The sequence below is a fragment of the Ixodes scapularis genome, unplaced genomic scaffold (assembly GCF_016920785.2).
Source record: "Ixodes scapularis isolate PalLabHiFi unplaced genomic scaffold, ASM1692078v2 PGA_scaffold1__304_contigs__length_218370807, whole genome shotgun sequence".
In the NCBI taxonomy this organism is placed as follows: domain Eukaryota; kingdom Metazoa; phylum Arthropoda; class Arachnida; order Ixodida; family Ixodidae; genus Ixodes; species Ixodes scapularis.
In genome coordinates this window covers 33,728,381-33,850,276 of record NW_024609846.1, presented here as the reverse complement: position 1 = coordinate 33,850,276, position 121,896 = coordinate 33,728,381, and the positions used below count along the sequence as shown (strand labels likewise).

Genomic DNA, 121,896 nt, shown 5'->3' with positions numbered 1-121,896 from the left:
ACTTCTTGCGGCTAATACCGCAACCCCATTGGTTGCGGAGCGATAATAGGATGACTCGTTACGCTCTGCCTTTCTTTAACTGTCAGTGACTATGCGGAGCGCAAGTTCGTCTGCTTCCTTTGCAGGGCTTGTGGTGACGTCAGAACTCCGAGCTCTGATTGACTCTGATTGAAGGATAGAGGGTAGGCTATTTTACTAATCAGGGTCAACCAGAGCCCGGCGTTCTGGTGTCACCACAACCCCTGCACAAAATCAGACGAACTTTCGCTCCGTATAGAATGTGGAAGCAGGACAGGATTACAAAACTCGTGTACGCGGCCATTCTGTCATTTATTATGTTGCCGCTTTATGCCATCATATGGGGGATCGGTGGCCGAGTGGTCTAGCGCACACCAGCTCGGAGCACGTGGAGCGAAAGCTCCCGCTGCAGAACCCAGGGATCCTGGGTTCAATCCCCACCCCTGCCCGTTTCGATCTGGATGAGCATCGTACCGGCGTGCGGTCGTGTATCACTACTGCGTGATGCACGTTAAAGACCCCAGGCTAGCGGCTGTACCGCACTGGCTAAATTTCTCATCTACAGCTGGGAGACGCGTCGCCCCTGTGAGGCAGACCAAGTCCTAGGCTGTATAAACACACACACAAGCCAATTTTATGCCATCATTAATTTCACCCCCAAAAATTCTCAAGTAACCCTTTATATGTACTACTAAATAATCTCAAATGTGTTGTATATGCCAGTAAAATAAGTGGTTCAACAAATATATATATATATATTTAATTTTATTCCATGTCTGACTTGTATTCTAGTGATACGTTGTAAGAGGCATAAAATTCTGTTACGCATCGCATACGAGAATCCTCCGTGGCGCATACATCATCTGTTCTCCCATTATCGTGATTGCTGCGCTCCATGAAAGCCAAAATCAATCTTGCAATGTAGTATGACACTTTGATATGTCTTCCTGGCATCTGGGGCTCGTAGCAATTAGGACTTCCTGTGGAATGAATACCTGCGAGGAACCACGTACCATTAATTTCGTACATTAGTGGCCCTCCGCTGTCTCCCTGAAAAAAAAAAAAAAAGATAAAATGATTTAGGGGAACTTCCAAATGTGGGGAAGATGTACGAAATGGTAAACTGACTTTAAGAGCGCTACTTGCGTCCTGCGACTGTAGTGGCCATGAAACAGATCCGCCTGGTCCGGGACCCCGGACCGGGCAGATTTTTTCAGCGGGCACCCGTCGCCTAGAGGGTGCGAGTTGTGCGTCACTTTAGGTGAAAATCAATAAACGAAATACAAAAACAAAAAAAAACATAGCGTCGTTTAATGGATTCTGATATCAGCAAAGGTAAGTAAGTAGCATTACCACGTTCTACATATTGAGCAAAGAGCAACTAACTAAAAATATCTGTCAGTCTCTAGAACCAGATAAAAAAAAACAAGTTATACTTGTTTTTTCTAAAGAGAAACTAACCAAAAAGTAAAAACAAAAATTATTTTTTTTAAATAAGGTTTTGTGCTAGAATAAAACATCGAGTTATTTATAGTATCCATATATTCTTTGTCGGATCTCAATTTTTTTATTTTTTTATTAAATATTACTGTAGTCAGAAATGTTGATCTGCAACTAAGAGCCTTTTTTAAAACGCTAGAAAAGAATCAGGCACTCGAGATAAGTTTACTTTTCAAAGTTCCGATCAGCCATTTGTCAAAACAAATTGAAAAATTATGTTTTTTTGTAAAAAGTAGTTTGAGTACACGTTTTTGTTTGTTTTTGGGTGAAGCACCAGAGCGAGACATAGATGCTGTTAAAAATAAGATGATGAGGAAGCGAACCAAGTTCTTAAAATATTTTCCCTCTGCCGCGACAGCAAAGTTCAGTCAATTTCATCCAAGGACCAAAATCATGTGTAAAGGCGCAGAATAAGACAACAAAATATCGCAAAACCTCTTTATTGCCAACATTTAGTTCAATATACACCAATGCGACACTCACAGTGCCATATAAAATTAAGAATCCCATATCAATAATAAGCGAAACATTAAGAAGTTTAATCAAAGGTCTTTTTAATATTATGCTATCTTATACACGTATTAAACGCATAAAACACGCAAAATAGTCTCGGCGCTGTTCGCCCCATTTATTTAAATAAAATATTGCTTATTTCAAAAGTGTAAGAAAAGGTGAATGAAAAAAAATGCTTATTGGCATCTAACAAACTAACTATGGTAGACGCATGGCAAAATATCAAATATACCTGTGCCTCTTTTATTCAGTAAAATGCATTTAATATGTCGTATGTTTGTATCATGAACTATTATGTTATATGGCTCAAACGGGTGCGTCTTTTTTGTTTTGTTTTTTCTTAATTAAGGGTTTCAAAATTACATAATATATCGCTGGCATACTATTCATTGTTTTTAGAAACAATCGCCCACAGCATGTGTGCGTGTTTTTGTTAAATGGCACTGTCCGAGCCGCTTCAGTTGTTTTCTATTAAATGAGAAATATTCAAGTCCTGTATTCTTGCGTTAGCTTGCCGGGACACTACCAAAAATAGAATAGATTCTTTAAATCGCCCTCAAATTCAGGGTGTCCCCTCTTTATTTTAGAGAGCTCAATGTAAGCATCAATTCGCCAGGGTCGCTTACAAAGCCGCCTCGGTGGCTCCGAGGCGAGAGCGTCGGCCTACGGATCCCCATGTGGCGACTTCAAATCCCGGCCGAGGTGCCCATAATCTGACGGCGGCTTATTGCGGAGGAGGCGCCGTGTAACCGAACGTTCGGTTGCACGTCAAAAGATCCCCAGGTGGTCTAAATTAATCCTCAGTCCTCCGCTGGGGCTTTCCAGATGCCCGCCGTTGGTTTGGCACGCAAAAACGCCCACTTTTGACTTTTGGGTCGCTTACGATCAGCTCAGAAAAGGGGCGCCTACCGGTTGAAATCTCAGATTTTGTACCAAGGCTACTGCGCATCGATAAAAATGTTTAATGGGGTAAATCGAATAATTATGTAATTACTCGGTTGCGTTTGCTTTCAGGCATAAAATCTAAGAAGCGTCAAAACAACTCAATTTTCATCAATGCTGAAATGTAAAGCCCCATGTGTAAAAGCACGCTGCGCACATAAAACAGAACAAGTTACAACAAAAAACTGCGTGTCTCCTTGCGTTGTTGTTTACCTATGAACATTTTTAAAGATGACATGTTTTACATATTTTTTTAACCTTCTATTCCCACTCTGGGTTACCATAAAAAAATTATATCAAATGTTTTAAAAAAGATGAACTCATAGCAGCGTGAAAGATTAGAAAATGCACCGCATGAAGTAAAGCAGGCATATTTACTCAGTGGTTTAGGCACAGTCCGTAAAGGTAAAAAATACGTTACTGGTTATTTGCAAATAAATTAAACTGGATAGCGATTCACGTTACCTCAAAATAAAATGAACGCGTTACAATCCAAGGTTACGTAAAAATAAAAATAACTTGTTACTGTTACCGTTAACGATCCAATGAAATTCGCACGCTACATTTTCGCCACTTTTAATTTATAGAACACAGCGTTTTCGACACTGGGACAAAGGGCGTAAGCCTTAGATCGTTTTTGTTTGTTTTTTTAATTGGGAGTGCTTGTTTGCGTTGGGAAAAGAGAGGCAATATTTTGAAGGCATGTGAGATAAGCGCAGGAATTCATATGACTTGGGGCCAGAAACACGAAAAGAATTGAAGTTTTTTTTCTAAGCCTCGGGGAAACTGCCGTAACGAGTAACCTAACTACAATACACGCTACTCAAAATAAGTAACATAAGTACGTTAACCTTGACTGTTTTAGAAAGGCAACGAGTACGCTACTACGATACTGAAAAAAAGCGCGTTGTCGGTAACGCAGTTACTTGTAACGCGTTACTGCGTGCACTATTTTTACTTTCCTTTGAAGTTTTCCAAGCTCAAAACGAAACTGCGTATGCCGTTTAAAATTTTACGGCAAACAAAATATGAATGGACCGAACGAAAGGTTAACCAATCCATTTCTCAGCGCGATATATATTTTAGTGGTGGATTTTAACTTAAAACAATTTTCTGTTGTAGCTTACAGTCAAAATTGAGATGAACAAACTTGCTACGGTCGAGGGCAAACGACGATGCATTTGACCAACTTAGCGAGGGTTGCGCTCGAAATGCCAGCGCAGCGGCTCCGACGTCGCGCCGTCGAGCTGGCACTGCTGTGGGCACGGCGCATGCGCAGAAGCTTCTCCTCACGCGAAGCTGCTTTCTGCGCATGCACAGTTTCCACGCCTGCAGTGTCAGCAAACGTGGACTTGTTTGTAAACCGCGCTTTGGTGTATTGGCTCGGCGTGCTGGTTTATTGGTGTGTTTCGTGGCCATAGGATTTTCATCGCACGAAAACAAACATTGTATGAAGAATCGCACCATGTGCAATACGCTCAACTAACTCGCACCAACGGTAGTATAACCCGAAATCCCCCCAAAAACGTACCTAATCAAAATACTCCGTTTTACTCAACAAGTAAATAGACTACGATGAATATATTTTTCTTAATTTAAATTCATTTACTGAGCTGCTAGTGGTGTTCGTTCAGCTCGAATAAAAATCCAGAACGTTTGACCTGTATTGTCGCGCCACGCCCATTGCACTGACAAGGCCTTTGGTGCCGTCTGGTCCGACGAAGGCAGTCACCGACGCCATGGACGTAGTTTTATGTTTACTTCGTTTTAGTCGTAAAACCTAAACCCGAACATTATATTTTGCAGAGAAGATGCTGCCAAAATAACCAGATTTCGACATACTCGAACTATTTTTATGGCATATCTTGATCATTCATCAAATTTCATTCGTCCCGACTCTAGCTTTTTTTCTTTTAACTAAAACATATGACAAACCTAGAGATATTTTTGTCGTACTACAAATGACACGCTTCTGGCTTAGTACCACAATTCCCATGAACACGTTAAATGCCTCGTGCTTAAGCGCGTGAAACATGACCGATATACGCCATCGGCCATTTTTTTTTTACATTTTATTTCTTGCCTATATCCAGCATAAAACGACTAATTTGTTTTTTTGAGAAGAACCTATTTTACTGTCCAAATGTCAACCATGTTCTCGCCATGGCACAGAGACGACAAATTTTTCATCGAAAAGATACCAACACATTATTTATAACGAATAAACCGAATGCCTTTACGTTAGCCAGCCTATAAAAGCAGAGCATCTCCGAAGGAAGTACGTCGGCAAACTGCGTTCGCGCGAGCCCAATCGAACTTGGCAGAAGATGATTTCCCTTCTTTCCCGCGCCTATTTACCTTTTGCGGGGAGCGGGCATTCCAAAAGGCCAGGCTGTAACGTGTTGCCGCCACCACATAAGGAAGCTCACAACCACGTCAGCCTCCCTGTAGCCTTGGCCTTGAAGGTAAATATGACGTCACGAATGAGCTGGAGGCGCCGTATCTACTTAAACACATCGCGCTCGCCTATGACTTCTCTAGGGGAGGAAGTGGCCGAGTGGGCTAACGCGTCTCAGCTCGGAGCGTGGAGCGAAAGCTTGCGCTGGGAACCTCCTGGGTTCGATCCCCGCCGCCCCCGCCCGTTTCGATCTGGATGAGTTTCGTACCGGCACGCGTTCGTGTGATCACTACTGCGTGATGCACGTTAAAAATCCCAGGTTAGCGGTTGACCGCACTGGCTAAATTTCTCATCTACAGCTAAGAGACGATTACCCGTTGAGGCGCATCTCCATCAAGGCTGTATAAACATAAAGAGCAAGCCATTTTTTTTTTTACGTCTCTTTGAGTGCTCGCAGGAATCGGCTGTTTGGAACGACACATATAGCCATCCCTTCAAAATGCAAACGAGCAATTGTCATTAGCATAACTTATTATACCGTTTAACTCACATTTGAGCCGAAGAGGTATATTACCTTTTTCATCTCAGTATCCCTTTAAGAAACAGGCCATTGGATGCCCGCTAACAGGGCACCGTAAAATGGCAACCTTCGACAACTCACTCCAGCCTTCCTTTTTTTTTTTTTTTAATTTCTCCCCCGCCTACAAAATTATCAAACTTTTAGTCAAAATTAAAACAAAAAAACAAACAAAAAACGTTCAGTTTTGTCGAGTTTGACCCTTGACCGCTTCACGACACGTGAATACAGCGCGACTATGCAGGGAAGACTAGAGACGCTGGGGAACAGGAAGGCTGACATCAAGTGAGTGGTCTTATTTTTCAACAACCACAAAAAATATGTTTTTCTTGGTTATTTAAAAATAAAACCAGTCAGTTGTTAGTCAGCATAAGTTTCGTTTAGACTATTCTCCCATGACTGGTCGCCATCTTTAATGGCGAAATTTTCTGTATGGGCGGAAACATCATCTGGCTCCTGCCATACCATCGGAAGGTGTTCCCGTTTCAAGTGTGTGTTCTTGTTTTGCCGTCCTTCTCTTCTGTGTGACTTTTTTCATGTTGATGTATTTATTTATTTATTTATTTTGTTGCCGTCCCTACCGATTCCTGAAGTACTGAACGAAAGCGAGAATAAATGAAAGGTTCTAAGAATATATGCTTAAATGGTTGTTTTACTTTTTTTATATAGTGATTACTAGTTAAACCTTATTAGAATTTAGTTCTTGATTGTGAATAAATGTGTAAATTAAAGGGTCTAAGCATATAAAGTGAACTGGATGTTTATCTTTCTTGGATATAGTGAAATCTAGTTAAACCTTATTACAATTTTTTTATATAAATTAGTGCCCTATTGAAAATTCTCATTTGCATGAGAAATTTCTGTGCCCAATAAACACATATGAATCATACAAGATATATAAGAACATATAAGAAATATATAAAAACTATATAAGAGATATAAGAACATACAAGCGCCAGATAAAAAAACGTCTGAGACATTTCTCATAAGTTTCTTACATGGTTCTTATATGTCTTATATAGTTCTTATATAGTTCTTATATGTCCTTATATATCTTGCATGATTCATGTGTTTATTGGAAACAAGAAATTTCTTATACAAGTGACTTTTTTCACTAAGGTGGTCTTATCATTAGAACTATTATGGTTCCTTAATGAATACTAAGAACTTTGCCGGACATGGTAAACCCCGTACCTCGGGTGACTGGGGTGAGATAAAACAAAAACTAAGAGAAAGACAAAAGAAGAAGGACAGGCAATGTCCCAAACCCAACTACAGGTTTATTACTTCGAACTCTTATATTGCCTCGTCACAATGTCGTCATCCCCACCGACTCAGTGTTTGCTACCATGTTCAATATAACCCCTTGCTAACCACCTTTTTTTTTACTAACAGATGTTTGTTTATTTTGATGATGGACACATAAAATAGTGATTTCTACTTACGGCACATGTTCCTCCAGTGGAGCACATGGTATGGTATGGTACACTTCTGTTAAGTTGCTTTTGGCAAGTAGTACTGTTAATCAAGGTAATCTTTCTTTCCCTCAGTGTCCATGCCGACACAGTTTGCACAGATATCCACACTTCCGAAGTCGGCTCCTCTGTTTCTTCATTTTGTGAACTCCCATCTTCTCCGTTTTCACCCTCTTCATCCTCCTCGTTGTCATCATATCCGGTGTAGTCGATAATGTCAATTTCTAAGTAGAATTAGGAAATTCTTTGTTACTTCACACAGTAGAACTCCGGCGCATTTCATACATCTCTGTGAATTTGTTTTTATAAGGCTGTTCATTAGGATGCAACTGGAAGTGATTATAATTGGTAAGATTGCAGAAAAGAAAAGAAATGCTGTGACAGTGCAACGTATCAGAGTCACTTTTTGGGGAATAACTTTTTTTTTTCTACAAGAGGTGAACAATACTCCGTAGTCATTTTATACAATCTCGTGAGTCTCTCTCATCTAGAGCGAACAAACAACGGTGAAATGCATTTAAACATGTTACAAAGAACCCGAGAGCAGCATACAAAATGTCCCTTCAATTGTTTTGCTTTTATAAAGTACATTGAATTTTAAAAATATTTAAACGCTCGTTTTGCAAATCCCAATTTCACCCCCGATACTTGAGGGTTGTACGCTGTGACTACTTGCAACAATATATATGGTTGTACTTTTTTCTTACTTTTTAGCACTTTTTATGAAGGATTCAGCTGCAGACGATACTAGTAAACTCCTTCGCGTATTTTTTTTTTCTTGAATAGCGTGAGAACTTTAAATGAAACAACAACATTTGTTGTCGATTCGCTCTTTTGATAATTGAAAAAAAAATTGTTGAATGACATATGCATCCCCTTCGAAAGGCATTCTAATGAGCTTACCCGCCTTTTGGGGAAAAAACAGCCAGGTTGGGGGAGGGGGCGGGGAAGGGGGGGGGGGAGGGGAGAGGGAGCGGGTTGTGCACTATTGCATATGCAGTATGCTGCTTCTTCTCATTTGAGCCATGGCACCCGCAATGCCTTTGTCTTTTAGTTAATGCTCGCGGAAAATGACATTCAACACCCTGTATTATGTGCGGTATAGTGATTGATTTAGATATAAAGCTCTCAATTTAGAAGTAAAGCAAGACTTACGAGGGACCAGAAACGCGAGAGGGCGTTCAAGCCACCAAAGAAAGTATTCGATGAACGTTGGTGCGGAGCGTGTACCGTCTCGAGTCTTTCTCCTTTCTCCGCAACGCATAAATCCTGGGAGGGATGACCGGTATCAAATAGACGCTCACCTACAGCTAAGCGGAAGTTCGTTATTGAGCAGCTAAATCGGGTTTCTCTCCCTAACAGCATTCTATATTATTCGTGCCGAAACCCAATGAAAGAACATGTCTCACCTCTGCAAATCCCACGGCATCCTCTACTCCGTTCTGCCTCAGACACTCACCCACATCGACGCTCTATATGAAAATGGGAACCCATAATATAGCCACCGCCGTACCGCCGACCGAACGACCGATGATCTACAGCATAACAAACTTTACCAGGTATACTGAGCGTCCGACCCGATATGTTACTATTCAGAAATGGTAATGAAGCCATGCACTTTGAACTGGAGCTCAGAATAGAGCAGGTAAAAGAATTGTTTTAGGGCTTTAATTGCATGGTACGCTGTTCGAATTCCATAAAATTAATTGTGAAGCGTGTCGAGAAAAATTTGCTTTCTTTCTCAATCATTAAAGTATGCCTAGTCTTAAGAAGTATTCACACGATGGATGCTTTTCAGTGAGGGATGTGCGTAACGTCACTGATCGGCGGGACCTGTAAAACTCCTTCCCCGATTACAGCCTTCGCACGAACGGCGTGGAGCCAAGGGGATGTCAATATTATCTGATGGATTTAGCGGTCGCACACTCGACAACAGGGCTCGTTGCGCGCTTACTAGGTTAAAAAATAGCGGCGTACATGAAACAGCGATACGCAATTATGGCAACCACGTTGTGGGATGCAGAAGACGACGAACTGCTTAACGAAAGCCGCTTCGTGAATGGTGAATGCAACACAAAGAACGTGAAATCTAAAACAGGTTGTATAAGGAGCGGCTCAGATCGCGCAGAATCTTTTTGAACCTCTGGACGGCCCACGGGACTCCCAGCGCTTCCGTCTCGATTTGGCTGTACCACTGTTAGGCAGTGGCCAGTGACCGCGGCGCAAAGGCAACCGCTCGTCGCTCACCAGATGTTGCTCCTGCAGGAGGACAGCGACCAGGTCGAACGCTCTAGTGCCCGCAGAAACGGTTGTAGGATACTCTCGTTTTATCGAGCCACGCAGGAGCTGGAAGTCACCATCAATTCTTCAGTAAGTCGAGGACTGGATCTTCACCAGTCCCCTAGGTCCAGACCGTGTCCTTGTTCGGGACGATCCTGATTGACGCAGTGGCAGGCGGGCAGGCTCGCTAAAAAATGTCCGATGTGTTTCAGCATTCCAAGGAGACGCCGCACACTTTGCACATCTGTCGGAATGACCATACCCGTGATGGCGGGAGGCCTTGTCGGGGTCTGGTTCTATGCCGTTGGTGCTCAACACCACACCGAGGAACTTGAGGGTCGACTTCCTGAGAAGGCGCTTGGAGGCATTCAGCGTAACTCCCGCTTGCTGCAGTCTCTTGAGGGCAACTTAAAGCCTGCTGTCGAGCTTACACCGGTCTCTGCCAAACACCAGGATGACGTCTAATATGTTGAAGCATCCTTTAATTTTCTCTAGAATCAGTGACTTTGGACGCTGGGACACCTTTAGGGCCGACGTAACTCCAAAGGGCAGGCAGAGATTATAGAATCCCCCAGAAGGTGTAATGAAACGTCATGTACTCCTGGCAGCTTTCGGAAAGGCGTACCTGGTAAGACCCAGGCAGTGCGCCTTGTTTGAGAAGACGGTACAGCTTCCCTGCAGCCCGAACACAGGTCGACGGTCGCCATTATATGCTGCTCTTCAGGGACAATCAGGTCCAGCTTGGTTAAATCGACGCGCAGTCCATAGCCTTCCGCTGACTCGGGAACCCCGACGAGGCCGGCGCACCATGCCGTAGGTGACTCGACCCCGATCACTAACACAGGCCACTGTTCAAAGACAAATGCACATCTTTCCGCAATATTTCAGTGATCTTCAGCTTTCTTTCTGAGAGCGGCCGAAGTGCGGCTAGTGGGGCATTGCACGCAGACGGTAGCGACATTGGCGTTAGCAATATCGGAGTTACAGTCTAAATCAGCGTCACAACATGTACTATCCTCGGGTCGATCGATTGCACCGCAGTCGCAAGAACGGTTCCTTAAAACATTGAAATATGAAATAGAATAGCGACCAGGGAGCATATGTCATCTTGCTGTGAAGCAAGGGGAGACCTGAGCTACCGGTCGCGTCTTTGTTCACATTTACTTCCAGGATAGACACCGCTATTTTAGCGATATTAGTGATGCAAAAATATACGAACCAGGATGGTCATCAGATGATCGTCTGTTGACACTTGGACAGATGGAGACATCGACGGCCGTTCGTATAGCCACTTTCACAACAGACAACAGTGCCTGAGAGTTGTGGGCTGTGCGCGGAGCGATCATCGGTTGACGCACTCGGTAAGAACGTTGTACATTAGGCGCACAGACAAATAATGGGCACGAGAGTCGCTACTACACAAATTTCTCAGTGTCGCTTGTCACGGGCAGGCAGCTCAGCTCTTGAGTATTGGAAGTAGTCGTATCATCGGGACTAGGGCTGCCTGAACCTTTCCCGTGCTACAAGCCGACGCCCAGCTGGCCCAACACCGCCGGCACTGCCATGCCCAGTGTACGTAGCCCGATTTTAAAACCTCACACTATACGACGGCGTCGTTCCCAATTATATTCCCAAATTAAAGGTAGGAATGGTGCATCAAGCAATATGGGCGACGCGGCTGAAGTGCTCGTCGTCCTTGATAGATTTGGAGGAGGAGGGTGTAATGGAAGGTCTGTGTTTGATTTACAAATTGGCGCTCGGTGGTATAATCCGTTACCAATGTTGGGATACGTAGGTACACAAATAATGCTTGACAAATTGCGCATGCAAAATGCCTCCCTCTCTCAAAAAAATAGAAAAGAAATGCGTGAGGAGGGTACATCCTCCCAACAGCCTGAGAGGGGAGGACTTAGTCCTTCTTCATCACATATTTCTTGAATCCGCTTGGGGGTGCGTCAGTAGAAGGGAGGAAAACGCGCCATTGCTACTTTTTCCCTCCATAGAGTGCGTTTAACACTCTAGATTTAAGTGCCTCTGAGTTATTTACGACGGGGACATTAGACAACCAATTCAGTCTGCACCAGACCTGAATAGGTTTAGTGCAGAAAGACCATCCTAAAGTTCTCAAGGTTCGTGACTGATGATGTTTTACTCTCCACTCACCTACTTCCCAGCGTCCGTGCTGCCAAAGCAGCAAACAAAGAAAGTTTTGTGGAAGGAGCTTATCCTGATGTTTTTAAAGATGAACGTTCTTCCAATCACCTTTGTTTTTTATGTGTTTATTTTCATTCTAATGATTGTTTGTGATATACCAGGCAATCGGGCCTCCCTTTGTAGGAGGGGTCATGCGGGGGTTCACATTACAAATTATAGTACACACAATTAACGCGACAATTAGCGCGATAATTTGTTACAATTATAGTTTCCCTGACCCAAAAAGATGGTTGTCAGGTTATGATAAAAATACTGAATTTAATTTTTGCCTACACATGCAAAAAGATACATAAGCATGGCGGAGTATTGCAATCCAAGCTATACATTGCATATGTATTTCACTACGGTAACACAAATTCATTTTTTAAGTATCTTGAGAAAGGGATAAAGATACTCGGCATTATCTTTTAGCTTTTATCGCGATACTGCCTGCCCAGCGCTTTCCAAAAGAGGAAGAGTACGTCCTCGACGGGCTGCCCATTGGTGCTACAGGATATTAATCAAACTGGCCGGGTGATAAATTTTAATGGGACAGGCAGCTCCCTCTTAAGCGGATTTCGAGCAACACTTTGATAGTCAGCGATTACAAACATTGATCTCATTTCCGAGCCTTGACATCCAAGTACCCTGCTGAATTCTGACGTGTCACTCGTGTTCAGCTCTTCGGTGGCATCGCCTGCCGAAAATTGCCTTTTCTGGTCATCAGCCGCTGTAACTAATAGTCAACCGAGGCTCATGTTATCTGCCCTGAGGTCACAGGGCTGTGTGGATAATTACCCGCTGGAAAAGGGGAACATGGAGGCCAAAGGACAAACACAAGTCTCCAAACACAGCTAAGTGACTGGTCCGCGACCGAAAATATCCACCTGGTCCTGGTATTGAACCAGGCACCTCTCCGTTTCAAGTGGAGCGCTCTACCAACTGAGCTAATTAGGAGTTAGACGTCAGTAGAGCAAACTGGTTTTATCAGCTGCCACCAGTTTAACACCAACAAAGGTGAACGGTTTGCATTTGTAAGGTTATAATGATAATGCAATAAAATGCAAAGTTGCAAGCGAGCTGGACAAGAATGTCAAAAATAATTTCTCTAGAAGGGGAACAAGGGGACAACGGACCAACACAAGTCTCCAAACACAACTAGGTGACTGTTGCGCGACCGCAAAAATCCGCCTGGTCCTGGTATCGAACCACGGACCTCTCCATTTTCAGGAGAGCGCTCTACCAACTGCGCTAACCAGGAGTTAAACGACAGTAGAGCAGACGGGCTTAATCAGTTGCCACCAGCTGTGTTTGGAGATTTGTGCTTGTCTTTGTCCCCCTTGTCCCATACTCCAGGGATTATGTTCGTTATTCTTCTCCAGCTTGCTTGCACCTTTCTATTTAATTGCATTTCATTATAACCTTAAAAATGCAAGCTGTTCACACTTGTTGGTGTTAGACTAGTGGCAGCTAGTAGAACCCGTTTGCTCTAGTGACGTCTAACTCCATGTTAGCTCAGCTGGTAGAGCGCTCCATTTGTAATGGAGAGTTCCCGGGTTCGATAACAGGACCAGGCGGATTTTTTCAGTCGTGCACCAGTCACCCAGCTGTGTCTGGAGATTTGTGTTTGCGCTTTGTCCCCCTTCTCCAGAGATAATTTTCGTCATTCTTGTCTAGCTCGCTTGAACCTTTGCATTTAATTTCACTGTTATTAAACTTTTGTTGGCGTTCCCGAAGTTGCGCTCGGGGACTGGGCCCATGGATACTGCGTGCTCGCTTGACAGCGGCTTACACCCGAAGCGGGCCCATTTAAGTCAATGATGTAGGTAGATTTCGACTCAACATGGGATTGTCACTTTTTTTTTTTAAGACGAGCACCGTTGTATACGCTAATTTTAAGCCTACAGAGCCTGTCAGTAACTTGAGTCTTCAACACGATCCCTTATACCTGGTAATCATAAAATGTATACTGTGCGAGGCAATTCAAACGTGCACATCAGATATTTGTTTGCAAGATTCTTAATCAGTCAAATGTCGAGCACTGAATTTTGCTATGTACCTTTGTGCTAAAGCTGAAAATTTTTGCTTCTCTGGTAGTTTTGACGCATTTCTCTAAAATATGCACAAAAAAAAAAACGTATCGGGCATCGGTTGGTTATGCTGTTTGTTCCGCGTTATTTGCCTATACTAACGCGGTGCAATAAGACCATTTACTTTCAACTTGGCCCCAGCCGGCAATGTAGGTGGCAACATTTAAAGATGGTTCGACGCAGTTATCTGGAAGGCAGATTGGTTGAATATGTTCCGTGAAGGTTACAGGTGTTTTCAATTTCAACATTGCGATGTCTTCCTGCAAATACAATTAGCTTTGTTCAAGATTCAATGCTGCGTGGCTTTGGTAAAGAAAAATAGTCATAGATTATAGTGAGGACATACCATAAAAAAGCTACAGTTTTCCTGGCGAGGGATGCAGACCTGCGCAATTTCAACGCAAATGACCTGGGCACCCCCTACCGCTTTGCTCTCTATGTCGTTACTCCGTTCTGCGAAGTCTTGTTGATTTGTTTCGTTGGGACAATCCGCCAACTTGGTTTTATTTGTGCTTCCCAGCCGAGCCGTTAGGAAGCTAGCATTCCTGTATCTTAAAACGTTAGACAGAAAAAAAAAGAGGGAGACGGGGCAGTATTAAGTTGTAGTGGACTTTGCTTAGAGAAGTCACTAATTGAACATTTTAGTAATATCATAAAGGAATGATTTTTAACGGCGAAGCGGACGACTTGCTGGGTTATAAAAGTTACAATGGGAACATTCTTAAGCGAATAAAGCTAAACACGAGCAAGTCCTCGCCCTTTTCACTGCTTAACTTTTACAAATCCAACGTTCTTACAACATCAAAAGAACACTGGTGTCCCGTAATTTCGCAGTCTGGTACAACAACTTGGACTGTAAGAGTCGAGGTCTCTGGGCTCTGTCTAAGCAAACTGATAAAATAATGGAAGACCTTTACAGTCCCCTCTAACGCAGGATTGGAGCGCACCTTTTGAGGAGGAGGAGAGAAAGGTATGGAGAGGAGGGTAGGCCACTCCTCCTCATCCGTACCCTCCCCTCCTCCTCTCCTACTCCCCTCCCATTTAGCAGAAAGTTTTCGCTAAATTTCACCCTAATTTAGCATAAGAAATTCCCCCTGAAATTTAGCGGGGAATTTGTTTCGATAAATTTATCGGGAAACTTTTTCCAGTGATTTTAACGGGGATTTTCTTTTTTCGCTAAATTTAGCGGGAAATTTTTTCCCGCTAAATTTAGTGAGAAATTTTTCTGCTAAATTTAGCGGGAAATTTTTCTGCTAAGTGTAGTGGGAAACTTACCTCCGTGAATTAAGCGGGGATTTTTTTTCGTTGTATTTAGCACGGTGACGTCACGAGTGACGTTACTCTTGATCCTCGTGACGTCATATGTGACGTCACGTGTGACGTCATTATGGGAAACGTTTCATAATGCAGCGTGCGGTTATGCCGACGCCGACGCCGCTCAAGCCGGACGCGGGCACCAAATAGCTGCGGTCTAAAAGTGTCGATGTCATGTTCGTGCTGACTATATTAGGTGGTCTAAAACGGCAATCTGTAAGTTTGAAATTCAGTCTTGCTTATCTTAATGGTAGCCATGCTAATATAAAAGTCTCCAGATTATGTTGCTTTCAATAACAATCTAAGCAATACCACGCATTTGGTTACTACTCCTACATTTTGACACCCTATTCAAAAAGTACAACCGTATATAGAATATGACACTCCTAGATATTATTAAAGACGGCATAGAACCTTTAAGATCGAGAACACCCAACTGTTAGTAGGCTTGAACCTCCAATTGTTCGTGGTCATTAACTGATCCGTTCATTAGGCATTGCTCGACAGAAGTTGTTGCTGCTGCGGTCACTGAAGCTTGGCACATAGAGGCAACATTGTCCCGGTCGTTTCTGTTGCGCTAAGGGTCTCGCAATGCCACATGATTATCGGTAAACAAAGCGAACGAGCAACAAATTAACTAACTGTTGAACATGCTTTGTTGATGTCGGCACCGTGTTTTTTTCTTCAATGTGACAGACTAGAGAGCTCACCAGAGAAATCCCTAACTTGGCACAAGCTTAGCAACCTTAGGGGCCTAACTTAGGCCTAATAAGGTTTAGTTGCAAGGAAGTAATTAAAGTCAGAATACTTTTCTTTCCAGGAGTTTTGTTCCAGGGGTTTTCTCTGGATCGCCTCATAAAAGCCAAGGTTCCAGACTCAAGAAGTGAAACCTAATTATGGCACTTGCTCAAAAAGTTATGCTCAAAAATGCCACATGACAGCTAAACTACCAGCAATAAAAGCAAAATGCTAGCACTTATTTTTAATTTAGGTCCAAGATAGCAGACAACGCTATTAAACAGGCAAGCTGATTAACGTTGCACTCGTTCTAAAGCGTAGACCAACGGACGACAAACGACAAATCCACACGTGTCAACCACTTCGGCGGCAGAGCTGACAAAGGAACTGACGAAAACAAATCAGGGCTGCTTCGGGAATGATAGAAAACAAGCGAGCCGGTTAAGGTTACAAATGATTCTAAACCGGAGACAAACGGACAAAGGCGCCAACACCGTTTCAACCGTTTCGGATGATGCCGGACGATGACGATGCATGCCTTGGTTCGTGTTCGTCAGTTCCTGTCTCATCTCTCCCACCGTTGTCGGTGCTTCTGTTCGGTTTCATTGTGGTCAGCATGTTGGGACATCGTGCGGCATCACTCGAAGTAGTTGTGGCACGTGTGTTTGTCCCCTTGTCGTCCGTTCGTCTGCGGTTTCAAATCGTGTGTAGGACCAATATACCCAAGCTTTGCCAAAGAAGGTCACGTTTTGCTGTATCTTGCTTTCTTCTGACTTTTTAAGGGCCTAAATTCCCAAAGAGAAACCAAATTTCGTCCCAAGGGACCACGGTACTTGGGAGGGTCTTAAGAATCACAAAGCACGGCTCATCATTTTCAAGCTTCTTGCTTCAAGATTTCGTCTTCGGCGTTGTCATCGGTTTGTGCCTCGATCTCATTGGCCAGACTAATAAAACGATGCTAGGTGCTAACCATTTGTCTGCGGCACCTCCAAGTCAACGAGCACCGTCTGCCTCACCCACGAAACGGCGCGTAGATTTCCCAAAACTGGATCTCTTTATATTTTGTGAGCGAGGTCAGTTTATTCGTTCATACTTTTAAATCTAAAAGTTTAGCACCTAGCCACCCCTCTGTAATAAATTTCAGAGCGATACCTCAAAAAAAATTTCCGAACCATCCAATGTAAGTTTGAAGCGTTATTGTACTAGCTGTTCATTATAACCACGTGTAATAAATGATATACACCTGTTGTTTAAACTTAGTGAACCGGGGAATCATTTGGAACCATTCTCTGAAGGCCAGGGTGATATAGAGCCAATGACGCCAAGTACTGCGCTTTAAAACTGGTAAGATTCACTCGTACGATTCACGCCAAATTACAAGCAAAACATTTTAAATCGTTTTCAATACTATCAATTACGCCGCAGCCGCTACCCTAAAAAAGCTGCTCTAGTGGGTGGTGAGTGTAAGTTAATCCTGGGCGTTTGCATTTCATTGTATACAGGACAGTAGACAAACGTGCTGTGCTCCATCTAAATATATACCTATTTCGGGACTTTCGTTCGGTATTTCCACCTCAAATGACTTTTTCGATTGAAGATTATCGCGTTCAAACATAATTAGAAATAAAATATACATTTTCTCCAAACGTACTACTTTATTTACCTCTAACTGCACATCCTCTCTGGCCAACGAAGGCGTACACACTTTAGGTTTCTCATAGATTTCCTCTTTTAAATTGGTGTTTTTAAACAGTAGAAGCTTCACAACTACAAGCTACGTTTTCTATCTTTATTCTAGACAATAGATACCGCATTACCAGTTATAGTGCGCAAAAAACAAAACTCGAAGTTGCCGTAAGTTATTCATTATCGCCTTCTTAGAAAATTTCGCTACGGCTGATGGTAGCAGGAATCTCGGGATAAGGTCACCGAAAACGAGGGTTTAGAAATGTAGTGACGCTGTGGACGCTGTGTCGTCTACTCGAGTCTGGCACATGGGTGCCTCTCGTAATCAGTTTTAGGTCTTGGGATCACCACTTTAATTGCACTCCCCTGTCTCTGGCGTCTTCTCCAGATACTGGAACCCGATGACCAACCTCAAGTCCAATGACGGTTAACAGGTGCATTATTTACAATCTTTGCGCGTGTTTTAGGTCGTGTGTCGTATTTCATAATACGATAGTAAAACATTATGCACAGAATTGAATTCTCTTTTTCTCCAGTGTATTTTTAGCACATCTGCGCATATGTTTATAATATGAAAACATTAGTTCGCAAATAATAGGCGAATAATTCGTTAAATTACTCAGAATTTCTAAGCAACAATAATTTTTTCTGAGGGGGGGGGGTTATAAACAATACATTAAAACAAACATAAAACCCAAAAGTTTTGTAAATTTTTCTTCTGCGTATCTTTACTAAATTTGTAAAGACGTTTTAAACTCAAAACCTTCATTCAAAAGGAATTTGTGAATCCCTCGTTAAATTACTCGACATTTGCACGAGACACTTAAGTATAAAATATAGCATGCTCTTAAACAGTCATAAATTTATAACAACATGCATACATCCACGCATACAATCTCATGGAAAAGGTTACGGTAGATATATGTAAAAGAGTAAAACAATTTCACGCTTAAAATGTTCGTAATTCACAAAAATATCAATATCCAGAATTGGTGGAGATGTCATTAAAGGTAAGTTGCATGCGGGTAATGGGAAATAGCTTCTTCTTATGACAATGATACAATGAACAGGAATGTCTACTAACAGGGACAGGTGCGTGGAAATTCAAGAAAAATAACATGGCACAATCAAGTTTACCGTGAATCGCTCTATTAATATGTCATACGTCTCGCGCACGACAATTTTGCTTGAAAAAGTATGGAAGTTGAAATTTCTAAGAATGTAGGCATAATCATAAAAACACTTCCTATAGAAGTACCGATCATAAATCATAGGAATGAGCCCCTTTTGAAAATGTTGAATTTCTGATTTTCATAATGTAAGATACTTCCAAACAAAACTAACGAACTCAATCCTGGAACGAATGATGCTACAAAAAAAAAACGAATACTACACAATACATTTGTAAACTCCTTCATAAAACGATAAATCATGCCCAAAAATTTAAAAATCAGAGCTAACAATTTGAGGATACATAAAAAGAAAAATAAAGATGGCTAACAAAGGAAACATCAAGGTCACGAACTGTGGTGACGCGTAAAACAGGAGTGGTACAGAGAACGCAGTCATTAGAAACCAGTTGACGTATTCAATACATTTATACCATCTCGGTTTTATTTAGGATTTAACGTTTAAATTATGAAATAAACACCACTCATGCCTACGTGACAGATCGTCTTGTCAACATGCACAGTCAGGGATGACCCACGTGTGAACACAACTTCAAAACTTAGAATTTTTTCATGCGCACTTTAATATCATTATTAAAACTTATTAAGAATAGTGGTCCCAAATTAGATAGTTGGGGGACCCAAAAGAAGGGAACAAAGGGTTCTGTGAAGCTGTTTAAAATTCGCGCATTGCTTCTAAGATTTGTTAGACAAGACTGAAACCATCTGATAAGCATAAAGGAACATGAAGAAACAAATTGATTATGTACATACCGAAGACAATGAGCAGCGGTCAAGACATATTGTGCGTCAATTAAAACGCCACCGCAATGAAATGTGTCATCGGGAGTATACAGCCCCACCATCCACGGCCAGTTGCCCGGTTCTGCATCGGTACCATTAATTATTCTTGCTGAAACAGTATTACTGAGATGGCGCCGTCCACATGACTTGTTCCCTGAAGATTCATCTTTGGCGTCTCCATATACCCTGCATGTAAAACCTGTAAACTTCAGACGGTCACTGTCCGTTCTTATGCAACGTCCACTAGATGGTCTTATGAACCATTCCGCGTAACCGTCTTGTAAATAAAATACAAATATATTTAAAAACGCCATAACTATAAAAGAACTCGATTCACTTTGAAAGGCTCTGCGTAACACCACCGGATACCTCCATACTGCATAAACAAAACTAAAAAGCTTCTCGAAATATTAACATATTAATTAAGATCCAGCTGTACCATTGCAATAGGTAGACTCAGGCAAACTAAAACCAATATTTTTTTCTCAACAAATTGTTGTGACTAAACAAGAAGCTTTACAAAGGTGCATAGTTACGCTTATCTCGGAATTATCTGTCGCATCCTCGGTTCGACGGGTGTACTTAAAATGTCAAGCCCAAAACTAAACTATAACCCAAAGTCTATAAGCATAATAAAAGGTCAACCTATTTAATAGCAAAATAAATAAGAAAAAATCATCTAATAAGGTGCCACTAGCATCCTAGACTAATGATAGAGAGTACAAACCTTTATTAATTCACATTTAAGTGAAACGTAAATTAACACTTAAAAGAAAATACAATTTGAAATATTTCTGCAGAGAAATAAAATGACTTCGGCACTTTGTGAGCACATTTGAAGTCTTTATTTGACACACCGTAGCAATCTATTAGCAGCCAAAAGAAGTGTTCTTTCAAAACTTTCTGAAACTTCACGTAAAGATGTAGTAAAAAAAAATGCCATCAGTGGCATATTCTTAATGATTAAATAACATATTTTGAACGCTACGTTTGTTCCGATTCATTATAGATGTAGTACATGGTATGGCTGTACCGTGTTTTGAAAATCGTTTAGCCTGTATATCCATTTTGTTGTATTAATCGAGCTTAAAATATATCTGAGAATATTGGAGAAGAGATGTCAGTCTTTCATGTTATATCTTCAATATCACCATCAGCTCAGTTTCGGGAATGCCAAAAATACTGCGTTTACCCTTTAGCAAATACTGATACGTTTTAAATGTGCCCAAATGAATTTAGAATGTACTTCATGTGTACTGAGTACCTTGAGATGCGTTAAAGGTATAGAGTATAATAATTAAATATCCTGGCTCCACAAAAAGTACATTTTAAAAGATATATTAAAATGGTGTACACTCCAAGTAAAATTGCGACGTCGCGTTCGCACCTAAATGTCATAAACGTCATACAGGACGTACTGGCAACGTCGACCACTTTCGTTTCGTTCGACGTTGAGGCCATAATGAAATTGCGTTCAATTTTTGTCCTGTCCTTCACGCCCTGGCGATGTCATGCTACGACCTTTGCTTTGTGTTTTTTTTTTTAGCTTTTCCAGCTCCATCTTCGGCCGCAGTATCACGTATATTACGCGCTCACTGTTTAATTACAGCTGTGGCCAAAGTGATACTGCTCAAGAGCCGCAAGCAAGACTTAATTTTTGAGAGCTTGAGAAATTTATATATATATATATATATATATATATATATATTTTTTTTTTTTTTAAGACACTATTAATTGCACATGCGATTACGCTAGGGAGGGCATATACAAAACTCAATGTAGTACACTGAAGGAAGAAAATAATATAAAGGTATGTTAGGAATATATTCCCTTTTACATGTGCTTGTTATACTTTCATTTTGTTTAAAATATTGTTATTGTTTTAATTTGCAAGTGACGCCCATGGCGTCTGGAACGGATCGAATTGCACCATTCTTGGTTTTTGCATTTACTATCCCATCACCAGGTGATTTCAGGCATACATCATTTCCCAGGAGCATCCATACTGCTCAACGACCTCCGACATTGTTTTAAGGTTCCTCAATTTCTTTCTGTGTTTTCTTATCTATGTTGACTCGCGCACAACCACAAAATTCGCATCAACATCGCAGTTCATCCACAACACCAAATTTCAGCACCTTAGCACTTTCGGTAGATCGGTGCACAGAGTCCTGTCACGTGACTGTTAGTACAGATCTTGCGTTCGTTGCTACTGGTGACGTATACAAACAAAATCGCATTCCGGCACACACTATATCGGGGCAAATTTCACTGGCCACTTGCGTATTTTTGAACTTGATTCCAAAAAAGAAAATACCCGGCAATGCCGAAATCAAGTAGATACTGTCAACGATTTGTGCAGATTGGCACTCATGATGCCAGCGGCTGAATGGCCCAGATGACGGTCCAAAGAGCTTTGAAGTCCAACGCGCACTTACGTGCCGGCAAAAAAAAAAAAAAAAAAAAAAAAGGAGAGAAAAAAAAAAAAACAGAGCCGGCACCGGCGCGACGCGAAAGAGAGGGGGAAAGGCAAGCTCGCCATGCGATGCGACAGTAAACTCGGCAACAAGAGGGCGGGAGAGAAAAGGAGAGGAAGGTAGTGGCGACGAACAATTGACAAGCGTGAATTCCGAATGCACGTATTTTATCCGTTCGTTCCCAAGCTATTTCACTGAATTTTCTGTTCAGCGAATTGGCCCAGAAAGAACAGCTCAACTCAACTCTATGACGTCACGGCATGGTGGTGGCGCGTCGGTCGCACTTCCGGTCTGGGGCTGTGGACAGAAGTCCCCGTGCCAGACGTGTATTCCTATATTGTTTTGAAAGGAACCTGAAAATAACCTGCCTTCTCGTGAAAACGCCGCAACAGGGCCGTACCAAAAGTGTCGAGAAAGGTTTGAAGGTCAGTTTTCACGTGCTCGGTTCGTCCGAGAATCTCGATATGTGCCGTGACAAGGGAAAAGCAGACGCCGTCGGAAAACGATTGCTTGTGTGGGAGGCACTTTGGGTTGAATTCACGGAAAGTTGTGGTTATCAGATTTATTTGTTTTGTTCCAACATGAACGCCAGAAAACCGTCAAGTTGTGCGGACCACCTGCGGACTACGTTCAGTGCGCCTTCAAGTGCAAACGGCCGCCTGATCGTTCGAACTGTCGTCTGCTCTTTCAAACGTTTCTGCTTGTCGTCTGCATTCTTAGACGACGCCGGCCCGTAGACCAAATGTTCGCCCCCTACTTGCAATAAGAAGTAAGTGCAGGCCTCGAAAGACTTATATTTGAAGGTTGGCAAGCAGGCTCGATGTAAACAGTAGATACAAAAAGATGTTGATCATTGTTACCAGTGGCCGTCACCGACTTGTTATCCCTAATTCACTCGGTCCGATTCTGCTTGCGATTTTCAGTATCGACGTCGACTATCTCAGCTACGGTTCACGCTTTTGCAGCCCGAGTGGCGTCGCGACTGAAAATTGCGAGCGAAATCGCATCATGCGAATCAGGCTTTAGCGTACATACTGCGTCCACGCGGAATGAATCGCCACATGTTACATTATTCACGCGAAGTTTTGCGGTGTAACGAGCCTCGTTATTTTGCTGACGCCGCTCAAGTAGTCAGACATCGCCAGGAAGACGTAGAATCAACAATTCGAACGCGAAAAAGGGCAGGTGGACGTACACCGACGCCGACTTCATCGCATTCCAATGGTTTGTTGATGGGCGACGGCGAGCTTCTTGCCCACCCCCCCATCGCGCATGCGCGGCGCCGGTGGCGTCCGCTAGGGGCGCTCCGGTTTGCTTGTAAACATCAGTTGGTGTATAACCCGGTCCAACGTTTCGAAAAAATCAGGCTGCAATGTCGCCGTGATTTTTTCGAGTTTGCATACAGTGAAGTGCTGCGATTCGATTTCTCTATAGTGCTGTCCAGACTGAGCAGTGTTGTACACGTTCCTCAAAAAAAAGAACGAAAGCTCGTTCCTCGTTCCTTCTGAATTTTGGAACGCGTTCCCGTTACAAGTTCCATCTGTGAAAAAGGAACTCGTCCCCGTTACAGTTAAAAAAATGGAACGTATCGTTACATATACGTTACATTTGTATTTTGCTGATTATCATATTTGGTTAGATCAAGCAAAGTTTTCTTTTTTTTAACCTATCCCATCAAATGGGAATATGCGAATTTATATGTCGGGATGGAAGGGCACCAGGAGAAGAAAACAAGCTGAATCAAAATTTTATTTGTTGATAAATTCAAGTTGAAAAATCTCAGCTTTTAACCATATTCATGTTTGTGGTGAACGATTCAGACGAGCCAAATCTACTGTTACCCCACATTTCACGAGCGTTTTACAAGAACCTCACACGTTTCAATCTAACAAAGACCCTTGTTCGAACTTTACAACAGTTGCTCCTCGATGTTGCTGTCCGCAAGATGAACAAGTGAAGGGGAAAGTATGCTTTTGGAAGCTGTTTCGAAAACTACAAGTAGTTCTTTGTGAAGGTTTGATTCGTTGTTCAGTTTGAAGGCGGGGGACAAGGGGAGAAGGAATAAAGGTTAATTTTTGTGTATCGTTTAAGTGACCAATATTCTGGATACAAGGGTGCGTTCGATGTCTGGTAACCTGTGATTTTGTTGTAACTGTAGGTCTCTTTATGAAAGTTCAGGAATGGCTGTAGTCGGCCTTAGATTTCTCGGTGTATGAGGATTCGTGGAAGCAAAGAAAGTAGCTGAGTTTGAAACGTCCCTCTTTGTATATTTTCGTGCGACTAAAAGTTTTGCTTTCTGTACCGCAGTCTCGGGCACTCAAAAAAGAATCATTCATGTCCACTAGCTCTCCTGCAAACGACTGTTACCAAGCGAGGACCACGCAATATAAATCCGAAGATAAGTAACCAAAGAGTTAACGAGCTAAAACAATATTGTCGTAAAGATTTAGTTTTTTATACTTCAAAACTTTCCCTCGTAAATATAAAATAAAAATTACACAACTGAACCATAGAAGGAACGCCGTTACTCTTTTCGTTCCAATAAAAATGTAACGCGTTCCCGTTCCAGTTCCAGGGATGCAAAATGGAACGGCGGCGTTCCTTCGTTCCTCCTAAAAGGAACGCGCTCTAGGAACGCCGTTCCTTGGAACGCCGTTCCGTACAACACTGAGACTGAGTCGTTCTAGTCGCCCCTATGACGAAGTCGGTGATCGCAAAAAGCACCTTCGTATTCAGTCACGGCTCGCGGATTTTTTTCAAAACCATAACGCTTCACACGTTGAATCGTATTACTGCTCGGATAAAGGTGCTTGTAAAGAAATGAATGACGCCCCCCAGAAAGCAAGTGGCAGTGCAGATCATGGCACGTCAAGTCCAGTCTCTGATCAAGGCCCTTGAGACGCCTCCGACGATCCCAGTCAAGAACGCCCAGCGGACGGGATCACACTTCTAAACAATTTCTGTGCATGCAGCGAGCGTACCAGCTATGTGCGATGGGGTGGCTAAAGCACGTGCTTCAGTGTATTAATCAGTAGCAGAAAAAAATAAGCGATGGAACATTAGCCCGGCGTGACATCGTCTCTTGTTTAATTATTTACGTGAATTTGTTTGTTATTTTATATCTTTCAGGCTGGCATATCCAGTGACGTCTTTGGCGGCGCTCCATAGTGCATCTCGTGTCTGAAAATAGCTCAAATGAACAGTTCGCACGAAATCTGTATTTTAGTTACTTCTTCGTGCTTGCATGAGAGCAACTTGCCTTCGCAATAAAACTCAACTTTTTTTTTAAGTGTGTGTGTGTGGGGGGGGGGAGACACAACGTCTTCCCCTCGACGCCTAGGAAACGTAATTTGGAATGGTTTCTCGACGTTTGAACGTCGTTGGAAGTCCGGATGTCGTAAACACACGTATCAGAAACGTCGAGGGAGGACACAACGGCCCACTGAGACGTGCATCTGACGTGTGACAAACGTCATTTGGAACGTTCCCTCAACCTTCTCTGCATCTTTCTTGCGGACATTTAAAGGTTTCATCGACGTCGACGGAAGGTAACGTCTGGACCTTCGACGTTTACGACGTTAGGTTACAGACGTCTTCGACGCTCTTTCGACGTCTTCTTCACGTTTATGTGCTGCCTGGTACGGGTCTGCAACACGGCGACCGCTTCTCCGCCGCCGTCAGCTGTTTCAGCGGTGGCTCTAAAATGAACAGGACACGCTGCCACTCACTGGCGTAAAATAGACAGACGCTTTTCAGTAGCTTCAAACTTTTTCTTTTCTTTTTTTTTTCTTTTTTCGGGATAGGCTTTTAGCGTAGAGTGGATGAAAAAGAAAAAGATGCAGTACGCCGTCTTGGATGATCACGACTTTAACAGGTACACAACTTTGGGTATAGCACAAATCCCGCCACGGGCATTTCCTAGGATTACAATAAACGATGTAATCTTAGCAGGGATGTAGCAACGTAGAAATATGATTTTGTGAGCACGTAGATGTTGCAAGCGCTCAGGTTTGCTAACACTAATCACTTTTTTCGGGTGATGAAAGCGCGTCAAAATTCGCATCCTTCATACACTCACACTAAACATTTTCAGACCCGTATTGGTGTAAAGGGCATGGGTCACGACTCACCCTTTTATTGGTGTACAAAAACGCCCTACAAAAAGTTTTCTTTTTCACACCCTCAAAAGCCTGTGTAATTTTTTACACCCTTCACAGAAAGTTGTGATTCTGCTCTACACCATTTTATTAGGGTGTGATGGCAGCAGCACACCCTTCCAAGAGGGTGTACTGCAGCTAGAAGAGCATGGTGAAAAAAAACCGAGGCTAGTGACAAAAAATTGGAACAACACAACACTGTCTCAAAATCTTTTGAGACGTGTTGCCACGGTTTCTCGTCCCTAATCTCGTTTTCTTTTTTTTTTTTTTTTACCATGATTTTTTACCTGCTTGGCTGTGGAGTAACTCTCACTTCATTTAGCTGGAAGAAGTAATACAAAATGTTTAACACAGCACTCATCAAAAACTATTTACGAAATGATTGCTAAGAAGTTGAAACATGCGGAAGACTTTATTTTTTCAATCCAGAAAAACGTGCGTGGATCTTGTCCTCTTCTGTTGCGAATTCGCGACAAACCAATGTCAAACCTTAAACGCGAGCATTTGTGACCTACTGTTAAGTTTTTGTGACAAAACTACAAAATTTAGAGACTTAGAATAAATGTACTCAAACGTTTAGTAAGGCTTTCCTTCGCCTAAACCTATTTTAATGCTTTCTAGCTCTGTTGACATAAGCAAAACTCGACAGGCTGAAAAGACAGAACGACCGGGAGTTGCTTGGGGCGCAAGCGGCGGTTGATGTTTGTAAACAGTGAAATGGTTTAGTGAGACAGAAGCAGGGCTACTTCCAAAAGCATGCTTGCAGAGTACTTACAAATAAAACACCGATCTCATGTAATCCGTGATAGATGGATAATCCGATTGGGGCACCACAGAACAATTAACAAACACAACGTCGAGGTTGAAGGCGGTTGATCGCATTCAGCGGAAGTCTCGCGACCGCCGAAGAGCAGCTTTTTGTCGAAACGCGTCGAAGAAACATAGCACAATAATTCCATGGACTCCGACGAAATAAACGACCATTACCAAAATGTCAGTATGAACGTATTCCGGCCGTTCGAGACGAAAAATCAAGGCTGCGACTGCAACGCACGAAAAACAGGAAAACACTGACGTCTGACGGGAGCCCCTTTTTGGAAACCGGACCTACGTGGCCCCTACAACTCACCATAGCTTGGAATACGGCAAAGACTACGGCCCCATTGCGCCCATCAGCGCGTCAGAGCGAGTCACGTGCAAAATTTCGTCCAACCGTCTTTGTCCTACAGAGAGCGGTCACGTGTTTTGCACCCCCTCTGATTTGCTAGAAGCGGCCTTCGCACTCGCTCACAGCCACACGAAGACACAAAAGAGGGTGTGGAGGCTTATCAGAAGACGAGGTCAAAGAGAGGTGGACAAAGCAGCTAAGCTCCCTGTGTTAACTGCGCTGCCCAGGGAGGAGGTCGCAAAATGGGACACTTCAGGACTTGCTTCATGCAGTAGCGTGCGCGCGCTGATGCCGACCGCGAAATTACAAAATAAATACACAAAACAAATTCGAACGCATGAAGCAAAAAATGCGGCTTCACGCGTACCAAAAAAAAAAAAAAAGAAAGTGTCGGAAGGCTAGATATTTTGGTGTCGCCACGCAGAGATAAGAATCGCGTACCGTATCGATAATGTCATGAATTCGGCCCTTTCGATTGTCTTCCGACATCGTTTTTTCAGAACTACATACAATAATAAAATCTCAGTGAAGGTGTCATATGTAGAGCGAGGCCCAGTCAGGTGAGTTTGTAATACCCGAAATGAGGGCGCCACGGCCCATAGTTCGTTCAATGCTTCAGCGCAGGAGGTCTTTCTCGGTTTAAAAGTAAGCAGATTCCGTTTTGCTTAATCTTGTTTTTCTTTTCTAACTTAAGATTTTAGGTGGTTAAGAAATACAAATACCTCGCCGGCATAGGCCATTCACGCAGGACTCCTGACGCTCAACCAAAAACGGCGTCGAGTACGGTATGTCAGGATGGCGTCGGCGCGACCCATGCCTTTTTTCACAGATTTTGGCTGGACCAAAATAGTAACGGCACATTCTTTCAGATTTGACCCTATATCAGCGCAATACTGTGCGCTGCCTGAGGGCTCTATATTTACACGTGTTCGTTCATCTTTTGCGAGTGGAGATTATTTTTTTAATCGAAATTGAACTGATAAAAGTGACGCACGCTCCACACGTAATTGTCGGGTCGTGTCGGACGGTGAGTTTGATCGGAGTTGCAAAAACTATACTTTATCACTTCCTAATCATAGGGGACTTCGTGTGGCGATTAATTATACTGGATGTTTGTGCCGCCGTACATCAGCAACAGTTTCAGCAAAGCAATAAACATTAACGTATATGAAATCATGGGTGTATTCGACTGCATCACCATGACGTCCCTTTCACACCGTGTGAATAAAGGGCGGAACATTCGCCCATACACCCTTTTTACACAATTTCAGACACCACCGCTACAAGCGCGGTGTAAAAAGGGCGTGGAGGGGATGAAAAACGTCAGCACATCCTTTTTAGACCCGCCGATATTCAGAAATCGTGTAAAAAAAGTGTAAAAAGGGTGTTTTTCCTAATTTACACCATTCTTACACGTTTTTACACAATTATGGCGCTATAACATTCAGTTTGTGCTATAAATACAGCGCGCACCAGTAATACCTTGAATTTGAGCACAAACATGGAATGCGCAAAATAAGGAATCCGGGCGATGTTCGAGGACACATATGCTAAGAATTAAACCACCACTGTAGTTTAAGTAAACAAACATGCACGACGACAGGAGCGTTTCTGCTGTCTTCAGGACGCCGCCACAACATCGCCGCACTAGTCGATGGATCTTCCCTCCTACGACGTGCTGGGTTAATATCGCGACACACGACGATAATTCACAGTTAAGGAAAGCGCTCTACGCGGAACGTCGAGCTTCCACCACACCGACGATCACCACCGACGCAATGCTAGCAGGAACCGACCGTCATGCAACGCGCGCGGCCGAGCTGTCCTCGACCTGGGATTGGTCTGTCGGTGCGATCGCTCCCGTCGTTCCTGAATGTAGCGAAAAAAGTTCAGCCATGCAGGCTCAATTCCTTGCGTTGTGGACGAACACGAACGAAACGGCCGTTTGGCGCTTTGTTGCTAAGGCAATTCGTCGTTCCAACCGGTTGCATTCGTTTGCAAGCGTAGTGCTCGCTCCGAACGCAAGAGTGTGAACGGGCCTTAACTCCACTATCTGCGCGCTGGTATCGGAAGAAGCGTGATCACGTGGTAAAAGATTGCCAGACGATGCATTAGCGGTTCCCAATCACGCAATATCTGCTTGCAGACCTAGTTTCGTGTGTGCTGAGGCCTGCGCGGGGCTGCCGTAGATTTCGGTGGTAAATTGTATGTCGTCCGCGACAACGTATTCGAAGCATACCAAAGCTATCAGTGTTCAGAAAGTCTTTTACGCGTATATCGGCAACAAGCAAATTTCTTGAAAGAAGACAAAACAGTTCTAGTGGTATGTGCGTTTAGTGTTAGTTACGGCAAATGACAGTTTGTTCCATATCGTGCTGAAGGTTCACGCAGCCCTTCTTTCTCGTGCCTGTGTTAATGTTCTGCAGTGGCCGCGTCCACATACGTCTCGGGTAATCGTATTACATCTTTCAAGCTGGCTATTTTCATTGTAAGTGCACTGCGACCTACTTCTTGGCCAAACTTGACCGTTCTCCTAAGCGTATACTCTTTCGTATTATACCTCTAGAATTAGGCAATGCCTATTCTACCGGCAGCAGGGAGAAACGTTTTCTACCAAACTTTATCGGCAGTCGCCTCAAATTAGCTCTTTGAAATTAAGTGACAAATGCCGGTAGAATACTTACCATCTTATTCTCCCGGCATTTCGTAAAAACACGTTTCATAGAAAGGTTTTCGCGGATACACGTTTCATGGACACGACGCGGCCAACCGTCTGCGGCGGCTCATTACAAATCTATAAGAGTGATGCTATACGGATCAACGCATCGTGCTTATGCATCGTGTATAATATAATAAAAATTAAAAATTGTATTTGCAATACACTTGTATTACACATGGAATGCACTTCTCATATATTTATAACTTTCTCGTGCCATATTTGTATTTTATATATAGTTGCATTTTTGATGGGCTTTAAAGGCCGGCCCGCCAGCAGAGAGAAGGAACCCGACCCTCACTTTCCTTCTCGCCACTGTGAAAGGAGGAAATCGCCTCTCGTTTCCTCCTCGCCAATTTCCGACTTTTTTTTTTTTTTTTTTTTTACAAGTTTGGGGTGGAGGAAATGAAAGCTTCGAGGATTTGAAAAGATTATCCAGAGGGCCAGCCGGCACACCTGCGACAAGGAGCTGAACCAACCGAGTAGCTGTTTTGAGCGAGCTTGGCACTTGCTCTTCCCAACGAGTTGCATTGGCTCTTTTTTAGCATTGGATTGGAAGACGATTCTTTGCTGTTGTGAGAGCACAAATGCCTTGTTCTGCTCAAATAAGTAGTTATTGAAGTATCTATTTTAATATAAATATCTGATTTGTCATCTTTCGTTGTTTAGGCGGATTCATGGCGACAACGGGAAGTGCGAGCGGCGTTTTCTGTATATCAGGGATGGCGCTCCATAGACCAGTGGTTCTGAATCATCATGGTTCGTAAACCGGCAGAGGTGACGGAGGATCCCATCCGTAGTGGGTCTAGTACTTTTCGGTGTAGAACGTTTTGCTGTAGGGCATTTCGGTGCGGACTTTTTGGTGCACAGACATTTCAGTGTACGGACTTTTTGCTACAAAGACTTTTCGGTGCGCGGATATTTCGGTGCACGGACATTTTGATGCATCGACATTCGACGCTATAGTTTGCTCGCCGGTATCTCTTTTACAACGTACGCAGACACGCTTCACATCGTGTTTGCGCGTTGAGTTGATAGAGATAGTCTCCTGTATAAGGTTTTGGCTTTATTATTGGTCCTGCGCGTAGGAAACGACCCAAACAGCAAGACGTTTGAAGTTCTTTGGGTATTCAGAACAATTTTGAATATCTTCAAATGCGCCTCCTCCGCGTAATCGCATAGCTCCGATTGTTAATAATAAATTGTGATGACCTCGCACGACAAAAAAAAAAACAATGTAATTATCACTTGTAACTCATTAGGGAAGCGGTTCTCAACCGTCGATAATTCGCGGACCCCTTGTGGATCGGCGGAGATGATGGAGGACCCTGTTCGTGGTGAGGACAGGGGTAATGTATCGGGTTAAATATAATAGTGATTTAATAAATGGATATAACTAAGGGCTAGTGTAAAGTAGACCTCTCTTATTGACGTATACGCACGATAAAACTCGCCCGAAAACTGAAACATTTCTTCTCGACCTGAAAAAAAGGCAACTTTTATTGGCGGGCTTGACTGATGAGGTAGGGCTTCGCGGACCCCTAGAATGACTTCGGTGAGCCCAAAGGGTCCGCGGACCCCCATCTGAGAACCACTGCATTAGGGAATAAAGTAGGCATGTGCGGGTACAAAATAAGTGTAATCAAATCAAATATCGATTGAAATCGAGGAAACAAGCCGAATTTGGTGAATGCTAAATCTATTTTATTTGGTATAAAATGTTTGCTCATTCTCGTACGAAAAAAAAACACAAAAAAACAGTGACCACAGATCATACACAGAGTATGTGGTCAACGTCTCCTTCCATGCCGTAATGATGTCGCCGGACGTACAGAACTGCCCTACAATCGTGCTTATACAGGGCGATTTTTTTTAAACCACTAGACATTTTTCTAAAAAAGACGTCAGACTTACGCAATTGCGCTTTGTGCGTTATCTGTAGTCATCAAAGACACCAAATCATTCATTTTTAAAGGGATGTAGTGGACGTGAAGTGGCTCACGGCGTACTAAAAAGCCTAATTTGGACGCGAATCGTGTTACCGCAATCTTTTCGGCCACCGCACTCCTCGCCCCTCCTACAGTGGCGTTGACACAGCGATGCGAATGATTTGTCGCTTTGGCTTCATGGCGTTAGGCTGTGCCACGCGGAGATGGAGCCCACATAAAATCAGAACTATATTTTCGCGCCCAAATTAGGAGGACGCCGTATAATAGTGTACGCGCATTACATCTTTTTTAAGAATGGACGGTTTGGTGGCTTGCGATTATGGCCAACAACTTTTTAAATACAAGATGTCGTTTTCTTTTCTAATTAAAAGGTTAATTAGCGAATTTTAGGCAATCGGTCGGTTTTAGTGGCGTTCGTTATTGAACTTAATCTTCGCCTGGCCGTATAGCTCACCTACACAAACCGCAATGGCGCTAATTTTCACTGGACAATTTGGTGGCTTTCGATTACGCCCAACAACTTTATAAATCAACTATCCCGTTTTCTTTTATAATCAAAAAGTTCATTAACAAATGTTAGGTAATCAGTCGGTTTTCGTTGCGTTCTTTCTTGAACCCAATCTTCGCCTGGCCGTATAGCTCACATCCACAAAACGTTAATTTTCACGTTTTTTCTAATATCTAGTTGGTGAAAAAAAAATAAAAAAATAAACGTTGTATATAAAACAGAGGGCAGTTCTTTTCTGATATAAATAAAGCGTGCGGCACAAGCCTTGCATGCATCTCTTTTTTTTTTTTTTTTCCAGCCTATGAAAACAAATTCCGGGACATTCGAAATTGAGTTTATGATGGGGCGAGCGCTTTATCACGGGGTATTTTGTCATGTTTCATAAGCTTTATTACAAGTCAGAAGGAAGCCACGCGAGCCGTATCACGTTGCAAACAGCCAATCGGGAACTTTCCAATTGACATTTTGGTTCTTAATACATTTTAAAAAGTTTGGTACTTAGTCCTAAACATTTAAGTTATTAGGCATAATTAAAAATACTGCAACTCTCGCAAGACGTCTGCCCAAAACATAAAGTTGGTTTCATTTGCGTAAAGTGGCTGCGTCTTTCATTTTTATGCTTGGTTTTTAAAGATTCGTGAAAAGCATTCGCGACCTTATCTGTCTAGCCGCGTACGCGGACAGCGCGGCCTCCTCGGCAAGTTGTTCCCTCATCGAAGACGACAATGAATAAAAGGTACGATCAAAATCTTAATGCCTGAAGAACGCGCAAGTTTAAAATAATTCTAAGGGTGTCAGTTGATTTTATTTCTATCTATATTCAAATTTCAACACTCGTCGCGGGCAGCATGAAAGGAAGCACCGCACTCTTGGCGCAAATCAGTGCCCAGTCAACGGTCCTACACTCAAACACGCATCACTACCCGACCTGTTTGCAAAATAAATGATTTCCAGTACTTATGGTAGAAAAGGCGAATTTTCTACTGAGCGTGATATTTTGTGGACCCAAAAGTCCTGTAGCCGAGATCGGTAGTTCATAGCTTCAGGAAGACAAAGAACGACGGATGCATTATTTCCCGCGGAAGTACTGTTTTGAAAAACTTCTTAGTGAGCGCGTTGGTAATGATGTAGGTTTAGACAGAGTTATATACGTAAAAACAGGGGACGGGACAACACATTGACTTTGAATTCCACTTAAAATTGTATATGCACAAATTGTGGTGCGATACCGAACTTGCTTGATTACTTTTCTTTTAAAGACAACATAACCAGGCATAATCTACAGATATTGCAGAATTCATTTTAATTGGCGTACAGCGTGAAAGACAAGTATGGACATAAAGAACACAATAGAGCTCTGCATTTCTACTGCATTTCTTTCCGTACTTGGGGACAGTTAGTTCGCATGACTATATTCAAAAACTGCCAAATCGTTTAAGCCTACCACTTTTTATAGTTTTTTTCGTAGATGAATTGTGGCGAATCCCGGCTGGGTTCGGGTAAAGATCTCGCACGTGTTCAAGGACACATTTCGGCATGATTCCCCGCTTGGTGAAGACGTTGAGGTGACCGCTGTTCCGCTTCTTTTCTAAGTGGAGAACGCCAGACGCCTAAATTAGCCAAGCAGCCCCAAAACTTGCGGTAATACACTTTCCGAACTCCAGGGTTTTTTTGGAGATGGCCTTCGCCCACCCTGACAAAGCCCCAAACAATTATGTAAAGGCTGCAGGGGCATTCCATTTCTTCATCAGCGAACAAATGGGAACAGAAGAGAATGAAAACTTCGTAATACCTGCTGTCTTTTAATAAATGGCATAATATGGCTACTATTGCTAGTTGCACTATTTTACGCGAAGAAAATTGTGATTTTGCGGTTCAATCTCCGTGTTTCCCGTTCTCTTTGCTGATACGCAAGATATTTGTCGGGTGTCAAGTTTTCAGTTACATTTGTTGACAGAAACTAAATGCACGTTTGGCCACGAAGAAATTTTTTTCAAAGGCTGAAGATAGAATAAATATACCATAAACCGTTTCAGTTTTTATGGAAGTTTGTTTTTACTCTTCTTAGTAGCTTCAGCGAGGCGGCCGTCACTCTAGAAAACACCTGTAGTACGAACCTATATATAACGCCCCAGAAATGGTCAGACTGCGTCCCTCTGACTGCAATATCTTTGACTTGTAATTACTCATGACTATTACTTTATACAAAAAACAAAAAACAAAACAAAAACACAATAGTGATACAACCACTCTTCAGTGTGCCGTTGTTAGAACGACAAATGTTCAACTCTCTGGGTAGAGCTCAAAGTTCGGATAAAAATACCCATCTTTTTTCCTTCTGCTGTGATGTTCAAGTTCCGTTCACTCGAGATAAATATGCGGTGTTGTAGCGTGTGTGGCCGCATGCGGAAGTATCTGAATGTAAAAGAACTTGTTCTTGGGCTAGCTGGTGTTGACTATCTGAATGTGTTTTAGAGCTGCAGAAAAAGAGCAAAAAAAAAAGAAGAAGAAAAGTGAGCCAGCCCGAACCCTTCCGAGCTCATATCCAGCCGGCCTAACTAATCCCTGGCGTTTGGGATTGAAGCAGAGAACCTTGAAGGGTTACAGAGATTTTGTCGGGGGGCCGGTAAGCCCATTAGCACTCGTGCGAGAAGGCCGTAAAAAGCGAGGAGGAAAATAGAGGAGGAAAGAGGAGGAGGAAAAAAAGAAAAGAGGGGGAATCTTCTGCCACGCTGAAGAAAATTTTGAGCGCCCGCCTTTAAGTGTATTCCAACCGCATGCCAAAATCGGCAAGAAAATACTTAAATAATATATTTTTGACTTGCTTGTAATGTATTTGCCATGTATTAAAATCTTTATATTTATCGTTTTTAATATGCACTTTGGATGCATGCTGAACGTGGGCAAAATATATAACTAATATAAAATAAATAAGTGCAATAAATACATTTGGAATATATTTCAAGTACACTCTTTTTTCGTTAAGGGACGTAATATCGCAAATCGATTTGGCGTCTTGTTTTTTGGAAGACAATTTTTTGTTTATCCCACGTGTATAATTAGCCAGGATCCCAAAGCATCATAGTATTTCTAGATGGGATTCGCATATTTTCAACGTTGGTAATAGACAGTTTTAGTGGATCGTACGCTAAAGCCTTGCGTACGCAATAAAATTGCGGGTCGGGAGTGCGCGTGCGCAGAACGCAATAGAAGAGCTAGCGTATTGCGTACGCACGCAACGCTGGGGATTTTGCGTGGCGGGCTAGCGGGCTCTGCGGGACGTTCTCGAGAGATCTCGGACCCAACGAGAGCGCAAGTTTCAAGATGGCGGTTACCTCGACTGGCGCAGCAAAGGCGACGTGGTGTTTTTGAAGTTCTGTGTTAAGTGAAATTGCGTGGTGTTCAGCTCGGCAATTCTTTCCGGGACCTACGGCGGTCGAATCAGATCGCCGTGCAGCTGAAGGAGTGCACAGTGGAAATGTTCGCCGCTCGCAGTGTGCGTCGACGCTGCGATCTGCTCAACGCTAAGCCTATTCCCACAGTTCATCGCCGACGGACGGACGAACGACTCTAAGAGAAATCGCCGAAGTTCTCGCTATGTACTGGACATCAGTAGGTCATGAATTTCATTCCGCGATAGCATTTATAAAAGGTGCCGTTTCAAAGGGAAGATTGACGGAGGCTCCGTGATCGAATTTGGCTACGCACTCTTAAGCCTGGTTCAGACAGTTGCGTTTGACTGCGTTGCGGCAGCCAGAAACCAGGACATCCCTAAGATGATTCTTTGAATTGGATTGCACGCTTCACACGAAGCACAGATGTGCTGGTGACTCGCTTTCGGTTCTCGATGCAACGCAGTCAAACGCAAGTGTCTGAACCCAACGAGGTAGAGGGGCTTAGAGTGATAAACCGGAAGTTCGGAAGTGGCACCCCCCCGGTTGCCGCCATATTTTACGCAAATGTGACCACTCGTCACGTGACCTCCCAAGAGCCGTGACGTCACCGGTAAAATGGCAGCGCCCAGAGCTGGCGGATGCGAGTTTGTTCGGTGCGCGGTAGCCGTGATGTGCAGCTGCTTTCCGACGACTTCGGGCTTCTTCGTGCTTGCTGACGTAGGTATAATGTGAAAATATGAAGGAATGAGACTTTATACAGTTTTTGCGCAAGATCACTCTGGATCATCTGGATATTAACGCCTGTGAGACAGCATCAGCTCTGCATCGCCGTACCGGTGCTTGGATTCCGGGATGTGTCCGAGGATCGATAGAACTTTGAGTGCTTTTAACATGAAATTTTCGCATTCTCTTAGCTTTGTTTGAAAGTTGAATTATCTAAGAATCTACGCGAAATGTATACGTCGCGTTAGGGCCTAAGGGAAGTTGTTTCAGCCCTCCGTCACCGAACAACCATAGAAACATTTAGCGAGGAAGCTCCTGCGATTTTAACCTTTTGTGCTAATCCACGATTCTACATTCGATCGCTTTTCTTCCTTTTTTTCTTTTTGTGTGTGTGTGAGTGCGAAGTGCACCCTTATTTTCAGCTACGAGGTTGGCGTTTTATTGAGTATGGGGAAGAATAAATCGTTGCAGGCACCTGCTTCAAAGCTATTCAACAACTGTTTTGGTGCATGCATAGATTAACTGCGCATTTTTTCTATTTTGTAGGATTTATTGCAGCTATACTCTTTCTTATCAAGAGTGCATTGTATTAGTCGGTCAATTATTTAATTGTTCTAATTACCTGGATAAGATGATTCATATTTTTGTTCATCCCTTGCCTGGAGAGCAGTCTTGTTGAAAAATGTTGACTACCATTCCTTTCGGTCTCTTCAATTGACTCTTTTTAAAAGTGTGGGCTGTCTATACTTCGCATCACCGTAACTTAAAAAAGGCCAACCGCCACAGCCCCCTCGAGCCAATCAGAGAGACGGAGCGAAGGTGTGTGACAAATCTGTGCAGACGAGCACTCTGGTGATATGCTGTCATGTGCCTCTCTCCAATGTGTGTATTGACTCACCGAGACCGTAGCCTTTGCCGTCTGCCAAATTCTGATAAAACAAATTACAGTAGCTACTACTGTAATTTCCCCAGGCTTTCATACTTTGGGTATTTGTTCGACAAGAATGTTATGTCCGCCATCCCTGTGAATTCGGCTCAGCACCTATTGGACTCGAATGCTGCATTGGCGTTTGACGTGAACTGGGGCCCATTCGTGTGCTTTGCGCCGAAAAAAATGGTGACGGTTGTGTTGCTTGATAAGGATCTGCAAAGGGTCTATTGTGTCATACATATAGGAAGTGTCATGCTATATAACAATGCATCAACACATACTATGAAACTATATGCTCAGAGGTGTGTTTGTTTTTCCAATTAACAAGTTACAGCAGTGTGCTTTAATGCTATTATCATGTGTGTAGTATTAAGTATCCTCTCTGGAATGCCTACAAAGGCCCCTGGAAGGAATAAATTAATGAATAGCATTTTCACATCACTGGAGTTGGTTTTCGGATGCACCACATGTTCAGGAAAGGTTGATTGAGTGCAGCCCCTTGCAAGAAGTCTGCCAGTCTGACATAACCCCTTAATTAATATTGAAGGGTCAGAGAAGCGACTGTCCTCGTAAGGTCCAGAGCGTGCAATGGACACAATTCTCGGTGTGTAGACTCTCAAGGCATGAAGGCAAGCGGAAATATGTTTATCTGGTTAGTGTATCAAATATGTTTATTTCCACTTGATTACAAAATTATTGATTCTTAGCAAATGGTTCCATAACGAGTTCTTTCTGCGACAGTCTCGTGTCAGGCGTTCAGTCGTAGTAACTGTGGACCTTGTTGTCGGATGACGCTCCTGGCACGTCGGTGTTCAATTTGGTCGAGTGGCAACTTTGACCGACTGATGCTGTCTTGTAATCATACGTCATGTGCACTGAAGCTGCAGGGCTGGCTTCTAATCCGAAAATTTTCCTGGTAGTTTTCGGCATCAATGTAGCAAGTTCGGGCATGTATTGCTTACGTGGCTGTGCCTTTTGCTGTACCGTTGACTTGAAAGCTGGCAACAATTTTTGTTTGCTATCCAAGCCTGGTGATGCTTGCAGTCCACTTTTGAGAGCAACCAACCATTCTATTCCTTCAAGTCACTCAGGGGCATTCTCCCTCAAGGTTGGAAATTGTCTGCTTCGTGGAGTGGACACAGAAAATTGGTGTCAGTAAATTTTTAGGTATTGTCCTAGGACGACAACCGACACCAAATCCACTGTCACTGCATCGCCGCTCACTTGCTTTGTCGTGCTTACCTCTTGTTGAGGTGATGGACATGAGGAGCTTTGGGGTAATCAGGGATTCAGAATCTTTGATTCAGCACCTTCGGCATCAGGGACAAAGGTCGTCGAAGGTAATCCTTAATCTCCCGTGGTCGCGGCACGAACCCTCGCCGACCAATTCATTGGTACGGGCTGCTTTGGTAGACATGGTAGGCTTCATGCAGTGGTAGCAAAGTGGTTTTCGGTCGCACATTCGCATCACCTACGTTTTCCTCGGTGTACTTTGTTGAGCACAGTCCTACGCACAATGTCGGGAATGCTTCAGCGTTAGAGTGTCTCATTGAATTGGCATTGAATACTAAGGGGCAGCCGGTGCGGTCGTCGTGCCATTGTGGCGTAAGTTGCCCCTGGTTTGTCAGATGCCGCTTCGCTCGCAGAAGTCTTGGTTGAAATACCTGTCAAACTTGTTCCGAAACAATCTCGGCAATAAAAATAAAAGCCGGGCAACTGATGGCAGGAAGTAGCTTCCTGATCTCCTCCCAGACAACGTCGTGGGTGATGTCGTGGATGCCTGGGAGGCTGGTGTCGAAGTAGTAGCTGGACAACTCGAGTGTCGAGACGCCGGGAAGTTGTTCATAGTGGCAGGCTCGGGCATGCAGTGCACATTCCATGTTGGAAGCCTCAGTGATATGAACACTTCGACTGTTGTTGGGGGTTGCGGACAAGGCTGCCGAAGGTGTTGTCCCTCACGTGAGGCGCATGGGATTCTTAGGTTCTTGTCTTCTGTAGCATCAAGGTCGGCGTGGGCGTGGGCGTGGGCGCTCGATCAAGCGCAAAACATCCTCCACGAGTGCGGTGGCGCTCTCATTGGGGCAGTGTCCTGGACAGAATCAAGAATGCGGCTCTCTTTCGTTGATGTTGGCTGACGGATGCGCGCTTCAGCTTGATCTTGCCAACTTCCCATGACGTTAAGGAGGATCCATGGTTCTCAGACCAGCGCAGACCAGGTATAGGTTCTGCAGGAGCTGGTTGTCTGTCCACCCAATGTGGCGGGCGACACTGTCATATTGTTCAATCCAGTCCTTGACGTCTTCATACAGCTTACGTGATAAAGCGTCGGAGTGTGATTTGCGACGGGCATGCAAACAATGGTGGGAGGGGACACGGTTTGCTGCTACAGGTTTGTCATTGTTGGCTTAGTCAGCTTCGGATTTTCTGACAGGAGACCGAATTCTGGTGGTTTTTCCTGGTAGCAGCAACTGGCTCGGATTTCAGGTGCTTCGTTGTGTATTTCCGAGGTTACTCCTTGTGGTACTCGGTCATCTTGCGGTTGTTCTGCCAGGCTCGGGTCAGGACTTTGCCTACGGCTCGACAGGGGTATAAGACACAGAATAATCCGCCAGCCGTGTCCCATTATCGGGTAACTTGGCTGAAGAGCCGCCGGGTTCACACAGAGTGAAGGGCTACGGGTAAAGTGCCCAGTACCTGCACCTGAACATACGATTACAGCTGAGCATGACCTGCAGTGTCCCAGAATAGTGAATATTGATAGAAGATAGGACTGGAACAAGGATCCGTGACAGTATAACAAAACTAGCAGTAGAGAATCTATCCTGACCACTGAAGAAGCTGCATTGCTTTAGTGGCATTCTGTCCGAATAAATCCTCTCCTTCGGGGTTTGGCGACTGCCGTGGACGAACTGAACTGAAATGGATGTGGGACCAATTTTCTGGTAATGAGCCACTGCAGACTGTTGCCACAAAGCGGCGTGAGCTGGGTACGTAACACGCTCGATGAAATGTCCGGACAGCTTGCAATTCGCGTAACGAGTGTGGATGAAACGTTTGTGTTGACGAAACGTGCGACAGACCAGCGGGATCAATACCAGCTGCAACACCTGTGCTCCGTGAAAGTGCACGTCTACGCCGGAACAATTTCGAAAGCAGCACAGCATCACCTAAAGCATGGCACAGGAACTACCAGCTTGAAGGCAGCTCTTCGGTGCGCCGCACACCTGTGCTCCGTGAAAGTGCACTTCTACGCCGGAACAATTTGTAAGCAGCACAGCATCATTCAGCACGGCACGGGAACTACCAGCTTCAAGGCAGTCTTCCGGTGCGCCGCACAACCGAAGTGAGCCCTCGGTCATTTGATCGAAGCTGCACCGCGATTGCACACCGCCAAGCACGACTCAGGCAATTTCCGTCGCTAAACTGTGTATCCAAATATATTGCACACGCTTCACTGCAAACCTCGAAGATTCCGATGGTCAACGAGAGCACAGAAACGTCGCCTTAAATTTTATCCTAGCGGTATCCGAATCAATCCGAGGTCCGAGCAACGTAGGTCAGATTGTCTCTTCCGTGGCAATATCCCGGTCGGTCACCAGCGAAATGCACACCGTTTCTCCGTATTTTCACGTTATACCTACGTCAAACACCACGCTGAACTCTGAACTCGCTTTCGACCGGCCTCATATGACGGCTTCCGCGTCTGAAATCAACTCGCCGAGACGAACGACAACCAACAAAGCATCCGACAAGCTCCGGCCCAGCTGGGGCCAGCCGCTCCATGGGCGCTGCCATCTTTCCTGTGACGTCACGTATTTGGTTTGGTCATGTGACGTGTGGTCAAATTTGCGTACAATGGCAGCCTCCTTATGGGGGTCACTTTCGAGTGCAGACCGGAACCCCGGTTTATCGCTCTAAGCCCCTCTACCTCGTTGGTCTGAACCGGCCTTTACCCCTTTACTCGTAGCCTCTGTATCCCGCAGAAAAGTGCGCTTGATGAGGCAGCTTTGGCTTGGTTTAATTTGAAATAAAATGATTGGACACCTTTTCATTTTCAATATTTCTTTCCAGGAGCAACGTTGCGCTATAAGCACGCGGAATCCTACGGCTCTAGCAATCTAACCAAGGTCATGCGCGGTGTTCACTCGAAAACGTAACGCACAACTAAATTCGGTCCGAGCAGGTCATTTTTAGCGTACGCTATAGTATTGCGTATTGCGTACGTAAGAGCCAGCAACGCTATACTAAAACTGTCTAATATCTAAATATCACCCGAGGTTGCTACGCTTAAAAGTTTATATTCAAAGAGCGTGTCGACATTTTGAAAGCTTTTGTATTGCGAAGTCTTTTTCACAAGTGTAAAGGTCGGATGCTGGTCTTCCTTATGAACCAGGAGGGTGAAATAAACGTTGCAGCTGTGCCTTAAACCTTTCCTTGCGTCCTCCTTTTTTATATATATTTACGATGTTGAATGTTTTTTTAGCTGTCCTGTACTTTTGTTTGTATTCATTTCTTCGCCCGGGCTTTCTCGTTCAGCGAGGGACAGATGGCAAGTTCTCTGCGTCGAAAGGGCACCTTCGTTCCAACTATGATAAGATAATAGAGCATATAACTAGATATACGCAGCGCTCAAAGAATTTATGTTTCGTAAGTGTTAATAGCTTACTTAGCGGGAGTCTTCAGAAGAATATAGTAAAAATGCATCTTAAACGGTATTCAGAAACAGACTCCAGTCTTTCTTTGCTCTCATGTTTTGTTTTTTTTTTTTTGCAAGGCACAATCAATATGGTTGTTTTTTGCGTAGAGACCAATGGCCGAAAGTCCTTGCTTCGCCCAAACCGGAGTGCCGTGATTAGCATGTCTTGACAAGTGGCAGCCGCTTAACCTCTGGAAGAATAAATTCCTATACTGTTTCATAACTGTTACTTACAAGATGCCCGGGAGAGTTAGCCGTGTCGTATTTATATTTATTACCTCTAACTAAAGCAAGCAACAGAACAGAAATAGACATAAATTTGCGCGATTCTTTAGTTGGCACTTCAGCAGACAATTGTTGACTTTTCTACGCTGCGACTGAATGCCATCGGAGGCAAACCAGGGAGTCCTATAGCCAGCATAATGGTACAGGCAGATTCACGGGAAACAGGCACAATCGTTTTCTTTTTTTTGAAAAATATATGCATCGGACAATATAAAAAAAAGAAAGATTGATGCAAGGGTAGTACGCGGTTTCTGCAGATACGCGTCTGCCATTGGCGTGCTTCTTCCGTCCTATTCCGCCCAAGCATCAAAGGTATCCCGAAGTGGCAACAAATTACGTCACAGAAGCCGGAGTGCTATGCTGATGAATGGCGCCTTCCTAGTGGTTCCTCGTAGAAGTTATAGCAAAAAGCACGAGCACATCCGAGTGCCGCTGTCATCGCGGCGTATCAGCCCTTGTCTGCCGAAGCTCCCGTAGTCTGTCCAAATATATAGAGAGAGCCCTGCATCTGAACAGGCGCCTGCCATATTCACTACCGCTGGTGTGACACCGCCAGGATCGCGATCGTCGACAGCATGACACTTCTATGACGTCATCACGCAGAAATTGATGGATTGCTTTTTTGAACTGAAGAAAACAAACCGGTCGGACACGTGGTCAAGGCACCATAGTGGTGGTTTTTCTCAAACAGCCTATTCTTAGAAATAATAAAGTTCTATATAATTATTGCTATAAATAATTTGAGTAATAACGTTTTCACTCTTATATGTAAAGGTATAGTTTTCATTCTAATCAAAAACGTTCGATATAATTAAATTTTGAATTACTTCACATCTTCACATCAAGGAAATGCTTATAATATAGTTTGAGGTTAAATTCGCAACTTTCTGGGCATCGTCGAAAACATCTAAATTAGCCCGCTCTGTAAAAACATAAAGCACGAGCAGAATTTTACAATGTTCCGAGAACAAAACGCTTAATTTAGACTCATTTACAAATTTCGCTTTCCTATCAGAACGAAATTTTTGCGGCTGCGACCTTGTTCCCCGTGCTCAAAGATCGCAGTTGTTGCATCTCACCCTCCTTGTAGGAGAGAAGGAAATCTAGTTCGAGCTGGCAAAATGAAGCGTTTCCTGTTTTAACGGCATAGCAAGAAAATTCCGGGCGATTGATTTAAATTAGAACAGATTTTGTTAAAACAGGCCGTGAAATCTAAACTAAGGCAGTGTGTGCCGGCGAATGATACGGCAAGTGGCATGTGATTTAAGGGTCTAATCCTTACAATAGGTATTTGTATTTATTAGAAATTTTATTTTTAAGTGGCAGGGACAAGAGGAGTATTAAAACCGCTGATCCAGGTGCCGTACCCCACAGAGGTTTCAGAGCGCCGCAGCTCTTACAAGGAACACACAGTATTTATACAAATTAAACACAAGAACAAAACAAAAATAACAAGAAATACGTAAATTTCAAACCCAAAGAAATGACCTGGCAGTACTTGCACACAAATATCTTATATATGCTCGAAAATTTAATCCCTTATTATTTTTTAATGTATCTGGAGATCTTGCTATATCGGGAATTCGTGGATGCTATTTAAAAGTTATGTTAATTGCTGCTTCGATGTTTGTTCACCATAATTAGTACGTATTTCAATTCAATCATATTCCACACGTCTCAAGTGGTATTCGGTATCTTTTAAAGTAAATTTAGCATCAAAGGACTCCGTTTTTTTTTTATAGAATTGAAGATTACTTTTGCAAAGTTTACAAATAATAACTGTTGGATAGTGAACAAATTATACTTCTTAAAATAAGTGTACGTGTGATCATTATACTACAAGCATGCAATGAACCGAATTGCTTTTTTTTGTACTAAAAGTTTTCCAAGGTTGCTTTTTGATGTCGTTCCCCAAAGCAATGAGCAGTAATGGAGGTGAGAGAGCACAAGTGCACAGTATAGTTGGCGCTTAAGCCATGTTGGTAGTACAAGTTTTAGTTTATTTAATACGCCGATTGATCACGAGAGAGTGAAACGTATCTTAGATACATGAGTTGTCCACTCCAAGTTTTCGTTAAACCATACACCCAAGAACTTCATGGATTCAACCTTGTTTAGTTTGTTAAAATTATAATTTATATGAGTGTCATAGTTAAGTGCCCTGTTTTTTTCCCTGAAAATAATACATTTAGTTTCAGAAATATTCAATTCGATTTGATTCGTCCCTAGCCACATGGACAGTTTATTTAACCAATCATTTGATACACTTTCAAGATGTCTGAAGTCATTGTGGGAGAAAAATATAATAGATAACCAAAATATCTTAACTAAGTTTTTATTACTGAAAAAACAACAACATAACGTTCCAGTGAGAAACTTGCAGAGCGTCAACATAAACCACTAAATCTATCAAGTTTAAAAAAAAAATTGGAAATATCTTGAAAACGCGAATGTCCGCCTCAGTTTTCACTCATGCAATATGCGCAAGCTGGGGTACGAGAACACGGATGAAAAACCATTATTCGGAGCGCCAACGTTGCGCCTGTATAACCTTCATTCCTGGATTCACCTTTGTCATGCGAAGAATGCATCGTGGCACACGATAGTTGCGCGGTTTGGTAACGAGGAGACTGACTGTCTGCTTAATGATGCTCTCGGTTAGGAAACTAAAACCTAAAAACACCTCCAAAGAGTGTTTTCCTTTTGCAGTAAAATGTTACTCGTCACATTGTATCTCTCTGAACTGTGCTTATTTACTTGTTCCCGACGATGACCAGATAGTCTTGAAATAACTGCACCTTTAAACTTAGTAAGCAAAGAAGTTAGTTTCTGAAGAAAAATGGTTGCCACAATTATCGTGAGCGCTATCATTTATTTTAAGTAGGCCCTTGGGCAGAGACCAACATTATATCATATCTTTTGCACTTTAATATTTTTTCTTTACAGGAGCGATTTGGTCGACATTCCGTGAAACAACCAGTATAGGTATTGTAGAGGGAAAAACTAAATTGTTTATAAATTGATACATCAGTTGAATTTTCGTTCAAACTTTAAGTTCAGGTAGAGGTTAACAGCTTCATAGTATTTACGTATAAATGACAACGACCTCTGTTTTGTTTTTACAATGGAGTTGTTGAATTGAAGCGCCGTAAGCTCCCCGGTTAAAAATAAATCCGTTAAGCAGTTTTAAGTGTGTGACGGGCAAGCTTTAAGTAAATTTGCAATGCATAAGGTAGCCTAAGGCTAAGGGAGCTTCAGTCATATCTTCTAGTTGGCATTCGAGAGCATGAGCACCTGTACATGGCCAGTGCACCCAACTGTGAACTCGCGTCGTATCCAGAGTGCTCTGGCATCCGCATATTAATCAAATTAGAAGTTTTGGACATTTCAAGAAATCGAACCGTGTTTTTTCACCACATTGGTATACTACCCATCCCCGAATGTTTAGCGGCTCTGCGTTTTTGTTAAGGTAGACGCATCGCATTGGGCCCTGCTTCCACGCAGCTGAACACGGAAGGTACACAGAGCTGCATCAGGCTAACCCGCGGCTGCTACTGCCGAGCGGCAAGAGCAGGCTGGCCAAGCCGCAATAAACACGATTCTCATGCCACGTTAAACTGGAGGAAAAGATGACACCGTAATGTTTCGCAACCAAAGCCACGGAATTTTTTTGAGTATCCAAGCATTATTTTTTTTTTCAATTCATACTTAAACAAACGCAATGAGGATTTGCATTATGAAGTATCATATGAGTCATAGCCCATCTGCTCCTTCATGTCCACAGCATTTTTATGGAAACCTAGACAAAAAATATGTTAATTTTTCGACGCAACAAGAGGCCAAATCTTGCTCGCTAAGTTACAAAAATGTGATATAGCTAACGAAGTGACCTTCGTGCTTTGTAATCAATCCATCGCCATTGTTGTGGAATGCAGAACATCTCAACCGTGTTTTATTCGAAGGTAATATTTCCGTCTTCGAAGGCGTAGCTCCAATGAAGCCACGGATATCTTCAAAGTACGTCTTTAAGTGCGACTCTTCCCTCCGAATAGAGGAAACCAGTTGATGATTTGTTATTTCTAAATAGTAATGTACAGGTTTCTAAAACGTAAGTGAGTGGAATACTCTCAACTAAAACCTTATCAATTATGCTATTTGATACACTACCCAAGTATACTTGGATACCATATCAAAACGTAATCGTAACTTATTAAATTACTATTTCAAATCGCACACATTACTGCATACATAAAGTGCTCTACCGAATAAAAAATTACTCTAAAATAAAATTGACCTTAATTTTACCCACATTTGATATGAAATCAATTTTCTTGGTTATCCTAACCACTCCAATTTATCTAGTAGAACTTACAATCCGACTGAATAACGATGAAATTAAATAGAGGGGTCAGCTGCTTTGTAACGAGCAATCACACTTACCGTATATCACGATGAGGATAATCACACCCGCTAAGTCGTGTGAAATCATATTTTCAAAATGTTGGAAACTAGCATTCGACCTTTCGTTTTGTAATCCTCTCAGACATGAGCATGGGCAGGCATTGTAATATCCGCATTTAACCAGTTGCACAAGTGCTGTGTCGCTACAAAAAAAAAACCTTGAATTGTATAGTTCATGGCGCAAAAAATTGAAGATTTTGCTGAAGGTTCAAATGTCAGCTTGTTTTTAACCTTTCTTTTTCAATTATGTGCGGTAACTTTTGGCACCGTGTTTACAACATATTTTTTAGGAGAGCGACAGCTGCTTTTATTTGCTAAAAGATCGTAACAACGTTATGCCTTCAATATTCTATCTATTACTGGAGCAACCCAGCGAAAGTTAAGGTATAAGCCCTGAACAGGGTGTCTGTATAACACTTGATCAGCAATTATTTATAAATATTAGCATTCTTTTATTTTATTTTTTTACGTTTATATACATATCTGTTTATTTCGGGCTTCTGGTGAATATTCTACACTCCTCTTCAGTTTATGTTGTATTTTGTTATCTAATTGTGTTATGTTTAGTTTTATCTATTCACGTCTAAAATTAATGACATTCTCAGTAACCCAATGGAGGTCATTTGTTGAATAACAGGATTGGTAATCACTTGAATTCGTTTCGCACCGCTGGCTAAGAGTTATGCAGCAACTTTCTGTAAGTGATGAGTGCAACAATGCTATGACTTAATCGTTTAATAGAATAATGAACACAATCTCGCATTCGTATATCGCCATTGATGGTGAACGGATCTACGTGCCTTTTTCGCTCCGTGGAATCTATAACGCCTAGGAAATAATTTTCGTCCCCTGGCTGCCGATACGCGACATGATCTCCGTGCCTACTAATTGTGGGGCACACGTACGGTGCACAAAAACCGTCAGGTGTCCGAAACGGGATGACGTCACAGTCATGCACCTACCAGAGTGTCCGCGGTGCGTATATCTTGCTCCTTGACGGTGGGGTCCTGTATAGTATCCCTGCTTCGCATCCAGCAAACTTATTTTTTATAAACTGCAACAAGGTACTGCGGTGGGGTCCAGTCGTCTTTGCGCTGTTCGAACACTAATTATTTTTTATGATTATTTCACCAAGTCTCCAGCGGCCCTCCCCATTTAAATCTTGCATCGCCACATTTCTAGTTTCTGTAGAGCGGAAAAACGAATAGTTGCTTGATGTCTCTTGCCACTTTATTTATCCTGAATCTGACTTTATATCGAAAGAAGTTAACAGCGAGATACAAGCAGCCTATAAAATTGCAGAAAATTTGCATTATATTTATACAAGGCTAGGCCCGAATACCCTTTAATTTCTCGTAAGAAAATGGAAGTAACAACATCGCTTCCTATCGTTCACGGGCTAAAATTTTGGTATCGGAGCAATCTTCTGATCCCTTGTGTCTTACACAAACAAATTTCAGGCGCCAAAAGTGCTTCTCACGCCCCTATTTTCTAGTGTCCCCTGCACTTGCTCTTTAACAAAACTCTAGCGCAGGGTGTCAGAAAAATAGAAAACTAAGGGCCCGCAAGCGACCAAGTAATTTGCGCTTGAAGCAGGCTGCACTTCTGAGCTAAGCGCTCGCCGGTGATCAACTGGTGTGATATTCTTTGTATAGTCATATTGTATAAAATAATGGAATTTTCTCGCATGCAGCGAGGACGCGTGGACTGTTCGCCGTATATATTTTAACAAGAACCTGGCATACCAAATAACTCATTTCATGTAAGACACATTCTCTCCGTGAAAGTTACATCCCAGTTTGAGTTAGGCATTACGGCTCAAACGTATCAATCGCCAAAGTTGGGAATACGAGAAAATAACAACCGCTCTTGCAGGCGTCCAAGAACCTTCTCACTGCACAATCTTCACGCGCCGCCCTGAATATGTCAATATGCGCCTTTTTTACTTTTCGTATTACAATAAAGTTTTACCAACTAAACTTATACTACGACGTTCTCGGTGCTTCACTGAGCGGAAGTGACAAAACGGTTACTAAAATAACTACGGGAACTTTACACAACGAACAAAATCAAATGCACGTTTTGGTTCCCATACGGAAGACACAAGCCGCAGCAATGGTCCTGGTTCGTCCGCAAGCTCCTCCCACATCTTTCTACTCGATGAGATCGAATGCTCAAGAGGGGAAAAATTCCTCTCCAGCGTTCGCTTCGCTGGAGTGGAGAGGGTGGAAGAGCTTCTCCTGAACTGTTATATTCGCAACCACTATAGGTCGCTACGGTCTCTGCAACTCCGCACTGTCTTGCTTTTTCGGAGAACACACACATTTAATTTGATACCAGGAAGCACCCGTGTCCAAATATATGTTGGAACCCTGATCTTGATGGACGATTGGTGTCGTGCCTAATGACCTTTTTCATAGCATTAAACTAGCAGATCTCGATATAAATGGCACAGGGGGGACAGTCTGTTTAACGTAGCCTTGTGCAGACGGTGCAGATGAGAGCACCTGCTTGCAGAGTAAACTCCACCACGTATTTCAGCGACGCTTCGGGGCCCTTCGATTTTTACACATTTGAAGGAACACTCCACTCAGTGCAACAGAATGTTGTTTTCCATCCAGTTATCCCTAGACGTTTTATTGTTGGCATTTACGGTACGCGCTGACAACTGCAATATTGATAAACGAGATGGTAAGTGTTCTCCGGCGCTCCAGAACAATTGAGAATTAGCAAACAGGCAAATACTCAGCAAATACCTAAACAGGCAAGTGTAGATTATCTGTGCGATTCGCACATCGTAAAAAGCTATCGGTATAAACATTAAAAAAATGTAAGTTTTTTATGAAGTTTTATAAAAGCTCTTCATACGACTTACATCGGGGCTTCGTTAAAGGACAAAACAGAAAACGTATTTGGGTCTAAAAATTAAGCATACGATAGGACCTTCGACATTCGTCTTTAGCGTCACATGGCAAACCTATATTCCGGTGAAAACGATACTTTTTTTTTTCGCCGTCTTTCTTCACAAGGGCACAGTGCTTACCAAACGCATACGGAACTGTTTTATACCGTGGGAGCACTAGATGGCGGCAGGCAAGCGACGTTTTCGTGACGCAGCCTTAGATGAAACAAGCTGTGCAAGGGAGTCCGCTTGCTCAAGGTGAAGATTGAGGATGTACCGTGGACACGACAGCCATTTCCTCGGCTGGGTCCGTCTGCGTGTGGTGCCGCCCCCTGGCACAAAGATCCGTAGATCATTGGTAAAATGATCAGGGCGACTGGCTTCATTTTTATTTGGACAGATACCCATGCACCGATGTGCGATGGGCTCGGAACAAGCGTAAAGGTTAGTTCATACAAGTGCGTTTGCTTACGATTTTTTTCTTCTTTTCTTTTGCGTTACGCGAGGAGTTATCGGGTACAGTCATGTTTCGTATGTCGCAAGCAAGGCGGTTCTTTGAACCGGTCTCCGCGCTTCATTCGATGCATGGATGCCGCGGTGACTCGCAACGTAAGCGTTTGTAAGCGGTCGTAACGTAACGTAAAGTAGCGTAACTTGACGTAGCGTCGCCCCTGTGTGAACCGTCCTTAAATAGCCCGGCTGGAACAAGTTGCACAAGTGGTTGTATTTTCGTGGCATAAGGGGGTGCCTTGTCTCCTGCGCAAGCTCAAACTCAACCCTTCATAGAGCAGCCATGTCTGCCGAGGCTTGAAGCTCTGCTGCCTCCAGGACAGCGGCATTAGGAATTATTTATGGTCAATAATTTTATTGTGATTATTTAGCTTCACTTTTGTTTTAAATATTCTAAAAGTGTGTCCCTTTGACAATATTTGTCAAAGTTTGACCTGCTCTTCCGTGTGACCTATTTGAGATATAGTAAAATATTTAGTACTATCCGAAGGCTGTAAATATACTCTTCTTTTTGAAAGCAAAGTAAATTGTATGTGTAAAACAGAAAGGGCAGTGTATTCTCGTAAATCAAGGACTACTACAAAAGTTTTGCGAATCGGAGGTCAATTTTCTAAAAAAACACCCTCCTTTTATTTGGCTGATTTTTGTTTCTCTAGCCAGCTATTGCAGTGCTTTATAAGGTAATATAAATAGATAATGTAATATTTTGTTTGTCTGGCAGCTATAAAAGCTTTAAATCTGATTTTGTTTCACTGTTACGTCAGTAAATGAACTTACTCGCAAAAATACACTAGTTCAATATTGGCGCCTCTTATTTTTAATAGATAGCCGTGAACACACTTATTCCCTGATAAATAATTTTAACATGATTATTTATATGAAATATATTTTAGAAAATTTGTCAATATGACGTTTTTGGACGATATTTGTCAAAGTTTACCAGCTCTTACGTGTGGCATATATAAGCTGTCTTAACATATTTAGTATTTTCAGAAAGCTTAGAGTATACTCCTTCTAATGATAACAAGTTTGATGTTGTATGTAAAAAAGAAAGGGCAGTGTTTTGTCGTAAAGTAAGAACTATTTAAAAAATTTTGCGAATTGGAGGCCGATTTTCTAACAAGCCTCCCTTTTATTTGGCTCATTGTTTTCTCTAGCTACCTATGCAGTGCAATTATAAACAAAATAAACAGAACATGTAATATTTCGCTTATATGGCGGCTATAAAAGCTTACATTTTGGGTTTCGTTCACTTGTCGCCCAGTAATACAAGTGACTCACAAAAATACACTAACTCTTAATTAACTCCTCTGAAAGTTTTTGTGGCTACCTGTAAATTTCTTTATTAAAAAAAGATGCAAACGGCGAGCTATGCTAATAAAGCGTCTAAGTCATACTATCTTTAATGTGTTTTTTTTTTTTTATGGTCGAACCGCCTCTCTGCAACGATATTTGACGAAGTTCAGCAAGCGGTGCCGTGTGACCTTATTAATAGAGTTTTATGACCTTTATATCACCGTAAAGCTCCAATTAAGCTGTTTCTTTTGTGTATTCTTTGAATATATGGCGTTAAACATATAATGCGAAAAATTTGCCTGAAAAACGAATATTTATAAAAACTTGCAAAAAGTCAAATTATAAAAACAAATATTTTTTTTATTCACAGTTACATAATATCGGAAACTACCCACAGAAATTGTAATATATTGTTTGTATGGCCTCGATTAGGGCTCGCAACTCGTACTATGAGAGTTTAGAACGGGACTTCGCATAGACACTCAGCTGAGCAGAAGTTTGACCTATGTAAGGTTTTCTATTTAATGTTAGTACTTACCTTAATTTTTGAGTGTAAACGCCAAGGAAGCCACAGTATTTATCCTAACAATATTTATTTACTTGGCAGTGGGGGGGTTTGCAAGGCGTGTGAGCTTCGCCCTATGTATTGACGGAGAAGATACGTAACATCTGAACTCCCGGACAAACTTAAGTCAAGAGGGAAAAGTCTAAGTAACCCGGCATGAATCACTGAAAATAGAAATGAAACCTAAATGCCTGACTAACACATTTGAAGCCTTACACGCTACGAAATGCTTGTTACTTTACGAAAGAGTCCGTATGTGCACAAAATGAACCGTATTTCCTAAGCGTCAGATACTAAATCGTACATATGTATGTGCGCTGAATATCTGTTTGACATAAAAAAATATGACGATTACATATCAAGTTCGGTATTTCAAACTCAAAGCCGAAAGCAAAAGACCACAGAGGAATTCTCTGACGATCTGCATTCCCCCGTATTGGGAGGAAGTAAGCGCCGGGTGCCCGCACTTGTGGATACGGACTTCGAAGTACTTTTTTCAAGTACACTGCTTCACATTTTAATAATGTTTATGGTAGGATATTGAGGTAACTGCTAACTATAAATAGAAAACCTCACATACGCCAAACTTCTGCTCAGCAGAGCGCCTGTGGGGAGTCCCGTTCAAAACGCTCATAGCACGAGATTCGAGCCTTAATAGCGGCTATAAAAACAATATATTTCAATTTCTGTTGGTAGTTTCTGATAGACTACTATATTACCTAACTGTGAATAAAAAATAAAAGAAATAAAAGGTGTTTTTTTTTAAAAAAATCGAATTTAAACTTGCTAGTTTCTTTGAAATAGTAGTTCTTCACGCACATGTAGCGCTTTATATATTTAGCGCGAAATATTTAGATTACGCTCAAAAGAAAGACCTTGATTGGAGCTTTACGCTGATGTAAAGATTATAAAAATATGTTGAGTAGGTCACACAGCACAGGTTGCAGAACTTCGTCAAATATCGTCGCAAAGAGGCGGTTTGACAATTAAAAAAAAAGTGAAAGCCGTTTACAACTCCCTGTAACACCGAATTAGAGCGCAGCTCTTGAGGAGGAGGAGGGAAGGGTACTGGGGGGGTGAAGTGACCTGGGGGGGTCACGTAACCTTGGGGGGTCACGTGACGATGCCGATGATGTCATCAGTGACGTCACTGATGACGTCATCAGTGACGATGACGATGCGGACTCCGATGACGTCATCAGCGATGATGACGATGACGATGCGGATGTTGGTGACGTCATCAGTGACGTCACTGATGACGTCATCTGTGATGATGACGATGACGATGCGGATGCCCCCCGAAGTCACGTGACACCCCCAGGTCACGTGACCACCCCCAGGGTCACGTGACCCCCGCCGAGGTCACGTGACCTCCCCGATGACGTCATCGTCACTGATGACGTCACCGGCATCCGCATCGTCATCGTAATCATCACTGATGACGTCATCAGTGACGTCACTGATGACCTCACCGGCATCCGCATCGTCATCGTCATCATCACTGACGACGTCACCGGCATCCGCATCGTCATCGTCATCATCCCTGATGACGTCATCAGTGACGTCACTGATGACCTCACCGGCATCCGCATCGTCATCGTCATCATCTCTGATGACGATGCGGATCCGATGATGTCATCAGTGACGATGACGTCATCGGGGAGGTCACGTCACCTCGGCGGGGGTCACGTGACCCTGGGGGTGGGCACGTGACCTGGGGGTGTCACGTGACTTCGGGGGGCGGGTCACGTGACCTCGGGGGGTCACGTGACCTCAGGGGGTCACGTGACTTTGAGTGTCACGTGACCCTGGGGGAGGGGTCACGTGACCTTGGGATGACCTTGGGGGCCACGTGACCTTGGGATGACCTTGGTTACGCCGACGGCGACGCCGACGCCGCTCAAGCCGGGAACGGGCCCCGAAGAGCTGCGCTCTAAAACCATTAAGGGTCTTATAACCTAGACGCTTAATTAGAATAACAAAAGCATATCTCGAGACTGTTTATAAAACGTTATAGTTATGTAGAGTAAAAAGCACGGAAAAGCGATGATGTGAAATATGACACCCCCGATAAGCTGGAAAAATATCAGTTTCCACCTTGGCCGCTTCAACGGTCCATAACTTGAGAGAAAAAAAGCCGACGAACTCGCCGTTTACGTCTTCTTTTATTATAGGAATTGCCCGAGAACACATACTTTAGAGCGCAGCTCTTAGGGGCTCGTTTCCGGCTTGAGCGGCGTCGCCGTCGGCGTAACCGCGCGGTGCATCATGGGAAATGTCCCATAATGCACCGCGCGAGCCCCCCACCGGGGTCACGTGACCTCGTGGGGGGGGGGCACGTGACCCCCCCGAGGTCACGTGACCCCGGTGCATCATGGGAAATGTCCCATAGTGCACCGCGCGAGCCCCCCACCGGGGTCACGTGACCCCCCGAAGTCACGTGACTCCCCTGAGGTCACGTGACCACAGAGGTCACGTGACCCCCACCGATGTCGCGTGACCCCCCGATGACGTCATCGTCACTGATGACGTCACCGGCCTCCACATCGTCATCGTCATCATCACTGATGACGTCACCGGCATCCACATCGTCATCGTCATTATCACTGATGACGTCACCGGTATCCACATCGTCATCGTCATCATCACTGATGACGTCACCGGCATCCGCATCGTCATCGTCATCATCACTGATGACGTTACCGACATCCGCATCGTCATCATCACTGATGACGTCATCAGTGACATCACTGATGTCGTCACCGGCATCCACATCGTCATCGTCATCATCACTGGTGACGTCACCGGCATCCGCATCGTCATCGTCATCATCACTGATGACGTTACCGACATCCGCATCGTCATCGTCATCATCACTGATGACGTCATCAGCGAGGTCACTGATGATGTCACCGACATTCGCATCGTCATCGTCATCATCACTGGTGAAGTCATCAGTGACGTCACTAATGACGTGATCGGAACCCGCATCGTCATCGTCACTGATGACGTCATCAGTGACGTCAGTGATGACATCATCGGCATTGGGGGTCACGTGACCCCCCAAGGTCACGTGACCCCCCAAGGTCACGTGACCCCCCCCTGGTTAGTTTAACCCCCCCCCCAGTGCCCTTCCCTCCTCCTCCTCAAGAGCTGCGCTCTAATTCGGCGTTACAGGGAGTTGTAAGCGGCTTTCACTTTTTTTTACAAAAATTAGAAATTCGACTTAAAATTTGTGCTTGAGTTGAGACGAAATCACCCGTATATATATATATATATATTGTAATACGAAGGTAAATGCTTTAAAACGTATTTATTTAAACGTAAACGTTAAAAAAACGCCAAAAACATCGCTTCTTCCTCTCACAATCAAATTTCGTAAGAACTACTTCGTGCGGAGTGTGAACAATCCACGGAACTTGCTTTTTTTCTTGAGGTGACAAGGAGTATGGGAACTGACAAAAGTGGTGACTAGAGACGGGGGCTACGGGGTGTGCACATCGGAATAGCGGATATTCACTGGGCGCCATATTTGAGGTAACTGCTTACAGCGCATGCTCGGGAGGAGTTTCCCGTCAGCTCTCGGGCAATCACGAGAGAAGAAGGGAAGGAAAAACTCTCTTCTTGCCGGGACTCTCCTTTGTACGTCCCAGGCTTCCCCTGAAGTCGCTATTCTCCCTCTGGGAGATTATAGAAGATTAACTTTCACTCGAAATTCGTACAAAAGCAGCTTTCCCCCTCTCTCTCTTCCCCAGTGGTTCGAAAGCCGCAGCGAGCTCAGCGATGACCGCCAGTGAATACAACCTATACACCTTTCCAAGAAACACGACCCCACGGGCAGCAAAGTGTTTTCGAGCCCAGTCACTGGGTTTGAGGCTAGACTCTCACCGGCGTCCCTGCTCAGTGTCGCCATTTTAGCGATTTTGTCGCTAGATTTAGCGATTTTTATACATTTAGCGGCGGATTTTTTTTTTATAATTTAGCGGCTAGTGACTTCTTTAGCTACTTTGGTGTTCAACCGTAATCTTGTTACTTTTAACAATTTTAGAGATGTTCGCGGGCTAAACTAAACCCTTTTGCTTCTCTGTCCCAGTATGCTTTAGATATATGCTCAATTTAGCGGCGCGCTTATAAAAAAATATTCAACACTGTCAACACTGCAGACCATCTCTCCCGCGCCCACGTACCTACGTGCTCTCCGCCGAGCGTTGCTACCGCCAGCCAAGAGCGCAGCCGCTCTTGGCTGGCGGCTGCTCTCTTGGGTTTCGCTTTCGACTACGAACTTTCAAAGGTTGTTCGGCGAAACGGCACAGCTGAAGCATACAAAGCTGGCAACGAACCGTCGACATCGGCAGATTTAGATGACTTGAGTGCAGTCACTATCGAGGAAGAACTCTTCTTCTTCTAGACTGTTCTGTCGAACTGTTCTTGAAGACAACGCAGTCATTATTTCCGTGTTAAAATTAACAAGGATCCGTTTCTTATTCGTACTTTCGTACTCACCACCTAGTAGCTTCCCGAATAAAACATTACAAATAAAAACCGTCCGTGTTGTTTTTCAGTGTAAGTTTAACCTCACAAAATACCTGAGATATGATTATTTGAGGTTCGCTTACTTTAAAACAGTATAATAAGCTTTTGGAATCCAGCGAATATTTTAGCGACTTCCTGGCAAATCTAGCGACTGTTTGGTGACTTACTAACCTCAATTTATCGGCGCGCAAGAAAAAATGGCAACACTGTCCCTACAAATCCAAGCCGAGTGGACTGTGATTTCGATAGGCGCAGCCTGCGTAGGCGCAGTTTCGAACTGTGCTGGCGGCTAACTTCTCATCTTTTCCCGCTGTATTTTGTGTTTCATGGTGCATGTATTTTCCCGAGGTCATTGAGAAAGCATTGTACCACATTTAAAAAAAAAAAGTAATAAAAAATTTATAAAATATTTTTGTTGGGTACGCGCGCGACAGAACGAATGCGACTGGATATATAGTTCTAGTTATTTGTGTTTTCTTCTTACGACAGGTTTTGACGGCACCGCGCGATTCACCGGATGTCAAACGATAGCGTTTAGCTGTCAAAAATAAATTACAACGGAAGAGAGCCGAAAAGCATGCATTTTTTACGCTCACAAATAACGTGTCTCCCGTTGGACAGGACACGGACATACAATTTAATGAGTGTTGTCATTCGAGCAATATATTGTACGCACCACACGATGCAGCGTTATTTGAAAATAATTTATTTGAGCAAAATCTCAAATAATACAGTCAGCGTCGACGATAGTCGACGACTTGACGATCGGACGGAATCCAAGATGACTTCGTTTTGGGGCACGTTTTGGGGAGAGGTTCTTTTTTTTTTTTTTTCTCAACAGAACCAACGCAAAGAAACGAACGCGACTGACCCATTTCCCACCCCAACCCGGACAACTATTTTTGAAGGTGACTGAGGATTCTACGCGGATTATCTCTGGGAGGGGAGAGAACAATGTTCGCAAAATCGCGTCGAGAGTCGTTCGACGTCCTTCAGCTCCTTCGTTCCCCGTGAATGTTGAGCAGAAAAGCTTGAATGGCAGACACTTAGCAGCCTTATTTCTCACAATGGAAGAAAACACAAAAAGGGTATGCAGCACTCATAAAAAAATTAAGTGGAAACTTTCAAGAGGGGCGAGAAAATGTCGAATGCAAAACCGCAAAAACGTAGGTAGAGAACCGCACTGAGCGGGTCTTCACAGTCCAAGAGAGTGGCAGAAAATGTTTAGCTGAAAGAGGGCGCGGAAGTCGCACCAGCCGCATCAGCATCAGCAACATGGCGGCGGCCTAAGAGCGTTTTTTGGAAAGGTGTATAGGCACGCAAAATCGCGGAGCCCCCCCCCCCCCCCCCCCCCCCCCGCCCCCGCTTTTCACCTTGCAGTTTTATCAGTGGTTGCCTATAGGTAAAAAAGCATGTATACGTAAGCCACGCGTTCCCCACTTTGAATTTCAGTCGTACTTGGTAGTACTTGATATATGTTTCAGTCAATATTACCGCGGCGCCATTGAGTTGAAAACCTAACTAATACTTTACCTAATCCCGAATCCCACTCGTCTCGCAGCCACGGTGCGAAGGTACTGAAATGTCCGAAAGAGTCTCCCGAACCTCTGCCGTCAACGCAGATGTCAGGTTTAGTTTTCATCAAGGTTTGGGCGGAGCAAGGTGAATGATCCTCTAGGAAAGGGAAGTGTCCGGGAGAAAGGCTAAGTATTGATAGAAAAGAGGGCGGGATGTGTTCCACTATTGCCGGATGAAACTTGTCTTCGTTTTTTGATGAAGGGATGAGACCACATTTTTGTAGCCATTCTCAGAACAGTACAGACAAAAAGAAACGTGCGTACACCTTCCCAGGATATTAGAAAAGGATGAAAACCGCGATCAAGCTTTTAGACCCAGCAGTTTCCAAATTTTTTTTTGTTGGTAATTTTGAATTCGAAATATATGTACCGTCGACTGCTTTTAGGGTTTTATTTGCTATATATTGAAACGCTAAGCCCTAGGTATTATATCAAATAATAATACGTTATTAGCGCTTCATCATCGTCGTCATTATTTATTTTTGCTAAAGGGCTTAAGGGCATTATACGAAAGAGTGAAGACATAAAAAAGCACAGAATTATTTAATAACAGAACACGCTGTAGTCTTGTTATGGTTACAAAAAAGAAGGTAATGGCAATAGCAAATTTATCAGTGTCAGTTATGGAAACAATTGGGTCAGGTAATGCGCTCCAGTCGATAAAGGCCGATCGTAAGGTTGACATTGCATGAGTGACGGTTGACAATGAAATTGAACGGAGTTACAAGCAACTTGTAAACTCCGTGCGCTTGTTGTGCGATATGTTTTTTTAGAAAATATATAGGACCTTCGTTTTTGCTGAGGTGGAGTACTCAACGAAATGAAATGGACCAGCAGAGCGCGTGACCTCGCTAAGGCCCGTATATACTGAAAGGTAGCGCAAACCATTGTCTGAAATGGGGAAGAGAGATTTCCCCTCGCCCATGCCCTTTTCCTCTCAAAAGTTCTCTTACCCCTCGCTTCAATTGGATCGGGCGCGACACGTGGCCGTTGCCTTCCCATGATCCCGCGTGATTCGGTGGTCTGCTAGAAACCGGCGTCATCGCTGGGCGAGATGTAGCGGTGGCTCCGTTGTTAGCGGACGTAGTTTTTTTTTTTTTCATTTTTTATTACGATCTCAGCGGCAGCGCGATGCCATCATGCTGCCCTGTTGATTGCACAAACAGCATTGCGAAAGGACCGAAGCTTTTTGCCTTCCCGACGGGAAAAGAAAATTTTCAGCGACAAAGACAATGGCTCCACCGGATCGATCGGAAAAGTTTCGACAATCTCCGAGGAAGACTTTGCAAGGTAAGTTACTTGAAATCTCTGAATCATATCACCTGTCTCTTTCGGTCTCGCCGATGAAGATCGCCTAGTACGATCATTGGGCGAGATAAACACGGAACAAAATTACCGCCATGAAGAACTTTGACACGTCTTTCTCCGCGTATTCGATAAGAGCGATGCTATATGCACTACGTAGTGCACTTTGGACGGAAATTGCTATATGCACTACGCTGAGAGCTCATGCCGCTCGGGCCACCCTTTTTCGAACTGCGCGTGTGCAGATACACGGCTGCTAATTAGAAAAGTTAACCAGTACACGCCGCTTCGCGGCGTCCAGCCGGCAACCCAAGCCCCGCTGTCCCCGATCTGCGAAGTCTGCGAAGATTCGTCGACAACACTCGGTGTTTTAAAAAAGAAAAATAAATATCGCCAAATGCCTCGTCAAAACAACGTTCAAAAAAAAAAATGTAGGATCACTGCGATTCGAACCTGTGTCCACTTGCGTACGAAGCGGACGCGCTAACCCCTACGCTATGCCACCTTTTTTTTCTTTTCTTTTTTTTTCTTTTTTTTTTTTTTTTAAACACATTTATTTACATATTATTTACAGATGATTTCCACTCGCAGGTGGTTTGCACAACAGTTGAACAGATAGACTTACAAAGCAGAACGAACTTGACCGTCACTGGCCCGAGCAAAACAGAGGAAAGATACGTTATATGGGCGTGGGCATGACGTATTTACAACACAACAGGGCGCCCCCGCGCAGCGCCCCCCTCACTCAGCTTCCCCGCACTGGCTCTCGCGAGGTAGCCGCCAAACCCCACCACGCTGAGGCCGGTGCCTACGGCGGATACCCCCGCCTCCAGCTGTCTTTCCACGCACCGCCACTCGTCGGTCGCTGTGCTTGTCCCCCTGTCAATCAGTGATATCACCCAGTCCAGCTTGGCCACGAAGTAGTCCCAGGTTGGGCGTGCGTCTATGTGGCATTGCACCATCGCAGTGCGCGATTGCCAGATGGCGTGCAGTCCTAGTAGCACCAACACATAGGTCACCTCTGCCGTCTCCCTGCCGCCTAGAGCCAGATACTTGAGGTTAACCCACTCTACGTCGAAAGCTGTTCTTAGGTTGAAAATCGTCCTCATCTCGTCCCAGAACAGGTAGGCGTTCGAGCACTCGACAAGGACGTGTTGGATGGTCTCGGTGGCACCGCAGAGGTCGCAGTTGAGCGACCAGAACACAAAAATCCCCCTCCGGTGCAGCCATGTTTTGACTGGAAGCACCTCCAGATGCATGCGCACAAAAAAGTCCTTGCTGGCCGCAGACAGGGAGACGGCGCACGAGCTTGAAGAGTCCTGCTGTGCCGTCGGGTACTGGCGGCGGCCTATACAAAGGCGATGGAAAGGTCACAGAAATTGTGTCCCAGTAGAGTTTTCTTTTGCCGACGGTCGCCAAATAGTCCCAGGAGAACCGAGCCAGGAAGAACTCGTTGGAGGCCGCTATTTCGCTGTAAAAGCGCAATGCGGCTGCCTTCGCTGTGCGGCCACTGGTGGTCACCATCCATCTTCCCAGGTGAGGGAAGCCGAGGTGGTGTAGCGCACTCAGGAGAACGGGGTCCTTTGCGTCCCGGAAGAGGAGAAAACGCTGTACATGTAGCTTGAGCACGATGTTTACCAGGCCAAGACCTCCGCCCTCCTGGTGTAGGAAGAGGTTCTCCCGCCGTGTCCGTTCCATGGATGACTTCCAAACAAAGACGGCCCAGCTTCTGTGTATCCTCTTGGCCGTCACTCCAGGGCAGCATACGGCCTGCGCCCTGTAGAGAACGGCTGGGTATATGACAGCGTTGCATACGTAGGCATGGTTGAAAAAGGAGAGATGTCTGCACTGCCAGGGTGAGAGCTTGGATGATACCGAGTTGGCAGCCTTTTTCCATACTGTGGAGGAAGGTCCCTGTGGGTCAATAGGAACACCGAGATAGTTTCCGACTGACGTGGTCCAGCCAATCTCTGCGAAGAGCTTTGGCGTTGTTGCCCATCCCCCAAGCCACGCTCCCACCGACTTTTCCCTGTTTATCTACGCGCCTGCTGCGACGGTGAAATTCTCCACATGCCGCAAGATGGTCTCCACCTGTCTCTTGGAAGAGCAAACGAAGGATACGTCATCCGCAAAGGCTAAAACGCGGACATTCTCGTTTCCTAGCTGTAGTCCCGTGATAGTTTGGTCTTCATTGATCGCGCGACATAGTGGCTCAAGCTGCAGCGCGAAGAGAATTGGCGAAAGGGGGCATCCCTGACGGACCGACCTCCCTATGCGGATGGGCGCTCCCCTGTCTCCGTTGATGAGTAGGCGTGTGCTGATGTCGCGGTAGCAGAGGGCTATCCACCCCCGCAGCTCCTCCCCCACACCGAAGTGTTTGAGTGCTGCATGGAGAAATGTATGAGACACCCTGTCAAACGCTTGACGCAGGTCCAGCTGAATCACAGCGAGAGGCTCGTGACCCACAGCGGTCGCCTCGCAGACGGAGCGCATGGCGTGCAGGTTCCGCGCTATCGATCGGCCACGGATCCCGTAGCTCTGATGGGGCCCTATGACGGATCTAAGCCCAGTGTCGAGTCGTCTTGCCAGTATCTTGGCTAGAATCTTGTAGTCACAGCAAAGTAGGCTGATCGGGCGGAAGTCAGTGACCTCAGCTACAGGACTTGTCTTTGACTTCTTCGGTATCAGTACAGTAAAACTTTCCCTCATGGACGGGGGGAGCAGCTTGCGTTTCTTTATGTCCTCGAACACCTGAACCAGGATTGGGCAGAGCGCATCCGAGAAGATCTTATAAAACTCTGCTCCAATGCCGTCCGGGCCGGGCGCCTTGTTGCGTGACAGTCTTTGTATAGCTTGCTTGACTTCTGACAGTCGAATTGGACAGTTCATAAGGTCACTTGCTTCTTCGGGCACGAAGGCGGTCTCGTCCAGGGGGTCTCGAAGGCGGTCTCGTCCAGGTTTTCCTCTTGAAACAACCTCCCGAAAGCCTCCTCAAACGCGCCCGCAATTTCTTGCTGCGATGTTGCTACGCCCCTCTCGCCACGCACTTCCCTTAAGGTGTTTTCTCTCACCCTCTGTCTCTCATGTGTGCGGAAGATCTTGCAAGGCTGTATTTCCCCCTCAAGAGCCTGCACTCTGCTCCTGACTCGAGCTCCCCTGTAGCGCTCTTCGAGTATACCGAGCAGCTGTTCTTTGCAGTTCTTTATGTCGTCCGCAAACGTTCCAGGGTTTTGCTCCTCCTCCTCTAGAAGCATCCGCAGGGTCTTGGCCAGGTGGATTCGAGTCTCACGTGCCTCAGCAGCCCTGCAACGGCCAAACGCGCAGGCCGACTCCCGGAGATTTGCCTTAAAACTCTCCCAGGTGACCGCATCTACGCCGCTCTCGACCAGCCTCTCCAGAGCACACCTCGTTTTCCCGACAAACTCCTCGCTCTCCAGGACGCTGGCGTTCATCTTCCATGTTGTGTTGCGTCGCGCTCGCTCGGCCACCGGCGCGCCTGCTCGTAGAACTGTGGCGACGAAGCCGTGGTCCGAGAAGGGCACGATTTTCGCGTCATAGGATTGAACCCCGTCGGATAGCTCACTTGATACATATACTCTGTCCAGCCTGGCCTGGGATGCACCTTGCCATTTGGTAAAGCGCGGAGAGAAACTGTCGAGCACCTGAGTCACGTCCACAAGATCGAAGTCGCACACAGCGTCGCGAAGCGTATTGGCGCCCACATCGATTCTGGGGACCGTTGATCCGCGCACTCGGTCGCGGCCATTCAGCACACAGTTGAAGTCTCCCCCGACGACGAGCGTCGCGGGGGTCTCGAGCTGTGTACGGAGTCCAATGAAAAAATCCTTTCGCTCTGATGGGTTGCTAGGAGCATACACGGATATTAGTCGCGTTAGTTCATTCCCGATCAAGACGTCAACCAGCGCGAAACGTCCATCGGCGCAGAGTTCAGGATGAGCAATCCGGATGCCGGTACTTTTCCTGATTAAGACGGCGGTGCCTCCGGCGCGGTTCAGGTCCGAGGTTAGCGTGTGTACACACCAAAAGATGTGCCCGAAGAATTGGACGAAACTCTTTGCCTTCTCTGCCGAGCAGATTTTCGTCTCTTGTAAAAAGATTATGTCGGCGTGCTCTTCGTTCAGAAGATCCATTAAAAACCGCTTCCTCTTTCGTGCTGTTACGCCTACACAGTTGAAAGTGGCTATTTTAATGTTGTTCAAAAGGTTGGCTTATTTAGTTCTAGGGGACCAAGAGATAAGCGATGATAAGAGAAGCGGAAGGGAGAAAAAAAGGAAGAAAAGACCGTGAAGAGGGGAACGACGGCGAGGCCGCCCAAGGGGAAGGGAAAATTCTTCTCACCGACCGGGAAGGGGGCTAATCCTTCCCGTGCAGCGGCGGGTAGTCCAGGGATGACACATTCACTTCCCGGGGGCGCAGAGCTGGGATGGCCGCCTGCTCGTTCTTTCTATAAAAAAAAAAAACTTCGTTTCAGCTTCGGTCCGAGCACGGCCGATGTTATGAGCTGAAGGGCCAATCAAACAGCGAAACAGGCACAACGTCATGGCGTGCTCTCTGCAGTTGATAGGACCAGCCGGTATTCGCCGTGTCTCTGTGCGTGCTCCTCCGCCGTCTAGTCCTATCAGGCACAGAGAGCAGGCCATGACGCTGCGCTTTTTGCGCTGTTTGATTGGCCCTTCGGCTCATAACATCGGCCGCGCTCGGACCGAAGCTGAAACGAAGTATGGTACGCGATTTGTGGCGCGTGACCTTGGTGGTGCCCTTGGCGACTTCCTCCTCGCTCGTCTGAGAAGACCGCACCGGAGCGGCTGCGTCCGCTGGCATGTCGCTCGGCGATGCTTGCCTCTCCGACGCGCTTTCGTTGTTGGAGTCGTTAGAGCCCCTTGCGCGTTTCCCTTGTTCCACGGTGCTCGACGCTTTAGGGTTGTCTACCTTTGCTGGAACCTGCGGCAGCGAAGTTGCGTTCTTGGAGGTGGACGCAACGTCCGTCACCTTGTCCTTTCCCTCGTGTCCTGGCTCCTCCTCGTTACCCCCCTCGGCCGGTGTTACCGCCTCCATCGAGTTGGCGGCAGGTTCGCTTTCACCCACCTCACCGTCGTCCAGAAGGTCGCTGTTTTGAAGCGTGTCCGCATGTCGCCTGGTTTTGGCGGCGTAGGTGGGCACACATTCAGACTCCAGGTGACCATAACCTCGGCAATGGCGGCACCAAGGCGCCCGGCATTGTTTGCGCATATGCCCCAGCTTGCTGCAGCGGAGGCACATCGGAGGTCGGCCTGGGACAGATATTAGAACGGGGTACCCGGCCACTTTTCCCTGGTGTGGTAGCTCATCCTTTGCAGTTCCTTCCTTCATGGTGATTGTCACTGCCCTTGCCGAGGTTTCGACTTCGTAAGTTCCACTTGGGGTCTTCCACTTCTCCCTGGTGATTCGTGTTACGTTTCCATATTCCGCGAATGCTTCGCACACTTCTCCATCGGTCACGTACGTCGGTAGCCAGTTGACCCGGACGACGGCCTCCTTGACATTGGGGTCAATGACCACGCACTTTTTTCCTTTCACAGTGACTTCTTTCAGGGCCACGAGGCCTTCCTTTGCATCAGCGGAGTCCAGCGTGCATATCCACACGTGGTTGAACTGAAAAGCTCCCAGCCCAACCACGTGCTTCATGCCGACGGTTCCCTCGAGTGCTTCAGCAAAATCCTGCGTCCGGTAGGGCCTACCTTGAGGGTCTCCGTGGAGGAACACCGTCTCCGTCAGCCTCTTCCCACTTGGCAGCGCCGGCAAGATCATGCGGTAGCCTCCGGACTCCGTGGTGATCCCGTTGGTCACCGCAGAGGGAGCGGTCGCTCCGTTCGGCATCGCTCCTGACGCGGGGAGGGGACGAAAGGCACGTCCGTTCCCCGTGCGCGCTGAAGCCAAACCGCACGCTATGCCACCGGTTGGAAGACTCGTTGTGATCATTCATTTTATACGAGACAAACGTAGTGCATATAACAATTTCCGGCCGAGCTGCACTCCGGAGTGCATATAGCATTACTCATTCGACAATAAGAAACTGACTCGCTCAATCTTAGCTCGCTTGCATTGAGTTGGCCGAGTTGAGAAGGATTCGTGAGAGTCTGGGGTACCACTAAAATAAAGAGGGTTGTAGTGTTAAAATGAGCATATTGCGTCAGTGAAATGAGAGTCACCAACGGTCGACCAGCTCGCGCTTTTGTTGTGCTATATGTTTCCGCAATCGGTGAGACAAACACGGAACTAAATTAGCGGCACGAAGAGCTTAGACACGTCTTTTCGCGCGTATTTGATCATAAAAACTGACTCGCTCACCCTTAGCTCGGTTGCATTGAGTCGGCCGAGTTGACAACGATGCGTGAGAGACTGGGGTGCCACTAAGATAAAGGCGGTTGTAGTGTTACCCCGTGCATATGCGTCAGTGAAAGGAGAGTCACCAACGATCGAGCACCTTCTGATTTTGTTTGTGCAACATATTTCCGCGATTGGTGCTTCACGAATGGCAACTAAAATATGCGATGCTGCATTTATTTTTCAGGATTACTTCACGAACGATCAGTTTGAGACAGTGATCTGCTCAAAGATGGCCTCAAAAAACTCAAGCCATATGCAGCTCCTAACATTTTTTCACACCGACTTCTTCCGAATGTGCAATATTTCGCCTTGTAGCAATAAATATTTTATTGTCTTCATCTTTGTGCGTGATTTGTCTTCTGCGATTAAAAACACAACATTTATTCACAATAAAAAAAATTGCTCTTGGCTTTTGAAGGCTTTGTTGAAGGATCTCTCTGTACTCATTTTGTAACTCACGCACTAAGGTACGCTCGCGGGTGTGCGGAAAAGCTTACACGTTTTGAGAGTGAACTTAAGGGTGTACCTTGGCCGTGAGCACGTCAGAACAATATCTCGAAACGGTAAGATCGAAAGGGTCTCAGTAATATATGGAATAAGTGAGAAACGCGCTAGCAAAACAACCCAGCACGCGCTATTTTTTTTATTTTAACGGAGGGGATACAAGTCAGCGTATTTGATAAGCACGAGGCACGTAAATAGCAGACGTCCCATATTCCTCCGCGCGCATGTGCACAATCTTAGGTAGTATTCGACGTTTATAAAATGTGTATAAAGTAAACCAAGCTGCTGGATTGACAAAGCGATCGGTGATGCAAACAATTACCGAAAAGGAATGGTTTTGCATGCGTAGTGGTGTGTTTTATTTGCCTAACTCGAGCGATGCCGATTCTCTAAATGCACTTTGTTCAAGATATTAAAACGTTTTAGTAGAGCGTACGCTAAGACTGCGAGACTTGCAGGCGCGTGCCCAATCCACGTTAAAAGCGACGGCACGAGCTCCCGCTAGCAACGCAGTCCTTGCCCACGAAACTCAGGTAGAGGTGCATTCTACTGTGTGGCTGCTGTCACCTTTTGCTGCGATAAACGGGTAAACGAAATATATTTTGGAAGTGCATGCCGATTACCCAAAATACTCAACCTTTTGTTTTTTAATTGTTTGGGTTTAGCACGAACAATTAAAACTTGTCTTCACGCCCGAGCAATTGCAACTCTGCTCGCGCTATTATATTTGCCGATAGGGACACCTTCCCGTGGTTTATAACTCCAAAAAAGGTGCACAAACACTAGTTTCTTCACGTTAAAAACACAACTGTCTTCATATAAAAAAACGAAAGCCGTTTACAACGCCGAATTCGAGTACAGCTTTTTAGGAGGAGGAGGGGAAGGTACGGAGAGGAGGCTATGCCCCTCCTCTCCTGTTCGCCTCCCATTTAGGGGACTTTTCCGCTAAATTTAGCGGGGAAGTTATTCCGCTAGATCTTGCGAGGGAATTTTCCCGCTAGATTTAGCAAGGAAATTTTTTTCTGCTAGATTCAGCGAAGACATTTTTCCTCTAAATTTAGCGGGAAAATTTTTCCGCTAAATTTAGTGGGGAAATATTTTACGCTAGGTTTAGCGGGGAAATTTTTCTGCTAGATTTAGCGGGGAAATGTTTTCCGCTAGATTTAGCGGTGAAATTTTTCCGCTAAATTTAGCGGGGAAAATTGTCCGCTAAGTTTAGCGGGGAAATTTACCCATAATGCACCGCGCGGTTACGCCGACGGTGACGGCGACGCCGCTGAAGTCGGAAACGGGCGCCTAAGAGCTGCGCTTTAAAAAAAGAAAAGAAAAAACAAACTAGTTTGCCGTATGCAATAACATGTACGGCCCGGCACCCGGTCGTGTCCGGCACACATTCGCGCGCCTTGTGGGCCTCGCTCAGACGTGGCGGCGGGAAGCGTGGCGCGGACGGAGGCCAAGGAGGATTGCCGTCGACGGAAAGGAGGAAAACGCGGGGAGAGGAGGAATTGCGCTACCTTTCTCGCGTACCGGCTGCGACATTTGCCGCCAGAAGCCGTGCAAACTTGTGTCGCGAGTCGCACCGGCACGTATCTGAGCCAAGCAGTCAGCGGCTGTTCGCGCTCGGGACGCAACCACCAATAGGTGATTACTACAAAGCATACATCTCAAGCTCAACTGTTTTTTTTTTCCTTTTTACAGCGCCGCTGTTAACTGCTCGGTTCCCCAGGATCGTGTCCGGTACAAATGTCGACAGAACAGTCTGGTTGCCACCGTCGCTCATAGATAGCGGTAGCTGTCCAGAGTGTTGAATCTGCCGGTTGTCTGCTTGCTGCCGTCGCTCGTACATCGCGGCAACATTGCAGCCTTTCCACTTTGGCTTGCCGACTTGCGGACGGCCATTGCTTCATTTCCACCGTAGTACAGCTTCGCTGGTCTTCCTCACCAAAGTGGAAAGGCTTTTTAATCATCGCGTTACACTCGTAATTTTTATCGGTCGTTTAAGATGTGAAGTTATGTCGCAGCAAATATACAATAAAAACAGCGAAAAAAAGAAGACATGGCGTTCATTCAGTCTACAGAACAGACAGACGTGCCATGACACTATATATTAATTTAATATAAACAGTGAGATCACTACGAGTGGAGGTCACTTCTTTACAACTTTAACCTACGGAAGCAGAACAATCCTTTTACGCTACTGCAAAGAAGAAAAAAAAACGCTGGCATGTTGCAAACTCATAGCCAGCGTTGACCAACTCTCATGGGGTTGTGCATCGAGCCCGAACAGTCGCTGCGTGGCTGGCTCCGCTGTGCGCATATGCAACTCGCGGCACCAGAAAGACCACCTCTCCCGGCAGATGGCGCCACAGGGACGGGAAGCCACGCGCTCCGCTGGTCCATTTCATTTCGTTGAGCAGAGTACAGAACCGGTGGAGCTTCAGTCATTTCAGTGAACTAAAGTCATTCGGTAAAAATATGAGGCGAAAAACCTCTCCTGATTTAGGACGCGTGTGAGTCCTGAGACTTTCTGCTTGAGGTGTTACGTGGTCACAGGCCCCATATCTCGATCTGGCCTTATTCACGTTTGCATAACTCGGTGAGATATATTTGCTCGCTTCAAGAATGAAGCTCAGAGTGGTGTGGTTCATAAATGTTCAAGCAAGGATGTTAAGAAAGATTTTTTTTTTATTTTGCGGTTTTGCTGCAGTGTGCCCTCAGGCTCATACCAACTACTTTCTTATTTGTTTCCCATTTCAGCTTTCATCATGGCACGCGACATTGGCCGGGCGACTAAGTTCATGTTCAACTACTGTGTGCCGTCTCTCTTTCAAATAAAGCCAAATCCAAGTCCCGCCCTCACCATTTCTGTAAGTAAACAGCCCTGGTTCGTAATTGGTGGGTTTGAAAAAGCCACTCTAAAAATACTCATTTTAAGTAACGGGTGTTTGGGGAAAAAAACATGTTTATATCACTGAAATAAATTACGTATCACCGACAGCTCATACTCAGCCTGAATATTGCGTTAATTAATGCTTGGAACTAGATTTTAAAGTTTCGAAAGTTAGTGGTCCTCTATTTGAAATTACAACCGATTTGTGACTAGTATGGTGAGAAAATAGTGCCCGTTTCTGGCAGTAGACGCTACTCATATCCTTGTACTCTTCAAACCATTCAATACGTCACTGGCACATTTTGATTTAAAATTATTACGACAGGCTAGCTAAAACCAGCATGATTATAATTTTACATTTCCTAGAGAAGAATGCGTTTACAGTGTTAACTTGAGTTTTCTCTAAAGGTAGGTTATCTATAATTTTCCTCGTAGCTCCCAATGTAAAGAAATCAAAAATTAATTTAATTAACTGAAATAGAAAAAAAATATGGATAGCCTTTTTTTTGCGGCATCCTTACTAACGCACCACCACATTGAAAAAGAAGGAAAGCGACATCTAAGCAGGTAGCGTGATTTTAGATTCGTCTCCTAGAGGGCCACACCATTCTGATACACTGGTACTCCCAAATTGTTTGTGCCTCCTTCCTCTCTTTCCCTTGTGTCGGTGGCTTTACGATAGCGTGTCCCCTTGTCCGAAATTCGGCAGTCGTGAAAATGAAAATTTGTCATTTATGACGTTTTGCGAATGGTTTGTTTTTGTAGGCTACCAACATCTCAATAAAATACTCACAGAAGGATCGTAAAACTGTATGGTGTGGTTGTACAATCATGGCGAAACGAAATTCAAACAGCAGATCACGTGCCGTCCTCAGAACCTGAGCCAGTGGGACGTGGTTGTGCTATGATGCCTAGAGAGCGTCTCCAACTGGTGTGTTTAGCGTCCTACACCACCCGTGCGTTAAAAGTAAACCCAAACTGGCAACAAATGACGTCACAGAAGACGGAGTGTCCTCCTGTCGGATGTCGTGATCCTGGCGGTTGGTTGTAGAAATGCTGGCGAAAATCACAAGCCAACGCCAGTGTCGCTCTCGTCGCCGTTTCCCAACTTCTGGCTGCTGAAGGTTCCGTGGATTGTCAAAGTGGAGAGCGATCTGCAGCACAACAGCCGTCTGCCACGCACACAACCGCTGCTGAGACGCCGCCAGGATCGTGACCGGCGACAGCGTGACACCTATATGACGTCATCAGGCGGAAATCGAGGGACCACTTTTTTTGGATGGAGGAATCGCGCCATTCAGAGACGCATTCCAGGCACCATAGTTGCACACCTCTGGCGAGAATATTGTCGGTATTTCCCGCCGCTTGCACTCTTGGTCCCACCCGGTGCGGCACTCGCCGTTTTTGCGGTAGGCGCTCTCTTGAACTTCTGATTTTTATGATTTTTATAAACAGAGAGCCGTCAGTGATCGTGTTAAACAGGAGCCCGCCAAATTGAGCATTGTGATCTGCACTGCAGAGTGATTGTACTACGGGTTTCTAATTGCAATAGACGAAGGTTGGTTTTTGTTGCAAACGCACAAGACACAGTACAAGTAGATTACGGGAGAACGCCTCCCCTCGATTGACTACGTGAAATCTGTAAAACTATATGTAACTCTCGCGGTTGAACGGTCTAACATCTCGGTTCCCCTAATCCCTATAAAGGAACGGCATCATTCTCGCATCAAAACGCACCACCGTTTCTGGAGGTGCATTTTTTTAGTTGGTGATATTCTGAAGCGCTTTAACCACCGTGTACTTCCAGGAAGTACACGGTGGTTAAAGCGTCGATAAGTGTATTTGTGTTTTCAAGCGCAGATTGTATGTGCCACGACTCCAAGAAAAGTTGATGTAATTGGTTGGCTTCAACATTGTGATTGTGGGCGTTCTTTTCAACGCCGAAATCAACCACCAACAGCTACTTCTTTTGGACTTGTGGCACATACAAACTACGCCAGAAAATATAAATAGATCTCTCGGCGCTGTACCATCCGCGTATGTCTAAGGGTTTCGGTACATCACCAATTCAAATAGAAATGTACCAACATATAAAAAGACAAAAAGAATGCACTGCTCCTCAACGGCCCTCGCAACAGTCACCCGTGAAGAATAGCCAAGTACGCATCAAAACTTAGGTTCCCAATTAGGGCTTGGTTGGACGTTCCCCCTTTTCTTAACTATTCCACACAAATGGACTCATGTCCGTCGAATGATCACGTTCAAGGTAATGAAACTGTATATTATCGGGCAAAACAAAAAAACAAAAACAAATTAGTCGTTAATTGTTTAACCAGCAGGGGCTTAGACTACCAGAACATGGCGACACTGTTACCCACTGTAGATGAGCAATTTAGCCAGCGCAGTACGACTGCTAGCCTGGTGTTTTTAACGGGCACCAATATATCAAACCAACAAGCATGTCCAGCCAACAGCCAACTCCACGCCTTGTTGAAAATTGGTTAATTGACCCCATATTATCTTGGTTTGTTTTGTCTTAGATGGTGTGAACATAAAAATTAAGCAGTACGGAGCGGCGCTCCATGAGCCCCTTGTTGATGAACTTTCCTTCATCAAAGGTTATTAGAAACAGACTCATGAAAAGAAAGTGATTGTACCATACTCCGAAATTAACACATACGCAGTCGTTGTATCTAATTCGCGCGTCCTCTTGTTTCGAGATGTCTCAACCGTAAAACTCATATATCCCCCGTTTGCTAATATTCTCAACGTCTTTCCGCATCAGAGAAAGCCGCCATTGGTTTGGCACAGATGCCATACCCATACACTCAAAAGATAATTGTGTTCAAAGTTGCCAGACGGAATTTTCAAAATGGTAGATTGTTCATCGATTTTTAACTGAATCACTTTCTTCTTTTGTTTTTAACCTTTTCTTTTAGTTTTTGGACAGCATATGCGGAGCCGTCAATAATTGTTCAGGAGGGGACGACAGCGTACCTGTGAAGGCAAGAGCACTTGGACATTGAAAGAATCGGGAGATCTCGAGATGCAGCACGTATTTGCTCAAACTATTTACCCCATTTCTTGCGTCGCACTAAACCATTGTGGGAAGAAGAATATTCAAACGAAAGGAGCTGTGTTTTAATGAGAATCCAGAACGCTTTAACTCTTTAACTTTTCTGGAATTGTACTTTACAAAGAAGAGTCGTACCAAAGAATTTAGAAACACACGTTCCTCAAGTTTAACAGCCGCGAGGTTTTACTATTTGAGGGCTTTTTATTCTGTGTGACAATTAGTTTTTCATCCAACCCCTGTGTGCATCCTAGGGTGAAATATTACTCCTCTATCATGTATAGTATGGTGTGCCTCAGGACAATTTTAAAATTAAAATTACTTTTAATAAGTATATTCACACATTTAAGGAGCAAAGGGTAACTGCTTAACGGCATTTAATTTGATTTTGATATTTACACAGCTTTTGAGGAACTTATCAACCATATACCTAACCATTTATTGTACATGATTTTATCTGCATCTAAGAACCTTCAAATACCCATTGGTACGGGTCACGTAAATTTTAATATTTTGTTCTAATAAACTGGTTGTGTTAAAATCTGAGTCTTTTTAAAGCAAACGTAATAAGGCAAGCGAGCTGGTTAAAGTTAAACATTTATAAAACCCAAGACGGAGGCTGCGAAGAAGGGAAAAGCACAATACGTCTCAAACACTTCTAAATTTCATTCAGCACAAATTTATACCCCCCATCTCCACACCGCCGTCACTTGGACACGGTCCAAATTTAGCTGCAGTTTACACATGACTGCAAAGGATTGTCAAAGGGTGCACAAAAAGCAAAAAAAAACATGCCCTTAACACAATGGCCAAGGTCACTTCCGTACACCGACCAAACATCCCGAACGCTTGCAATCGCGTTCGGGATGTTTCGTCGGTGGATGGAAGTCACCTTGGCCATTATGTTGAGTGCGTGGTCCCTTGTTTCCAGTGGACCCTTTGACCATATTTTGTAGTCACGTGTAATCTGTAGCAAATCATCTGGCCATGTGCAAGTGAAGGGCGGCGTGGAGATGTCGGGTATAAAAGAAGTGTCTTGAATAAAAGTTTGTAGCTGTCAAGGGCGTGGTAGTGCTTTTACACGAGGACCAAAAAGAGACTGGACACACAGGAGCGCTGACTGCAACTGTTTAATCAACGTAGGAATAGGACATATATGCACGCTACGGTCCTATCACACGCAGCCAACCCCACGACTGTGTTTGAGCTGTGTTTGAGATGTTATATGTTTTCCCCCTAACCTTTTATAAGCGTTTAAAATAGAGGGGAAGTCAGAGATTGCTCGCTGATTTCTAAGATTGTGTTTACCTCCTTTCTTATATAAAACAGATAGTTTCGCTACCTGCAGAGTCCTAATATACCAGACGAAAAAGGTGTTAAACATATAAAATAGCACGAAAAATACAAGGACAAGAAGTCAACAGGCCAAGCGCTAACTTTTAGCTCGTTTTATAACATATTTCTAGACTGGAATTGGTGGTTTCCCGTGTTCGGTCTTGGTTTTTGTGGCGGAGACCGCCCCCCAAAAAAGGAAAGGGTTGAAAAGAAAGGTCCCAGCGAGGGCAAGGAACAAAAATACCAGAGATTATTCCGTATATCCAGAAGGTTGCCCACAATCTGAAGAAAGTGGTAAGCAAGTAGGATGTGCCCGTTGTGTCCTCTGCCCCAAAGAAGATGGCTGGGTTGTGCTCCCGTATTTCTGGTGAGAAGCAGAACGGCCATGTGATAAGAAACACATCACCTTTTAGGTGGACTGCACAGTGGGTGTGGTTTACGGAATCCCACTGAGTTGTGGTAAGGTCTACATCGGCCAGACGGGGCGGTGCATCAATGACCGAGCACTGGAACACGCACTATCAGTAAAAAAACTTAATATGGCTCGCATTTGCTTATACATTGAGAAATCTGTGGCTGTGTTCCGCGACTTGAGCAGATAAGTATTTTGGGGAGAAGCCGTGAGGCTGTCGCTCGTGAACGTTTGGAGGCATTTTGTGCAGATCAAAAGTGTAACGGCATCTGTCAGCGACACGTCAATTGTGCTTCATTGCAATGAATTTCAGTTTTTGAATGATTGGTTACTAAATTGCTAACTTTTATGTGTCGCTGCTTCGCGTGTAATGTGAATTTATGTTTTGCTTTTCCTGAGTAAAACTAGTTGAAAGTTAGCGCTTGTCCTGTTTACTTCTTGTCATTGTCTTTTTCTGCGCCAATTTATATGTTTAACTAAGATGAACCAACTATCCGAACAACGTCCTACCAGAAAAAGACGTATTTATAATGAAGGTTATGTTCCATGCAACTATCTCAATAACCTGCTCAACTGGGAGTATTTGTATGTAATCACAGTCATAACTGGGACTATTTTTAATTCCACCGGACTAAAAACTACTCCGCACTCTTTAACAGGTTGAAGAAATATAGAACAGCTATTCCGGCTGCCTATGTATCTGCACGGATAAGCGTCACTGGTTTGTACTAACTAAATTTGCAAAGTATTCACTCAAGGCGTTGGCCAGAGGGAGTCCACTTAAACTTACACCGTCTCGTTCAATGTTATCAGAGGGTTGATGGCTTGAATCCTGTTTTAAAACTGAATTATTTTTGCCAAGATCAAGTTCGTACAAAATAATATCTCAAAAACAGTAAAATGATATTCGACCTTAGCCGTTTGTTGAAATTTAGTTAATTGGTTGCGATATGTCCTGAAAAAGATGGTATGGGATTCTCTAGTTTGGGCAAAATTCTGGTACATTGCATTTTTTAATTTTCATTTCGTCAAGTATAGTTTGGCGTTATCCAAGGTTTTCTCATCCTTTTTATAGTCTTTAATTTTTTGGTGCAAGAACGGCGCTGATAAATGTTTTTGAAGGACTTCAAAACGTGATTGCAGATATCATCAACATCCTTTAAAAATAACATATCACGCCAATAGGAATTGGTCTTTGTGTCTAAATGCAATTAACCGCCCTTCTGTTATATGCTGAAACGAAAACAATTCAGTATTTCTACTTCGTTTATACATTTCGATTCTTAAACAGAATAATATTGGAAGGTCATCACTTAAGTGGTAATTCATTACTTCGGGCCCCGCAGGGGGCACCTGTGAAAGCAGGGGTTCGGAGAGTGGCGTTTCCACGGACCCCGAGCCCCGCAGGGGGCGCCTGCATCTTAGCTGCTAGGTACTTGGTGAGTAGCATTACCATGGACCCCAGCCACGTGGGCCACCATACCCGCACGCAGAAGGCACCTACTTTAGAACGTGCTTGGTGAGTGGCGTCACTACGAACCCCGAGCCATGTGGGTTCGCCCACCCACGTTTGGCTGTGCGTGGCATAACCCGTGTCCGGGGAAAAGGGCGTCCTGGTGGTTGAGCTGAGCCCGGGGTACATTTGGACCCTTCGGGGTCTTCCGGGCGAGGCAACGTACAGCTTCGGCCGCTGCTTCTCGTAGTCAGGTGTTCTGAATTGGCCGGACCAGGATGATTCAGTCAGTCGCCTCTTCTACCCTTTTCTTCCTTCTTTCACTATTTCTTCCGCCTTTTTCTCTTTTTTCCTACACTCTCTTCCTTTTTTACATTCTTAGTTGGCAAGGGCCAGGCTTCAGTGGAAACAGGCCCTGTCCCTGCAACCACACTCGGGTATAGTTCCCGGGCAACACTGGTACAGTAATTGTGTCAGCCAAGCCTTTCTTGCTATGGCACATTGCCTACCCCCTTTTTGGGCTCCGTAGTGGGCGGTGCACCCGGGTACTGAACTTCCTTCTCATCTCTATGGGTTCCAAAACTAAACCACATGATCGGGCCCCCGAAAAGTGTCCGCACCGAAGTACCGTTTGAATTTGACCAATTTGACATGTCCCTTGTTTCTGAAAAGTTTCCAAGATTTCTATTTCTACATTCTGAGAATGAAAAGCCACGGGGCAAACTGTCCCCCTTCCTTCTTGCCAAGGTACTAGAAGGCATTGTTGGTAAAAACTTATATGCAAAAAAATGGCGTCCGGAGACCTCCTTGAGGAGATAACTACAAAGCAGCAGAGTGATGCTCTCTTGGGTCTCGACTCTGGTTCAGACTATAAAGTCACTGTTACCCCTCACCGCAAACTGAACACTTTCCAATGAGTTCCTTTCGGGGACGACCTGCTAGACACATCTGATGTAAAGATAGTGGAGGGCCTTTCTATCCAAAAAGTTGTCGCAGCACGACGAATCAGAATTCTTTGTGACGGCACAAAATGAAAGACGAAGCACGTTATTCGGACCTTTGGCAGCACCACTTTCCCTACTACTGTAAAGGCAGGCTACTTCCACTGCAGAGTCCGAACTTACGTGCCGAACCTCCTGCGGTGCTTCAAGTGCCAACGATTTGGCCATGGGTCGCGGAGCTGTCGGTAGGCCGCCACAAGTGCTAAGTGCTCAAGTAAAGAACATGTCGCCGACATCTCTGACAGTGAGCCAAAATGTGCAAATTGCGAAGATAGACACCCGTCATACTCGCGTTCTTGCCCTAGCTGGAAACAAGAAAAAAATATACTGACGCTGAAAGCCAAGGAAAACAGGTGATACGTTGAAGGAAAGAAATGATTTTCATTCTTACCAAAGGGTGGATATGCCGAGGTCGTCCGCAGGAGACCTGCACGGCCAGTGGCGGCATCGACGGGAACCCAGACGTCTCTGGATGATTTGCGAGTCTCACTGAAGTCCCCTCCTAAACCCAAGTCTTCTCTTAAACCCACAGGAACGGTGTCAGTGGCACCGGGTCCCAAACCCAGGGGGGATGCTGGCTCGCCAGCATCCACTCCAGAGCAGAGATGGCTCCCCCTGCTCCTTCCCCCAGGGTCGGGGCCGGCCACCCCGCACCTCTTGTCCGAATAGGTCTGGTGAGCCGAAAAGACATTCGACCCCCAGGGGCGGCCATCGGCGACGCATGAGGAGCCCTGGATGAGAGTGGGCTCAGATCTGACGAGGAGGCTCTCCTTTCAGGATCGAAGTCCTCTATCTCTGCTTCCAGTGGCTCCACTGGGAGGCAGACAGACACGTTAAAAAAGAAAAACGCGCCACGTGTAAAAATTAATTTTAAATCATAGTGACGTCGTCTTATGTTTCATCCTGTATTTCTAATTTTTAATTTTATATTTATATTGCTATAAGTAAACGCATGGGTGGTCATGCAATAGAACTGTTGCGGCCTTCGTAATATTGATGACGTGAACATGTTTCTTGATCAGCTCCGTCCCGTGGCACTCTATTTACAGGAGACTTATCTCAATGACAATGCAACACAGATCTTACGTTGTCACCAAGTTTTTTTCGAAGGATCGGTTTTCCCCCCTTTTTTCCGGAAGCGTTGCGTTAGTAGTGCAGAGTGGGGTGGTGTGTGCTCCAGCACCTCTTCAAATACCACTTGAGGCAGTGGCCGTTTGTGTCCTTTTTGATCACCTCATCACCCTTGTATCGCTCTACCTTCCACCTAACAATACAATGCATCTCCATGAACTCCAAGGTCTCGTAGATCAGCTGCCCAAAGCGCTTTTAATCTTAGGGGATTTTAACGCTCACCCCCCTTTGTGTGGAAGCTCCCGTCAAGATTCCCGCGGAGGTGTTATTGAACGGCTCTTATCGTAATCCGGAGTCTGCCTTTTGAAAAAAAAAAAAAAAAAAACTCACCATTTTTTAGCTCTGCTCATGGAATATTTTTTTAGCACTGTTTTTCGTGGAATGTTTGAAATAACTCTTTTAGAAGCGATCACTTCCCCATAACTTTAGAAACGGTTATACTTCGTCCTTCGCTTTCGACCCGCTTTCCAAGGTGGAAGTTGGAGAAGGCCGACTAGGCTCTGTTTGGTTCAGAAGCTGTGTTTGATCCCTTCCTATTCACTAGTATGTCTGCAGAGGAGGCGACAATCTATGTCACTGAATGTTTAATCAGTTCCGCTGCATCGTCTATCTCGAAAAACTCTGGTAAGGTTTCCAAGAGATGCAAAGCATGGTGGAACGATGAGTGCACAGCCACTCGAAACAAACAAAATAGGGCTTGGGGAATTTTCCGCCGATGTCCGACTCCTCTTAACCTGATTGAATTTAAAAAGAGCAGAGCCAAGGCTCGATCGACGAGGAAGCAAGTCCAAAAGACATCGTGGGTTAAATATATTTCATCTTTAAATAGCTTTCTTGCTTTGAAAGAAGTATGGGACCGCATGCGGAATGTCGGAAAAGATTACCAGTCTTTTCGAGCTCCTCTTCCCCCCCCCCCCCCCTTTCCTCTGCATCGCTCAAGAGTCAAGCAAATGTTCTTGGCGAATTTTTTCAGCTTTTCAGCTTACCAATAGTTGCTCTAATTTAAGCGCAAAGTTTAAGAAATTCCAGTCTACCGTTGAAAAGCAGTCAACCTTCATGTTTGGGTCTGCCACTGTTTCACACAACAAACCCTTCACTATGGGTAAACTCAAATATGCACTTGCTACAAAAAAGCAGGCTGCACCATGCCCAGTCAAAATTCACTATGAAATTCTTAGGCGTGTGTCCCCTGAACCACGCTGCCAATTGCTGTCGTTTTTTAATCAGTTATGGAAACAGGCTGCGTTCCCTGATTGCTGGAAATGTGCTCATGTTATGCCTCTCTTGAAACATGGCAAGGATCCATCCATCCCCACAAGCTACCGCCCCCTCGCACTGACTAGCTGCGAGGGGAAGACATATAAAAGGCTCATCAATCGGCGTCTTCTCTATTTCTTGGAGGCTGAGAACTTTTTTTATGTTAACCAGTCTGGATTTGTAGAGGGATGATCAACCAGAGATCATTTGGTTTGTTTAGAAACCCTTATTAGCGAGGCATTTGTGCACCGACAACACTATGCTTCGGTATTTTTGATCTGCAAAAAAGCATATGATACCGTATCGAGGTATGGAATCCTTCGAGATCTATACAACTGCGGTGCGCGTGGCCGATTGCTTCTATGCACACAGCATTTTCTAACTGAACGAACCTTTCAGGTTTGGTAAGGCGGCACACTGTCAGATGCCGTTTTTCAAGAAAATGGGGTCCCTCAAGCAGGAGTCTTAAGCGTTACCCCTTTTGCTGTTAAAATCAACAGACTTGCAAAGGGTATACCACCATCGGTATCTTATTTTCTTAGTGTAGACGAAGTGCAGACTTCATTCTCTTCATGTAACCTCTCCAGTTGTGAACGGCAATTACAACTCACTATCAACAGGGTAAGAAAATGGGCGGATGAAAACGATTTCACGTTTTCTCCCGAAAAACTGTTTGCGGTCTCTTTTCATTGCGACGGGGATTGTCTCTTGTCCCAAATTTGCATCTCAATAACATAAACATATCTGTTCAACATGAACACAAATTTCTCGGTATAATCTGTGACACGAAGCTTACTTTTGCGCCCCATTTGAAGGGGTTGGAACGCAAGTGCTTGCGTTCTTCAAATGTTTTTGCGGTGTTGTCCCACATTTCATAGGGATCGGACAGGCGATGCCTTTTACGATAATACAACTCCCTAGTCCGGTCTCACCTTGACTACGGTGCAGTTGTGTACGATTCAACGTGATCCTCTACTTTGAAGATGCTAGATTCAGTTCCCGACTTGGGGCTCCAACTTGCATCCGGTGCATTTCGCACACTACCTGTGTTAAGCCTATATGCCGGTACGCATCAGATGTCGCTTGAGAAACGCGGACAGCACCTGAGCCTTTGTTATGCTTACCGGGTCTATTATAATCTACAACACCCAGCTTACAGCTCCATTCATACCTGTCGTTTCTCACGACTTTTTTGAAGGCAAGCCGAGCATAGTACGGCCACTATACTTACGCATTCGAAATTTCAGTGCTTCCCTTCCTGTCCCACATTATGATATTGACGTGCTGAATTGCAGGGACAGAGTTGCTTTTTTGGCCGAGGTTCCAAGTGTTTGCGACCGAGCACTTACAAAATACAGTAAGCGGGTTGCCTCCCTAGAAGTTCTCCAGCACGAGTTCCTTTCATTGCAGGAGACATATAGAGGTTACACAGAATTTTATACCGATGTGTCGAAATCCTCGTCTTTTGTTGGCTGTGCAGTATACTCTGGTTCCTTCAGGAAATCTCTTCAACTTAACTGTGTAGCAAGCATATTTAGTGCAGAGCTTTATGGCATTTTTCTATCTGTTGATCACATACTAAAAAAACAATATACGAAAAACTATTCTCTCTGTTGTTTCTCAAAGCGCGTTAATGGCTGCCTCCTCACTGCCCTCTACAAAGAATCTTCTTACCCTACATATACGAGTTAAATTATATGGAGCCTTCCAACTCGGACGCAGCATAAAAGTTTGTTGGGTACCGAGTCATGTTGGGATTCCTGGGAATGAGAAAGCCGATAGGTTAGCTGCATCTGCCAAGGATTTAATAGCAACTTGTAGCTTACCTCATCAAGATTTGAAACTGCTTATAAAGAAATCGCTTCTGATGTTATGACAGTTAGAGTGGGACAGAAAACGTGGCAATGAGCTTCATCATGTCATTAAGTCCATTTTCGCATTGTGGGAGAGCTCGCTTAACAGGGAACGGCGTGTAGAAATTCTGCTCTGCCGCCTGAGGATTGGCCACAGACGCTTGTCGCACTTGTACCTTCGTGACGAAAATGTAAAGCTCTGTGCCCATTGTGGAAAAGGACTTACAATGCTGCACATTTTATAGTATTGCCCATTTGACCATCAATTGCGGCTATCTATTTTCACTGCACTGTTAAAGGTTACCTTCCCTTTCATCCAATGTTTTACTTAGTGACTGCTCTTTAGTACCTTTTCACCGTGTTCTGGACTACCTGAAGAAAACTGACTACTTATACCAGCTGTAATGTTTTATTCTGTTATCTTAAAGCGTTTTTTTTTAAATCAATCTAAACAATATTGAATGGCTCTGTTGTCATTACGCCAATAAAACCCTAATGATCATCATCATCATTACTTCGGCTTTCATATTTGCACTGTTGGTATTGCTAATAAATAAATCAATAATTGTCTCGGAGTTTACAGTAAATCGTGTTGGAATATGTAAATTACTTAAACATACATTTGTTTGAATAATAATATTATATTCTTCTTTAAAGTAGTGTTTGTCAACATGTCAATATAAAAATTCCCGCCTCAAATAACTGTATAGGCATTTTCATAGACAAATCAAACGTAAACATGAAAACCTTGTTTTATTTAATATTTCTGTCTGGTGGCCCATAAAGTACACTATTTATTTTACTACATACACCCACTGTTAATACTTTGTAATCACGTGTTTCACATGTGTTGTCTGTCAATAATTCACAGTGCGATGTATCCTTGGCTAGCAAACACAGTCCGCCACCCTGGCGAGCGGTACGTTTTTGTTTTTTTTTTTGTTTTTTTTTCTAGAAAAAAAAAAAGCAAGCATCATCTATATCACTGCGATACCAAAATTTTGATATTATTATTACCTTCACGAACAAATATGATTAAAGCATCTCAGAACCTAAGTTGTTACTGCTAGCAGATTGTGCATTCACACAAAACATTTTGGAAAATTCTTCCTTTCAATGCCAAGAGAGTTTTCAACGACAAAGGGAAACAATGAGTTTTGACAAAACATTCAGAGATAAAAGAAATCAACTAGACTCGCCAAAAAGACAAAAGCACTACCGTTTTTTTTTCCGGGCTATAGTCGGCGCTCGGTGCATAGTGCGCAAACAGTGCATAGTCCGCACCTGTTGCTTACTCGACCCGAAAATCTTCTCATAAACGGCACACCTTCACAAGTGTCCCCTTTCTTAGCTCACGAAGAATATTCTATTATGCACAAATTATCATTGACATACTATTTCATTCATGACAATCGCCACGTGTCGTCATGCTATAATACACGTGCTATATTATTTGATAAAAACTTTTAATATTTACAGGTTTAAAAATTAAATATCATATGTTCTGATATACCAATAAATTTTTCGAATAACGCCGCTTTTCTAATACGGTCATTGTTTATTTCAGAGTATGGATGGATGCCTTCGCAAGTACTTGTGGTCAATGTGGGTGGGTATATTACAAGCCATCAATACATCAGTCGAAGGTTTATATCTCAAAAAAGGTTACGGGAAGTGCAAAAGTAAAACTGTTAGGTTCTGGTAAAAGTTTTATGTTGTTTAACATTTATACTGCCAAACTTTTTCGCAGCCCAAGATTTCAATGTCCTTCTTAGATTTGGCACCGCTAAAATAAGCAGACATCAAAGAATTTGAATATAGTTTCACGACGCGCCTAAAGATAAACGAGTGTTTCGGAAATTTTTCAATATATCTCAGGCACCGCACCTGTACATTTTAGGCGACAAGATTGCTGCTTCACCCAAAATTTTGAAATGGTCGTTTACTTAGCCCTTTAGAAAAAACAATATATATATATATAAATATATATATATATATATATATATATCTTAACCATAGCATAGTGCGCCAGCAAAAGTTTTTGAGAAAGTTCAGAATCGGCAGGTGACGAAGTAGTTTTGTTGGCAGCGTGTTTCCCTTTGAGGAAAACGTTCAACGTCTGCGCTCAAATTTGTAGAATGTTCCGTATGCCCCACCTTACTCTAAATCGTGGACTTTAATCAAAGGCAGAGAGCGTTCGAACTGTCTGCTTTGTGTATTTTAACAAGAGGGAGGTAAAAACGCTTAACAAGCGCCCCTCCCAAATGATAATTGTACAACCCCCGTGATAAACCTTTATAAAATTCACTGCCATCTGGTGGCTCGAAAAGCAGTTTCGTTTTCCACAAACTATTGGCGGTCATAAAACTATTTCATCGTGTACTACCACTTTCCCGCGTCAATGGTAGAGGAGAATTGGTTTTTCCATCACCTCATAATTTTTTCTTGGTTTATTTCGGTGTGATGGTGTGAAATACGAATCGGCAGCGACCCCTTGATTTAATTTCTCTCATAAAATGGCTTTAGAGCCAAGCTTGTGCCAATAAACTTTTTGGACCACACCTCAAAATAAACGCTTACTTTATCCCCTTCGAATTAGGCACAGGTGCCATACTCTGATATTATGATAGTGATCAAAGTTGCCAGACTGTATTTCGAGAAAGGTCAATTTGTGTCACACCATCAGTTAGGTATACGCAGTTTCACCATATGATGTACCGCAGGAAAGGCTACAAGCGCGAGCTCTTTGCTCTGGGACACATCTCGGCGGCACAAGCTCTCGTGACTTAAGAGCGGCTGCCAACGCTATGAACTCGCGCTTTTAGCCTTCGCTGCGGTACAACATGAGGTGAAGCGAAGTATAGCAAGGTAAGAGGACGCCGTCCCGAGGCCAAGGGGCCTCGGAACGGCGTATTTTACCCATGGACCGTGTTTCTCTGCACCAGAATGGCTTCGATTACTCGACTATTAAAAAACCGCATTAGTCAAGTAACTCTACATCGAAATTGTTACGTAAGTGGATAAGTTGTCTTTTTTTACTCTGCAGTCTTTCATTGGCAACCCCGTACCTTGTTTAGTTGCATTGAAGTACAGTGCAGACTAGCGTCCATAGTTGATGATTACGCAAGACGGCTCTTGCAGGTCAGGAGTGCTCAAACTATTTTTTTCTAACGTTGTCGGATATGTAGCGTGCTTAAATCGCTAATAGAGTTACGTTTAGTTTGCTTAAACATTAATTCCCACGTTAATTGAGTCATGGTCGTCAAGGGACGGCGCTCAACAACCATTAGTTCGCAGACTTCACTTGTCGAGCAATGTTAATGCGGATGTCAAGTTCGTCTGCTCCTTTTGCAGGGGTAGCCGCCTCGGTGGCTCCGAGGCGAGAGCGCCAGCCTACGGATCCCCAGGTGGCGGGTTCGAATCCCGACCGAGGTGCCCGCAATTATGACGGAGGCTTATTGCGGAGAAGGCGCCGTGTAACCGAGCTTTCGGCTGCACGTCAAAAGATCCCCAGGTGGTCGAAATTAATCCTCAGTCCTCCGCTGGGGCGTGCCAGATGCCCGTCGTAGGTTTGGCACGTAAAACCCCCAAATTTGACTTTTGACTTTTTCCTTTTGCAGGGGTTGTGGTGACGTTAGAATGCCGAGCTCTAATTGGCTCTGATCGAAGGACAGTGGGAAGACCTCAAACCAAGCTGCCTTGAGATCTACCCACTACCCTTCGCTCAGAGCCTATCTGATCTCGGTGTTCTGAAGGCCATCACAACCCCTGCAAAAGAAGCAGACGAACTTGCACTCCGCATTACTTCTAGCGTGATGGGGTGATACCTGCTCCAGCAATCTCTATTGTGTACTGAATGGTTTTTTTATCCGACAGGGGGAAACAAATTTTATGCCAATGAAAGACATGAAAGTCATTGAACATGCTCTGGTGAGAGTTTGTTTTTCACAGTCACGATTTTTTTATGGATAGATGTTAGGACGATCAGTCGGCATGTGAAAAATCCGGACAAGTGATGACGGGACGTACAACGGTTTCTTGGGGCAATCCCAGAGCATGGTGCCTAGCGCGAGATGATCGTGTGCTCCAATTACCCGTCGTCGCCGTAACCTTCCTCGCGGTACCCGTTTCGAAGAGAACAATAAACCCTACCATTGAATACGAGCTCTTGGGGCACACCCACGAAGGCATATACATATAGGAACAAGGGAATTAGCCAACAGCGTGGTGGCATAGAAGATAAAACGTTCGTTGAATTTCGGCCTCCATCCGCAGAGTCATAGAGCTTTGCACCAGCCACGTCCGCTCGACAGCACGGTCTGGGCCAGTACCACGAAGAAGACGAGGCCTACGGGCGACGTCATTGTTAGTGGGCCCCCGACCTGCGCCAAGCGGCAAATGTATACGCTGATGCTGGACGAGGGAAGCCGCCAAGCGGCAGACACGCAAGTCTTGGCGTTGCCGCGAGCTAGCATCGCGCTCGATGTAAGGCGCTGCGAGACGCGCTGGTGTCGATGTCGACGGAACTATGTTTCTGGAAACTGAAGTCTCTCTTATACTCCGATGTTGAGCGCAGCGAACGTAGCGTAGCGCTGAACGTGCGTCATTGGTTGTCCGGCGACTAGGAACCCGCTATCTGCGACCAATCAGCATCTGTGTAGGCTGCGCTACGCTAAAGGTCCAGCTGGCGCTAAAGTGCTTCGAAAATTGAAGCAGGCAGAAACTAGTCGCAAATTGACTTCCGGTAATGCCACAGCGCGTTGTAAACAAGGACAAAAGGAAAGGACACAGAGAAAAAAAACACAGCGGTTACTATCAACCCGCGTTTCTTCTAATACCTCTTTGTATGAAGCAGGACCAACGTATAAAGAAAATTTAAAATCAATAAGGTCTAGAAGTGTTTTTGTATATATGCCCAAAGTATGAAAAACGAAAAAAAACGGGTGTTTTTTCGCTGGCGTTTTTCTGTTTTCTTTATACTGTTACTTTTTAATTTACAAGAGGATTTCCAAAACGAAATTAATAATAATTGGGTTGTGTGTGTGTTTGTACAGCCTAGAACTTGGTCTGCCTCAGAGGGGCGACGAGTCTCCCAGCTGTAGATGAGAAATTTAGCCAGTGCGGTACAACCGCTAGCCTGGGTTTTTTAACGTGCATCACGCGGTAGTGATACACGACCGCACGCCGGTACGATGCTCATCCAGATCGAAACGGGCAGGGGTGGGGCTCGAACCCAGGATCCCTGGGTTCTGCAGCGCGAGCTTTCGCTCCACGCGCGCCGAGCTGGTGTGCGCTAGACCACTCGGCCACCGATCCCCCCCCCCCCCCCCCCCCCCAAAACGAAATTAGAACAGATTAGAGAGAGAGAGAGAGAGAGAATAACGTTTTAATAGTAAGCGGTTAGCCAAACATTGATGTGTTGGCTTTGTTGCTCACATACAACCTCACTCATACATATTCACATTCACACATATTGTCCTAAAGCAACACTTATGTGCGCTCCAAAGTACGCAATTACATCGGAAGCATCTTCGGTTAAGGAGATATGGTCACAAACGTGTAAGCAGAGTCGTCGATTTTAAGAAGTCGAGCAGAAAGCGCTGCGTCTTTTCACGGTGGGATCGTGAACCGCTAGGAAAAGTCAGGTCATCTGCAGTTGCATGTGCCACGCCGATCGCCCGGAGACGCTGGAAAAGCGTATCTCTTTGTGATTGAAAGTTTGGGCACTCCAGAAGCAGGTGGTTTTGGTCGCAGTGGACGGCACATGTTGAGCAAAGCGGAGACTGCGTGACTCCAATCTTGTATAACCACGCGGGTGTCCTAGCACTTCTTGTACGTAATCGGAACAGGGTTGTAGCTTCCAGGCGCGATAGTCCCTTCGTTATGCATGGGTAGTGAGTATTCGTATCTAGATGCAAAGACGCAATGTGTCGGCGAACAGCTGCTCTATGTTGGCGAGGGTCGTCAGGTGGTTCGAGCGATGGGGTCCGATGATGAGCTTGTGCGGCTAACCGATCAGCAGCTTCATTTCCTTTAATCCCAATGTGAGACGGGACCCACTGAAAATGCACCACGAATCCGTTTGCTTCCATATGTTGGAGGGTGATCCTGGCCCTGCTGGTTGTCGTTTCGGTACACGTAAGAAGTCGTCGAAGAGCGCATCGGGAGTCTGTGATCACCACTACGTTTCTAGAATAATAACGACTTAGTGCGACGAGTGCCTCTGTGATTGCAACAACTTCTGCTGTGGTTGAAGAGACCATGCGATGAAATTTGTTATTCCATTCGCACTGCAGTTCAGGGATCACAAAAGCAGCTGTACTGCTTCGTAATGATGCATTCACTGAGCCATCTGTGTAAACTCGAAGAAAGTCTGGATAGGTTCACGGAAAGGTGGTCTTCTGTGAGAGCCTTGGCTACAACTTGTGAAGCTTTGCTTTAAGAGTGTAAATTTGGAATGGTCTCTCTGCAGATGGGCCCATTTTCAATCCAAGGGGCCAGCCGCAACGCTGTCGGAACAACAGAAACTGATGGGCGCCAACCTAGTGATTGTAGCGTGTGAAAGCATGATTTGAAGTGTGAGTAGCTCCTGTTGTGCAGCCTCTGAAGGAGTCTCCGTCTCGCAGGCGTTTCGAGAAGACGAAGGAGCTGAATAAGAAGTTTCTCAGTAGCCTTCAGACGTAGAGGTGCAGCTTGACTTTCCCTGTATATAAGCTCGTTTCTAGCGGCTTGAGGTACACCAAGAGCAGCGCGGATGCCTTTCCTGTGGAGCCTCTCGAGCCTCTCATATTCTGTTGATGAGGGAAATGCGAATGGTAGCATATACAGGATGCGACTCAGGACAAGTGAGGAATGAAGTCCAAGCATTGATCGTGGGGCATTACCCCATGATGCACCAGCCACTCGGCGTACGGCATTAGCTGCGATAGATGCTGAATGGAATGAAGCATCAACAGCATCTTTCCAAGTCAATGGAGCATCGAGTGTAACGACCAGAAACTTGTACTTTCGCACTTGACGAAGTTGTTTTGTTCCGAGATACAGCTTCAAATTAGCTCCGCGGCGATGGCGACCCGGAAATAGGATGTACGCGGTCTTTTCAGCTGCCAGTTGTAGTCCTACGCTTTGAACGTATTGTTGGACGCAGTGAATTGCTGTTTGGGCAATGTCACGAAGGTTTTTATGGCTGTGACCCGAGACCCATATGCAAATGTCATCTGCGTATAGCGAAATTTCGATTGGAACAAAGAGCTTAGGCAGTGCATCCGGAAGGCCAGCCATGATGACATTGAAGAGTAGTGGTGACAGCACGCTTCCTTGTGGTAAACCGCGAGCGCACGAACGAGAAGTGCTGAGGGACGACCCGAGCTTTATCTTCAGACTTCGGTGGCTCAACAGGTTGCTGAGGAAGCCTTGGACGCGACCAGTAATTCCCATGGCTGTGAGAGATCGAAGAACTGCTGAGGGATCAACATTATCAAAAGCCTGTGTAACGTCAAAAATACTGCCAGTGTTGACCTTCCTTGATTGGTATTGTGCTCGATGTCACTTACAATATCAAGAATGCTGTCTGTTGAGCAGAGTCGTGGCCGAAAGCCAGTCATGCAATGTGGGAATAACTTCTTTGTGTCGATCCACCACATAAGCCTGGCATGCACCATCCTCTCCATAAGTTTACACAGGCACGATGTCAAAGATACTGGACGATACGAGGCCAGGAGAGCTGGATGTTTGGAAGGTTTCTTGATTGGTATTATCCATGCCGTGAGCCAGATGTCTGGTATTTTGCTAGTGATCCATATTTCATTGAAAAAATTCAAAATATATTCTATGTAGGTGGTTGGAAGGTTTTGTAGCATCTGATTGCTGAAGGCCCAGGGGAACTTTTCCGCCTACATGCTCGCAGAGCCGCCTCAAGTTCTTTCGCAGTGAATGCCGTATCCAGAGCCGATGTTGAAGTGTCTGGCTGAACGTTGCTTGGTGGCTTGCTTTGAACTGCTGCGTACCTGTCAGCGAACTCTTCAGCAATATTGGCAATGTTGGTGCCACGCGAGAGGGCCAAGGAGGCGTACGGTGCACGCGGTTTTCTTCTACCGGAAAGGCTGTCGATGATGCGGTATACCTTGGAAATGGGAGTGTGCATATCGGAGCTGGACCACAGCTTTTCCCACTGCGCTCGGCTCAGCTTCTTTGCGTAACGGTGAATAAAAGCATTGATGCGATTAAATTCGGTTTTATATATGCCAGCTCCCGTGCGCATAAGAGATAGCTGCGATCGCCGCCGCGCAGGGCAGATATTTTGTAAGGTGAGATCGGGTGCTGGGAAATGCTCTGGTAGCCGAATTGTTTTTGTTGCTGCTTTCTTGCTTTGAATTATTGTGTCCACGATACTTAGATTTGAGTCACCAAGGCCAGAGCGAAAAGTGTCCCAATTCGTGACATGAAATGTTCGTTGTCGGGAGGTCTGGTAACCTTTCATAGAAACAAAAATTGGGAAATGGTCGCTGCCCATCGTGTCAGGACCTATTTGCCACGTTACTTGAAGTTCCGACGAATGTGCGGTCAGATCTATGGCACTAAAAGAGGCAGGATATCTGAAAAAGGTAGGTGATCCGTCATTTGCGATAGCGAGCTCTTCAACCTCGAAGATTTCGGCCAGTAGTCGTCCTCGTTCATCAATTCTTGCGTCTCCCCACAATTCATGATGAGCGTTCCAATCGCCACATATAATGACTGGCGTTGGACAGCGTTTACAGAGTTCTTTTACTATAGCGTCTACCGCTACCTTTACCGAGGCCGTGCATAAACCGATACGACGCTGAGATATTTTTCTCTAAGTTGCACTCTGGCCGCCGCTAGGTCTACCAACTCTGTGCACAAATCATCAACTGGTATCTCTATGTGAGGCACTCCATTACGCACATAGAGTGCTGCACTACCATTGGGAAACGATGAGATCGATGGGTTTTTTGTACACGTCGTACCCGGAAGTTGTTCGCTGCAGCGGTAAGCCCGCTTCACATAGTGCAAGAATTGGGATAGGCATTGTCTGTAGCAGTAACTTTAACTCGCAAAGACGGGGTTGGATTCCAGCGCAGTTCCATTGAAGCAGCAGTGGTACTTTTCTTGGCGGCTTTGGATTTCCTCCACTGCTCATGGCCTCAAATAAGCCTTAGGTGGTGAAGAGAGTGAGGAGCGTTGTCAGTATTGAGTGAGATGTTGGAGCCCAGGGTGCAGCGATTGAGGCAAGTACATTGCAAGATAAATTGAGTATGAGCTTCATAATCGATGTCCAGGTTGTCTCGACAGTCTCTGTTTCCATCTCTGATGTGTTTTTCTTTGCCTGTCTTGGTTCCTGCTTTCATTCAGTCACCGTACGTGAAGGCTCTGAATTTGGTTTCGTTTTGGCAAAGATGACTGGAATGTTTGGTTCTTGGTCTGCCAGCGCAGCGGCATACGTTATTCCTGTACGTGGAAGTGGAGGTGTCTTTTGCACTTCCATCTTTTTGCTTCGCTCTACAATCAGTGGTGGGTCAGTTGGTTTTATGCTGGGTTGTGAATTCTTCTCTGCCAAGGTGCTCTGCTTCAGCTGCTGGAGTGCAGATTTCGCCGAAGGAAAGCTCAGATCGTGGTTTTTGGCATAGGTTAGAATGTCTTGTTCATGTTTCCACCTAGGGTATAATGGTGACGTTGCCTCATGCGAACCGTTGCAGTTCAAGCACTTGGCGGGACGATTCGAGCAATCGACCTTTTCTGTGCCTGTTATTACGTGACACTCACCGCATCTACTGCATCCAGGAGGTCTCTTGCAGGCAATGGTGCGATGTCCAAAGCCACTGCAATTTTTGCACTGGATCGGCCGCTCCTTGAAAACTGCCACTGAGTGTCGGACGTGGCCAAGGAGAACATGGGATGGCAATTCGGTACCAGCAAAGTTAATCTTGACAGACTCGGAGGCGCCCAGTCTACGCAGTCTTGTTATGCGAACTGCGGATCTGATGTTCTCAGTGATCTCGGCGTCCGATAGGTTGGTTTCGACATCTCGAATCCCACCTACTGCCGCAGAGCGCGAGGAAGGTTCGTAGGCGGTTACTTGTAGGCCGCAGATGGACGTGCAGTTGAGAAGCGTTCGCGTTGTCTGGCCGTTTCGTGTGTCTACGGCGATTAAATTGAGTCTGTCATTGACGCGTACTTCGATGATGCACTCAGGACAAAGCTTTTCTAGAGCTTTAGAGATCTTGAGGCTTCCGAGCGTAATGATAATCTGATCAGGCTTGTTTTATGTAAAGATTACCGTCAGCGACTCAGTGTTTCTTGAGGTTGTGCAATTTCCTGAGAGATGCACTGTAGATGAGGAGGTAGAGCTCCCCTGCTTCTGCCTTTTTCGAGTTGATTTAACAGTGTGCCACTTGGCGGACGCATTATCCTCGGCGTCCATGTCGGCGATGTCACTAACGGATAACGGTGGGAAGAGTTCGTAACGGTTGCCTTCAGGGAGGGACGAAGGACCAGCATCAGTTGTGCAAGTTTGCTGACCAGGCGTGATGGCAGAAAGGGCTGCTGAGCTGTCGCTTGAAGGAATCATGCCCTCTCCGGCTTGCTGGGACATCACTGGGGCTGGAACGAAGGCCCTGAAAGGGCGCCCTCCCCGACTTCAAAGGATTGCGATCCAAAAGTAGGGTTTCAAGAAGCCGCGAAGGAACAGAGCGTCCGCTTACGACCACTTCTTCGTCTTTTTTCCCGGAACAGATTAGAACTTTAAAACGTGCATCTGCCATCGCTACGTCTTCGTCTTCCGTGGTTCCCGGCACCCGCCTCAGCTCGCCGCTACAATATATCTTGGTCCTGCTTCACACGAAGAAGTAGAAGAAGAGACATAAGTTGATAGTCAGCGCTGTGTTTATCTTTCTATGCGTCCTTTCCTTTTGTACTTGCTCATCGCACGCTGTTGATACTGATATTAGCTCTCACTAACTCACCCAGGCTTCCTTCCATATAGTTTTCATACTGTACGCTAGAGGTTCAACTGACGCCAGTGTCTATGCGACTTCAGGCCTCCAAATTGAAGCAGACATCAACCAGTCTATTTTTGCGTGCTCATGTGCGTTCCTACAGGAAAACGTGCGTGCATTTTCACGGTTCGCCCGAAAATCACATAAATACTTTTTGCTATTTGAGTTGTACTGAATAGTGCGTACATTTATTGACACGGTAAACGTGTAATTCCTTTAGTTGTAGCATGTTTCTTCATCCGTGAACCATGTTAAACTTCGCTATATTTCAGGCACGAACCTGTGTTCCACAGAAGGTGTCTAAATTCGAGAGACGAATCTAAGCAAGATACCAATATAAAGTAATCTAGGGTGTGTCGAAAATTCGCTAGCATAACGGTGACGCTTATATATTTATTTATTTATTTATTTATTTACCCTAATGGCCCTGACGGCCTTTTGCTAAAATGGCAGTCCTGTCACAGGCATACGGAAATGACCCTATCGCGCATCTTTACGAGCGGCTAAAAACATTAAATGCGTAAAGAACGAAGTACGTGGGTTATGAAAAAGTGTCTCTCTTTATAATTTTCTAAGTCAGGCAGCCTTTATCGGTCACCTGTTTTCTGGCTTTGCCCTCTTTTCAAAGATTTCGCGCCCGAGCGGGTTTTGTTTCGAACTCTAAACAAGCATCAACAAGCATCTTCGCACATGTGCACGAGCAGAGAGAATACGGTGTGTAAGTTGGTCCGCATTTGTTTACCCCCCAAACACGACCACGTGCTTTTGTGTACCCTTACCTCAACCAATGACGGCGTGCGCTTGTCTGCCTGGTCATCGCGCCCTCCTTTCCCTGGGCGTTCTCTGTGTTCCCCTTTCATTGGCGTCCTCCTCCTTGCATTCAAATGCGCCAGAGACCCATATTGGGACACTTGTTCGCCGTATAACGCAATACGTGTTTTATTGCGAATCGGTCTTCATTTTTATCGTCTACAGGCATAGGGAGTTACTGATCCAGCGTTACTGCGTAGTACTTGCCGTCTTTCTTGGTTGTCCCCGTGATCTTCGATCCCATGTGTAGCAGCGTGGCGCTGCAAGTCACGGCGCACCACGGCGCATCGGCTGTGCGCACCCCGGTCACGGATGTCACGTGACAAGCGCCTATAAGTATAGCACGGTCAATAAAGAAGCCCTCTTTGCCCGTTGGAATGTCGTCTGCTCAAGTTATCACATTGGCGACGAAGATGACAACGCACCCGCGCTGCCCAGCGGAAGCGTCGCAGACGGCAGCAGACGAGCACCATACGAGCGGGGCCAACTGAACGGACAGCGACAGCCAAAGCAGCGCAGTCATCGCATCTCAAGCGTGCGACGGACGGAGCGGACACGACGGACGGAAGCCAGCAACCGATAAGTACACCGTCGGTTTGCCGAAATATGGCACCTCTTGGAAAGCTTGACGAATACGACGAAAAACAACAGAATTTTGACTCGTATTTAGAGCGTTTCGAGCACTTCGTTAGCGCAAACGACATCAAACCAGAAAAGAAGCTAGCGGTGTTCTTGACCGTTATAGGACCTCGAGCTTACGAAGTTCTGAAAAGCTTGGTCGTACCGGCAGTACCGGGAGATAAGTCGTTCGAAGAAGTGAAAGTTTTGCTGAAAAACCACTATAGCCCGAAGAGCTCGGTCATAGCGGAAAGGTGCAAATTCAACAGACGTGTACAAGAGGAACAGGAGAGCGTTGAAGATTTCATTGTAGCGCTAAAGCATTTGGCAAGGAAGTGTGACTTTGGCCAGTTTCTGCAAGATGCTCTGAGGGACAGGCTTGTGGCGGGAATACGGCGCGAAGAAACGCAACGTGCGCTATTCGCCGAAGAAAGCTTAACCTTCGAAAGGGCATGCAAGATCGCATTGGATCAAGAGCAGGCGGCACGACAGACAGCGTTACTACACGCCGGAAGCAAAGACGCGTCGTTGAACGAGATAAGAGCGAACCAGAAAGATAACGTCAATAAGCGTGACGTTCGAAAACACAAGCAAAGCAAGAAGTCTTGCGAAAGATGTGGAAGGGCGCATGCGGCAAGCAAATGTTGGTACAAGAATGCTACGTGTCACAAGTGTGGCAAGTTAGGCCATTTGCAAAAAGTGTGCTCGAGCGAGAAAAAGGGACCCAAGAACGCGAATGCAGTGGACTGCTCGGAGGACGATTCAGAACTGGACGTCTATCACTGCCTTAACACTGTGCGTTCGGGTTATGAAGTGAAAGTCAATGTTGAAGGGGCGGACGTTTTCATGCAAATTGATACAGGAGCGGCTGTAACAATTGTTCCTGAAAGTGTTGCGAAAACCGTGTTCCCTCATGTCAAGTGTGAGCCATCTCGGGTAAACCTAAAAACGTACACGGGTGAACGAATCCCGGTAAAAGGGCAATGTGACGTTTCCGTCACATACGAAAACCAGACTTTGAAACTGCCCGTTATCGTCGTCGATAACCAAGGCAAGAAATTGCCGTTGCTCATGGGGCGGAACTGGCTTGAGAGGCTCAGACTTGATTGGAAAAGCGTCATGTCACTGGAGCATGTAACTGATTCACACCGAATAGAAGCGCTGCGTAACAAGTTCCCGACAGTATTTTCTAATCAGTCTAGTGTCACGAACAACTATCAAGCGAAGATAGTTCTAAAACAAGATTGTACGCCGGTTTTTTGCAAGGCGAGACCGGTGCCTTACGCGTTACGCGATAAGGTTGGAGAAGAGCTGGACAGGCTAGAGAAGAGCGGGGTTTTACGCCGCGTAAGTCACAGTGAGTGGGCGACTCCGGTAGTTGTAATTCACAAGAAAGATGGATCACTCAGGTTGTGCGGGGATTACAAAGTAACGATCAACCCTGTACTAAAAACCGACCATTACCCACTGCCGCGACCTGAAGATCTGTACACTGCCATCGCAGGTGGCAAAGTGTTTTGCGTGCTGGATCTTTCTGCTGCGTATCAGCAGGTACCGCTGGCTGCCGAGTCCAAACCACTTTTGACTATAAACACGCACATGGGGTTGTTTCAGTTCCAACGCCTACCGTTTGGTGTGGCCAGTGCGCCAGCCATTTTTCAGTCCTTCATGGACGAGGTGCTTAAAGGCATACCTCATGTGGGATGCTACATTGATGACGTCATCGTGTCTGGAAAGGACACCCAGGACTGTCAAAAGACGCTGGAATGCGTCTTGCGTCGACTTCGTGACTACAATGTCACTTTGAAAACGGACAAGTGCCGTTTTTTTCAAAGCTCGGTGACCTACCTGGGTCACACGGTGAGTGCCGATGGCATTTACCCGACAGAAGCAATGACAAAGGCTATCACAGAAGCGCCCGAGCCCACCTGCGTAACGGAACTGAAGGCGTATTTGGGGATGCTAAACTTTTACGCTAAGTTTCTCAAGAATGTTTCGTGCGTAGCTGAACCGCTTTATCGGTTGTTGAAAAAAGGTGAAAAGTGGTCGTGGACTCGGAAGTGCAGCGAGGCCTTTGCTGCTACGAAGCAGTTGCTCGTAAACAGCCAGGTTCTTACGTTCTACGACGTAGACAAGCCAATTGCATTGCTGTGTGATGCTTCATCGTACGGGATTGGTGCTGTCATTTTTCATGTAACACCAGAAGGGGAAGAGCGCCCAGTGGCGTTCGCGTCGCGAACGCTCACGTCAGCGGAAAAGAACTATGCGCAGTGCGAGCGAGAAGCGCTAGCTCTGATGTTTGGTCTGAAAAAGTTCCATCGCTACCTGTATGGTAGGGAGTTCACTCTCTATACAGACCATCAGCCACTGCTTGGGATACTGGGGCACGATAAGCCTGTACCTACGCTAGCGGCAGCTCGAATGCAAAGATGGGCAATGATTCTTGCAGCCTATAGGTACAAACTCAAGTACCGTAAAGGAAAAGATGTCGAGGTGGCTGATGCTCTGTCTAGACTCCCACGACCGATGACAACAGCTGACGACCCTGCTGAGTGTCTTTTGTTGTTTGACAGTACTCCCTTGACCGCGGAAGACGTAGCTAGAGCTACAAAACGTGACTTGACCTTGTCTCGCGTAGCTAACTACGTTCTGAATGGATGGCCTGCCCAAAGTAGCGAAGAGCTAAAACCGTACCATGTACGACGTGACGAGTTGTCATTTGAGCAAGGCTGCGTCACCTGGGGCTCAAGGGTGATTGTACCTGAAAAGCGGCAGTCACAGGTTTTGGCACTGTTGCATGAGGACCATCCAGGTGCTAGCCGCATGAAAATGCTTGCCAGAAGTTTTGTATGGTGGCCAGGGCTAGACCTAGAAATCGAGAGCTACGTACGACAGTGTCGCGTATGTCAGTCTGTTCAGAACGCTGCTCCACCTGTACCGTTACAGCCATGGAGCTATCCAACTAAGCCGTGGCAACGAGTACACGTGGATTTTGCTGCTAAAGAAGGCCATGTCTTCCTAGTACTGGTGGATGCTTTCTCGAAATGGATCGAAGTGTGGTCCATGTCTTCCACCACTACTGGTAAAACACTCGACAAATTGCGAAGTGTATTTGCGGCTTATGGGCTACCAGAGGTACTGGTGAGTGATAACGGACCTCAGTTTGTTTCAGATGAGTTCTCTGAGTTTATGAGGGTGAATGGCATCAAGCACGTTAAGACGCCACCCTATCATGCTGCCTCCAACGGCGCAGCAGAGCGTCTCGTGCAGACCACAAAAAAAACTCTGCTGAAGCAATTGTTAGACGAGAAACAGAGTGGCAAGAAACACTCTTTGCTCGAACGTTTGGATAGCTTTTTACTGAGCTATCGAAACACCCCAAACAGTACCACTGGTCGCACTCCAGCCGAGCTGTTTTTGAAGCGACAGCCACGAGTGAAACTTTCTTTGCTTAAACCCGATTTTGTAAAAGCCATGCAAAACAAACAGCAGCACCTGAAGGAACAGAGTGATGCGTCGCGAGGTGCTAACCGGTCTTTTGTTGTGGGTGATACTGTGTTGGTCAAAACGGTGCGAGGCGAGCTAGTGTCATGGGAAGAAGGTGTGGTGACTCAAGTCGTCAGTCCTGTGACATATTTAGTGAAAGTGGCGCAGGTTGTGCGGTTCACACACGCCGACCACATCCGAGACCGCCTTGCAAGCCCGACGTCCCTTGCTGCACCGCCTACGCCGGAGGAGCCTACGCTCCCAGATGTTCCGGTGCCTCGAGAAACTCAGCCGATGGTGCCACAAGTTGCTTCTGCTGCTATGCCAGCGGACTCTCAAGCCGGCAGTCAACAAGCTACACGGACGCGTCAGCAGCCGCTTCCACCACCGAGTTCCACAAGTGCGCCAGTGACGACACCGGAGCCTTGTACTGAGGCACCGACTTCCAGAAGAAGTACGCGAGTGCGGCGTCCACCGGACAGGTACAAACCGGAGGACTTCCGAAGCTGATGTGAGGGGGAAGGAATGTAGCAGCGTGGCGCTGCAAGTCACGGCGCACCACGGCGCATCGGCTGTGCGCACCCCGGTCACGGATGTCACGTGACAAGCGCCTATAAGTATAGCACGGTCAATAAAGAAGCCCTCTTTGCCCGTTGGAATGTCGTCTGCTCAAGTTATCACACCATGCAGGAAAGCACCGACGACGTGTTCGCGGTAATAGTGCCCGACAATGCCCAGATATACATGTATGCAGCTATTTTAGCACTATGTTTTACGACATGTATTTGGCGAACACACTGTAATTGACCGATATTTTTATTTGAGTTATTAAAAAATGTTCCAAACTAATTACTACTTCATAATTATTCGTAATATTAGCTTCTGTATTCGAAAGCAAAGAAACAATTCACCCGCTTTTTCCCGTAGAAATGCTTTACCTGAAGTTAAGCTTCGACTGGTTGCTGTCTGCTTCGCTTTTTAACAGCACACAAGGGACAGCTAAATCTCTAGTGTACATTTAAATACGTCAATGCTTCCATCTTCTGGTATTGCATTTCAACGGGGAAAAGCCGGTGCATTGTTTCTTTGAGCTTGATATAAGAGCAAATGTTACGAAAAAGTATAACGCTAATAGCTCAAAACATTTCTCAATCAAGTAAATTAGAATATTGGTTAGCTACGGTGTTTTTGTTTCAAATTTATGTCAATAAACAACTGCTAAAACAGCTTCATACATGCATTTATGTGCACGGTCGGGCACTAATAGCGCGGCACTTTTCTGCATGGGGGATTTACGTACCAAGCGAACGGAGGACATCTGGAAAGACAAGAGAGACGCCAAGAACTAGGCAGAAACACGAGATCAGTAGAATAAAGTGACAGCCAAAATAATGCAGTCCGATTTGCAACATCTGAGTATTGCTTTTCGATGTTTATTCTCCTGCTCGCGCATATATACGAACCGAACATGAATATCCCCCGCACGGTCGAACTCTCAAAATAGGGGGAAGCCAAAAAACCGGTGCCCGACAAAAACTCCCCAGCATAGAAAATAATACAAAGAAATACCCCTCATAACCCGCGTACGGTATTCCTCACATTTTTAACGATTAACCGCTCGTAAGAGATAGTAGACCGTGTTTTCCCCTCCGCTAAGTCCCTCCGCTCCCCGGAACTCTACAGCCAAGGCCATCGGCACGCAAGCGCAGTGGCGGTTTTTTCGTAGTGGAGGGCTAGCGGGGGGGGGAAGGGGGGGGGGGGGGGAACACGGTCTACTAAAACTCCCTAGTTTTAGTGGACCATACGCAAAAGCCTTGCGTACGCAAAGAAATTGCGGGTCGGGAGTGCGAATACGCAGAACTCAATAGAAATGCTAGCGTATTGCGTACGCACGCAACGGTGGGGGTTTGTCGTTGCGGGCTAGCGGGCTTTGCAGGAAGCTCTCGAGAGATCTCGGGCCCAGCGAGAGCGCCAGTTTCAAGATGGCGGTTACCTCGACTGGCGCAGGAATGGCGACGTGGTTTTCGCGAAGTTCAGTGTTACGTGAAGTTGCGTGTTTTTCAGGTGTGCAATGGACCTTTTTCCAGTAAGGAGTGCCTCACGACGGTTTTGCCGCGTACTACAAATGGAGGGCAACCGGACTCGCCTTCTCCCGTAGGAACAGATTAGCGTCGCAACAGAACAGTGCCCCCCAAGAATGGCGAAAGGGCGGTCAAGGTCAAGGGAAAGGGTGTGCGCGTGCGCAGACGTTTACTGGAAAACGGTCCATTCTTTCCGGGACCTACCATGTTCGAGTCCAATCGCCGCGCAGCTGAAGGAGTACACAGTAGGGAGTTTTCGTAGACCGCGTTTCCCCCTCCGCTAAGCCCTCCGCAACGAAGCGCCCTGCGCCTGCGCTCCGATGGCCTTGACTGTAGAGTTCCGAGTATCGTAGTGGGTTGCGGAGAGCGTTGCGGGACGGCCAAAACGATCTTCGAAAACTCCCTAGTGAAAATGTTCACCGCTCGCAATGTGCGTGAATGCTGCGACCTGGGCGGCTAAGCTCGGCACGGAGAGATCAAGGCAAGTTCTCCGCCAAACTCGCCGCCCGCCGCGATTGGTCGGCGCCATGCATGACGACACGCGCCGTCACTCCCTAGATTGTGACGTCAGAACGGAGGGTTTGAGGCCGTCTTACCGCTCATTCACACTGGAAGCGGATCCGCATTCGCAAAGCGGTTGCGAACGCGGTTGTATAAAGATCCAATACAATTGCACGCGCACTTGATGTAATCGTGTGCGCGTGCAATGACACTGTACCTTCATACAACCGCGTTCGCAACCGCTTTGCGAACGCGGATCCGCTTCCACTGTCAAAATCAAATTGGACGTTTGAGTGATTTATACAGCGTAAGGTTGGTCTGCCAGTAGAGGCGACACTGGTTTACACTCTAGATGAGCAATTTAGCCAGTGCGGTACAACCGCTAGCCTGGGGTCTTTAACGTGCATCACGCAGTAGTGATACACGACCGCACGCCGGTACGATGCTCACCCAGATCGAAACGGGCAGGGGTGGGGCTCGAACCCAGGATCCCTGGGTTCTGCAGCGCGAGCTTTCGCTCCACGCGCGTCGAGCTGGGTCTGCGCTTCAGCCCACTCGGCCACCGATCCCCTCCTCCAGTGTGAATTTAGAGTGGCATATTCGGAACTCGCGTCGAGATGCTGTGATGTCATTGTGACGCGGCATACGGGGAAGGCGTGCGCGTGTGGCGCGTGGAACACCAATCTCTGCATTCTCCTTGATGCTTGGGTATAATATAGCGAATGGTCTATTCATGTCCAGCTTCGGTTTTTTACACAAAAAGACCCAGTGTTGCGGTCTGGCAGGGCATGCTTCGTGGTTGACTTCAACCGCATAAATTATAACAGCCGCAGTACGCTTCAAGCAACCGGTAACTCCGACTTTCTAAGAGCACTTGCCGGAGTTCAAGCCGTGTTCGCAACAGCGCAGCTGTGCACGAAAAGACAATTTGAACAATCAGTCATCCTCACCTTTGTCCGAATAGCTCTGACTTTCAAGAGCGAGCTAAAGCATAAAGGAAAAGGGTATTCATCTTCCGGCAGATGTCATCTTCCGGCAGACGCTGTCTTGCAGTTGCGAGACGCACTTTTCTGTCGACAATTGTGCTTGTGCTGGGATGCTCCATGCTCATACTTATTCACCACTCGCAGGGGCTGCGGAACCTGGGGGGCAGGGGGGGGGGGGCGTCCGCCCCCCTTATGATTTTTCGTAGGGGTCATGCCCCCCCGACGCTGAAGGCTGACCCACATGCTACCGCGCCTTCCAAGCTTGAAGCCGAATAAGAAGGGACAGCGACGTTTTGTCGGGTAGTAAAGCTGATACCCCTGTTAAGTGCTGGAGTAAACGTTTCTTCTGAGCCAGCCTTGAGGCGCGCGTATTGGTCACATCTTAATCATTGGTAGCGGGACGGGGACAGCTTAGGAAAGGCACCTTTCTACCATTCCTTGTCATCGGAAAGGATGGCGGGGAGGAGGCCTCCCTCCGGCTCTGGATCAGCCTCCCCAAACGTAAAACCTCTTGCCGCGGGAAATGGACTGTTTCCAAAACCGACGCGCCCCAATGCGGCGAAATACCACGCAGTGCACTCTGGGAACTAGTTGGCCACTCAGTTTCGGTTTCGACTGAGCAGATTCATCTCATGCTATCACGCCGCGACCGAACGCGCTGCTTGCGTTTTCGATTATCTGACTTTGTTTCCGAATGTACAATACACTCATTCTCGAGCGACACAAAACGAAGGCCGGGGCACTTTCCTTGGTTCCCGAAACCCCGGATATTATGAGTGCGTATGCAAACGTAGTAAGACGTGGCTTAGTCACCTCATCTTTGAGTCCAATTTCAATAATCCCGTCTAGTACCAGTGAACTACAAGTGAAATTCGGTCACCTGGAGCATTACACGTATTTTGTTTGCCAAACGTCCGCTTCTTGTTACTTCATTGGGCGAAAAGCAAGCCGCATCCTCACAGGAGTATCAAAGTTGAGCCCAGCGTTGACGCATGAACTTTTAAGGAAACGCAATAAATTCGACCTCACTATTGCACCAAAGTTACTATGATGTCGTCCTCGTGTCATCATATATCCCCCAGTCATATTTTATGCTGATAGAAGATTAAGTTTTCGCAAACGCTGAGCCTCGGCTAGCTACGACGGAGGTTTTAACAAGCGTCCCCTACTCCTCGCTAAGCCTTTTTGGACGAGCTTTTACTGACGCCGAAGATCTGTGCCTGAACGGTGTGTCTGAAATTATCTCGGCATACTCAGGCAGGAAGAAAGCAAACACATAACACATATTATGGACATTAGCAACCGTCAAATGCACTTTGAATAATTTCGTTTGTTTGGCGCACCGCATAGGGGTTCATGCCCGTCCGGCGTACTTCTGGCGAATAATGCGACATTTTTCACACAAGTGCTCGACTTTTGCTTTCTTAAAACGGTCTGTATGCGCGAATGTGCCTATCGACAAACACACTGTTTACAAACAAACCCGTGTTTGCCCACCAGGTGAGGGCACTGCGCGCGCGCAGAAACCAGATTCGCCCGAGGCGAAGCATATGCGCATGCGCTGTGCCGACAGCAGCACCACCGCATCGGCGTGGCGTCGGAGAGTTGAGTTGGTCTATACGATTGCAGGATAACTTTACGCGCATACGCGATGTTGAATATTAGTAAAATGCAAATGGGTGGGGAAAGCTTCGCTTCGTGCAGAGCTGCGGGTCAGTACAGATAAGAGATAAGAAGTGTGTTATAATTCAATGGCACCTCCGAGTTTTACCACGCGTACACAGGCGTATTAAGAAGATCGATAATTGCAAAAAGTTATATTTCGTCTATGGACGCACGAAACAAACTTCCTGATTAACATCACTAATGTAAAGGCGCGAGCTCGATGTATGCATACTTATTGGTGTCTACAGCTTGTTGATTCGTACACAAGCAAGATTCCCGAGCTCCCACTCCCAGCACTGGCTCGTCCACATACCTCGAAATGCTAACAGAATGGCTAAGTACAAAAATACAACAAGCATGTCTTAAGACAAGCTATACGTCTCGGGCTTGTGCTAAAGCTTCGAGGTCTGACCATCTAGGTTAGTTTAGAGACCACCAATGACGCTCTCGGGGCCAGAAAACATGAGATAACGGCCGTTAATAGTCCATGCTCGGTGTGTAATCTCTTGTCGTCGTGTCGATCGAAACCGAAACCATGGCACTCTCCTCCCTGGCCAACTAGTTCCCAGAGTGCAATGCGCGCCGTGTTGCATGCAGGGCTTTATGGAAGTAGTCTATTAGTCTCTGGCAGAGCGCTTCGACGAACAGCACTCTGGAGCATATGTCCTTGGAGGGACTGCACACTCTCTTTGACGAGTTTTGCTTGGGATCGGCTCTTTCAAGCTCGGCCATGCCAATCCCGTGCCAATTCAGCGCACTGAACCCATAATGGCCGGAGAGGGTTCAGAACTTCAAGGGGCGCCTCCCATGCTATAGCATGGGAGGCGCCCCTTGAAGTTTCTGCACAACGCCTAGACGCGAAAAGCATTTTTGCCATCCGTCAATCATTTTCGTACTTTTGTTCGGTGTGACAGGAGAGGCCACGGAAACGCTCTTGCGTGCTAGAGATGTTGAAGATCTCTTTTTGTTACACAGAAAAGATTTCGGCTAAACAAAGGTCGCTTCCTCCATTTCGCTTTTTCCGCGCGTACGATCTTGAAAGTTGGGGGGGGGGGGGGGGCGGGGGGGGGGGGGAATCTGCACTGCAAGAATGTGAGCCTTGACCCCCGCCCCCCCCCCCCCCCCCCCCCCCCCCCGGTCAGAATTGACTTCCGGAGCCCCTGACCACTCGGGAGACCTGGCACAGAGCCAACCTTTCTGTGAGGAGGTTCGCCTCCCTCAGAAAGTAATCAACGTTTTTCAACAGACAGAGAGCGACAATATTATTGCAACGCGGCCGCAGTAAAATCTTAATACGTTCGTCGCCATTGCAACTGAAACCAATGCTAAGGAGGGAGGTGTTGCGCCAGGGCGCGGCGCCACTAGTACTGCTCCGGCGCGCCCCTCTGGGCAGATGAACAGAACTATACATAATATAGAGTTCTTGCACAAGACCATGATTCAACGCTACTTCCGGTTCAAACATTTCGCTAGAACCTGCCGGAATTCATGTTGGAGGCATTCGTCGATGCCGTCTTTTGTGTTCCTTGGGTCCGTGTTCGCGCCGTAGTTTGTCCGCTCACTCGAGGTTTAAAGGAGCTGTGCAACGATATTCAATTGGGATGTCTTTCTCTCTACACGAGCTTACTGGCACACCTGGGACTCAAGGATACTCACACGCAACGCCATTGGCCAAGAAACTCCTTTGTTGCGGTGTAATTTCAAGGACAAAAGCGATCATTTTCATTCAATCTCTCCTTTGCAAAATTTGATGACGTAACTCGGGGATCGCAGGACACCCAAGTGACGATATTTGAATGCGGTTCATAGATTGGACCCGAGCATTGCGTGGGCAATCGACTTGGGCTCGTGACAATTGCTAGCTCGAGAAGCATTCGGGTTGTGACCCGTGTCCAATCGCTGCAACGACGACAACAGCCGAGCCATAACAATGTCTGGAACTCAGCGCGTGTCCTGCGCTTTGCCAACCCCAGCGCGTGGCTATGATCAACACTGGCGGCATATAATCGGCTCCAGATCACGTGGCCGCTTGTTCTGGCTGCGAGTTGAGGGGGTGAACGCTGCTCGTTTTTCTTTAATTTTTTTCTGGGACTTCTATTGCGTGGGGTCAAAAACGAACGCGTGTTTCATAGGTCATTAACGTTAGGGATCCGTTTTAAGCGGTATTTGCACAAAGTACAAAAATTGTTGCGTAGCTCCTTAAAATGGCCAGTTGGGTGATAATTAATTGTTGCACAATACAGCTACAACCAGCACCATTTTTTTTCTAACTTTTGGCCATCATTAGGAATTAGGACAAGGCGACGCTTGAGCAATCTGTTTGCAGGCGTCATGAATGGCTCCGACGGATGTGCCGGCGCAATCTCGACAAGAAAACTTCGTATCAACTAAGCGTTTGGGGACTGCACTTCGTGTTAGGCGAGAAACTTCTTTGCGATCGACTAGGACAAGTGAAGCAGACAAAATTGTTTGCAATGCAGCTCCAGCCTTCATCTGTGTAGCCATTCAAAAAGTTGGAGGACCGGCTATAGTGCTTTAAAGTTCTGCACAATGTCCCCCGTTGATTTCACGTAAAGGTAGCGGGACTAATCGTCTTGTCAGTCACCGCAAACGATCAGCATATGACTCATTTTTTGCCGTCCGACGCCGCTCTTGGGAGCCGTTCAAGTGCCGAGCGACGGCACTCCACGCGATCAGTCAAGTGTCGTTCGAGGATAGTAAACATAAGGCAAGCTTATTAATGCGAAAGCATTAACTGTCCCATGGAGCGAGCCGACGATATCAGCCGCGAACGGCAGATGAACTCCCGAAGCCGCGATCTGAGGCGTCCCAGCTTTGAAACTACGCCAAAAGCCACGGAAAAACGACAATGATATGAAGCCCACGCGCGTCAGTTTCAATTAGCGCCACCATATGGCGCTGCGTGCCTTCGCCGGAGCAGAAATGGTCGAGGCGCCGAGGGGATCAGAAGCGGCCGCGGCGCGAAGAATGACATTCATGTTTTTGCATTCACAGCTCATAACAAGTGCTTAGGTGTACCTTGAGCCCTTTCTGACCTGTGTTTAATCGGCTGCTCGCCAATAATTTGTTTTATCTTCAAACGCTAGCGAGGCAAACGCCAGGGCTCTACGGCACTACTGCTACCACAATAGGGAGTTTTAGTAGATCGTTCCGATACCTCCGATAGCCCCGATAACGATACTATGCATGCACAAGGGAGGCGGCGGCGAAGTATCGGGATATCGTTATCGGAGTCATGGGAACGATCTACTAAAACTCTCTAATGACCTTACTGAAAAATAGCGCGCGCCCTCAAGCGGTGCGCCATTATGGGAAAATTGAGGGTCGCTACTAAGTCGTCTGCTGCCACCACCGTATCGCCTGCGAGAAACACTTTGCCTACGTTCGAGTTGGGTCCCTGTGTACGGCAGACGGCAATGTATGCAGCGCCCTGTGCTGTGTTGCGTTCCCCACATGAGGTGAGAAAACCTCAATCACAGCACGTTTGTCCACAGCCCTTTTTTGGATAGGCCATCATTCTGGATGGGCCACCATTCTTTTTGAATGGGCCATAGCGCGTGGGCCACGTGCAAAAAGAGCGAGGTATAACTCACGCATCTAACGTGTGTGTGTGTGTGTGTTTTCCTTGTTTTTTCTTATTTTTTGTTGTTGTTTTTTCACGGGATTAGTTGAGCTAGTTGGTACCTTTTATTTTTCCAATAAAACCAGCCAATAAAAAAAACAATGCAGCTCGTCCCAACAACGTTCGAAGACCGTTAGCTCGCCTGGATGCATGAGTAGATTAAGAATGGTGCTGCAGTTCGAGCGGCAGAGTGGGCTACGCATGCCAAAGCTCGACATGGCCAGACTTGGCTTGGGTAAATGGCGCGACACCCTCGCTATTCCCATAATGACCCAGAGCGCTCACTGGTGGCGGTGGCGATTCCAGGAAGGTCATTTAAACGCCGAATGCCTCCAACATGGCACCAAGGCACTGATGGCAGACGACAATGTTGGTTTCGATTTTGAGGCTAACCGGAAGTGACGACAGGTACAAAAGCCTATTAATACGTTCAGAAAATGAGCCCCGCCACTCGACTCTGTCGTCTGTGGCGTCGTCCACCGTTGACCCTGGCATGATTCTTCCCCCTATTACTAGGTAAAACGCACCTTACAAAAAATACACTTTTGACGAAACGTTTAGGTTGCTACGTACAGGCGTTGATTTGTTACGGGCTGATCTTTAGATCGAGATTCGGCATTTCAGGCAGTTTATTTGTGACAGGACTGATATATTAGCAATATGTAAGGGTCACCGAAATGCTGGCGAACCTTGAGCACACGTTAGATTATTTTACGGTTATTATTTTGCTCAGATTCGGATCTCGTGTTAACACGCCTTCTGTGGGACGCAGGTTTGGGACTGAAATATAGCGAAGTTTAACATCAATCACTGATGAAGAAAAACGATGCAATAATTACTCTTTTACAATGTTTATAAAGGACACACTATTTACTGCTACCCAAACAACAAAAGTCATTCATGTTATTTTCCGGCGAAGAGACAAACTCATCGAGCGTTTTCCCATAGGAATGCACACGACCACTGCAAAAGTAGACTGGTTGCGGTCTGCTTCAATTAGCATCCCGGAAGTCGCATATGCAATAGCGCCAGTTGAACCCCTAGCGTATGTTATAATAAATATACGGAAGACAAAGGCTGCCTTTGTCTCCACTGCACTGGTCGAAGACGTTGGAATGCGAAAGCGAAACACCGCACGTCGGTGTTCCGCGTTCTAACACGTTCGGCGAGTGCAGTGCAAACAAAGGCAGCTTGCTTTAGGCCTAGCCACTAATCGTTCCAACCATAGAGTTATTATAATGTACGCTAGAGGTTCAACTTTCGCTAGTGCCTATGCGACTTCCGGGGGGGCATATTAAAGCAGACAGCAACCAGTCTACTTTTGCGGTGCTCCTGTGCATATCTATGGGAAAACGCGCGTGCATTTTGTCTCTTCGCCGGAAAACAACATAAATAACTATTGTTATTTCGGTTGTACCGTATAGTATGTACCTTTAATAATAATGTGAAAGTGTACTTGTTTAAAGTACAGCATTTTTCCTTACCCCTGAACGATGTTAAACTTCGCTATATTTCAGGTCCAAACGTCCGTACCATGGAAGGTATGTAAACAGGAGCGACGAGTCTAAGGAAAATAACGATCGAAAGGAAGGTAGAGTGTGTTCAAGGTTCGCTAGTATTCCGGTGGCGCTTATATATTGCTAATATGCCCGTCCTGTCATTATATAAAAATGACTCCATCGTGCGCATATTTACGATCGGTGAAAGAAATATTCGAACGTAAAAAATAAAGTACGTGGGCTACAAAATGTGTCTTTTTTTTATTTCCTATGTCGGGCAGTCTTTATCGAGCACCTGTTATCTGGCTTTTCCCCATTTGCAAAGATTTGGAACGTGCGGGTGATGATTTGAAGTTTGAACCCAGAACAAGCACCTTCGCACATATTCATCAGCAGAAAGAATAAAGCAGTACTTATTGGTTAGAAATCGGAATATATTACGTGGCTTTCAATTTATTTTGATCGTCTGCATGCACAAGGAGTTACTTATTCAGTGTTACTCCGTAGTTCTTGCCGTCTTTCTTAGTTTTCCAGGTTTTCTTTGTTCGTTTGGCACCTCTATCCCCCATGCTAGAAAACGCCGACGCCGTGTTCGCGCTAACAGTGTCCGACAGTGCATATAAATACGTGTACAAAGCGGTTTTAGCACCGTTTTTCATGAAACGAACTTAAAATAAAAACACCGTAACTGACCAATTATTTCGTCTGCATGACTGATAAATGTTCCAATCTGCCTATTACGTACCAATTATTCGTGATATTCGCTCTTATAATCGAGCGCAGAGAGAAAATGCACTCTCTTTTTCCCATAGAAATGCATTACCGGAAGTCAATTTTGGACTGGTTGTTGTCTGCTTCAATTTACAGCAGCACACTAGCGCCAGTTGAACCTCTAGCGTACATTATAGTAACTCTGTGGTTCCAAGCAGAACTCGGCGCTCTGGCGTTCCTGCGAACTCTCGTCTCCTCCTCTTGCTCAGTTTCTCTGTTCAAGGGCAGTATTCACTGAATGCATATTTGAACGCGCACTTCTCTGCACATGCTCAAGACGATATCAAATGTATAAGCTGATAAATGCAGAAATCTTGGCGATGTGTAATGCTCACTCCAATATGAACTGTGGAAGCTTTCAGTGAGCGCGCGTTCAACAACCGCGGATTCGATCGTTTAGGGGTAAAGGCTCAGGCTGTGTCTTCCCTGTGGAATTGCACGGGCCAGGGAACACGGGTCACAAGGCGTCAGGATGTCGGGACAGGGAACGGAGGCGGAAGGTCGGCTTTGCGTCTCGTTACGGCCTCATGAGGGGCGACGAAGTTACGGACTGGTGTTCAGTCTGCATCTGAAAATCACTGCCCCGACGAGGCGGACTGTCTAGATGATGATGGTTGCGATGTTCAGTGTAGAGGATGACGATGAATATGCACATCTACCTTACAACACGGTCGCCTGCAGAATAGACAGGAGAGATTGCGATGTTTCATCGACGGCTGTTCACTAAGTAAACGGTCTCAGCCGCTGGCATTTTGATGGTAGCCTAACTCATTGAACTTAGAGTAGAATCCTTGTCGGTTCCGACGAGGCTTGTCGTAAACTCGAGCCTGATATTCCTTTTTCCCGAGTGTAACTAAGCAAAGCGATGGGAATATAACTATTGACACTGTTTGGAAACATAAGTTCAAAGTTCTCGGTTTTTTTTTTTTTTTTTTTTTTTTTTTTTGTATTGGAACCGACTGGGTGGTTCGCAGTATTGCCGGTATGCTGCCAGAAAGCGAAATGAAGCCATGAATGCATTCCAATCCACCTAGTGAAACAAATATGTTGTGGACGAAATATCACGAGAGCACGTGTTCACAAAACTAACTTGTCTAAAATGTCGCAGGGTCTATACAAAGCGTGTGCCTGCCAAACGTTCGTGGCTGAAACGGATTAAACGTTGCCGACGAAACGCATTTCGATTAAACTATACCAACCCCTATTAGCCCGGGAAAAACCGAGTGATCATCGATCACGTAGCGGCTCATGACGTCGGCAGGTGGGTCGTCTTGGGAAATGGGAGCTGGCTATTCTCTTCTCTTGCCAAGAGGAACGTTATGCGAGGAGAAGATCAAAGCAATGGGCTGTAGTACATGCCCATGCTGAGCCTAGATCCACCTACCGGTAAGTTCGTCTAGAATTGTCCGTGCTTAGCTCATGTTTGTGCTAAAGGAAGTTTGAGTAGGCTGACTTAGCTTATGCGTTCCATGTTTCGAAACTGTAAGGCTCAAGGAGAGCCTGTGGCATCATCCTCTCAAAGGATATGAGTACGAACTGAGAGAGAACGTCAGAACACAAAGCTCTGGTTGGAATGATTTGTGGGTAGGCGCAAAATTAGTATTAGTAGCCTCTCTTTCTACTCCCTCTTCGAACAAGTTCGAAAACGAACGCTAATTGCCGGATGCTGGCGTTGACCTTCGAACGCGGTCGAGCGCGAAAGCCGGAGCTCGATGTTCCAACCAGCGCTCGGCGCTCTGACGTCCGCACGCGCTTTCGTCTTTTCCTTCCCCACAGCTTCTACCTGTGTACAATAGAACACAGATTATGCACCTACCATGGCCTCCTCTATACTCACAAAGCCCGGCAGTTCGACGACGAAGCCACAGAGTGCCCGGTCGCAGATTTGGAACGCGGTGATCTGCCAACAAGGAGCATCAAAGAACCATTTCTCTGGGCACTTGGACGTCAGCGCACAGTTTTTGCAACGTCGAGGACCCGAAACACACTTCTTCGCTCAGGAGAAGTGTGTCTCGGCGTCTCGCCGCAGTGGGGCGCCAGTCACTTGGCTCTCCTCTCATCCGTTGCCTGCCGCTCCACCTTTTCCATTTCGGCGGCCGCTTCTCGTTGCGATCTGCCAGGTTTTGTAAGTATATAGGAGGCTACTGAAGATTTCTGAAATTTTGAATTAATTAAATCGGAGTAAACGAAAAAAAATATACGAGTTGCCGAATTCAAGTGCAATATTACAACGAAAGAAGCGCTTATATATTTGTCAAAGAAAGTAACTTAAGAAAGCAAAACACCAGAAAGACAGGCTTTGACTAGAGGCTTAGCTTGACCAATGAGTCAGCGTTTGATAGCCAATATGAATACTAAATTTCCTGCTCGAGGAAAGAATTGTTTCTATATATAGTAAATAACACCATAAGAAACACAGGACGTGGCCTACTGTGTTTACGATTCTTATTCCGACATTCGTTCTTTGGCGTTTTTAATTATCGGGTAATTTTGCGATGGTATTGTCTGGGAAGCAAGAATCGGATGATCGGGGAGTGGCCACGGCTTAAGCTGTCCCTGACTGTACGGTGAACAAGTATCCCAAAAGGCGTCTTTGGCGCGTGGGAGCGCGGGAAGGAGAACTCTTGTCAAAAGGGCAAAAAGGCGAACACGCAGGGACCGCACGTTGACGAGGAAGCCACGCACGTGCCTCCACTGGTTCAAGTCAGGGGGAAACAGAAGGACGTGGGCGCATTTGGCGGATAAACAGAGGCACGCGGTGCGCCAAGACAAGACAAACTTGCATGCCGTATAGAATGTGGGATCAGAAGCATCTGGACTTTCAAATCGTTCCTCCGATTTCGTGTACTATGGCCAGGTGCGATTTATATGTACGCATAAATTTTGCTATGTTCGTTTCTTTTTTCAACAGGAATGCATGGTTCCAGTGGTCCCTTCCATTAAAGTTGGAAAACACTTACTCGTGTACGGAAAAAAGATCGCGGGGTAACGTCCGAGAACTTTGAAGTTACACCGGTCAAGCGTATGCAACGCTGATTATATATAAACAAAAGTAAATAAACTTCCTCTCGTTTTTGTGTTGTCACCGCAGTCCCGTGTAATTCTACGATTATGAACTTACACCAACTCACTTGCGCCCTCACGTTTTGTTCCTTAAAAGGAGCTGCATCACACCGATTCAGTTTATGTAGCATAATTCAAAGTGTTATGGTTTGGTCACCACAAAAAGAAAATACTCGCTTGGCTCGTATGATACATCAGGCTGGGGATTTGCTGTAGCGCACAAAAAAAAATGATGAAGCGAACACAAGTTTACGCGACACAGTGGCACCTTTGCTTTGTCCTTTTCTACAGAACTTCTTATTTTTGATAGCTTCCTACCCAAAAGCTTTTCAAGTGTTCGATTTCGGAGACAGAGTAATTTGGCGAGAAGAAAGGGGGGGGGGGGGGGGTGTTCTAAGGATTCAGTTTTACGGCGGTTACCTCTTAAATGGCTACTTAACGCTTCTTTAATTTGTTAAAACGAACAAAAACACACTTAGGTGTAAGTTTTCCACAATAACCTCTCATTGTTCAAGTACTAGAGCGAGCTATTTTAGTCGCAGATAAAATGTTTAGTTCAATAATTAACGAGTAAACATTGTCACGAGTTTGATTATGTTCTCCTCTATTACTCAATATTGTAGTGAAACCGTGGACAGGAACTTTTGCGAATACCTTGCTTGAAATTCAGGTTCTAAAAATAAATATTTTGCACCACAATACATTTTGTTCATTAAACACCTTAAAGCAATTTTTTCGATAAAGCTTCTTCTCCCAGATTTGGAAAGTAATCCGTTACTTGTTCAGGTAATTTTGTAATTGAGACGTTGCTTTTTTTTCGGAAGTACTTTGTAATGTAATTTCGTAACAAAATTTTGATAACGGATTACTTTAATTACTCGTTAGTTTTTTAAAAAAATATGAGCATAATTCAGTAACTGGAGCAATACGAGCAGAACATTCAGCAGCATTAAAAAAGCAAGTTCAACAAAATAGAAAACATCAAAAAGGGGATAATAGCCGAAAAGAAAATACGATTTTTGTATGACCGGTCACTAGAACCACTAGAGGAATGGGCAAGGCATGCACAAGTATACAAATATAAATATCAAGTAAGACAACGCCGCCTATACTCGGCGACAACTTTTCTTGGTAACGCAGTGGAGGGCACAGGCACGCGTTTCCTCTCTCTTTTTGAGCGCTGGATAAAGCTGTGTGCGGGCTCTCCTCCTCTTCACTGCATTGCTAAGAAACGTTGTCGCCGAGTATAGGCTCTCCGTCACCTTCTTTCGTGTTTTTCTTCTTCTCCTGAGCAGCAGAAAAGTCTTCCTGTTTATTTGTTTTTGTCTTTTACACCGTTTCACTTTTTCCAACTTCTTCGACGGCGGGAGACGTCGAACGCGGGTCCGTACCCCCTCGATTCGCGGGTTTACAACTTGCGTAACAGATGATTTAGCCTCGCGCAAGGGGGTCGAACACTCTTTGTCTTTGATGTGCGCTACTGTATTCTAGCACGCCCTTGAGGCACGATTGCAAAGCTCCCAGCGCGAGGCTAAAAGCATCGTCTTCGAAGGTACGGGCGATACCTCTTTTGCTTTACTTTTCTGGGCATGGTGGTCGAGTCCACTCCTCTCTTTACAGTCATCTGTCAACATAAAGGGGGGGGGGGGGGGGGGTTAAGCCATCAAAGGAGTGCTGACAAAGATAAAGAGGACGCGTAAAATTGGTGCGATCCTCTATTGTTTCGTGAAACCGATTGCCACCGCTTCTCTCGCTCTCTACGGCGTCCCCTCTCCTGGGCTCTACGAATATTGGTGTGAAAGTGAGAACCGATAAAACGATCGATATCCCGTAACCGCCACTTTTTCTCCGACTGGTAGTGTTTTTGAAACATAGAGTTTCCGTCGTCTCCACGGCCATCTCTTAATGAGGTGCTCAAACTTCAGGACATTAAGGAGAACGGAAACCTAGAATATCAGTGCATACTTTGCTTGCCAAAAAAACACACATTGTCATCAGCAAGAACAACAAACTCTGATCATCGGAAACACATCAAGGTAAGCTGGAACACCTGCATTCTGCGTTGGCTGTACATTGTAACGTTAGAACCAAGTTTTCTTTTCGTGTGAATAACATGTGAAACACCCGAGTTAAATGGGATCTTTTGTAGATCTCTTCGTTAGCTCCGAACCTCGTAGCGGAGGTAGACGCTGCCACTGAGCATGCGCACCGCTAGCTTTGTCTGCACAGTCCCAGGGATCATTTCAGAAAGCCATAAGCTAGCGGGGTGGCGGGTGTGGTTGCATGTTTATGTTCCTAGTTAGCTTACAGGTGAACGGATTAACCTTACATGCACTCTTTCCCTTAAATGCAATTTTTATTTTTACAAGGATTACCATAATACGGGCATATGAGAAAGGAAAAGTAGTGTAGCCCAACATTTTTTTGTAAATTTCAAAATTGTTTCTATTGTTTTCTTGATAAGTGTGCGGGAAAAGTAACGGGAAAGTAATTTGTAACGTAACGAGTAAAATAATCCGTTCATTTTCAGCGAAAGTAATTTGTAACGGTAATCCATTACATTTGAGGCTCGGTAATATGTAATTCTAATCCATTACATATTGCAAGTAACGCGCACAAGTTTGCCTTCACCTCATAACAATACTGAGAATGTGAAATACCATTTTGGGTACAGCCTCGAGTCTGGTGCGACGCCAGACGAATCTGTACCCAATTTTGACCACTAACATTAATATTAGAAAAGTAAGAAATCTGAATAAATATTTTACAGTTGATCAGATTATTGAATAATAATAATAATAATAATCCTTTATTTGTATCATGCCCCCAAAAAACCTATTGGTTACAGTGTGGTACGTGGCACATAAAAAGTTTAAAAAAGGGAAAGAACAGAGAAAACAGTACAAAATCTCATACGACGTGGGCTTTCGATATTAAAACATTTCACAAATCAGAAATCAAAAATCTGCATATCAAGTAGTCGTTTGAACGCAGCAAAATTTAAAAATATGTCTACATGAGTCGGAAATTCATTTAACCCTTTCGGCCCTGATTTTTTTTTTTTTTTTTTTTTTTACAGTGCAGATATTTTTTTTTCGCCTGAACTTTCTTAAATACATTTGTTAAAGGCCTTTGCAACGAAAAGATTCCTTTGGTACTCAATATCATTCGAGATTGCGTCATGTCCTATATGTAGGACGTCAGGGCTTGAAGGTTAACAAAATGTACAAACGCGAAGTCGAAAAGTGAACTTTATTTTGCCGAAAATTGCTCGGTCTGACCACAATTGCTTGCCATCTTATATGGAAAGACAGAAAACAGTTCTTTACGGCGCATAAGAAGAAGGTTCACATTGCACTCTTGCGCTTTCCTGCACAGTTGCTTGCCAAGGTTGGAGCTATCGTGTGTGGAAAGCCAGAAAACAGTTCTTTCCACTGGACAAGTAGAGGTGAACGTTGCACTTTTGGCATTTTATCTTTGGCTTTTCTGTACACCCTTCCAATTTGCATCGCTGCTGCTCTCTCTCTACGGAAGGCCAGTGTCCAATCTGGTCGTGCCTAACATCGTGGACTGGTCTCAGTGTGGTGGCGTTGGGCCTCTTGAGCGGTTGAAGCGGAGAGGTAGATGGTCGTCCTCGCTTCCGTGGCAAGTTCAGGGAACAAGCTTTTGCCAAGCTCTCAACTACAGCCAGGGTGAACTCTAGTAAGTCCATCTGCTCCTTCGTGCTGATGCCTCGGAGCTGGGCATGATGCCTGTACACGAGCCAGGAGTTGGTCACTGGTCACACACAGATGGAAAAAGTGCACGATTACACGGAGCGTCCATTTTCTTGAACGAATCGAGGTCCGGTAGAGGGACACCAAAAATCTGTCTTCTCTACCCCTCCCATGCTTTCGTTGTACTTCTTTACAACTGCAGGGCGTTTGACACTTATGTAGTCACCGTCTGCTTTGCTCCACCTGGTCACAACATCTTCGTCATCAACGCCAACACAATTCGACGCCAGGTTTACGGCTCGATTGTCTATCCACCTTGTGATTACGATTTTGCCATCACTGCTCACTAGGTAGTCAGACGACCCTCTGCCTTCCTTTTTCAGCTGCCTCAGTTCTGCTTTTTTGAATAGTACAAGCAGCATAAATTCTTTTCTCCACAAGAACACGGAGCACCGGCAGGGAGGTAAAGTAGTTATCGAAAAACAACTTGTCATCAGGATACCCGATGCCATCAGGTATCCTTGCTGCTAAGTGCAAAACAAACGCACCTGTCACACCAAACGTTTGTTTGTTTTCAGAACTCAGTTTTGTTGTGGAGCCCTGATAAACGATGAAGTCATAAAGGACTCCCGACGCACCACACAACATGAATACCTTCACGCCCCAAGGGTTTGGTTTGCCTTTGACGTACTGCTTGACATCAAGCTTTCCTTTGAATGGAATTATTTGTTCATCCACGCAAAGGTGTTCCTCCAAAGGAAGCTGACGGCACCTTTCTTGGGACGAATTCAGAAGGGGCCTCACTTTCCAGAGACGGTCATTGGCGTTGTGGTTGCCATTCACATCGACAATATAAAGGCAATTTCTGAGCTTCACAAAGCGGTTTCTTGACATGCTCACAGAAGACAAAAGTTCGGTCTTGAATGAAGGCTTCCAATACAAGTGCAACCGAGGATAGCGTATCACACCCGTTGCCAAGTGAAGTGCAATTTGCCTTCTGATTTCTTCTTCATCTATCAGCACTGATTTTCCATCATGGCAAATTGAGTACATGTTTGCCTTATCGGCTAGCTCAGTGAACACGCTTTTGGGCACATACCTTGAGAAGTACTCATATGGCATGAGAGGAGGTCCAAGATAGGCATCGTTCTCGTCAGAAACTGTCTGAAATTGAGTACATGGTTTTTCAAAAACTTTCCTGCACCAGGGCTCGGGGTCTCGAGCTCTCGTTTCATGTTGGTCATCCTCATCAGAAGAGTCGGACAGTTCCTGCGGGTTGGCCCAGTCGTCATGGGCCACATCGGCAACTGCGCTGGCTTCATCTGTCTCGTCTTCTTCATCATCAGCGTCGGATATGTCGCCATTTCCCAGCGCGGCAAACATTATATCAGGATCTTCGAGACGCGGCCTTCTTGGGCGTAGTGATCTTCTGGCCGAGTAGAATACTCCAGGAGGTATTGTCCCACCTGAGCAAAAAATAATTAGGGCAAAAATAAAAATTACGACTCCTATAAAAGAAAACAACAAGCACACAGTCGCAAAACCTCCCACAGAACCCTGTTACCCGTTGAGCCCTGGCGTCCTATTTATAGGACACATACAACGTGACAAGCCGCGGACATAATATTCATGCCAGAAGAACCCTTCTGCTACCACTACAGCCTTGAATATATTAGGAACAATGCACGAAGTTCTCATCGTTAACACTCGAGCAGCTATTGAGTAAAAAAATAACATACATGCGCTCACCTTTGTTGCCGCCGTTTTCACCATCCGCCATTTTGTTTGTGTACCACTGGAGCTTCGGGGAGGAGAAGGAAGAAGCAAATGATATCCATGCCATTAAGGATGTTTTCGCCACAGGCTCAGTTCCTGTTTCGGTTTCTAGGCAGTTTAGATTTCATTTAATACTTAGCTTTCTTCATGTCCTTTTTATAGGACACCAGGGCCGAAAGGGTTAAACATTTGCATTCGAGCCAAAGGGGACGGTCTCGTTTGGATGGATGTATAAAACACGCTTGAGTTTCTAACGACACGGGCCGGTACATGAAAGTTTAAAGGGGCGATGCAACGATTTTTTTGTATTTTGCACAAATACCGCTTAGAACGGATCCCTGACGTTAATGACCTGTGAAATACCCGTTTGTTTTTTACCACACGCAATCGAAGTCGTAGAAAAAATAAAGAAAAACGAGCCGAGTTCTCCCCCTCAACTCGCAGCCAGAACAAGCGGCCACGTGATCTGGAGCCGATTATATGCCGCGAATGTTGATCATAGCCATGCGCTGGGGTTGGCAAGGCACAGGACACGCTCTCAGTTCAAGACATTGTTATGGTTCGGCTGTTGTCGTCTTTGCAGCGATTGGACACAGGACACTACCCGAAGGCTTCTCGAGCTGTCGATTATCACGAGCCCAAATCGATTGTCGGGGTCCAATCTATGAGCCGCATTCAAATATCGTCACTGGGCGGTACTGCTACCGCCCAGCTACGTCATCAGGTTTTGCGAAGGAGAGATTGAATGAAAAAACTCGGCTTTGTCCTCGAAATTACAGCGTAACAAAGGAGTTTTTTGGTCAGTTGCGTTGCGTGCGAGTATCCTTGAGTCCCACTAGTGCCAGTAAGCTCGTGTAAAGTCAAAAACATTACAACTGAATATTGTTGCACCGCCCCTTTAAAGACGACACTAGATTGCTACATGTTTGGCCGTGAACCACTTTGCATAAAAATATAATGTCACGAGCAATTCTTCTGTTTGACAGGTTCTGTATTGAAAATTCTCTAAGAAGGTATTCATAATCAAAATAACATTTTCTATCAAAATATCTAACGTAAACAAGGCATATAAATCGCTTCTGAACTATTTCTATCCGTGCAGCGTCGGTTATTGAGAGCGAATTGCACACTGGACTACAAAACTCAAGTTTAGCTCGTACAAGGGAACAAAACAATCTAACTACGCACATTATATTTGAAAAAATCATGCGTCAAACGTGATGTCATCCTCATTGTTCTAATGGCAGAAGCAACAATTTGTATAACATGATATCAAAAGGTAAGATTACTACGAAATAAAGACCAAGGTCACGAACTTGCTCCACACGTTCAATAGTAGAATTGCCGATAAAACATTGATGTAAATTCTTCCGCGTTTCCCAACCATAGAGAGAACTTTTGTTTTATCTGGATTGACCAGCAAAAAGTTACATGAGCAGCAGTTTGAGATACATGATACATCTTGCAAAGAGCACAATCACCTTCCGACTGGATTCTAAGATAAAGCTTAATACTGTCAGCGAATAAGAGCAGTTTCGCGTTTTGTATGCACAATTCTATATCACTGGTGTATATAAGAAAAATCAGCGGCCCCAAATTCAATCCCTGAGGGACTCCCGAAGTTAGAGTAAATAAATCTGAGAAAGTGTTCAAGATTTTTATTCTACCCTTCCTATCCGACAGATAACTATGAAACAAGTTTAAAAGAGACGACGAGACGCCGTATAAAGAGAGCTTATACAAGAGTAAGTCATGATTTGCCTTATCGAAGGCTTTTGATAAGTCAAAATGCACAATATCAACTTGCCCACGTGTAAGAACAAATCGGACAGTATACTCAAGGAGAGAAGAAAGGTCCATTTCTACAGAACGCCCTTTTATAAATCTATGTTGAACGGTGCCTAGTTTTCGACTAAAGTAAAAAGAAAGACGGCCATGTAAAACTATCTCAAAAACCTTTGAAAAATAACACAGCAAAGATACGGGGCGGTAGTTACCTTAGACGCGTCACCGGCTTTGTGTATTGGCACTCACTGACTTTTTTTTTTTTTAACGTGGGAATACATCATTTCTCAGCGATAGGTTAAATATGTGCATAAGTAAAGGGGCAAACAAATCAGCGCATTCTTTAATAATAAAGCTAGGTATTGTATCATCTCCCGCTGACTTCTTTGGTTTTAATTTTTGAATCGCCTCTAAAATTTCATTTATATCGACCTCACTAAATCTGAAAATATTGTTACAACCAGTAAATAATCGAGCTATGGCGAACATGTGCCTTTAGCTACACCCAGCATGGGTGCGCTTTAGCCACACCCGAGCTGGGTGTGGCTAAAGCGCACACCCAGCTCGACGCACGTGGAGCGAAAGCTCGCGCTGCAGAACCCAGGGATCCTGGGTTCAATCCCCAGCCCTGCCCGTTTCGATCTGAATGAGCATCGTACCGGCGTGCGGTCGTGTATCACTACTGCGTGATGCACGTTAAATACCACAGGTTAGCAGTTGTACTGCACTGGCAAAATTGCTCATCTACAGTGTACACCGGTGTCACCCCATCCTGGCAGATCGACCTTACGCTGTTAAAATCGCTAAACGCCCAATTTGACTTTTTTCATGTGTTCTCGGTTAGGAATTAACATGGTGATTCCTCCTGATGTGCATGAATTCATATTATGTAAACGTAGATGTGGTATATTTATATAGCTTTGCAAATGGACAGGGTGATTGATATCGGCTTAATGTGTTTGCTCTGTGATTAAATATCTCCGTGTCTTATTTAAGCTGCAGAATGTCACTGGGGCCGAGAGCTTGTCGAGCCGTCTATCGCGACTTTTATTCTCGACCCCATTGTAGTGGGAAATAAAAATAAACTGTTTATTATTATTGTTTCAGGTCCTGTGTAACAAGATAAAATTAAGAAGAAGAGTTGCAGTAAAATCACTAGCCATTGCGTGCAGTATAACTAATTCTTCGGTCGTATTTTGGTGATATTAAGCTCCTCTATTGTTCCGTAACAATCGCTTCTAGAGCAGCACACTTACCCGGTGTAGTCCACTTTTTTGTCAACATCGGTGACTGGGACCGCTGCGGTCGATTCTACGGCGCACGAAGCTATCAGCAAGATCACGAGCCAATTCATAGCGAACTTTCCCGTCTTTTACCGTTCGGCGGCTCTCGCACAAACTTCAGCCAGGTGAGGCAGATGCAATGGGCCTTCGCACTTATGTCTCGGATTTGTCCCTGGTGTGACCGTAGTGTAGGCACCGCACGTCTGGTGTCTCCGAGAACGAAGTGGCACGTCAAACAATAAATGGTTGGTGATACACTTAATCTATTGGCTGGCGGTATCACTGTACCAGTAAAGAAAAAAATGTACACCTTTGTTCGTTAAACCGAGCGCATTGTAGTTATAAATACATAAAATAGAAATAATGAAAACACCAAGGACGTTCACAAAAAACCACACTCTTTCATCCACGCTCTTTCAGTGTGGTTGTCTTTAAAGGGTCTTTGTGTTTTTGTTCTTTTTTGTCCTTTCTAATAAAAGTTAATGCGTTCGTTGTGTATTTTTCTAAAGTATGTGCTGCTGCACTCGAATTGTAACGAAGAGGTGTACAACAAGTGTCGTCTGCTACGAACGCTGTAGGTAGAGCAAACAAATTATCGAACGTTAAATGCCTAATAACCTCAATACACTCAGTTTTTAGTGGCAACGTGGCGTTGTGCATGTCGTCGTTTAATGCTCAAAAACGAATAAAATAAAAATTAAAAAAAATATTTCCGAGCTTTAACTTTTACTTTTTGGCAAACCAGGTGCACGAAAGAGTTCAATTAAAAGTAGTTTTCCAAACGGCTTCGTAATAGAGATCGTTGCGCACACGTGCGACCTTGAGCCCGTCTACGCACGTGTTTGGCTCATCAGCAGACAAAAAAAGAAATAAAGCTGTAAACAAGGATTCCCCTCCACGTCACTCTTTCACTCTGTCCTAAAAGTGTGACTATTTTTTTTATAATGTACATTTCTTCGAACGTGCATGAGTTAATACCTGAAAAAGGCTTATGTAAACGTCAGTTTTTGCTACCGTGGTCAGAGATCAACTTAGTTTCGGAGGACTTGGACGTGGTGCGCCCTGCAGACGTCTTGAAAAGCCCCGTGTTGAGGTGCTGAAACATTGTCCTTTATGAGTCGAGCGAACATAAACGGTGTACCATCGGCAGTCTTTCTTGACAGTCAACACAGTAACTTAAGAAAGGCAGGGCAGAGTGAGTCGCCACGCAGTCAATGAGATTATTGTATTGACCGATAAAAAGGCGAATCAGAAAACGAGAAGAGTGAGCCTTATAGATCACGCCCTGTGTTCCTTAGAGGGTAGCTGAAGAGTTTCTTGAAAAAAACGAGATGGAGGTGAATTCTGGCCTATTTTTATCCCATGAATATGAATATCACGGTGACTTTTCCCGAAGATGTAACCAAACGCGAGAAAACACAAAAACCCTCCGACCAGTCGTTACGTCTGCAGCGGTTTGACCTTGCTGCTGCATGTATGACACCCGGAGTCCAGCTCAACAACAAAAGTGCTTATTACCTGTCGGCGAGTTGGCCTCAGTCATATAGTGGGGGACGTGTAAAGCCCCTCTATCCTGGGAAAAGTGTCGCCATTTATTGTTGTAGAAATGCTCGAGGAACGTGCCGCGCGCCACTTCTGGGAACAACATGGCGTCTGAAATCTAGCACAGTGCTGCGCTGTGCTGCCGTGATCTTCCCAAGGGTTGCACGTTGCATGTGCCTCCTGCATCAGCGCACCTTGCGCTACTTTTGAAACATGAAGGGGCTTTAGGGACGCGCTCTGGGGACGTGGTGCTTTCAGCGACCCCACTCCGTTTAAGCGCGATATAATCCAAAACAGATTTGATGTAATCTAAAACAGATTGTTCTGAATTACAAAGCAGAGAAAACACTCATGGTGATTGCGCGTTTCATTAATCGCCACAATCGAAACGCGTGGCTTCAGAACAAGCAAACACTGAGGAACGGCAGAGATCCAGAGAGTGCCTATCTGCAAGAAAGCTTGACCGCGGCGAGCCGGAGGTTATTTTTTCTTTAAGTAAGTACAAAGGCAAA

The 121,896-nt window shown here is 45.2% G+C and overlaps 3 protein-coding genes and 1 pseudogene across 3 annotated transcripts; 1 reads left to right on the top strand and 3 right to left on the bottom strand.

The window, feature by feature from the left end:
* Positions 1 to 783: 783 nt before the first annotated feature.
* On the bottom strand, positions 784 to 60,960 carry LOC121835676 (serine protease grass-like). Its single transcript, XM_042290125.1, has 6 exons — positions 60,597 to 60,960; positions 19,668 to 19,896; positions 14,333 to 14,537; positions 14,111 to 14,246; positions 7,394 to 7,647; positions 784 to 1,068 (listed from the first exon to the last, which is right to left on the bottom strand). The coding sequence occupies exons 1-6, from the start codon at positions 60,958 to 60,960 to the stop codon at positions 784 to 786; spliced, it is 1,473 nt and encodes a 490-aa protein (XP_042146059.1).
* A 3,265-nt stretch (positions 60,961 to 64,225) lies between these two features.
* Positions 64,226 to 65,662, bottom strand: LOC115324567 (the record flags this gene model as incomplete). The annotated part of the gene is made up of 2 exons (XM_042290124.1): positions 64,226 to 64,316; positions 64,713 to 65,662. Coding segments are annotated over 2 exons (1,041 nt in total), but the record flags the coding sequence as incomplete, so codon positions are not given.
* A 27,726-nt stretch (positions 65,663 to 93,388) lies between these two features.
* On the top strand, positions 93,389 to 114,056 carry LOC121835675 (uncharacterized protein K02A2.6-like). The gene is made up of 2 exons (XM_042290123.1): positions 93,389 to 95,407; positions 114,053 to 114,056. Exons 1-2 carry the CDS (start codon positions 93,576 to 93,578, stop codon positions 114,054 to 114,056), a joined length of 1,836 nt encoding a protein of 611 aa, XP_042146057.1. The 5' UTR covers positions 93,389 to 93,575.
* Positions 114,057 to 114,679: 623 nt separating this feature from the next.
* On the bottom strand, positions 114,680 to 116,381 carry LOC121835674 (annotated as a pseudogene).
* Positions 116,382 to 121,896: the final 5,515 nt, after the last annotated feature.

Coding starts and splice junctions, on each gene's coding strand:
- LOC121835676 (XM_042290125.1), bottom strand. CDS start 60,960: ATGAGGACGATTTTCAACCTAAGAACAGCTTTCGACGTAGAGTGGGTT. Junction 7,648..14,110: donor CGGCTGGGGCCAAGTTGAAA/GTAAATGGTCTT, acceptor AATTCTACTTAG/AAATTGACATTATCGACTAC. Junction 1,069..7,393: donor CCACTGGAGGAACATGTGCC/GTAAGTAGAAAT, acceptor TTTTTTTTTCAG/GGAGACAGCGGAGGGCCACT.
- LOC121835675 (XM_042290123.1), top strand. CDS start 93,576: ATGGCACCTCTTGGAAAGCTTGACGAATACGACGAAAAACAACAGAAT.